We start from the raw sequence: 118,929 nt of genomic DNA, 5'->3' as shown, positions 1-118,929 counted from the left end.
ACTGAACTTAAGAGGATAACCCTAATAGAGTTGAAACCTGGTATGTAAAAGAACATGATTAGTAATTTTCACATTAGCTGAAAGAGAACATTTGTCCTAAGTTCAATGTGGATCTTGATTTTATTTTTTAAAAAGCAAGATGGCTGGCTAAAGGTTCAAGCATGCAAGTAGTTTCTTACGTTGCCTATCTTATCAATAGATATACCTTCTACACTAAATGTAGGATAGTCGAAGCATAATGCAAAATAGTGGTATCACTCTTATTGCTCATATAATGCATGTAACTATCTCCAAGGACAACAACCTAATATATGCAAATATGCCATACTTCAGGGTAATTGAGCATGTTTGAGAGTTAGATTATGTAAAGTTTTATATTTTAGTGTTCGATTGCAAGTAGGTTGACTATAAAAATGGTTTTTTATTTGATGATAACTTTGGTTTGATAGAGATGAATCTTATTAAAGAAGGGCATAAAGACGAGCCTTTCATTCTTGTTTTGCAAGTTCGATAAGTGTTTTATTTCCCCGATCTTGCTAAAACTAATTGGTCCATTATTTTATTGACAAACAAAATCATTGAAGACATGAATGATATTGTTGCTGAGGATGATCCATTTTTAGGAACATCGCTTCAAGATGATTTCATTAATGGTAATGCCTCTTATGTGAGAAATGACCATACTGAAGGTATATGAATTTCAAATAGAGGAAAAAGAATTCAAGATAAGATCAAGCAAGGAGACTATTAGAAGAAGACAAGAAAAAGGAAAAGGTTAACTTTAACATGTGTGTTTTTATTTTATAAATAATTATTACTTGTGTTTATTTAATTATTTCATGTGGTTTTTGATTTTCTAAATGATTTTTACATGTTTGTTTAATTTTGTTAATAATATTACTTGTGTCCATTGATTTTTTTAATAATATCTATTCTTGCCCTTTTTATATATAAATGGCTCTTAAGAAAGGTAAACACAAAGGTCATAGCAACTTTGATATACTTTTCAGGGATGGCCCTAGTATCGAGCCTAGCAATAGCCTCAGTGTTGAGCTTAGTTTGACAATGAATGATGATTAGCTTTAGGAGGAGGCAAATGAGATTAGAAAGGGATTAGTTTTGATTATAGAAGTAAATAGATGGAGGATAGTTGGATAAAAATATCCCCTCCAATGAAATGCTAAAGGGCAACCGATTAAGGATGCTAAAGATAAACTTATTAGTTATATGGAGATGTGGCAAGAGCAAATGTACCTATCACACTTAGAAATTGAAAGAAGGTAAATTAATCTATAAGGAAGTATATCTAGGAATAAGTAGAGATAATGTTTATCAATCTATGAGGTAGTATATATGTTAACTTTACTATTATATAACAATTTATTAATCTACTAATGACATGCTAATGTTTGCAATCAGCATTTATAATTGACACTAGTTGAAGGAAGTGTGTTCTTCAAATAGCCAAGAGAGTAATGCTTTTTTTCAATATTTTGTGGGATCAAAAGACATTAAAAGAGATGGTAGAAACATTAGTGTTGAGGTCTCTACTTTAATAAGACCTTTGGTAACCTAACAACAATGAGATGAATTTATCGCATCACGTTTCCAAATGGAATTTTATGTTATTTTAATTTTCTAATTGATTTTAATTTTTTTATAATATTGTGTTATAGTATAAGTTTAATTGATTTTAATTTTTTTTCCACAACAACTGAGCCAACAAAATCAAGTTTTGGTTAATAAAAAGCCATATCCCTTTAAGAAAAAGGCATAGATGGTATGTCAATATTTAAATTTAATTTTAAGATTTTTTTCATATTTGTTAAGAATATTTACTAATTACTAATTGCTTTACTGTTGAAATGCATAGATTGAGTAGGAGAGCAGAGGGTTTAGTATCATATCCTGCTATGTTCTTTTTATAAAAGGTTAGACCAACAAGGAGGGTAACATTACAAATGAGTGCATTTAGGAGATAACTAATAAATGTGTAAGTATCATTATTTTCAATTTGAGACAGTAAAATCTTTTAATTCAAACAAATAATTTATGTTTTCTAATTTGTGTCATACAGGCTACTATCTCATATAAAGCCTTAAAGGGTAAACGTCTAAGAGACGAAGATATCTGAGGTCAGGCGTTAGGTAGTCCTGACCACCTTGGACGTGTTAGGGGTGTCAGTTTTGGTATCACTAAAAAGTAAGTATTTAGGACTTTAAAGCTAGCAAAAATTGTAGCTCCTTCTTTACTTGAGTTCACCATATTAAAAGATAAGGTTGATAGGCTCCATTTCCTGGTTGATATATTGCCCACATCCGAGGAAAAGACATAGACTCCTGTGGATATTAGTTCCAACAGTAAGAGAGACGATGGCACCATAGCCTAGCCTTGTCATCCGAACCTTCCTGAGGTAATATTATTATTTTCTTTAGTTAGATTCATTTTCATATCATTAACTTATATGTTTCCATTGGTTTAAGGCAAAGCTAAATGCAAGTTTTTGGCAAACAATTTAGATCATCACATGGTTGCAACTGGTATAATGTATAATGTCTTGGGGGCACTATACATAATGTGCCAATTCCTTTGGGCCATGCATGAGCTTGTCTTAAAGTTTCTTTGGATGAAAACTATGAGCTTCCTATTCCTACCAAGGATGTGATAATTGTGGGAAATGCATTGGGCACCTTTATTGTGTGGCCCACCACTCTTATAAGGATAACAAGCAAAGATAAGGTATATATATGATTTATTACCTTTGTTTTTATATAAAAACTTCTAATCTCTGACTACCATTGTTACATAGTCCAAGGAAAAAGATTTCGCCAGCAAACAATTGATCGGCAGTGAATCGAAGATTGTTACAACTCCCCTGCTTCAAAAGACAGCTTCAATTGTCACATAAATTCCTGACTTCACTAGGGGCATATGTAGACATGTAAAGGAGTATTCATAATTTTGTTATGTTAGACATCCTATTTGAGCATAGCATGTATGACAGAGATCATATCAATCACATAACGCTCGAAATAGTGGATGCAGTTCTCTACCATGTCATGATTAGCACAACTGTCATGGATTTTTATTTGAGGTGCTTCTTTTGCATAAGAATGGTTATTATTTTATAAATATCTACTAATATATTTGATTTATTCATTTTAGATGTCTCTACCATATACTCCCTATGCCCCCACAGCCATACTAAGATGTTTACCTTCATTTGTCCTTATGGCATTGTTAGTTTTTGAGACTTAGGGACTCTGATCATGAAGATCAAGCAAAGTGGTTGTGCGATCATTTAAAGCCAAGATTGTTAAGAAAGGGGGAGGTTATTCTTGATACTTTACATGCAAAGGTTAATTATTTATTTTTAATATGTCTTCTCAATTATATTAACTATTTTAATTCATTATATATTCTTCACAATTGTTAATTATTTTAGCAATCATTGCATGCTGATTGCTCTCAATCTAGCTGAGTAAAATATGAGAAATTGACTATCTATTATTTATGTTTTGTTGGTGGGGAACTATATAATCACAAAGATATGATGGAATTAATCAACAAGTAAGTGCATTAATTAAGTTTCATGCTTGCGTTTTTTGATATTTTAAACTTTTTATGCCAACTTCTATGTTATTAAGGTGTTTTTGTACCGTGAGGATGAATCTTTAACTGTTCTTAGGGTCAAACTATTTGACCACTTGTTCACATGGACAATAATAAAGGTATGCTTTTAAACATTAATTATTCAAGTATTTATTACCAATTATTAAATATTTTAATATATCTTTATTGTTTTTTCAAAGTTCCTACATCAAAGACCAGATTCCGTAGACTGTGGATATTGCGTGAGGAGATTCATTAGGAATATCGTCACTCATACCAACACTTCAATCCTTGCTAAGGTTCATATTTAATTAAACTTCATTTTATATATAATATAGTTTCATTAGTTAATTAGCTAACTTTGTTGTGGTTATAATTATGATGATACTTATTATGAAGAATTTAAGGATGATTATATCAATGAAGTCATGGAAGAGTGGTGTCAAAACGTATTTCAAATATGGATCATGCAAAATGCATGCGCGTATAAATTTGTGACCTTTAAGAATAGTATTGTGATTTAGGAATAAGTTTTGTGACCTTTTAAGTAAAAAGAATAAGTTTTGTGATTGAATTTATGTTTGTTAGCAATGCGCACGCGCGTCACACACACATGTTCTTTTAATTTTGAAATAATATAATTGATGATAATACTTGTTGGATTGTTTAGGTCTACTTTGAATATAAATTTGTCAATTCTATTGCAAGGACTACTTAAAACACAACATTTATATTGAAAAAATTTACCACAACATATTTGACAGTTATTTGTATAACCATCAAATATTTACATATATTTGACAATTATTTAAAATAACCATAACATATATGTAGAAATATTTGACGACTATTTTGAATAATAATCAAATATTCCCTACTAACTTCTTCACAATAGTATTTCTAGCACATTATACTTGACGATCATCTAATAACCGTCAAGTATATTGCACAATATTTGACAATTAAAGAACCATCAAATATATGGTTCTTAATAAATGATATGGTCATATTGAACCATCAAATATAATGAAAAACAACCTTAAAATATATTATATTTTATAGTAGTGATAACACTAACTTTATCATGATTCAAAGCTTTACATTTAGAGTCTTTACCAATAACTTCGAATCAAACTCAAAAACTACTCTAGTATATATAGCCCATATTAAAAGGAATTTGAATACCCCTTAGTAATGTCCATTTTTCCATTTCTAAAATCGTACATAAGCCTATATTGTAAGAATGACCTGTAATCCATCTTCTTTTCTCTTCACATAAAAGTCCACCACAACCAATTTTGCTCTTTGCATTTGAAATTTTTCCATTAACATTGAATTTAAGCCAATGTGATAGAGGTGTGGACCAACCCATTTGCAAGTACTTTGATGGTTTTCACACAAAACAGAACCAAATTCTATTACAAAATGCCTCTATGTGTTAATAATGACTGAGGTGGGGTCCATAGGTTTTTAGAAGTTAGGCTTAAAAATAACTTCATTTCTCCCATTCCATAAATTCCATAAAGCTACACCCCAAACTAAATCCCAATCTATAGTGAAAATTTAACCCAATTTTCTTTTAAGAATCAAGAAAATTAGGAACTAGTCATGCAAAGACCAAAAAAAGAGCAAAACAATGACTTTCAAAATTCACAGTGAAAATATAACCCAATTTAGATTTGTATTTGTACAAAATCCATAAATTTTTAGTGCCCAAATAAGAAATTTGACTCAAATCCAAATCTATAAATCTCCAAACGAACCATAAAGAAAAAGTCTTAACAATAAGAAATATTATTAGTTAATACCCATGCCTTGCTTATCATCAATATAAAGTCTCATAATATCTGTGAGTAGTTCAGGAAGTAATATGAGTTCATGCTCGAATACATGGGCATGCTAGAAAATGAGCACACTTTAGGTTGCTCTTGCTAGAGTAGTTGATCTTAAGATCCCATCCTAAATAAATCATCAATCTAATCTCATTTATCTCATTATACTAAGGGTGATTTAAGCCTCCATCTTTTCAGATTAGTTGAAATGCTTCTAATAAGTCTAAATAGAGTTTAATGTTTGAGAAACCACATTGCTTACAAACATTTAGGCTTGTCCTCAAGGCCATAAGTTCAGCTACAGGCAACAACAATAACAAGCATTATCTTACTTAGTAGAGTTGGGTACATAAATTATATGATGCTATTGTCCTCTATCATTTATCAAGCTTTTAGGAATATTATTAATTAAGAGGTCTTGGTCAACAACTTTCACATGGGGGGAAATTTAAATTTTTTTTTGAAACCTGTAATCCAATTACCACTCAAGTTTCTTATTGCTCCCATATAAGTTGTGTTCCTTTGGAAGTTGACAGACCCTTCCACATCGACTCTGAGACAATTTACAAAGATAAAAATTTTAAATTAAAATAATAACTAATTAAAGCTTGTTTGTTTAATTATAGACCCACTAATGATAATATAATGAAACTCAATGTTATGAAATTCTATGTTGATTACCATAACCATGTATGTTGTGGTTTTAAGAATATATAGTTTTATATTTAATTAAATAAGTATAAAAATAAAAAGATCAAAATAGTCCTATATAAAAAAAATTTTCACTTGGATGAACAAAATTTTGAAACTCAATTGACGAAAATGGAGGGATGAAACAAATAATCTGCACATAGAATCTCACATGAACTACTTCTCTGCCTATTAATTATTAATAGCTTCAATATGTACATTTGCGTATAGAATCTACACATACATTATAATATCTCTAAAATTAACCTACTATTTAACTCTCCCTACTATGATAATTAAGGATAATAACCCCTAATAACCATTGCAATGGTAGAAAGGCAATGGTTATTAGGGGCTATTTGTTTCATGTAGCTGACTATTTATATTTAAGGTACTAGGTTGAATATAAAACTCTTTAAAAATGGGATCCCAAATGCATTTGAATTCAAATCAAGTTTAATAAGCCTTTTACATTTACAAGTCATAGTAATAATGATTTGGGAAGCATGGCAATCATTTAAAAATACTTTAAAATGATAAATAAGGACGGAATGGTTAAAACCCACCTTCTGGTACTATTTGCTGCAATTAATTGCACATTAGCTATGATTCGTGGAATATAGGTAATGTGTCATGATAACAACTTTGTTGTCATGACAACATGCACGGCCTAAATTCCACAAGTACACAACTTCTCTGTTCGATGTCCAGTCAAAGTGATTCAAACCCCCATAAAAAGCTTATTTAAAGCTCTAGCCATTGGCTTTGGTCTCAATTCAAAATCACATCACATGAGGAAGTTGGATAATTGAAACCATTTTTCCATGTTTTCCTACTTTTCAAACAACCTAAGCGTCCAATTCTTTTACCATAAGCCAATAGCCACCTATAGACTTGAAACCATCCTTAATGGACCTAGACCTACTCATATAAATCATTACATTCAACAAAATATGCATATATCATGATTTGACCTCCTAATCAACTAAATCAAACATATAATCCATAGGAGTCAAATAACAATTCAAACTTCTTAAATACTTGTCCAAATCATTCATTCAATATATGTATGTGTGAAGACATATTTAGCCTATTAGAAATACTAATGGGGATATCTTCCCTATATTAACTAGAGATATCTAAAACATAGTTCTATATACAAATAAATATAAATGGAGCTATACAAGATACAGATCTAGTTCTAATGCTCAGGATTGTTCTCCTTGCCATTACTCGAATCTTTACTTAGAAAATATTAAACTACAGGGGTGAGATAATCATCTTAGTAACCAAAAATTTACTGAACTCAATTATATACAAATAAAGTATTTAAGGGTGTGAAAAGCAGGCAATTAGCATAATACATTATATAGTGTAAATATCTATGCATAATCATTAACTAAACTCCTTTATCTCCTCCTTATTCTTTATGACTAAGTCTATGGGCTATAATTCATAATAGGACTAATTCATTTGATTGGACTAGCCTAAACTTTTTAATGATTGAGGGATGACTTTGCCAAAGGCTACCATTGTCAAACTCAGACCATGGACTTCCTCACTGTCAAATCCCACAAGATGTCATGTTCCGTTGGAACCATATCGACTCACATAAGAGGGTAAACACAGCTATACTGGAAACACACCAAACTCCTATAGAAGAAGGTGAACACTGAAACTAAGCAACATTAGAGCAAACTAAGTGTTATCAAGCCATATGGTCTTATTATACTACTTTCTTCCCTTATGGTGAACTCCCACCCATTTCATTTTACAATCATGCCATATGATTTCATATGTCTATACGATATATACATATTCATATATAATTCAAATCATACTTTTCAATCATCAATTACTTATACTCTCAAATCATTATATGTTTCTCAAATTATTTACATACTCATTTTAGAATTTTTTTAAAATGTAAAATAGAACTTTCATATATCAAACATAGATTTAACATTTTTCGCATAACTAAAAATATTTAAACAATCATATGAGGGAATCTAGGCTCTTGGTTACCTTCAACCCTTGAGTTAATTAAAAGGAGCACCTTTGGATGCTTTCTAATTCCAAGCTCTTACTTGCCCCAATAGCTCACATGAGTTAGTCTATAATTTAGACAACTTATAAACATCACCAACCTAAAACCTAAACTAAAATTCACATAGGAAGAGAGGAGAAGGGTTAGGGAGACTTATCCAACATTTTTCAAGCCCTAGCTAGCCTCCAATGACACCCAAGAGCAAGCCTTAATAGAGCTTTCGTCGATCTCCCTTATCCATTTCTCCATTTTTTTCTATTTCCTTCTCTCTTCATAAACTAATTTAGTTTAGAATCATGCAATCCATTATAGCACATTGCACATTTGCCATGGCAAATGATGCAATAGGCGAAATTTGATTTTAGCTTACTCTCCTAAGGCTAAATGTGATCCAACACTAGCCTAGGCCAAATCTTAAACCTAGCCAAGGTTCCAATGACCACAATATAATCCTTAATTTGCGATTAACTTAATTAACTCTCAAATTTCCCATTTACCCTTGATTAGTCTAATAAATTCTAATTAAATTTTCTAGGATGTTACATATATATATATAATATGCATCTTTGCCTATTTACTTTGAACAAGTGTAAAAATAGAAATGAACTTGTAAATGGATGAGGAGAACAACAAACAAGATCTAAAAAATCTAGAACTTGAAGGAACTTTCAAATGGCAAACTAGATTGATAAAGAAGGAGATCACATCTAGATTAGAAATTTAATTCTTCATGAATGAAGATTGCTCTGCTATGCTTTTCAAACTCCTTTTGTTCTCTACCATGCTTGCTTCACATTCATAAAGAGGGAGGGAGGGGAAGGAAAAAGAGGTGTATGATTTAGGTTAAAGAAAGAATGAGAAAGGATAAAAGACGTGTTTCTGATGGCAACAATGCTAGAATAGTGGACAATAATTAGGAAGGAGGAAGGAGAGTGGTATTGGTGTAGTGGAGAAGACAAATGACAAGGGAGGAGGAAGGAAGGAGATGAGCGTAAGGAGACAAATGGACTGGAGGGTAAATAAGACTTTTTCAAACATGCAATAAGTAGTAATGGGCATTCAAAGAAGAGAGACGTGAATGGGTATTATCAAATTTTTAGTAATCATCATTACCATTGTAAGCCTCATTACCATGCAAATTAAAGAAGAGCGAAACTAAACTCCTTTTCCTCTTAATAATGCAATGTTGATTACCATTAGAAGTTTGTAATGGAGTTGAATCAAATGGGCTTTAAAGCTCTTAGAATTGGACCAAATCAACCATTTCAACTAGTCAAACAGATGTGTTATGGGAATTACAACCAAAAGGACAAATCCTTTAGCCAATGCTATGACTGTCAACCTTAAAAAAATTTTGAAATAAGTAAGGGCATTTTCATTATTTCTCACACAAACTTATTTCAATTCAATCTTCAGGCACTACAAAGAAGGTTCAAATCTATTAGTCATTTTTAGCAGTTAAACTCCTTTAGTTGTCCTTCATTGTGTAACATCCCATTATTTTCCTTCCCTTATGTTACTTATGAGTCATTAAGGTTAGGTTGTGCTTATAGTGGGTGATATTGGTTTAGGAATGATCATTGGGTTATATAAGGTTTAGGATGAGTTTTACTACTTGTTTGAGGAGTAGAAAAGAGTAAAATTTGCAAGAATTTAAGAAGTGCCTACTGGTGTTCCAATGCCATTATGTTGGTGTTACAAGAAGAGAGACAAAAAGAATAAAACATAGGCTCTAGTGATCTAACACCAGTATCGTGGTGACTTAGCACCATGTGCGGAGAAAAACAAAACAAAACATAGCCTTTGTTAATCTACCACCAATATCATGATAATCTAGAACCACTAGCAAATCTTTTTATATATAGCTGCAAAAAATGACACAAAAATGAGAAGGGTGTAAAATGGAATTTCAGACTTAAAATGGTCAACCCTAATAAAACCTCTTTTAAGCCATATTAATATTAATTTTAAATTTAAGTTAAAATAATACAAAGTAAAACTAAAAAATATGCCTAAAAGATGAAATCCTTGAGTCAAATTATGTTTATGATCATGATGATAATCACAATCATCATGATGTTACTGACTAGTGTTTATTGGTGTTGATTTTTTATGATGTTGCTATTTGCTATGATATTGGATTTGTATATTTAAACTTTACATATTTGTTGTGATGTGTATTTACTTAAATTTATTTTTCTAGATTAAATATTATGTGTAATATTTTTGGGTGATTGTAAATATGTTTATTAGTTTTTTAAATTGGAAAAGAAAAATATATTGTGGTACCCTTGACCCCTGAAGGTCAGGATCGGCTTTCTAAAGCCTAGGTGCCCTTCGAGGGCCATCCCAGTCCCCACCATGAGTTGTAACAAGATGATGATTGACTTGATCAAAGAGCTACGGATGTATTTGGATTTCAATTGAAAAAAATTGATTACGAAAGAAATTAATTATCATATGGAGTTTTAAATAACTTTTCTTGTAATGATTAAACTAAAAAAACATTACACCAATATATTAACTGATTTAATAAAATATTTTACTTATTATTAGTTTGATCATAATTTTTGAATTATTAATCATTGAACTAACCTTGAACCAATACCTTAACTTGCTTAATAACCGATTAGGTTTTCAATATCTTCACCTAAACGAATAAAAAAACAAAAGAGTTTTAGGGTGATTGTATTCTTAAACTTTCAAGAGCCACGATTATAAGAGTACAAAGAAAGGACTTTGCAGGATTAGTTAATATGTTATTTATTTATGGTTTTTTTTTTGTTTGAAACTAGTTGATTGAGCAGATATTATGAGAATAATTAATGACGTAATTTGTCCCCATAAACGTCAAGTCTGGACAAATGTTTCCAAGTGCCATATTGTCATCAAATTTATGTCATGACATCGACTGTGAAAAATGCATTTGATCTTCTGTGAGATAAATATACCACAGGTTTTGACTCTCTCATACTAAACAGTTACAATTTGTTAGAGATGATGGGTTGGAAACAAGAAACGGATCCATCAATTACTGTTCACTAATGTTGCAGAGTTGAAGGTACGGATTATCAAACATAAGGTATCTGGACCAATACGATTTATACTTCGAAACAGCAAGATTCAACCATGGCTTGTAGTTTCCATTGTAATGGATTACAGCAGCATTTTCAATCTCTGTTAAATTCAAAGCAGGGTCATAGCCAAGTCCCAAAACATGCCAGCCTCGAACCAATGGATAGGTAAGATTATAGAAGGTGATTAGTCCTGGGGGCAACGTGCCCAGTTTCCAAAGAGTTCTGTCCTCGTTCTGCAAAACAGAAGAATCGTCATTTCTATACCAGGTAAATAAAGATAAAAAAGCTAGCTCCCCCCAACCCTTTTTAAAAGATAAAATATATTAAAAAAGGTTTAAAAAAAATTGCAACAGTATAGGTCTCACAACCAAGCCTAGATGAGATAAACTATGATCTTGTTTGGTTGTTAGAAATGACCAAATAGGAATGGATTGAACAAATCAAAACAAAAATGAACAAATCACTATTTCCCCTCACGATAAATATGATAAAACTCAATACTGCATATTACAAATATAGAAATCATCATATTCATTAAAAACTTCATAAATCATAACTCCTAATCCTATATTTCTGCATGAATATAGTTAACCTATTCCTATTCACATTTTGATTTTTTATTTTTTCAACTCATTTCATTACATTCCTTTCTAACAACCAAACGGGACCTAAATGTAGCAATAACAAAAGAAATATAAGCAAACAAGAAATCAAGAAATCTACACCGTAATTAAGAACATTCAAGATTAAAGAACATAAACCCTCAAATGCTAGCCCCCCTAAAACTTAAGGGGTTATGTAATTTTCTCGCCCTACTTTTAAAGTTGATAAGAAACGTCTAGAAATCCAATTTTGCACTACATGACTATTCAGTTAACTTTTTCATTTAAAATAGGGAAAACATAACCTTTGGTCCCTATAATTTTATCGAATTTTGCTTTTAGTCCCTATAGTTTTCTTCCAATGTTTTTAGTTCTCACGGGGATTAAACACTAAAAAAAACTGAAATTATAGGATCTGAAAAACAAACATCACCCAACCTTTTTAAAACTATAGGGACTGAAAACATTAGAAAAGAACTACAAAGACTAAAAACAAAACCCGATTAAACTATAGGAAACGACGATTGAATTTTTGCCTTTAAAATATTATCCCCGCTTGCCCATATAGGCTGAAAGAGACCTAGCCAATCAAAATTAAATCGAATACATCATTCCAAGTGGCCGCAAAGGGCTTTTTTGTTGCAGGAAAATGTGATAGGGAATGAGCTTTGCTCCAATGCCAGGTCAGAAACACACCAAAAAAAAAAAACAAATTTGGTATCTTAATTTACAAAGACAAGTGGCGTTATGATTGTGAAGTAAAAAGTTGAAGGAGGGATTATCTTGCACAAAAGATAAAAGTTGAGGGATTGATAGTCAACTTTCAAAGTTAGAGGAAGTAAATTACAAAATATCCTGAATTGGGAAAATTCTTTGCATTTGGGCCTAAAAAAAAAGCCATTTTGTTATAAAATGAGAAGAAAAGATAACGACATGCCCATGTACACATTAAAATCCTAAAAAATACCAATTATAGGGGCAACCAATTTGTTATAAACATATTCAAGGAAATTTAAACCATACTTATAACACTTGGTAAAACTTACCATATCTTGCCATCGATGATATATGCCAGTGATGTTTCGTTTCTTCCACTCCTTCAAGTCAAAAACATTCATTCCAAACGCCCAACCACAAGCATTTGGACTGAAGTTATTCGAGATCAGTGGATTACTAAAGTTGAGGTATTTATCAAACCTATGGAAGCTCTCTTTGCATGTCTCCACTGCGCCATTCACCATCCCTTTCAGATCAATGGACCAAAGAGGTGTCAAATCCTTCTGCACAACAATGTCATCATCCAGAAACAAAATTTTGTCTAGTTTTGGATAAACTTCAGGAAGGTAGAACCTCAGGTGATTCAGCATGGATAAATATTTGGGATTTCTATATTTTAGATTGTCAGATCCTACGGAAAGGGAGGAAGGATGATTAACTTTGAAGTAATATTCCTTAATTCTTGCTGATTCAAGCTGCCGAAGAACAGAACAATATGAGGAATTCAGCCACTTGAAATCATCGATATTTTGAACTTCAACAGTAGCTTTAGCAGGGGCGTTGATAAGAAACCACATTCTCATTGCAGCAAAATTCAACTTATCGGTCACTATATGAAACACATGCTTCTCAGGTTCCTTTGCATTATGCACAGTAGAATTAACAACCACTGATGTAGCCAGCACATTATCAGAAAAGATAGCATAGTGGTAAAGAGATGGATCTTCAATCTTTTCTTTGTCAAAATTTCCTTTTTTATGATAACCAAGCAGGAAATAATCTGCTGCAAGTTGCAACGGAAGGCAATGCAATGGTCTAGGCATGGTTTTGGCAGCTAGCTGAATTAAGAATGCACTCCTTTTCTTTTGCAAATTAACACTCTCTTCAGTTGACTGGAGCATTACCCTTAACTTCCTTGCCACTAAAAGACAGTCATGGAGCTGGTCCTTTGCCATAGATAGAACACGACCCATAGCTTTTGCTTGATCAAGTGCACTTGGAAAAGCAATAAATAGAAACTTTGAATTAAAATAAAAACAATCTAATATGCCCACAAAACTAGAAAACAAAGGACTAAATCAAATACCAAGAGCAAAGCTCTGCATCAGAACTTGCTTCTCCAATAGCAAGCTGACTTTCTCTAGACTGTTTTATAAGAGCATTGTAAAGAATAGTTTTGTTTTCAGCCATTGCAATATTGGTATATGCTTTGGCCATTATTATTTGATCTCGCATGAGTTTCAGAGTTGAATCTGAATTTGGATTCTCATATTCTCTCCTCCATATACTGAACTTGCCCTTCACCGTGGTGACAAAGCCTTCAGCACGTTCAATCACTTCTGCAACAATTTTGCTGTCAGTTTCTTTCTCTTGTTGAATAAGCTGAGCAGCACGGGCTTTCCTTCTTTCTTGCCGCATTATCTAATGGATTAGAAATAATTAAACCAGCTTAAATCAACAGTAGATTCATGGAAAAAGAACAAACTCATTTTATCTCCATTTTCTCTTAGTCAAGTTAAGATAAATACAACTTTGGTAATTACCCGGCGATTTGTCATCACTGGGCTCAATGGTGATGCACGAGGATGATTCTCTCTGATTTCTCCAGAATAACGTTCATCTACAGAGTGCCAAGGATTCTCTCCAAAAGTTGAACTAGCGTGGAATGATTTCACCAGTGTCTGAAAGTATGTCAGGTTATGAATCTTACTGCCAGTGATAAAAGACAGAAAATGACAGCTTAATTTGTGATGCCATACATTTCAACTGAGAAATGGAAACATAAATATTTTGCAGTAGTTGATTCTAATCACAACTAATTCTCCTAGGAAGGAGTCCTTGCACTTAATTGCAACAATCTGAAATTAATTTGTTTACAAATTCAAACTGAAGTACCTCAGAGCTTTTTTGCAGTTCAAGGTTTCCATCAACATGGTTTTCCCAGATCCAGGAATCAGACAAGTCTCTCGTCTTCATCCTTGCAAGTCTAATATTACCAGAAGTATCACTGTACGTGGCAATTATGTCAATGTCCTGTAGAAAATTATCACTCTATAAGAATATTGTGGGCTCCAGTGAATATGATAATGACATCCAACAATACCTGTTCATCTGGATAATTGCTGACTCTAGTGGCAGAAATATCCCGTTCCTGTTCAAACAACAATATTAATATGGTTAAGAAGTGCCACACGAGTACAAATAGATAGGCTTTTCAAAATGAAATGGTTCAATGCATGATCTCCGCAGAAAGCCATATCTTAAGACCAGTAATTTCCAAGGTACAGATGGTTTCTATGTTAATCTACATATCATCATCGTGACTAGAAAACTAAGCAAAAACCGTATGGAAAATATATAAATGTCATTTCTTCAATGTCTTTATCGTCACTTAAAACAGGAGGAGCACCGCATTTCAGAACTCAACTTAAAAATGCAGGCACTCGAAGATGAAACAACGAGTGTCTACAGTTAACTCTGACTAGGATATGCATGTTAGCCCTACATTATTACTGAGAAAAAAAAAAAAAACCAAAGAGTTATACAGTTTTTAAGAAGGAAAACGTATAATAAAGGACAAATGCAATCCTATCTGAGATAAAAACCTTTCTGCGATGACTTTGCTCACAATCATGCAGGGCCGAAGATCCTCTGATATCTTTATGACTGAAAATAAAAAGAAAAGGAGAGAAAAGGAGAGCATGGTCAAAGATGTTAGAAGCTTTCTAACCTTTGCTGCAAGGAGGGTATGGAAGTATTAATAAATAAAGTGATATATTAACAGCAAAACAGTGTGATGAATCAATGGACTGAGTTGAGGAGTGACATTACTTGGTTGAAAAATCTGACGAATCTGTTCGTACAACAGCAACGACTAAGAGAATCTACACAGTTAATCAAAAGAGTAAAATTTCAGTCATTGGATCATATGAAGAAACGAGAAGCAAGTTACTAAGCGATACAGTCCAAATACAGGGTTAACTGTTTATACGGACAATCTTGCAATCGATGAATAGCTAAATAGAGATGTCTTCCTTTTTCTAATTCAAGTTTACAAGACCAACCAGTTCAACATGTGAATTAATCCTATAACCTAATGCTGGACATTGAATTACAGGAAGATGAATAGATCTTAAGGATCGGGAATTATAGGAAGGCATAGACCTAAAAAATTCAACAAAGAAATCATATGGATGTATCAGTCATAAATGGGATCCAAGTCCCAGAAAATGAAGAAGCACAAAATGAAAGAGATTACCATTAAGACAAAGAATAGTCGTGGAGAATTGAAGTCCATGACAAGCATAGAATGAATGAGAGACAGAGTACGTTTCAGCGGGAAAGAGATCAGATTGCAGACTCTATATTACTGTTTCTCTAGTTGGTGATTTGGGGCCATTTATTGACAATTGAGTTGAATACAACGTGGGCTTCGAAATTCTCATTGTCGTCCCATTCGTTTGAAGGTTGCAGTGAAGGCTATCGGAACCCAATACGGAACCGTGATTAATACAATGGGATGTGGAAGTGCGGCGGAATTCAACGGAATGCACCCCTCTACTCTTTCCATTCGAAATTATAAAACAAAATGAAAGTATGTCCCAAAATATAAATAATTTTAAAAAATAAAATTTTATTAATGAGACATTTTAAATAATATTTTTTTAAATAAAAAAAATTGAAATAATATTATAGGATAATAATTTAGTATATAAGTATTTTTAAAAGCTTATAATTTAGTTTTGAAAAAATAAATTTGTAAAGTGTTGTTATTGTGTTTAATTAGTATATGTAATCTCTTCCAACTTTGTCTTATAATTTGAGATTTGGAAGATTTTACATAGCGTTAAAATTAAGAGTCATTTGATTTGCTAGAAATGAGCTCTAGGAAAAGAAAAGGAAAAATGAATTAGTAAATGCCTTTGATTGATTGGTTGGCATGAAATTTGATGCTTGGAAATTAAAATTTAGGTAGGACGGTGAAAATTTGGTTCCCATCTCATACCCTTGGAAAATCATATTTTTTCAAGAAATTAATTTTGTTGACCAAAATATCCTTTCTCTCTTTTTTGATGAAATAACATGGCAAAAGCCTAAAACCAAAATCAACACACAACAAATCTTAGGCTAGAAAAGCCCATCCTATCCTTAAAAAGGAAATCGTCCACCTTATAGATGGCTCATCTAAAATACACAAAGCATTGGATTGGAGCAAGCTTTACCTCACCTACCAGTTGGCACACTTGTTACCTTCCCTATATGTGCGCATCACATTCAACTCCTAGCCAACCTGCATTAACTTCCTGATGCAACAAATCCACCTACTATACCCTTCTCCATTCAAAATCATCTCCTCCAAATGTTTGACAACCATAAGAGAATCAGATTCAATTACCACTTTGCGAAAATCCAACCTCTATATAAGTTCCAAGCTTGCTAATACAACCCACAACTTTGCTTCCTCACTACTACATCACCTTAACCTTTGGCCAAAACCCTTAATCTACTTCCTGTTATGATCCCTTACTAAACCGCCACACCCTGTAACACCATTCCCCATTATAGCCCCATCAATATTTAGTTTAACTTACCCCTCCTTTGGACAGATCTAACGCACCTCCATACTCATCTGACTACTCACCTCAACCTACACCTCATTCACACTCATAATCTTTGCAACCTATTATCTAATAATAGCCACTAGATCTCCATACTAGGGACAAAGAGCTCATAGTTTCTCTAATACCAAAATAAACCACACATATATAGCAAAAACCATGCCATCCCTACCACTCACCATTGCATTCTTTAAGATTTTGCATAAACCACTCCTTGCTTTGTAACTCAAAAAACATTTCAGGCCTAATACTCTTCTTTGCCAAACATTCATTCTGCAATAACCATCTATCATCCCAAAATTTCACATTACTATCCTCATTCACCTCTCACCCTACATCCTTGACAACCTTATCCCACAAACCTCTAATTCTCTTTTAAATCATAGAGTCCCTTGAATTCGCCACACATACGTTGGTTATATCAACTTCCCTCTTATACTTAGCAAGTAGCACCTTCGAAGCAATCTTCTCTAGTTTAACAATAATTTCCTAGCCAATTTTATAGATTAAAGCATCATTCATCACATTTAGATCCTTTAAACCAACTCCCCTTACCTCCTTTAGTTTACACAACCTATTCCAAGCTATCAAATGAAACTTTCTATTTCACACCTCTAAACCCCATATAAAATTACGTTGGAACCTCTCAATTTACTAACATACTCCTTTAAGGATACTCTCATGAAGCATATGAAACACTTAACTGACTGCACAAGCATTAATTTTCCTGCAAAAGATAAACTACTACTCTTCCATCTATTTAGTCTCTTTTAAATCTTATCAATTAGGAAGTTAATTTTTTGCTTTGAATTCCTTCTTCCTGATACAAAAGCACTCAAATACCTTCTAACCTCTTCAGCCTCCTTAAATCCACACATATCCAATAGTTTATTCTGCCTCTCTAACTTCATATCCCTAGAAAAATAAATAGTGGTCATATGTGGGTTTAACTTTTTCCTTAAAACTTTAACAAACTTGTCTAAACAATCCAACACCATCCTCATTTGACACATATTAGCCTCACCAAAAAAATAAGTCATTTGAAAATAATAAGTGAGAAATAGGAATTCTCACCTTACCTATCCATATAGGGCTCCACTTACCTGCATCTACAATTATATGTGATAATTTCTCCATACCCAACACAAATAAGTAATGGGAAAGAGGATCCCCCTAAGCAATAACCCTAGGAGGTATAAAACAATCAGACTTAGAACCATTCCATAACACTTGGAAAGTTATAGTATTCATTCAAGCATTGATAGGAATTAGTCACTTATCCTCAAAATTAAACTAAAAGTAACCCTGATGCAATATAGGGTCAACCCTAGGCCATCTCCTAAGAAATGGTCTTAGTCTAATTAAAAGTTATCTAATGGAATAAATCACCCAAAGTTGTAGGAATTTAGTTATCTTATTATTTAAACTAATTACCTAATGATTAAAATGCTAAATAAAGTGAGTGAAATGCACTTCCCTTTTCACAAGAGTGGAACCTTAGAGATTAGTTAATTTTTGACTCATTATCTTCTCATGATTAGGTTAAGTTTAGCTTTCCTTTCCTCTTAACTAAAGCTGTCATGACTTAAGAAAATTATCCTAAGCCAATTAACTTAATTAGCTAACCTCCCTAGGTCTTAGATTAAAGTCCCTAGTTTAATTAACCAATTGGTGAAGAAATTAGCCAAATGATTCACTCAAAATCCTCCCTCAACAGCCATGGTCAAACACATAAATTGAGCAACCACAAGTTTATGTCAAGCTACTCAACAACACAAGCATTAACACCACAAGATTATGCAATATTAACACAAGTAATTCACTAATTAAAAAACACAAGATTATGTGCCAAACAAAGAGTGGCAAAATTGAGTTATGGCTGTCCAAAGAAGAAATCAAATGAAACAATCCTCTCTCTTTACATCAACATCAAATTCAAATTAGAATTTACAAGCTAAGATGATTAAACCCTAGATTAAGGAATCTAACCATCTAGTAAAAAGAGAAGAGGATAGGAAACAAAAGAACTTAGCCAATTTGAAGCTCAAGATTCATCCTTCATCTTCATCTCTCTAGGATTCCACCAAAGAAATTAGCCAACCTTCATCATCTTTAAGAACCCTAAGTTGAAAGCTTGTTGAGCGAAATTCATGGAACTTGACATGAAGAAAATGAGCTTAGAACCTTGTGAAATAGGAAGGGATGAAATGAAAATGAAGAGAGGAGAAGAATGGTATAATTTTTGTGGAGGTTTGGTGGCTGAAAATGGAGGTTATGGTGCTGGAAAATGAAGAACAAAAGAGAGAAAATGAAGAACACCATGAACAAGAGAGAGAAAATGTAGAAGATGGATGAAATGAGTATTGGATCTGAATTGGGGCTGAATGGACGTGCTCCTAAGTTTTTCCCATCAGCTAAATACTCAATTAAAAAATGGAAAAATAAAAAAAAATGAAAGCCTTGTCACACTTGCAAGGTGGTGCCTTCCTATTGGTTTGTAGATGATTCCAATGTGTGCCTAATTTTTCATGTGTCATCCACATCATTTAAGCTGATTTAATCCCTCAAAATAATCATAATTCACGTGCAAATGATCATCCATTGACCTCAAGGAGTGTTGGACTCAATTGCCTAATTGATGCACAAGTCACATGCCACCTATGTCATAGAAATCACATAATTCAATTAAATAGCATGTGATATAATAAAATTTAATTAATGTTCAGAATTAAATTCATAATTAGAAGGGAGAATTAATTAAAACAACCAAGTTTCAGGCTACACAAAAGTATATAAAAATTTTCACACAAAGACAAATCGAAAACCAGGTCAAACTAAGACTTTAAGAAAGTGTTGACTTTTTATTTAATTACTCCCAAACTAAAATAAATTTTAAAAATATAATTTCACCACTCATCAACTGGACCTAAAATGGACTTTTTCAATTTTTCTTGTACATTTTCTCAAAAGTTTAGTTTTTGGACCAAAATACCTCTAGTGCACTAAACCTAGAAACTTAGGCAAAATTTTAAATCTAATGCAATGTGTGCACTTGAAGGTGATAAATCATTAATAAAAGATCCTAATTGAAAAATAAAAGTGGATAACAAATGTGTTCTATCAAGCATCAATGACTTCTACAATTCTCCCTTCAAGCCCAATCTCCTTTAACACTCCTTTTAGAAAAAGCTAATTCATTCTATCATAGGCTTTTTCTAAACTTATCTTGATTGCCATATAGCCCTTGCTGCCATTCATCTTACACATTATGTGCCATATTTCCTTTACCACAACAATATTCTCCTGGATGCCCTACCAAGCACAAAACTTGTCTAACATAGAGCAACTACTTTCCCCATTAATGGCTTCAGTTTACTAACAATCATCGTTGAGAGCAATTTATACACCACATTACAAAATGTTATAGGTCTAAGCTGACTAACCACCTCCAGCTTGTCCACTTTAAGCATTATAACCAATAATGTTTTATTTACCTTATTGATTATATTCAGTTCCTCCTAAAGCCTTCTAATCAAATTAATAACACTACCACTAAGAACATCCCAACTACTATGATAAAACATAGTAGGAAACCCATCCTCTCTGAGGCCCTAAATGCCCCTACATTAAATATAGCTCTTGTTACCTCTTCATCCCCAATTGGCTTGTTAAGATTAAATGACAACTTGTCATTTATGCAACCCTAACTTTATAAAGTCACAAGCCACTCCCTATCCCTCTTTTCTTCTAAGAACAAATTTATGAAATGATTTTGCACTAAACCTACCAACTCACATTCCTTATCCATCCATCTTCCCTCTCTATGTTTTAACATTAAGACTTTACTCCTCATAGTTTTAAAATGATAATATCGTGTATTATAATCTCCATTCCTCAGTGACATTCCACGTGATTTTTGAAATCAATGCAATTCCTCTTACTACAATAAAGCAATCAATTCATCCTATAACTCTCTATTCAATACCTCTAGATAAGGGTTTCTCCCCCTCCTTAACTTCCTTTGAATACCATCAAGTCTAGCCAATAGCCTATTCTTCCATCTCCTTAAATCTCTAAACACCTTCCAATTCCACTTCCTCATAGGCACTCTAATCCAATCCAACTCTTTGTGCTCCTCTTCCCCTTTACACCATAACTTAGACAAAAAATTTTTAAAGTCAAGATGTTGCAGCCACATGGCTTCAAATCTGAAAGGCCGTTCTCCTTACACTCTTAAAGTGTGTTTGGATTAAAAAAAATTAGCAACTGAGGTTAGAATTCAATTGAGGGTCGCAAACTGAGATTAGAAAAAAAATTAGTTAATGTAATGTGATTTATGTTTGGATATTTTTTTTAAAAGTTAGTTAGATAAATTGAAATATGTTTGGATGATTTGATTCAAAAGCTAGTTGAGATATTTAATAACAAAAATAAACATAAATTTTTATATATTTTTTGACTAATTAATAAGTAAAAAAATAAACTTAAAATTATAATTAATAAATAAAAACCTTAAATATTCAATTATGAAAAGCTAAAATAAGTTCATAAATTACAAAATATTCATATAAAATAAATATTCAACTAATATGTTTACTTCTTTGAATTTCATGGGAGTATTAAGAAATGATAGAAAGTTATAAAATGATGATTTGATTATTTATGAAATTAAGAAATATTATTTTTAAACTTATGTAGGAACTATATATTAAAAAAAGTAAATTAAGAAAATAAATTAAAAAAGAAGAAGTGGAAAAAAATGGAAACATCTAAAGTGTGGGCAAGTAAACATATAAAATGGAAACATATAAAGACTTAGGAGAGTGAAGGGCTAGCAAGGGTGGGCGAGCATGGGACGATAGCAATGAAGGCTTGGGAGCTACTTATTGGTTGGCGCAAATAGGAGATAATGAAGAGAGAGTAAGAGAAATTTTAAAAGGTATTAAATGCTCCCTAACGTTCGTTTATCATACCTCTCATTGTAAAATTCCTAAATAATGATATAAAATTTTTAGCCATCCCCTTCCATTCCATCTCAAAAGAAACTCCCAAACGCTGCCCCTTGGTTGTTTTGGGGGAGGAGGGGGGAATGTTTGATGTTATCTTGTTTGGTTCATGAGGGAAGGGGAGGGAAAATATTTATATTATGAACAACTATACCATATCTTGTAAAAAAAATTTCTATAAAGTGTAAAATTTTTGGTGACAAAAACATAATGTGAGATAAATTATAATTACATTATATAACTATAATCTCCTCTTTTCATCCAAAAATATATAATTGCAATCGTAATTATATTGTTAATGCATAACTAATTTTCTTCTACTCTTAATATATATTGTTAATATATACATGTAAACGTCTAATGTGGTTATGATAGTGTGTGCATTGTGATTGGCTATGTGTGTTTTATGTTGCTTGGAAGCAAATTATGTTTGAAGGAGCATGTTTTTATTGTTTGGAACAAATAATTGCCAACTAAGATGAATTATATATGTATATGTTACGTTTGGCATCAAAATTTGTTTAGAAGTATAAAAATTATTTGACTATGTTTTTGTCCAGATTGTTTAAGAATAAGTATGACATGTTGGGACTTTTTTTTGGAAAATATGTGTTGTTAGGGAATTTATTTAAAGTTGTATCCTATCATATGGTGATCCCTCATTGAACCCAATGAGTGAATATTAGCATGGGCCAACCCACCTTTGGTAAGGTGATTTAGTTTTGCGTAAGATGTTTGGAGGGATATAAGATGTTGTCATGTAAAAATTTAAGTTTTTTTGTAATTGCTCAGATAGCTTTTTTTTGGAAACCATTGTTGTATGCCCACTTATCGATTGCATGGTTAGTTACATTGCATGCATTATTACATATTAATTTTAGTTATTGAGACCTTTACATCTTACTCCCCATGGTTAACATTTTTATAGGGAATAGTTTGGCTGGAGAAGCTCCAAAAACGTAGCTTGGTGTGAGTAGGCACCATTAGGCCTTGTGAACCTTCTTTTGGATTAAATTATGTATATTTGCCAACCTTAGGGAATTTCTTTTGTAAATTAGCATGTTTTGATTAACTTCTTATATGATTGCCATGGAGTAGTTTTTGGTGACATTCATGGCCTTAATATGCTTAAATACTTCTTTAGGTATTATGAATGAAACAGAATTTCCTATACCACATGTTATTTTACTCTATATATATACTGTGTTGGGCGGCTGTAACCAACTGTGAGAGTTATATATGCACATGTCAAGTTATTGATGTGAAATGGTTGTTTAGAATGGGCTTGAGTTGGTTAAGTGTCCTACATAATAGCTTAAGGCTTTAGTTTTAGTTGGTGAAATGTTAAGTGATCAAAAAGTTGTATTTTGTATCATAATACATTTTAGTAGATAAAATCCTCTTTGAGAGGAATTTTTGTACCAAACTAAAGTCATTAGCTATATCTTTTAATAAGCTTTGTGTAGATACCTAAATCACTAAATTTGGATATTTGTATAAAAAGTTATGTCTGTTTGAGGTTTGCCGTCACTATTCATGCTATTATTATGCTGATGCAGTACCATGTGCCATAGCATATGTTGCATATGCTACATCATACATTATAGAGGGTGGATTTCCCTCTTTATACTATGTGCCGTGTTAGATGGCGCAAATTTTTTGCCCCTGTTAAGTTTTTCACATATGAAATAGTTCCTTTAGACCTTTTTACCCCTGCTAAACTTATTTTTGGACAATTTAGCTCACTGGGAACCATGCTTCACTCTGAAATATCTTTTTTTATCATTTTCTTAATTTTAAATTATTAATTTTTAATGGGATCCCATTATGTATAAATTAATTAACTTGTATTTTATATATATAACCGTGTGTTAGTGCTTACCTACTAAATTATTGTGATAGCTTCATTTATTGTTATTCAATCCTTTCTACCATGGTAGATCTTTTTCTATCATGGTAGTCCTATTTTAGAAATATCTTGATATACATGAGGAAAGTTTTTTCTATCATGACAAGTTTTTATAAAAATAATTTTAATTCTTTATTACTATAGTAGTCTCTTTTCTACCATGGTATTGTTTTTGAAATACTATCTAAAGTCTTTTTTTTTTTTACCATGGTAAGCCTTGTTTACCATGGTAGTATTTTGAAAAAAAAATAAGTTACTCTTATATGTCACTATCATGGTAAGTGTTTTAATAGTTAAAGTTTGATTACTTAATTGTTTTTTTGCAAAAAAAATTGGTGTGAAACTTTAGAGTGTTACATCACAACTCACCTCCTCTATACTATGCATTGTAGAATAATGCATAGAATATGATAGCATATTTGCTATCATAACATAGCTTTGGGGATGAACTTATGATGTGTCTCGATTCTCCATTTGATATTCGATTAAGGTGATCTATGTGTCCACAAAAAACTTATTCAGTGAATTAGCTAATAGCACTTGTTTATTTTTCAAATTACAACATATTAAAGAGTTGAATAACTATAACAAAAAACACTCTTTTTTCACACTTTTAAACTTCTAAGGTGTTCAAAACCAAATAATAGTTCTAAAAGACCGTACAACTACTTAGACTAAACTCAAGGGACTTAGGATAATCTATACAATGCATTATGAGACAAAAATAAAAGTTGAATCATATTTTTACTCCTCAAACCCAATGTCATAAAAAAAGTATAGGAAGAGGTAAATAGCATAAAAGTCACTCAATACTCATTTACATCAATCAAAATAATTATAAACATACTTACACCAGTATTTGAGGCCCTGACTAGACTTTAATAACTCATATAACCAAATCTAAGGCACTAAATACAATAACCAACACAATTAATGTAATGGTGCAAGTACTCCAAAAATAATTGTCTTAGTTGGCTATTTCATCATCAAATTACACATATAATAAACAAAAGTAAGAGGCCTACAGTAGGAACCACTGATTCCTATGCCTCATGTACTTTTTCCTTGTTTTTCTTAGAGCTAATGCTTGTAAAATATTAAATAGGGATGAGTATAACTACTCAGTAACTAAGAAAATTCTAAATCATGAATATGCAGGTCAAATTAATTAAAGAATACAAAGTGAGCATTAAAAGTCAATCAAAAGCACAAAACAATATCATACTTATGATATAAAAGATGCATGATTAAACAACTTCTTATCTCTTCCATATACTACTAATTGAATCTATGGGCTGGCAATCTAATGGGGTAAAATTTGTGTGAATGGACTAGCCTAAGCTCACTAATTGTAAGGAACTACCCAGCTAAAGTACTGCACTCACTTTTGGACTATAGATTTCCTTATTCTCGAATTCATTTGCTATCACAAGCCCTACACTACACCTAATCTAGGGTGATGTTAAGGGCTAGGGGTCCTGGCAACCTACATTTATACTCATTCTTAGGTGAGATTCAGGAAGACCCACCCTTAAACCAAACTTTAAGGCCACCCATGTTGTTTGTAATATCTATGTTGAAATAAATCATTAACTCCTCCTAAGGCAACCTCTTGTACAATATATGATCATGCCAAAGTACTCAAAGCATCATTATGCATACTAAATCTCATAGCACAATTTAACTATCACAAGCATCCATACATCATCATAGTTTCTCATATATTATCATAGTATTCAAAATTCTTGTTTTCAATAATAAATAACATTTCCCATAATCAGCTTTTCTCATTTATTACAAAATCTCACACTTGCATTTTATTTTCTAAAACAATAAATCAAGTTTATTTGATTAGAAAATACATTAAACTTGTTCATAGTCACCATAAATAATCTAACAAGAAATTAGCACAAGATAGAATTCCTTAGTTACTTGAAATCTCTGAGAATCAAAGATTACCTCTATATTACTTGCTTCTTGAGCTAGAGTTGAGTTCAAACAATGTGCCACAAGGTTAACCTACAATTTATAATCACAATCATTATTAATAATGAACATAAACACTACTTCCAACTCCTAAACTCATATTTTATTAACTAAATTTCCCATCCACAAATCCAACTTCACATTTAATGAGTTTATTAACTTTTATTAACTCCATTCATTAACTTAAATAACAACTGGTATATCACCTAACAACTAAAAATCATCATTAAAGTGGCTAGGTTCGTCCAAAACCCTATACCTTAACTCAAACTTTTAAAATCTTCAAAACTAAGTATAAAAAGGCTAAACAATTCCCATTAATCCTATTAGAATTAATGGATTCGGATCTATAGCAATATGGTTCAAAATCACCATTCCTATAGAGAAATCCCTTTTAAAACTCTTGAAAGAGGAGAGGGAAGATTATTACCTTAGAGTTTGGATGCTTAAACCTCTTAAGAATGGCCCCAAATGCATGCCTTAGAAGACCAAGACCTTCTTTCCTTTGCCCTTCCTTTGTTTCTCCTTTCCTTTCTCTCTCTGCAACTTGTGAGCATGAGTAGGGATATAAAAAAAATTGACCATCTACTGTGGTGGATGGCAAAAAGAGGCCTAGTCTAAATTTAGCTCATCACCCAAAACTTTTCTAGATCCAATACAAAAATTGTTCCTAAAAGTAACAGGCTTGTTAGCTATTACTAACCTTCATTAACCCAATGAACACTCGATTTTATTTAACTAAGCTTGATTAATTAGTTCAATTCAAGAGTTAAAATTTTGGACGTTATGCCCCCAATTTTCACCACCCCAACAAGGGGAGGGGAGAAAATCCCTCCCTTCCCCTCCCCAAAACCAATTAGTGTGTAGTCTCTCAAGTTTGGCCTCCATTATCGATTTAATTTATATTATTAGATTCTATTACATTGTGCTTTATTCTTTTTTTAAAAGATTTTTACTCTTTTTTTACCTAAATAATTACACTTCTTTTCATTAATTTACTTAGTTATTATCAATATTCTATTATCTATGTTAGTAGATTTTAACAGCGTTACTTTCTTTTTAAATAATGAGGACCAAATTGATAACTGAGATAAATTTAAGGAATTGAATTAATAATTAAGACAAACTTGAACACTAAAAGTTTTATTATCCCCTCATTTTTTTATATAAGGAAAACTGAAAAAGTTCTTCTTGTATAAATTTTAGTTTATAAAAAAAATTAGGCTAGAAAAAGTTTATAAGAAAAATGTTATATTTAAAATAAGAAAATTTAAAAACAAAAAATGATATTAAAAATAAAAATACATTTTATTTCTTTGAATTAAATTTCAATCACTGATTTAATATGTAAATATTTAAAGTAACAAAGAAGTTTTGGCCAAAACAAAGTAAGATGTATTGACAAGGAATAAATCTAATTTTGACAAGATGTTATTTGAATATTGAGAAGTGGAAGTTTGGATTTTAATAAGGTTTTTCAAGTGGTTCTTAGATAGTAACAATGTATTCTTTGAATATTGACAAGTTGGGATTCAAATTTTGAAAAGTTATTATTTAACATGTTTTTGAATAAACAATATTTCATATAATACTGACAAAGTGTTATTTAAATTTTGACTACTTTACGATAGAGAATTGGCAACAATTTTTATAGAAAAGCTTGAAAACTATATAATATATATTGTTTTACATAATACAATTAAATGTTTTGGTTGGTCCATTGATCACAAAATTTTTTAGTGAATCAAGGACTAAATTCAAACCCATGTTTAAAAAATTGGATTGGCCCGATCGGTTAAATTGGTTGGACTAAAAATTTGCCTAGTATCCGGTATTAGGGATAGAACTAGGAACTTGGAAAAAATTGGTGAACCTTGAACTAGTTTGAACCACTCATTTTTGGTTAGTTAAGAAAATTGTAGAAAAGGACTTAGTTAACAAATGTAATTTTTTTGGTCCTTTTCCATAATTATTTTGTTCTCTTCTATAATTTTCTTTTTTTTTGTAATTTTTTGGTTAATTAACTAGCAGTCAAAGTTAACATTTGTTACAATAGGGATAATATTGCACTGGTTTAAATGTTGAAAGGAAATATTGCACCAAAAATGTTTAAAGTTTCAAGTGCTCTTGAACTTATAGTTTAGGGTCAAATGTGCTTTTATTTTGTGTGAACATATTTTTTTGTTGCATATACAACTTCCCTTCATTTTGTATATGAATGTAGTCCCAACTTGGATTTTTTGGTTGGTTGAGTATGGTAGTTCTTAAGTATATATACACAACCCTTATAGTCTTTTGGAAGAGTTGCAACCTTGTATCAATGACAATTATGTAATATGATTTAAATGGTTAAAAAATTTCACACGAGTACTTGTTCACAAATTATTACAAGTACTAATATAAAATTAGTTGTCAACCATGTAACTATCCCATAATGTGAAGTTATTTTCTTAATAAATGTTTTTATTGATGCAAATTTGGTTTCACTTGTACCCCAGGCTTCTTTCTAACTAGTATTTCGTGAATCATTTGTGTATTCTATGCCATTGTCATTTTTAGATTAAATTACATAGTACAGAGCTCATCATAACATGATATTGAGCTAAGGTAAACTTATTAAAACTCAAATAGTAGTTGTCATTTTTCAAATTCTTGTTAATGCATCATCTTAAGCTGGGACATGATTGAAAGTGCATATGGAAGCAGGAGCTCCTCTCATCAAGCCATGACATTGACTTGTTAAAACCCTAGGTTTTGTTGTAATTTTTTTTTGCCAAAAACAAAATTTGGCATGAGCTAAAAAAGTTGTAATTTTTTTATGTCCAGCTCATTAATTTGTCTTGTTAACTTATATATTTGACAATGCATGAATGACCTCATCATAATCCTACGCAGACTTGTTAAAATCAGAAATGTAGTACTTGTTTGGATAAGCTTAGATAATCACTTATATTAGTTCAAATCATGGCTTTGATAAAAGACATTCAAACACTCTCCTTTTTTTTTTTCAAAAAATTGATTTTAGTCTAGAAACTCCATTAAAACATAAGCTAATTTGATCTGCTTTTAATTTTCAATTCTAGTTGTTGAGCCTTTTGTTGCTTTGTCAGAATTGTAAAATTATCAAATATACCCTTAGTCATGAACTAAACTATACCCATCTTGCATCACTCAAAAAAGCTTTCTCACATAGAACACATATAGGTTCCACATCTTCTTCCCCTGTTATATAAATATTAAATAATTACTATTACATATATATAATATCATTTGTTAAATAAAATTCAAGATATTTAATAATATTATATGTAAATTTATAATTATTTTTATTATAAAAGGAAGTGTTTCTTGTAAGGTTTTATATATTCTACTTCAACAGATGGGAAACAATAATAATAATAATAATAATAATAATAATAATAATAATAATAATAATAAAATTCTTATTCTAAAATTTAATAGTATTATATTTATTAAATAGATTTCAATAAATTTAATAATAGTATATACTTGAAATTAGTATTTACATTTTTAAAAAAGCAATGCCCTTTATAATATGTAATTTTTACATTTAAAATTGATTTTGACTGAATCTTCTAAACATATTCAATTATGTCAAAATCAATTTAAAAAAAACAATATCTAAACATAATCATGCTATAACATAATCAATTATAATCAAAATAAATCATGTTAATAAGTTTTTTCATAATTAATTTTACTCAACTGAAATCCAAATGGGCCTGTAGTAGTCATTTTTTTAAGTTTATGTTGTCAATTTATCAGGTTTAGTTGCAAATTTATCTTGTCATGACATTGACTTGTTAAAATTTAATGAGTATTTGTTAAAACTTAAAATATAGTTGTTATTTGTTAATTTTGTAATGTCCTCCCCTACATTACCAAATTATACCCCACATATATAACACATATAATAGTAATTAAGCGTCCTCAACTCTTAAATTACCACAAATCACAAATATTTAACATATAACAATCAATTCTTTTTAAAATAGCTGGGATCTCAAAAAAAATCCTTTGAAAACATATTAGAACACCTAAACATGTATTTATACATAACAAAAAAGCATTTAGAATTCTATAAATACCATTTAGTAGAAAAAAGGGCAAAACAGTCTTTTTCCCCTAAAAGGGACCATATGCCACGGCATGTAATACAAAGCCACAAGTCTATGTTCTATGCCATATTTCAAGGCATGTTCACCATATGCCGTGACATACATAACAGATTTTGTTGTCATAACAATTTAACTAATACGAACTTTTAACATGTGGTATTTTCACATACGATGTCAGATTGAAGTGATTCAAGCGCTACAAACACTTATTTTGTAATCAAACTAATGACACATGTTTCACATCAATTTGATATTTATTTTGAAAATTGAATGCTTGAATGCAAAATGACCATTTTATGTCATTTTTACTCACCCAAGTGTCCTAAATCCAAACCTTGTGTCATTAGCCACCACTGGGGCCTAAACCATATCTTATGGGACATTTCCATCTGATTGCACAAATATATCAAAAAAAATATGACCATACAAAAATTTGGCCATTAAAACGCCCTTTACACAACATAATAGGGCCCCTTTTCACATAATTACATAAATTTATATACTTAGCCAAATTTGTCACATTCATCATTTCAAAAACACATAGTCATGCATATGCACTAGTATCTTCCCCCTCCTTGTTATCTTTCACATAGTTTTACATCATTTCATACCACAGGGCTAAGATATGCATATGATCACACAAGTGCAATAAAACACAATATATGTATGCATTCCTATAGCAACTTATAAACATAATATTATTTACAACAAAATAAAATCATTACATAAAACTCAAAAGGGCTATTGTAGTAGTCCCACTACTTTTGGCCCAAGTCTTTCCCTTTACTCCTATCCACGTCAGAACCTGTAAAATAGTAACTACGAGATGAGACAGAGTCTTAGTATTCAAAATAATTCAAAACTATCTATTAGCAAGTACAACTGTAAATAAGTAAACAAAACATTAATATTGTTATAATATATATATATATATATATCCATTTTCTTAAACAATAATTTTTGCATGCATGATCATCCTATCCAACTAAACCTCTAGTGTAAATGTTGTGAAATGAGACCTTAAAATCATTTTTAGATCTTTTAGAGGTGCAATTTTCGAGCTTTCTTTACTAGGGTTTGTCTCCAATAACCAAGGAGCCTCTATCGAGTCGGATTTTACCAAGGTGAGTCCTCTAAGACCAATCTACACCTTTTACATCTCTATTCTATAGATATAATGTCTGAAATCTTGCCCTGGGCTTGGATCTCATATTTGAATTCTTAAAGTTCATCCATTTAAGTCTCAAAAAGAGTTCTAAATAGTTAAATTATTTATATAAAACCTATCTGTAGTGTAAGTTCATATGAAAAACTACCAGAATCTGAGTATGATAGAACTCAAGAGTGAGAGATTTAACCTTTGATCTTTCAAATGTTTGATGTCATTGGGAATTTAAATTAAGATATATTATAATCTGTAACACTGCTTGGGAGATTGCTTATGCTATCTTATTAATATATATGTTGCATTTGAGATATGAAACCTAATTCTAAGTAATGATCTGTGTTCCATGTGACTCAGTGATCATATTTTGAGTATATGAAATAGGATTAATTGTTACTTAAAATGCCTAATTGTATGATATGCTTAATGAGAAGTTTGAAATTTTAAATTATTGAAATTGCCCTATGATATATGAACTTTGTAAAAAAAAATTTGATCTAGGATATATATGCATATAAGCCCTTGTTTATCTGAATACATGCATAAAGGTAAGAGTTTACCTGTAAGGGAGTTGTAAATATTATGAAAAATATATGATCTACCCTATCGCCCCTTAGTAGTGATTTATATGAATATATATGTGCTTAGTTTCACTGCTCAGATTGGCAGTATTGGTCAAGCATATCATGACACCTTAAAGTTTGAGTAAGTGGAACTATGGTCCAAACTAGAGTAAGGAAGCCTTTGGCTAGGCAACCCCTCTTGATTTGGAAAGCAGAACCGGCCTAGTGATGTGAACTAGAGCTATAGTGGATTTCCCATGAGTTCAATTAGAGGTCATAAGGAGGTTTTAAAGGGGATTTAAACATGCATTATTTGATAAATAATTTCCTGTGAATTATTATAGAATTTAATGATTGATGTAAACTCTAAGTGATGAATTGTATGTGACTTTGGGTTGAGTACATGGGTAGTATGATTGTATGTTATCATTGTTTTATATGTTAAATTAAATATCCTAGTTACTGAGATTTTGTATGAAATCTCACCCTATTACTTTTACCATTTTCAAGAGAAGGAAAGGGCAAGGAAGGGGTGAGGCCTCAGGAATAAAACACTATGGGCCTGTTTGGCAACCTCTTTTTGAGAATAATTTATGTTCTCCAAAACAAAAGAATAAAAATTTTTTTTTGATAACATGTTTTTAAAAAGTGTTTAAGAGAATAAAAAAATAAAATATTATTCTCAAGAGCAGAAAAATGAAAACAACTTTCAAGTGTTCTGGGATTATTGTTCTGGAGAATAAGGAAAAATGAGAAAAACCCCTATTTTCATTATTTTTTGTTCTCAGAATATGTTTTATAAAACACCAGTTCTCAGAACAATAAAATAAGAACAATTTCAAATGGCCCTTATAGCTCCTAAGCTTCTAGTGAAATTTTTGTGATGCATTTAAGTTAGGATTTTACCAACTATAAAGACATGTAGTTCATATTTAATTTATGGTGATTATATATATTATGGCCTAAATTGATTTCAAGGGCCTTAACTTATCTTTGGATGTATATGAGAGTCGAGTTGAGTTTTAGCTCTATTTTATATTGTGAGACTCTAATTTGTTTGAAAGCATGCTTAGGAATTCTAATATGATTTATATGATTTAATATGATTGATTTGGATTCAAAAACCTTTAATACAAATTGTGTTTTATCTAAAATTATTGTGATTGATTGAAATTGAATACTATGAGACAAACTACATACTTGGATGTAACATCTTAGGAAGTTAAACCTAACTAACTAAGCTTAATGAAGGTAGTTAGTGAATTAATGTGGTGTGTGGCCAGAGAAGTCTGATTTGTGAAATTGATTATGATTTCAGCCTAAATATAGGTCTAAAGTGAAATCAAGCCATCTAAGCATCAAAAAGTAAGAAAGAATTGAAGAAGGATCCTCTGTGCCACATGTTGTGGCATGAGGAGTATTTGCCGTGGTACATAGAAGCAAAACATGAGGAAGAGCATGTGTTGTAGCGGGAGGCTGCGTGTACCGTGATGCACGACCAAAATCTTGCTTAAACCAATTCATGTCTATGTGAAAATTGGAGGAGAAAAGAGAAACGAAAGGCACGCACATTGCTTTGCTAGGGCATGAGCTTGGGACCCATTAGTGATATTTTGAAGCTTCTCAACAAACAAGATAAGTACATTATGCTTCTTCCTCCCCTTTCCTTCCATTTTTATGAAGCTGATAGTTAGGATTTAAGTTAGGAAAGTGATTTCCGGTTCATATAAGCTATATGTCTAAACTCATTGGCTAAAATAGGTATAATAAGAGTGGTTTAGAGTATTTAAACCTTATATTATTGATTTTGTAAGTTGTTAGGTTGAGGACCATTGATACATAAAAATAGCAATAAATAAATGATGATTTAATAATTCATTAATGACAATGTGGGTCATTGAAACCTAGTAAACCTATTGGGTATAACAGGTAGTGAGTTTATAGCTTGATGAAAGAGAGTATGTGAAGCTATAATGTTGTAAATTGCCAAAATATGGGGTAATAATGAATATCCTTGTAACTTCATTATAAATTATTGGTATTTGCACCATTTAAGATTGAAAGGAAGCTTTAAAAGTGGTTATTTTGATGGGTAAACTTTTGATCTCTCAAAAGTTTGAGGTAATCGGGGGGAAATCTAGTTTGAATAGTTGTATATTAATTAATTACTTGTTGAAATTAATGATTTGAAACTTATTTGGTGTGTGAAAACTATTGATGCAAATGTTGGCAATGTGATTATTTATATGTGTGGAATTGTTTGGTTTTGTGGAAAATCATATGCTTATTATTTTCATATATCACTAGTGATTTTGAATAGAAAGCATGAAATTATGAAAATGAGAAATATGTGATACTTAACATGTAGGGTATATTGGAGTGAGAAAATTATGTGAATGTGATAGTAGATTATGATTTGTGATGAAATAACTTATTAAGTGTCAATATATGCATAGCATGATCATTAGTGAGAGTTCGCCTAGGAAGAAGAGTAGATTGGTAAATCTATGTGGTACTGACAATTTACCATTAGAATCAAAAGCTTGCCTTGGCGCCAGTCGTTGGAATCGAGAGGTAGCCATTATCTCATGGTTGATTCAAGATTATCCCACTTGTTCTTTAAGGGACTCGAATCTTACTAGTTTTTATCGGTTCATAAGGAGGCTAGATTAGATGTACGACACTTCATGGTTGTTAGTATTAGGGAAAATTGCGGTGTTAAGGTTCAACGTTTTTAAGGGCACATTGTTATTTTTGTGACCTTATGATGTGCATAATCAAGATATATGATGATATGTGTTGTATTGCCCGGTCATATGGTTGTTATTGGTGTGGCTGAGGCCATAATTGTCATATATGGTTGATATATGAGTTTATTACCATTTGCATATATTTTTAATTGATATGCAACTTTATAGGCTAGGTGGACTTTGGTTACTAAGTGGTTATACCCATCCTTCATTTTTTAATATTTTTAAGGCCTAGCTTATCAAACCAAGATTCGGGAAAAAGACCAGAGGCTTAAGATTTTAAGTAAATCCTACTAATAGGCCTCTTAGATTTATTTTGATATATATTTAAGTTGTTAACATGCCAACTAGGATTCATTCCATTATTTTTTGCTACTTGCATTATTGTTATGGAAATCATGTATATTTTATGCCTTGAGTCAGTGAGATGTGATTGTAAAACTTTTATAGGGTTAAAATACTAGTTTAAGTAGGATAAAGTATGTTTTGGATGTTTTGGGATGAATGGTGATGATTTATGCAAAGTTTTCCTCCCTTTGTGTTTGTGAATTGAGAGGTTAAGGGGTGAATTTATGATTTGCATGTATTTGAATGATTGTGGTGTGTTGGATGAATCCAAAATGGTCTATAGAGTATGGTCTAAAGGTTGATGTCAACTTTTGGCACATGTATGAGAGTTTAGGCACCTTAGTTGTATGTATTTGTGAAAAAATGAGTGAATTTGGTTTTGGGTGTCCAACTTTTAATAGAAAATGAATTTAGTTGTGAAATTTACACCATTAGCTAGAGTTAGGAGAAAGCTCTCTATAGACACCTAGCTTACCTTAATCGGATGTTTGATAGATATTTGATATATGTCAAAAGTTCATCCCCCATGCCATCAGAATCATGCAATGCACTGCTATGACACATGGCATAGAGACATGCAATCCCTGACGCAAGAGCGTTGAGCCGTAGCGCAGGTGCCATTTTCTGTGCAATTTACAATTTTGAGACTTTATTCATATGTTTTGATTCTTTGATACCCAGGCTTTTGCACTTATTTTAAACTTTGATTTGAATATATTGAAACTGTATGGGGGTATTTTAAATGTTGAAATTTTAGAATCCCATTTGTAAATTGTTAAATTTGTTTATCCCATTTATGCAATTTGTGAAAACTTATTAATCTTTATTGAGTTTACCCTTAATTACCTCAGCATTTGAAGTTAATGGTGGTTTGAGAAGGGAGATTACACTAGGCAAGTGTGTAAGGTCTCCTTAACTAATCCACAATTAATTCCAAAATTGAGGTAATTATGGGACTAACACAAATAAATTACTAAGTTTGTAAAATTTACATAAATGGAATCCTAAGTTTTCAAAACTTAAAATACTATAAAATTATTTCATAAACTAAAATTAGAGCAAAACATGTATATGGAAGCATGGATATCATACAAGGTAAGGTAACATCAAATTAGGATCAAAAGAACAAAAATAGTGATTTTGGCACAATATGCCGCGACATAAAATTTTATGTTGCGGCATAACAACCTATGACAACACAAGGTAGATTTTCTAGCCTGACTTCTGACGTGTCCCATTTCTCCATCCGATGTCCAATTGACGTGATCTAGGTGTCTACAAAAAACTTCTCCGAGCTCTAGCTAATGGCATTAGTTTCACATTCAAATTATTTTTCAATCAAAAGTTGGACAACAAAATGTAAACTTACTTATTTATACTTTCAAAACATAACTAGGGTGTCTAAAATCACAACCAAGTGCCATAAGCTCACAAGTCCCTAGACCACACTCAATAGATTTAACAAGACCTGTGTAACATACCACAGCACTCCAATAACATGTACAATATATTTTCAAAGCTTAACTCCTTACTCTCAAGAATAACAGGGGGAGTCTTAATAATGTAATCTCACATGTAAATCACTATCATTCACAAATATACTTACTCCCTTACTTGCACAAGTATTTTGGCTCTATTTAGATTTTACATTTAATTCACATACAACATAAGGTCCAAAATACACAACTTAAATCAAGGATCAAATAATAAAAGTAATAAAAAACATTCAATCTCCTAATTGGCATCATCAAGATAAATTATACACATAAATTCTTAAATAAATGAGGCCTACAAATCTAGGATAGAAATCCTAAGCCTCTGACTATTTCCCTCGATCCTGTTCTAATGAGCTAGTTCTTATAATATTGAAGAGAGAGAGGTGAGTACAGCTACTCAATAATCAAGGTTAATTTAGCCTATACAAATGCATGTTAATTAATTATAGTGATGCAAATGGCATATTTAAATGAAACATGTTGATATATTAAACCACCCTTCATATAGTCACAAAACTGATAACCATTTGACATTAGATTATTTAGCATGCAATGGTCACAACACTAACAACCATGTGACCTTTACAAAATATGTAAGACTACAAAAATAACAACCATGTGGCCATATAATGATATACATGATCAATGCCAACCTTATACTTTTCGATACCTCTAACATGAAACCGATGGCTATTTAGTGGGATTAGTCCTTATTATTGGACTATCCAAGCCTTCCACTTGTAAGGAGCTGCCCAACCAAGATTAACAACCATGTGGTGTTGTACTTCTAATATGGCTTTCTTATGAACCGGTGGAGACTAGTTAGGTTAGAATCCCTTAATGAACAAGTAAGATAGTCTCTTAAAAAACAAGTGGGACAATAAAGAGGCAAGCCATCGAGCTTTGAATGGCAGTCTTACCATGTGAATTTCTAATATCTACCCCTCTCCCTATAAGCGAAACCTCTGCCTCATATGATTATGCAATGAAATCATGGCTAACATATAATATATGTAATTATTCATCAAGTTCTCTATATGACATATCTGTATCATACTCATTATTCTCATATTCTTTTATACGCCCATCACAATTTCATCACTTTTTAAATCCATGTTTTTTTTTTCAATTCATACTTAAAAAAAGCATAAGAAATAATTTCACACAATCAAATTCTTTTTCACAACAAAACCATTAAATATTAACTCTATGCTACAATTGGAATTCTTTCATATATTGAAAAATACTCATATCTTCTATTCAATTATAAATGGCTATAACTAATTGACAAACAAATGTACAAACTAAATTTCCTTCGGTTAACTCAAACCTTTGAGAGGTCAAAGGTTTACTCTCAATAAAATTTCTTCACAAGCTATACCAAAGCTTGAGTAGTGCATAAGATGATTGATCTTCAACTAATCATACCAATCATCATTAATATTATTATAAACACTTTTTTAACTTCCATTAATCAATACTTTAATTACCTAAAATTTCAAACTCTTGTACTTAAGCATAACCATTAGGTTTATTAACTCTTATTAATTTCATTTAGCTTTCATTAACTAAAATAATCACTAATATAATACTCAACAATCCAAAATTACACTTTGGAGGTCTAGGGTTTATCGAAGATGGATAACCTAAGTTTACAACCTCATAAAAACTTCTAAATTATGTGTAGAACACTTAAACAACTCCCATTAGTCTCATTTAGACTAATAAGTTTAGATCCATAGCCTTAAATTTGAGAACCCTCATCTCCCAACCTCACATCTCACTTTCAAAACATATAAAGAGATACCTAGATGAAATCAAGCTTTAATTACCTCCAAAATCAACCTCACAAGTTTCATGTGGTCAATTTATCAGATTCAGTTGGAAAATTATTAGACCATGAAATTGTGTTATGAAAATCTAATGTAGACTTGTTAAGCTTGAAATATAGAGGTCTGCTTGGTTTCTATTTTCATTTTTAAAAAATTGGTTTGAATACAATTTTTAAAATTATTTTTCAAAACAAGATAAAAATAAAATTTGTTTGATTGTATTAATTTAAAAACAATTTTAGAATTAAAAAATTAGTCGATAATGATGGTTACTAATAGGTAATAGTAGTATCTTATGATAATTACTAATTAAAGTAATTACATTTTTTAATAATTAAATATAATATATATTTTGGAAGCAAGAAAAATAAAATGAAAATAAATTTAAGATGTTTCTATTTTTTTTGTTTTTAAAAATAAAAATGAAAGGAATTTTCAAAATAATTAGATTCAAAATACTCCTCCAATAATTTTTTTTAAACAAAAAACTATTTTTGAAAATTGAAACCAAACAAGATTTATCAAGTTCAGTTGCAAATGAAATTATCAAGTTCAATTAGAAACTTATTATATTATAGAATTGACTTGCTAAAATCTAAAGTAAATTTATTTTTCATTTGATATCTTTTAACTTGTCAAACTCATTCAACTTTTTAAATCAACATGGAATTCGTCAATTATATTGAAGAGGCCCGTTGGTCAAAATCTTAATTACAAATGTAAAATTTGTAACATTACTTATCAACACATTCATTATCCCCACACACACACACGTGTGGGTGTGGTATATATTTATTTTGATAATATATTTCATCAAAATTAATAAAAATTTTAAATTTTATTAACTCTATCTTAAAATTTAATAAATTTTTACATCTATCTCTTAATACAAAAAGAATTATTTTTAACAATTTTTTTCTAGCATTAAATAAGGGTAGAAAGGTAAAAAAAATATAAAAAATAATAAAATGTTTTACAAATGAGATCAAAATTAATTTTTTTTTATAAATAGAATTAAAGGAGTATATAGTCAAATGTAATTTGTTTACTTACAAAAGCAAGTAAGACATTTGCGAATTCATGTAGTTATCAACTAATTAAGGGATATAGGACAAAATATATGATTTGCACATCAGTGCGGTTGACACATGGACACTTGACTAATTACAAAAGGATAAAAACAAACAAGGTAACCACAATCATTTCATCATCGCACCCTTCTTTTTCCTCTTCCCATTTGATATTAGATCTAGGGCATTCACAGCTTTTGTATTTTGTGGATGAGACATCAACCACCGCAATTAGCCACACCTGCTTCTTTATCTGTGTATTTAGGCATGGAACAACCACTCTATTCCTCCTTCTTAGTGTTCACCATTTAAACTGGGTAATCCCATGAAGTCCGCGATCGCTTCAAACTTTCTTGAACTTTTGTAAGTCTATAATTTCTTATTTGCTTCCTACTTCATTATCATAAACCATTTTCCTGACCTTGAACAAATGAACAGTTTCCTCAATTCAGACCAATCTTCAAAAATATATATTTCTAAAGTACACTTGTCGACATGCTAACAGCAGTTGTTTAATCAAGAAAGTTTGTGGACTTGGTTGGTTTGCATAACTTGAGCAAGAAAAGAGCTTATAATTAAGTGTGCCTGGGCAGTGATTAATATCCTACATTCAACTTGTCAATTGCATTAGGGTACTTGTTAGTGAACTTTGACAATATTCAATTTACAAGGATGTCATTGATTAGTATACATACACATCAATATTAAAATAAAAAAAACTTGCCAATACTCAAATTACTAATTGTCAATATTCAAATAGCACTTGTTAACACATCTTCAATCCAACTAATAACATCTTCATTAACATCTGTTCAATAACAATGATCAATAATTAGGAAGCATGAAATGTTCAAAATGAAGCATGGGATGGGTTTTCTGACCTTTGACAGCTTTACAACCTAGCATAACAATGCACCAGACGATTTTCTCTGGAAAGGTAGAGGCACTAAAGCAAATGGTGATGTTACTCTGATTCACGAATGGGACGAGTGTCTTTGGATGAAGAGAGCAGGGGTCTTGTACTAAAATCCTCTCTATCTATAAGAGAAAATTGCCATAAAATTCCTTTATGGAGGGAAACTGTTTGGAGAGATTGAGACCAATTTAAAGACCAAATACACACCAAACCTATCACCTTACACATTAAGCTTATCCTCTTGTACCTTGCACCCCATCTCTATCACACTGCACCTTGCACATCAAGCCTATTACCTTGCATACCAAGCCTATAATAACCTCGCACAAAATGTTACATATTAAACTTCAAAAATGTCATGTAATTTACATGCTTGTAGTTTGAATAATTTGTTATCCATGTTATTATTTTCTTGTAGACTGTCACTTTTAGGATAATAAGCTATATTTGTATGAAATTTTCACCTTTATGATTTGTAAGGAGATAGCATGGGGTGTAAGGTGATAGATCTAGTCTGCATTTGGTCCTTAAATTAGTCTTAGTCCCTCAAATAATTTCCCTTCGAAGGAGAGATTTTATGGCAATTTTTCCTATTTCCATGAACATTGATTTACTTTTCAAACCTAATCCAAACACTTGACAAATTTCAAAGTTATGTTGTGTAAAATTTAAATTTAAATTTAAATACACAGAAAGGGGGATACACACACATGTACATGGGAGAATTCCATCTAAGGATCTTAGATATATTTTCAAATCAAACCCAAAACAATTGACAAAGAATTTAACAGGTAATATAATTGATTTAACAAGTTATACAAACAGTTTAACAAGTAATAAATTTAACTTGTCACATGGATTTCGCAAGCAAAATTATGAAGTTAGCAAGTAATGTAAGGAAGTGAAGTAAAGTTAAGGAATTAGCAAATCTTTTAAAAGATTAGTAATCATGTTAGCTACAATGTATTGGACGTAACAAGCAACATAAGAAAAATAACATATTGTAATTGATTTTACAAGTAATGATAACAATTTAACAAGTTACATATTTAAATTGTTACACAGGCTTCTATTATTAGTCAACTATATTATTTATTAAATGCTTTACTTTACTTGTTCATGTTTATATGTTGCTTGTTATGCACCAACAAATTAAAAAAGGACATTTTGGTAATTTTGTTTTAAAATTTTATTTTAATTTAGACCCAATATCATACAGTGATATTTTAACATGTTTTAGGTTTGATTTGAAAATATCTCACATTCATAATCTTCATCTCTTTCTATACATTTACGAGCATGCGCGCCCATAATAAGTTAAAAAGATAAGTGACGTAACCTTTTGCATTGACACATTTTTTGAATAATCAAGAACAAAAAACTTTGGGCGTTTTACCACGTTGATTACCCAAAAAAAAAAAAACACCCACACACACACACAAACAACTTAGGACTTATTTATTTTCTATTTTTAAAAACTGTTTTTTGTTTTTAAAAATAAAAAAATTTAAAAATTTATTTGAATAAGTGTTTTTCATTTAGTTATTTTTAAAATTGTTTTCATTTTTTATTTTTTTTAAATAGCAATCACTTTAAATTATTTTCATTTTATTTTTCTTATTTTTAAGATACACTACATTTAATTGTTGAAAATTATAATTACTTTAACTAATTTTTATTATTAATCATCACTATTGACTGCCTATGACCATCACTATTAATCTATTTTTTTAATTCTAATACTGCTTTTTATTGAGATAACCAAATAAATTTTCATTTTATTTTTTTAAAAAATAATTTTTAAAAACTATATTACAAAATAATTTTTAAAAATAAAAAATGAGAATAAAACCAAACAGACCCTCAGTTCCTTATAAGCAAGTGACAGGCAGACGTCATTCTGTATACGGTTTCAGATGCCCATTTGATCTAGAGTGGGCTGCTTCTGCAAATCCAATCTTTCAACAGCCCTTATTCTGTGTGTTTTTTCAAGAGGACTCGAGAGTAAATTTCAACCAGCAAGCTTAAAATACAAACAAAGTTCCCCTTCTTTTTTTTTTTTTCTTTTTTCTTTTTCAAAGGAAGAGGAGCTCCACAAAACTCGACGTCCTCCCAAGACCCACAAAAAGGCTGGGAAGAAGAAATATGCTATTAAATACAAAGGATACATTACAATTAAGAGATCCCAAATACTAATAAAGAGAACTCACTCCAACTCAAGTCAAAGGCCAGAAGACATAATCATGCACGTATGGGATAGCTAATCAGAAGGCCACACTAAAATGCGCTCCAGCTCTCAGAACCTCTTCGTGGCGTTTGACTTTCAGATGATGACCTAAATGGTCCAGAACCAAAGGGACCTGAGTCATCAAAAGCTGGAAAGCCATGACCCTGATCAAAATCTCTACTACTGCGGACAGAATCAAATCGTACTAGTGTATCCCGCGAATGTAAAAAACCACTGTCATGCGTGCTGAAAGGATCAAATCCTGAGCTGTCAAAAGCAGGCTCCGACCACTCTCTAGACCTCTGTGGGGAGGTGCCTGAACTGAAAAGAGGCGTACTTGGAACAGAATCATCAAATCTGAATCTACTGCTCGTCTGGTGGGGATCAACTGCTTGTGGTGAACTAGTTTTAATGAGGTTGAGGCCCAATTCCTCAGAGTGGAAGAAGTAGGTGTCTCCGGCTCTATCAAGATCAGTTTCCTATATGCATGTCCAAGAACGTGATCAATAGAATGCTAAATTGCCTAATGATCAAACACGTTTGAAACAATCAACTTGAATTGATACATTTTGGGCAACCAACGACACTGATTGACGGTGAGGAATCAGCAGAATGGGTGTCACTTAACACTATATCACACCTAGAATATTGAGCTCTCTCATTTCTCCATTATTTCCTGTAATTTAAGCACCTGGCATCAGGCATGCCTAAACAAGCTTTGATTATTACATATTATTCACCAGCACCCACCCTGAAGCAGAAATCTTCTGCAAGCTCTAAATTCCCCGTGCTCAAATCACTATAGTCATAACTATCGTGCAGACAAATAAACCAGTCCACGATTAATGTCAACCACTTATTCAAGAAATTAACAATCAATAACCGCTGGCATCCCCTACTTACTGAGTCCACACTATTTATAAAAATACAATTTTTTTTTTTTCTTCGATTATTACATACCCATGCACCTGCTCGACCGTTCAAAATAGTGCTTAACTTTTAAAAGCTGTTTGCCTCAGCATATATTCGCCACCCCACACACCAGAATGCATCCTTGACATGGGACAAGCCAACATGCCCCATCAAGGTGTTATTCTGCTAATCTCTCTCAGGGAACAAGGAAACAGAGACAACTATAGCTACTATCGGACATGATAAAGAAGAATAAAGAAGGAAAGCATTCAAGCAACATAAATGTGTTAAGTTTATGGGAAAGAAAAGTTGCAAAGGATAGGTGCAAGAGTTTTTCCTACCACCTTAGCAGTGCCACTAGGATTGAATCCCCAGACTGTGTCAATATCATCATTAGTGTCAAATGCTCCCCAGTTTGGTTCATCAAAAACTTTGTCACCAGAAAACAGAGACTTGACACCACCATGATCACTGCATCAATAAATTAATATAAACAATTCTTCTGCAAGACCATAAGACCTTTATCACGTGAAAAAAATGATAATGAAACTTGTCAAACTTTGTCACCAGAAAACAGAGACTTGACACCACCATGATCACTGCATCAATAAATTAATATAAACAATTCTTCTGCAAGACCATAAGACCTTTATCACGTGAAAAAAATGATAATGAAACTTGTCAAAGTTGATAGCACCAAAATTTAGTTCCAATTAACATGAACATATTAGATGGTCAACTTTTGTTAATGACTTAGGGCCTGTTTAGTTTCTGTTCTCATTTTTTATTTTTAAAAACTGTTTTCTAATACAGTTTTCAAAATTGTTTTTAAAACAAAATAAAATGAAAATACGTTTGGTTATTTCAATTAAAAAATAGTTTTAGAATTAAAAATAAACTGATAGTGATAGTTACAGGCAATTAATGATAGTGATTAATAAAAGCAATTAGTCAAGATAACTATAATTTTTAATAATCAAATGTAGTACATTTTAAAAATAAGAAAAATAAAACGAAAACAACTTAAAGTTATTTCTTTTTTAAAAAAAATGAAATTTTGAAAACAACTAAATGAAAAAAATTTATCCAAACAAAATTTTAAATTTTTCAGTTTTCAAAAACAAAAAATAGTTTTTTTAAAAATGGAAAACAAACAAACCTTTGGACTCAGTCATTCCCTTAAATATGAAGATGAGAACAAGCATCCAAAGCCACATAAAGTATAAGCAGTTCTTCAAGAAAAACCAAGAAAGATGAAGCAGTCCTAAAAACCATACCTATGGATTCCTTGTATGTTCTCTTGATCAAGGGATGAGTTATGTTCATTATTCTTTCCAACATTAAATTCCTCAGAGTCCCTTGTGGGGCTTCCAATGGCACTTCTTGCAAATGGACTGTTAGGAGCACTTACTGCTGATTCATCTTCACCTTTACTATGAGCAGATCCATTTTCAATGGCGTGATCTTCAGCAGTGTGAAGCTTATCTGACTTATCATCACTCTCAGCTGTAGCTGCAGATGTTTGATTGTCGACAACAGCAGCTTTGCTGCCCACAGCTGACTCCATTTTTTGTTTAGGAGGTGCTAATATGTTTTCCACGCTGAGAGTGAGATCTTTGACAAAAGTGAATCCTGATAGATGAAGGTAAGGAAAATAATGAAGTTTGTACAGCTCTATGAAACTAATGTGTCCCAAGCCAGTATCACAGCAAAAACAATAAATAAGACAGCAACAGTAATAAATATGAGAGGAAAATACTTAGGTTTTGATATTAATGAGATGAATAAACCGAATCAGATTTACAAGAAGACTCTGATTCTGGCCCAAAACCCTATTTCCTCTAAAAGATAACAATAACACCAGTAACACAGATTACAAGCTTCAAAACAAGAGTTTCACTCCCACTGGCATTCGAGAGGCCAGTCTCTCCTCACAATTCCATTCTCATTCTCCTCGGCCATCCCTTCCCAAGCAAAAGACTACTAATACCTTCATCCTGGCTGACACACAGCCCATACTACCCAAAAGATCCTAATCATTACAAAAAATCACAAATTACTGTTCCTTATGGCTAGGGACCAAAGGATAAGCTTCTAGACTAGTTAAAGTATTTCCACTGGAGTTATTCTTCCCCTTTGACTTCCTCTAATATGTCTTAGGAAAATAACGAGCCTTATCATTACCCTCCTTGTCCTCAAGGGGAAAAGTTGGAAACTGTTTGCAAATTGTCTCTGCACATTTCCAAGAGTTCTCAAACTTAGGTAAGTCTTGCCATTTAACCAACACTTCTCACTGTCCATTCATAAGCCTACAAACCTTCCTAATATATTGAGGCTGCACTTGCAATTCAAACTCATTAGAAAGCACTGGAGGAATGATAGGCTGTACCATAGCAGCCGAAACCGTTTGCTTGAGTTGAGAAACATGAAATACGGGGTGAATGCGGGCGGTGATTGGAAGTTCCAGCCTGTAGGCCATTGTTCTGATCTTCTCAAGAACCTTGAAAGGTCCATAAAAATGCGGGCTGAGCTTCTCATTGCTCCTCCTAGCCAAGGTTTTTAGCCGATAAGGTCAAAGCTTCACATAAACAAAGTCCCCAATCTCAAAATGCACATCCTGGCGATGCTTATCAGCTTGAGCCTTAGCTCAATTGCTCTGTAATTGTTCAATGATCTGATTTCGAACTTGAATCTGTTCATTCACATCTTCCACGACTAAAGGTTTGCCACTAAATTTTAAAAATGTAAGGGGATCCCTGCCATATACTGCCTTAAAAGGTGTCATGCTAGCCGCACTGTGGAAAGAAGTGTTGTACCAATATTCAGCCTAAGACAACCATTTAGCCTATTGAGTAGGCTTTTCATTAGCAAAACAATGCAAGTAAGTCTCTAAACTCCTATTTATCACCTCCATTTGTCCATCAAATTCTGGATGATAAGATGAGCTAAGGCAAAGTTGAGTTCCAGCTTGTTTGAACAATTCTTGCCAAAATTGACTAATGAAAACTCTGTCTTGGTCTGAAACTATGGTTTTAGGGAAACCATGCAACTTCACAACCTCATCCACAAACTTTTCAGCAACATCCTTTGCAAAAAAAGGGTGGGCAAGAGGGAAAAAATGAGCATATTTGGTGAGTCTATCTACTACTACTAGAATGGTGTCGTACCGCTTTGATTTAGGAAGCCTGGTGATGAAATCCATGCTAATATCTTCCCAAATGCTTTGTGGAATGGTTAACGGCTATAATAGACCAGCAAGAGTTAAAGCTTGGTATTTATTCTTTTGATAGACCTCACAACCCACCACATACTGCTGAACATCCCTTTTTATTCCCTCCCAGTACACCACATTGGATAGCCTCTTGTAGGTGTGCAAATAGTCCAAATGCCCCTTATTGGAGAATCATGATACTCCTTTAGTAACAAGGGGATTCTGGTGGAGCTTTTTGGTAGGACTAATTTCTCGTTATAGTGTAGGCAACCATGGACTAAGCTGTACCCTTCCACCCCTTTTTTATCAGTTATAAGTTGTTGTAGAATTATGCTCAATTTCGGGTCTGCTTGCACCTCTTTCTCCCATTCTTCCACATCATTATATTGCCATAAGGAAAAGCCCATTAGTTCTAGTGATTCTTCTCTTCTGGATAGAGCATTAGCAGCCCTATTTTCTTCATCGGGCTTGTATATAATCTCAAACTTGAAGCCCATTAATTTTGAGACCCATTGCTGCTGGTTTTCATCAGCCACTCTCTGCTCCAGCAAGTATTTCAATGCTTTTTGATCTATACGGATGATGAATTTATGCCCCCAAAGGTAATGGCACTACTTTTTCACTGCCATAACAATAGTCATGAGCTCTCTTTCATAAATAGAGCATTGTTGGGCTTTATGTGAGAGCTTTTGGCTAAAGTATGCCACAAGTCTGCATTGTTGCATCAAAACTGCCCCCACACCAATACCGGAAGCATCAGTTTCTAACTCAAAAGGAATGGTAAAATTGGGCATTGCGAGCACTAGTAGTGTAGTCATGGCGGTTTTGAGCTATTCAAAAGCCTTTTCCACTTCCAATGACCACTTGAAAGAATGTTTTTTTAGTAAATCAGTAAGAGGGCTAGCAATCTTCCCATAATTTTTGACAAATCGACGATAGTACCCAGTCAACCTTAGGAAACCCCTTGAGGATTTCACATTCTTAGGCTTTGGCCACTTCACCATGCTCTCTATCTTGGCTGGATTAGCTTGAACTCCTTCCTTTGATATAAGATGCCTTGAGTATTCAATCTTCGATTGCACAAAACTACATTTCTTCAAATTAATCACAAGCTAATTTTCCTTCAGGATAGCAAATACAGTTTCCAAATGCTTCAAATGAGTGGTTAGGTCATCACTATATATGAGAATGTCATCAAAAAATACCAATACAAACTTGCATAAATACTCCCTGAATACCTCATTCATCAAAGATTGAAAAATTGAGGGAGCGTTGGTTAATCCAAAGGGCATCACCTTGAACTCATAATGTCCTTCATGTGTTCTGAATGCTGTTTTGTGTTCATCCCCAACCTTAATTTGAATTTGGTGGTACCCACATTTCAAATCCCGCTTGGAGAAAATTGTGGCTCCCTTCAATTCATCCAATAGCTCATCTATGGCTGGAATAGGAAATTCATCCAGAATTGTAATTTTATTTAAGGCTCTATAGTCAACACAAAACCTCCGAATTCCATCTTTCTTCCTAACCAACAACACCGGACTTCAATAGTGGCTATTGCTTGGCTGAATAATTCCAGCCTGTAACATGCCCTTCACCAAGTCTTCTATTTCGTTCTTCTACATATAGGGGTATCGATAAGGCCTTATGTTCGGTGGCTGCTCTCCAAGTTTAATAATAATAGCATGATCCTGTGAACAGGGTGGAGGTAGGCCTTCAAGAACTTGGTAGACAATAGGAAATTTCTCCAAAACTCCTGAATTTCAGGACTTAAAATCATCGCTGCCAGTGAGCCCATTATATTCAATTAGAAACCCCTCCCCTTTCTTTCCTACAGAGCGAATTAATGATCTGAGAGTAGTCTAAGCCCGAGTGAGAGATGGATCACCCTGTAAGCAAATTCTCTTTTCCTTCTTGCCAATCTTCATTGTTAATTCGCTCCAGTTGACCTTCACATCTCCAAGGGATTTCAACCACTCCATTCCCAGGACTGCATCAACCCCTTTCAACGTGAAAGGATAGAAAGTTTGGATAATTTAGTACCCCTAAACACTTAAACAAAAGTCCTTACATCTTTTCCTCCCTTTCACAACAAACCTATCACCTACTGTAACAGTATATTCAAAAATCTCATCAAAGGATAATTTCAACTTACTCTATAAATCATCAGCGATAAAATTGTTGGTGGCACCATTGTCAATAAGAATAACCACTTCAGTGCCTCCAATCCTGCCCTTAACCTTCATGGTGTGATTATCGGCAAATCCAGCCATGGAATTAAGAGACAATTCCACCTATGTCCCTCCATCAGCATTTTCAAAATCCCTTCCTTCAAGTTCAGCCTCTGCATCATCTTCCTCTCTCTCTCTTTTTGCCCCCAACTCCATTATTAGTACTTGAAGGTTCTTGTTCCAGCACTGGTGGGTTGGGCTATATTTATCTCCACACTTGAAGCATAGCCCTAACTCACGTCGCCTTGCAATCTCAGCATCAAAGAGTCGTCGCGAGTTTCCTGTCCTCTTCATCGATGATCCCCAGTTGGAAAGACTCGCAACTTTGAAGTGCTCTGTTTTAGTGTCCGTTCTCTTCGAGTTCTTGGCAGATGAAGACGCTGCATTATGCACATTGTGATTTCCTTCAGTCACGTGCACAATTCATGTAGAATAAGTGGGTTGCAGCGTTTCAGGTTTGGGCCCAAACTGAGGACGTTGGGCTCGAGTAAACCTAGGCTCCTTGTACTCTCCAAGTATCTAATTCCTCTCATCTATTCACACACCCATCTCCATCAACTCTCATAATGCAGGAGTCTTCGTTAGCTTCAGATCGGCTCTAATCTCTGGTTTTAACCCAGAACAGAATGCTCCAATCAAGCATTCTTCAGAGGCCTCCTTCAACAACACAGATAAGAGCTCGAATTCTTCAACAAATTCCAGCACCGTCTTGTCTTGTTTGCTTGTGAATAGTCTCTCGTATTCACCCCCTGATTGAGAAAAGTGAAATCTGCGTAGCAACTCATTCTTGAACTCCGTCCAATGACTCAAGGGTATCCTTGTCTCCAGTCATTGGTACCAATTTAATGCTTTACCCTCTAGACATACCACAACAGCCTCGAGCTTATCCCGTTCTGCAATGGCATTTACATGAAAATATCTTTCCACTCGAAAAAGGCATCCCAAAGGGTCCTTGCCTGAAAAGAAAGGTAATTCTAACTTTCTATTATTAGACATATAACTCATTATTGGGCCCTAGGCCCAGTAATATCTTAGACCTAATTTTCCTTTTCTCCTCTTCTCATCTTGTAACGTTCTGTTTTAGTGTCTTTAATTAGATTTATATTATTAGAGATTTTAGGAGTGTTTAAGGATTTAATTAGATACACTCTCTCCTGCCCCTATCTATATACGTATCAAGTCCTTATCAATAATAAGCAAGTATTATTCAGTCCAAATAAAGTTTCATGGTATCAAAGCAGCATTCTTGGTCCTCTCGGCTCTCGTGTCGTCCTCCTTCTCTTCTTCTTTCTCTGGTTTGATGTCGTTTGTTAAAGCTCTCATGAACCGACCACCACAAGCATATCAAACTGGCGACGGAAGCCAAAAAAGCTCGACTGGTGATGATGGGTCGAAGAGCATGACTGGTGCGACTAGGTCGAGTAGAGAAAGAGGGTCAACTAGCATGATTACCTCAGTGTCCGAGAGCTTTACCTAGATCATGATCACGCATCGGCTGAATGGAAATAATTACCTTCAGTGATCTTAGAATGTTTTAATGGCTGTACGAGGGAGAAATAAGGAGAAGCATCTCACGGGTGTTCCTCCTCCTCCTTTACCCGATGATATCTAGTATGAAATCTGGGTTGCTGAAAACAACATGGTGATGGCTTGGCTCGTGAATTCTACGACAGTAGAGGTAAGCGAAAATTACCTACTTGCAACCACTGCCAAGGAGATTTGGGAGTCAACTAGGAAAGCTTATGCTGTTCGTGAAAATACAACTGCCATTTTTCAAGTAAAACGTTCCCTTAGAAGCCTTCATCAAAATGAAAAATCTGTAACTCAATATTATACTTCCCTAATGAAATTTTGGGCAACAAATTGATCTCTATGAAATCCATGAGTGGTCATGCCACAGGGATGGACTTTATTATAAAAAATTAGTTGATAGAGATAGATGCTATGATTTTTTGTTAGGCCTCAATGATTCGTATGAAGATATTAGAGGCAAAATCATGAGCATGAAACCTCTTCCAATGCTAAAGGAGACGTTTAATACGATAAGATGTGAGGAAAGTAGAAAAGTATTGACTTAAAGTCCTACTATCCCAACCTTTCTTCCAAAAGATGCTTCTGCTCTTGCTGCCTGAGGAGAAATGAAGGGAAAGAAATCAAGAAAGTGGTGTGATCACTACAATAAAGGTGGTCATATCAAGGATGAGTGCTAAAAGTTACATGGCAAGCCCTCAAACTATAAACATAAGCCCAAAAGTGAAGGGAAGGGGTTTATAGTGACTGTTGCAAATTCACAGAGTGGATCATTGAGTGTCGAGGGGCTGTCAGTTCTCCGGAAAGTATTAGAAAGACATGCTTCTTCCGCTGCTGGTAATGTATGTGAGGCAAAAATCCCTTCTGTGACCTTGGCTTAATCAGGTACTACCCTTACCAAAGCTCTAAATAGAACAATCATATCTAAAAATATTTGGGTAGTGGATTCTAGTGCAACAGACCACATAACAAGATTTAGGAAATTATTCTCTAATTTTTCTGAAAATTCTAAGCATAAATTTGTTGAGGTAGCTAATGGTGAATATGCCAAAGTCATGGGTTCTGGAACTGTTGTTATCTTTGAACATATTATTTTTAAGAATGTTTTGTTTGTTCCGACTATTAAGTGCAGTTTGTTACCTGTGAGTCGTATTGTGATTCAAATGAACTGCATGGTTATATTTGATAACAAGGGCTGTGGTTTTCAGGACTTGGCCTTGGGGAAGATGATTGGCAATGCTAAGGAGTGGAATGGGCTTTACTATATCCATGGATCTTCATCAAATAATTCGTGTTGTTTTTTCTGTTATGACCAGTGCAAATTTGTTTTGTGGCACTCTAGGTTAGGCCATCCGAGTCCTCAATATATGACATTTTTGTTTCCCGCTATTAATAATAAAGTTATTTCTGATTTCCATTGTGATACTTGCAACTTTGCAAAACAAGTTTGAACCTCCTTTTCTTCAAATGAGTATAATCCTACTCACCCTTTTTCCCTGATCCATACTGATGTGTGGGGTCCATCAAAATTTGAAACCAATTCTAAGTCCAGATGGTTTGTAACTTTTATCGATGATCATGCTCGGGTAACATGGGTTTTTCTTATGAAAGAAAAATCTAAAGTTTTCACAATCTTCAAAAATTTTCATGCTTTTATTCAAAATCAGTTTCAAGCATCAATAAAAATTCTCCGAAGTGATAACGGAAGAGAATATTTGAATTCCAATTTTCAAACCTTCTTAGAAAAACATGGCATACACCATCAGACATCTTGTGCCTATTCTCCCCAACAAAATGGTGTCTCTGAAAGAAAAAATAGACATTTGCTTGAGGTTGCTCGTGCTCTTATGATTGGTGGTAATGTCCCAAATAAATTTTGGGGGGATGCTATCCTTACATCTACCTACTTGATTAATCGTTTACCCTCTAAAACTCTAAACTTTCAAACACCTCTTCACAAATTTCTCGAGATCTATCCTAACTCCCATCTCATAACAACCATACCAAAACAGGTCTTTGGGTGTACAACATTTATGTACAATGAGGTTAGGGGGAGGCTAGATTCTTGCGCCATCAAGTGTGTCTTCTTGGGGTACTCCTCTACTCAAAAAGGGTATAAATATTATTCTCCTATTACCAATCGTGTTTATGTTACAATGAAAGTCAAATTTGTTGAAAACCAACCCTTTTTTAACAAATCACCCATTTAAGGGGAGAAAGGGACAAATGAAAATGAATGGTCAATTTGTTTACCTGAGAATGATCATCATAACAATTTGCCTAATTTTTCTGGACAACCGCATGAACACCACATATTACTAGATTTGTCTACAAATATCTCCTCTACTCACAATGATTCCACCTTTGAGCCTTTAAACCAGTCTGACCCCATTGAAACATTATCTCTAAATTCTGAAAATTCCTCCAGCAAATCCCACTTCCAAGACGTGAATCCTTTTGAGCCCCTTAATATGTTGTCTGATTTTGAGACTCAGGTGGAAGAACCTAATAGTGCTATTAAAAAGCAACAGAGTGGACAAGACCCCATTTCCACACCAATGCAGAACCATGAATCTGCACCTGAGGAAAGTCTTGAGGACTTACATTGGCCAATTGCTTTGAGAAAAGGAAAGAGGAATTATACACGATATCCTATTGCTAGGTATATTTCATACAAAAGTTTATCTCCTCATTTGAAGGCTTTTGTAGCTAATGTCGAAAATGAAAATATTCCAAAGAACTTTGAGGAAGCAATCATAGATCCTAAATGGAAGGAGGCCATAGAAGAAGAATTTGAGGGCTCTACATAAAAACCAGACATGGGAGATCATCGAGTTGCCTAAAGGGAAGTCAATCGTAAGTAGTAAGTGGGTTTTCACAATAAAGTACAATCCTGATGGGAGTGTAAACAAATATAAGGCTCGATTAGTTGCTGGAGGCTTTACTCAGACTTATAGGATTGATTACTAGGAAACTTTTGCGCCTGTTGCCAAGCTTAACTCTGTGAAAGTCCTGTTGTCTCTCGCTGCAAATCTAGATTGGCCTTTACATCAACTCGATGTCAAAAATGCATTTCTAAATGGTGATCTTGAGGAAAAAGTTTATATGGAAATTCCTTTAGGATTACGAGATTCTCATAATTCTCACAAGGTTTACAAGTTGATCAAGTCTCTGTATGGCTTGAAACAATCACCGAGGGAATAGTTTGAAAAATTTACTTGGGCTATTAAAACTTAGGGATACAGACAGTGTCAAGCAGATGACACTATTTGTCAAACATTGTGATGAAAAAATGACGGCTCTCATTGTGTATGTTGATGATATAGTTTTGACAGGAAATGATGCAGAGGAAATTGTCAAACTAAAGGACAACTTGGCAATTGAATTTGAGATCAAAGATCTGGGACCTCTGAGATACTTCTTGGGCATGGAAGTGGCACGAATGCATAAGGGGATTAGTGTGTTACAACAAAAATATACTCTAGATTTGTTGAAGGAAATGAGGATGTTAGGAGCAAGACCTGCAAACACTCCTATGGAACTGCACCAAAAATTGACAATCAAATCTAATGGGACAGCAGTAAATGAAGAAAGATATTAGAGGCTAGTGGGCAAGTTGATTTATTTATCTCATACTAGACCTGACAATTGCTTTCCTGTGAGCGTAGTTAGCCAATTTTCAAGCTGTCCTCAAAAGGAACATTTAGCTGCAATCTACAAGATACTTAGGTATCTGAAAAAGACTCCAGGACTGGGACTATTCTTTGCAAAAGGTGATATTAGAGGCATAGAATTGTTCACAAATGCTGATTAGGCTGGGTCAAAAATAGATAGAAGATCTACTACTAGCTATTGTTCGTATGTGTGGGGCAACTTGGTGACCTGGAGGAGCAAGAAGCAACCTGTAGTTTCAAGAAGCTCAGCCGAGTCCGAATATAGGGCTCTTGCTTTAGGAACTTGTGACGGAATGTGGATTGTTAGACTTCTAAAGGAACTCAAGATTGACACGGTTGGACCCATTAAAGCATGGTGTGATAACATGTATGCAATCAAAATTGCCAACAATCTGATGCATCATGATCGTACCAAGCATATAGAGATCAATCGGCATTTTATCAAGGAGAAATTAGATACAAAGACTATTGATCTATCCTACATCCCTTCAAGGCAGCAAATTGCATATGTGATGAGCAAACCATTGACCCAAGAAAAGTTTGAAGCATTCAAAGGCAAGCTGGGAATGATAAACATCTCCTCACCAGCTTGAGGGGGAGTGTTGGACATATAACTCATTATTAGGCCCTAGGCCCAGTAATATCTCAAACCTAATTTTCCTTTTCTCCTCTTCTCATCTTGTAACGTTTTGTTTCAATGTCTTTAATTAGATTTATGTTATTAGAGATTTTAGGAGAGTGTTTAGGGATTTAATTAGATACACTCTCTCCTGCCCCAATCTATAAATGTATCAGGTCCCTATCAATAATAAGCAAGTATTATTCAGTCCAACTAAAGTTTCATCTATATTTGCTTCCATCTGTATCACCTCCTGGGTTGCTCACCGAAACCTCCTCATGACCTTCCTGTTCGTTTCCACATGGCCCTGCTATCTTCTTCTCTATTTACACCAGGGCATTATTAATGGTCTTCAATGTTTCTTTGATACCGCTTACATCCCAGGGTAATACCCCAACAATCTCCTGCAATTCTTGTACTTCTGGATCAGAATATTGGACCTTTTCTGCCATAACTCCTTACACACAACACCCAGAGATTGTATCGCTCTAATACCAAATAATGTGTCTCAAGCTAGTATCACAGCAAAAACAATAAATAAGACAGCAACAGTAATAAATATGAGAGGAAAATACTTAGGTTTTGATATTAATGAGATGAATAAAAAGAATCAGATTTACAAGAAGACTCTGATTCTGGCCCAAAACCCTATTTCCTCTAAAAGATAACAATAACACCAGTAACACAGATAACAAGCTTCAAAACAAGAGTTTCACTCCCACTGGCATTCGAGAGGCCAGTCTCTCCTCACAATTCCATTCTCATTCTCCTCAGCCATCCCTTCCCAAGCAAAAGACTACTAATACCTTCATCCTGGCTAACACACAGCCCATACTACCCAAAAGATCCTAATCATTACAAAAGAACACAAAATACTGTTCCTTACGGCTAGGGACCAAAGGATAAGCTTCTAGACCAGTTAAAGTATTTCCACTGGAGTTATTCTTCCCCTTTGACTTCCTCTAATATGTCTTAGGAAAATAACGGGCCCTATCAAAAACCTTTTTAAGATTTGGAACACAGATGCAAACAGGAAAACAAGGTAGTAACAGTTAACTGTTATTTGAATCCACCAATAGCACATAATTTTCCCCCAAAAAAGAAATTATATTTCAAATTGTGAGTTCTCTTGAACCATCCTCACAACCACATTAGAACAAGATACATTCTATCATAGGCACCATAGGTCCAGCATCAAAAGAAAGTATAGACTCCTGTCTTCTTAGCTTTGCCTTTAACACAGACCCATATTTTGAGGTTTTCGCAAATTTGAACAGCCAATTGGCAATTTTTCATGCCTTTAAGCCTCCTCCTAGACTGGTCTAGTCATGAATCTAATAAGGGTCTCTTACTAACATAGTAAAAGCCTTGTTCCCTACGTAGAATGAATTAGCCAACTAATGAACTAGTGAACTACATGTAAAAATTAATAAATAAACGAGAAAATGGGTTAAGGACAAATAGATGCCATGACAAAGTCAACGTCCATGAGATCACTGTGATTAGATCAGTACAGATAGAAAAACAGAGAAGCTCTTGGAAACCAGCATTAAATCCATGGAACTATTGGCTCAAGATCTGGGAAGTATTAGGATGATTTGAAGTAATTATAGAAGTCTGATCAAATCTGGAAAAATATTCCAGATTTGGAACTCATTGTTACAGACAAATAGACCATTAATTCCAGGATATTTGCCGTGGCTAATTTCCTATCTTTCTCTCTTAAGTTTTGTTATTTATTCCTTTTTCTTTTCTCCATAGCACAATTAGTCTTTACTGCCAGCATTTATGTATTTTATTTTTCTTCTGCAGCCAGGCCTGCGTGTCTCTCACTTTAGCAGAGACAAGCTCCTTGCCATCGTTTCAGGTCCATGATTCTTGCTCAGCCTTACCTGTCTCCTCTTCCCTCTAATTTCTATCTCAATCTGTGTACTCATTTGGCTTCTTTTTGTATTTACAATCATCCTCTGCAATATCTCCAAGAATTGAATCCACTGAACTTACTGGTGTTCGTCTCATTCTCAAAAAATATGATTTTCTAACCCCAACTGAACTAGGCCCAAGAATGAACAACTTCTTCAATCTATTTCCAAGTATTTAAATATATGTGAGCAAGTATACAAGTTTTGTCCAAATGAAAATAGTAATTAACAGAAAGAATTAGGATTATTTTGGCATACCTTCATCTTCAAGCTTATCCCAATGCTCATCCCAGTCAGCAGCTCCGTCTTGGATGCCAGGTTGCCAGCCTTCAAGTTAAAGTAGGTTGAGGCCAACAAATGCAAGCAAAGGGAAGCCCATCAGAGTGAGATACAAACAAAAGAAGTGGGGGGAAACATAAGAGCCATATCATGAAACTTCATTGAACAAGAATGACGAGCTGTTTTAGAGTATAAATTGTTTCCTGAGCTCTATATCCAGAATGTCTGTTGAGTGAGTGTGTCCACAAGTTACAGAGGCAGCCATAACAGAGGAGCATAAAAATAGTAACATATGGCAATTATCAAATTCTACAACCACAAGACATGTACTATAAATGACCAAAGTTTAAAAAGATTATGAAGTGCAGCTCCACACAGCTCTTCTCAAAAACTACAAACATTCCATACATGACAATTGGAAAAGAATAAACATCCTAATGAAAGTGACAGGAGGATTTAAAACAGCATCTATAAATTTGAATATACCAAATGGTAGCTCCACTAGTGTTGTGGGCTTTCCACGTAACCCATATTTCTTGCACCGTTCATTTAAAGATTTCACTAGCTCATCAAGGTCTGATTGGATACGATCAGCATGAACCTGAAAGTTAAAAGACAAAATAAGAAAAATCAGTCTCCAGATGCCTGCAAAGACCTGGTCATATTAAAAATTTCAGATATACCTGAAGGGTACCATCAGTAAGGCCATCTTGTTCCAATTTGACAATTGATTGATACAGTTCCAACTTTTTCTCCTGTGCATTATACTTCAAAAATTATTTTACATTGACCAGGCAACCAAAAAATAAAACAAAAACAAAAACAAAACCATGCGCGCGCACAAAGAGAGAGAGAGTAGTGATAAGATTTGCATTTACACTAACTCAATTGAAGAAAAATCCATAATTCATCAAACCTGTATGTCACGAAATGTGGCTTCTTCAGCAGTTAACTTGGATGCTATATCCCCAACTTGCTTATATTTGGCTTCATATTTCTTGGCAAGAATCTCAACCTGATATTGGTGTATTAAACAAATGACAGACATCAGAGGTTAAGAAGATAATCAGATCAGAACACAAGCAAGTGTTAAGAAAGATACCTCATGCTTATCAGCAGATATCCTTTCTACAATCTCATTAAGGTGGTTGTCACATCTGCTCTTGTACAAAACCTTTTACAAAAAAAAAAAAAAAAGGTTTGGATAGAAGGTGTTATCAAATTTTCAGTAGAACATAACAATGAAAAATACAACCCTGATATGATAATTAAAAAAAAAACAAAACATAGGCTATTTTTGCAGAAAGAAATGATTGTCACCAAGGATATTTACCAGATATAAGAAGGCTTTAATCAAGTTGAGAAAAGAGAGATATGAACAAACAAGAGGATAGAGGGTCAAGATGGAGAACCAGAAGCCTAGATGGAAATGGGAAGAATCATGATCAGAAGATCCATATGAACCCACATTAGAATCCCATACTTCTGAAATGGGACTCAAGTCCCATGCGGCTATTCCTTTCAATTGGGTCTTAATGCTTATGATTTTCAATTCTCTCTTCTTGTGCCATCAAGAAAGTTTTCATGTCTGAAAGAGTATTAGTCAATTTTGGAAGTCGCCACCATAATAAATGAGTTGTATTCTGCTAGCAATCCTTCAAAGATAGCTTCGATATGTGATTCTATAGAGACCATCACACCAATTGCGAGAATAAACATCAATTAGCTTCTTGAGCCTCAGAAGGAAGTCAAAGATACTCAACCCATCTTTCTTCAATTTCATGAGCTAATTTCTCAGCTGTGTAGCTTTCAAACAAGTGTATAACACAAAAATGGTGTCAAGATTAGCCCAGAATTGGTACATATGTTCATACCCCATCATTCTTAATTGCATTCATTTAGTCATTGATGCAAGAAGCCATGATGCAACCATCTGGTCCTACAATTCCTAGTTGAGAAATTCCTCTGCAAAATGTCCAATGAATTCATCTTCCTCTGAAGCAAACCTCTATGGCAAAGCATGTTAGCCTGGAATGTATTTTTGCAGCTTGTAGCCACAAATAATATCCAAAGCTTGCTGCTTCCAAAATCAAGTAATTTCCTTCCTTGAGTTTGACGGACACAAGATTTGAGAACCCTGGGAACTAGACTTGTGCAGCATTTGTTTCACACCATGAAAAAATTCAAAGCAAGAGATAATTTCCATCCAACTATAAGCAGTGTATTTATATAGAGTATCACAACTGAACTCAGTCTAACTATCTAGCATAATAGTCTCAAACTGACTCTAAGGCCTTGTTTGGTACATGGGATTGGAGGGGAGGGACTGGCATTAGGATTGAATAATCCCAACTTTTCATGTTTGGTACGCTACAATGAATATTTAGTCCCAGTACTAATCCCACCTTACATGGAATTACCCAATATCACCACCCCCTGGTGTTGCAAAATCAATCCTGGGATTGATTTTTTGAGGACGAAAATGCCCTTCCGCCTTCTATTCTCCACCTTGCTCATGTGCAATTGACAGACGAGAGCAGAAGCAGACGATAAAGGTGAGTGATGAGCAGATCTAGATCAGAATCAACAAAGTCAAGCAATGAGCAAAAGCTAACCCGGAATTAGATGATGACGAGCAAAATCAAATGATGAAGACAAGCAACGAGCAGAAGCTAGCCCAGAATCAGACAATGACGAGCAAGGTTGAGCAACGAGCCACCTGCGTCTCCGTTGTTTGCTTCTAGGTTCTTTATCATCATCATCATTTTTCATCATCGTTCCTCTCTATCATTTCTAGTTGGAAGGCACAATAACAAAGAAGGCAAATGAGCCTCCCCCTATGGAAGACTCTGACACAAGTACAAACAAAGGCATAAGAGCAACATGAAGAAGAAAGAAGAGGAAGAAGATGATGAGGATAGACGGGGACTAAGTTGCTCTACTGCAATCATTGTTTGAGATAGAAAGAGTTACAATTTTTTTTTAAATTTTAAGGTATATTATAGTCTTTTCACAATTTATGTTTCATTTTAAATAAAATAAAAATAGCTATTCCCTACAAATATTACTCCATATCAAACATAATTTTAAAACCTCATTCTCATTCCCATTCCTACTATCAATCCCAATCTCAATCCCAATCCCTTTATAGTGAAGCCTATGTACCAAACAAGGCCTAACAGTACCTACCTCCTAACTACCCTTTCAATGTCCCAACCAAACTACATATCCTTGAGTCTATGCAACATGGCATTGTGATAGATTTTGAGCATAATGTGGGAGTCAAATTTCATACTTTGCAATTGGGTTCTAGCAAGCAAGATTTCATACAGTTGCATCTCTATGCTCAAAAGAAAACTTTTTTTAGATGAAAAACCATTCAAGGATAGAACTTTCAACATTTCCTCCTTTGTTCTTTCTTTCTTTTTTTTGAGTAAAATACTTTGACCTCCTTTGGATTTAGCATTTGATTATCTACCACACTTTTGAAAGCATGCTATCATTTAGATTTAGTCTTTCAAAGAGTGATGCTTTAAATTACTAGAAGTCAAATGAGCTTAGTCATCAGTTCTATAAAGCATCATTTTAAAAAAGAACTAAATGGTAGCATTTCTTCAAAGGAAAGAAAGGTTTGCATATTATTTTTATAATAGGGTGAAGGTTCGCATTAGTAAAGAAGGGGAAGGAAAACAAGCTATACCAATGAGCTTAACAAATTTACTTTATGTATAATGGCATGAATATATAAGTTATGGAATCAATTATAGGTAAATGGTAGAGCTCTGCTCTATAATAAATTCCGTAACAGAAAATAAATGCAAGAACTGACAATTTTAGGGAAATACTTAGGTTTTGATATTAATGCAGAACAACCAAATCAATGTTACCAAAGGGAAGTCATTGATTTTGGCCAAAACCCTATTCCCTAATGCTGAACAAGATTACAACAATAAGAACTAAAACAGCAACAGAATAGGTCCCTCACTAGTGTTTGAGAGACCAGCACTCTCCTCACTTCTATCTGACCCTCAAAACATCTCCCGAGTGCTAACAAAACAACAACACAGTATTAAGCAAGCCAAAAAGGTGACTCTAGCCTCTAAATTGAATCTTCAGCCACCCTCAACACATAGTAACTTAATCCTCATTTGCTTGAGCCTCAGGCTAATAATTCTGACCTGCTGGATATTTCTTTTCCACTTCTCCCCCCACCCTGAATTTTCTTGTATGTCTGAGCATATCCCGAGGTTACACCAGTAAACAAAATGAATATTTTTTTCATCCTTAAAAGCTTGAATGTTTTTTATGCAGTGCAGGAAATGAGAGAATATATTATTTTTACCAAGTTCCTATTTGCAATTGCTGGCTGCACCTGTATGGAATATGGCTCAGCCTTCAAACTATGCTACAGAATGATGATAGCATGTTATATACTTCCTAAAATCTATCATCCATAAACATTCACAAAATATAACACAAAACAGGCCAAATAAAATGCAGATTGAACAGCATTAGTTTAGAAGAGAAAAGGACAGAAAATACTCACAAGTTCTTGCATTTTGGCATTATAGAAGCCTATTTTCTCTCTGGACTCCAATATCTCTCCCTCAAGTTCTTCCACCTTCAGTTAACATAAACAAAAAACATCATGAGAGTTTCATGTTCTCAAATAAAAACAGAACATAATCCAATCAGGTATATACAGGCATGGCATAAGGATCAACATAAATGACAATCAAGAAAGTGGACTTTCCACGCAACACCTAATAGTTGTCATATCTGTAAAGTTTCAATCATCATTGGGCAAGAGGACTAAGAGAAAGAAAAAATTGACATATCACTGCATCATAAAACAAACTGACATTAACAAGATAGCCCTACATGCAAAATTGGAAAAATGAAGATAGGAAGCAAAATTCCTTGGAAAGGTTTAAATAGTGCAAAGAAAAAACTGAAATAAAAAAGTAAAGGCAATTAGTGAATAGATAACCAAAATATTGCCAAAAAGCTTAACAGTAATACTATAGAGAAGAGTTTAGATCTCAACAGAAAAAGCAAAGATAGAAAAGGTACCTTCTTATTTGCATGTGTTGCCTCTTCAAATTTTGAATTGATTGAATTCTGTTCATCAGAACTCAGCTGACTTATGAGGTGCTTCTCCAAGACTGGCACTCTGCGCTTATGCTGCTTATTCTGTGGTCCTTCATCTGATTCAGCGACAGAAGCAGGTCTTGGTGGCCTACCCGCAGCAGGGTTCACTGTTTGGGACCCAGCAACAACCATCCCTTGCTGCTGTTGAAAAACTTTAGAGATGATAGTGGCAGAGAGAGAGAGAGAGATTTATGAGAAGAAATAGATATTTTCATAAATGCAGAAGCTTATAATAAAATACTACTAATTTCTTGTACATATATATACCTGGTAAAGTTCCCCAAGATGCAGTACCAGAAGTTGGTAAATCAAGCATAATGTTATTAGGAATTGCTACAGGAAGAACTCGTCCTTCCCTGTATCTCTCCATTAAGTACAATGCAATACAAAACTCCCTAAGAGAAAGCATGCTATCATTATCTTGATCAGATAAGTCCCAGACCTGCTTTAAAACCTCTGAGAGATACAGGCCAAAGAATAAAATAAGGATCAGGGAATCAGCTAGCCATAAAATACTTACAAGTATGGTGTTTAACAGAACCACCCCCACCCCCACCAAAAGAAGATGCTACGGAATGCAACCTTTATTCTCATAGAGATGATCAATCAATTATATATTACAACTGATCACAATCATTGTAGCTAGAGACCAAGAAAAGCAAGTAAAATTTAAAACTTTCAGGCTACCTATCAAAGCAAAAAGGCAAAGACAATCACACCATACCTCTTGGCAATCTCCAACTAAGGAACAAATTTCGGGCTTGTTCCCCAGTAATTTTCCCATCTCTGTCTGCATCTACTTCCACAAATACTTTTTTATATTTCTGAACATCAGATGAGGTCATCCTTGGCCAGGGAGATGGAGGCTGACTGGAAGCAGAATTCTGCAATCCCACTGAATGTCCAGATGGAATCAACGTATTACGTGTCTGGATAGGGACATTTTGGTTTTGTTTCACCAGAGGCTGAGCCTGTGGAAGTTGTGCACTAACAGGCTGTGTCACAGGTGAGCTCTGAAAAGAATCAGCAGCACTCGTCTGAACAGAATTCTGGTTTACTCCAGATACTGGAACAGAAGTTGATGAAGCCTGCGAACTGAGCATAGAAAATCCTTGAGGTGAAGTGTATTGCTTTGGCTGAGATGAGGTAGCAGAGAACACATCCCCAGATTTAGAATCTTTAACTGCTTGTTCAGATGGATTTGTGTCAGAGACTGGGTACTGCCTAGGTGGCAGGGCAGCATTTGGTCTGGAGGTTGCAAGCCCAAACCCGTCACTGGTTGTTGAAGGACTAATTCCATCAGCTCCTACTTGGGAGGTTACTGCTGGAGCTCCACTCGTTTTGCCAGTGATTTCATCACCTGTAATGCTGGAGGATATAGTTTGAGCTCTACCAACAGCCATCACCCCAGAGAACCCTTGAGTGGCAACACTGTGTACTAAATTTGAACTAGATGTAGAAGTTTGTTGAGGAGGGTTCACTAAATGACTTTCTTGAGAAGAAAAGTTTGGCTGGCTTCTAATTAAATTTGGAACTGTCCCCCTTAATCCAATAGTTTGAGAGGAAATAGGATTAACAGGAGCCATCTGCGTTGGAGTTGCATCTGCAGAAGAATTAAACTGAGGTGCAACAGCGGAAGTGAAATTAATTAGAGGTGCAGGTATCTTAGATGCAGCTGCGCCATACAAAGCTGCTTTTACAATTTCTGGAGTTAGCTCTCGCTTACTCTGTGCCACTGTGACAAGTTTAAGGGCATTGTAAAACTCAACCCGGCCAAGGAAACCACTTTGGCTCTGGTTTGCAAAAGCCCAAATCTGTAAATGAAGTCAACCAGTGATATTAATAAAGTTTAAAATATGAACGTGTTTGCATCTTCACATTATTAGAATGCAGATGCCTTGATGTGGTGGTGTTACTAGTAAGAAGGAAGAACACCAACAAGCAAGAGACGAATGTGACACCATCACAACAATATCTCACCAACAATCAAAGCAATAATTTGAGGTGCTGGTAACAACCTTATCAAAAGACCATTTCAACTCAAAAGATGTTAAGGCCTAAAAAATAGTTTTATTATAATCTAGAACAATAACTCACATGAAAGCCCATTTGACTTAAATTGCAGACAAAAAACAAGGGCCCATAACTTGGGTTGAAACTTAAGTTTAAATAGGAGAATGGCGGTCACTACATGGTTGCAATGGATTTGATATGATATCAAAGATCATTTGAACACAAAACACAGGTTGATGAGCGAAGGCTTATCAATAGTCTTGCTTTAATCTCTTAAAAGGGATAAATATCATGAAAGCGCATAACCTAGCTGATTATTTCCATATCTGCACCCCAGAATGCAGAATAAGATTAGCTGTTACTTTCCGTAGAAAGACACATGCACAGAACTCACGATTATTTCTCAAAATTAAATTTCTATAGAACTCAATTCATTGTGACTTCTATCATTTACAACAGTATAACGTAAGAAAAAGCCTTTAGGTAGATTGGCACCCCTATATCAAGCAATGGATAATCCTTATACAAATTCCTAACATCCTAGGGGCCCCTGATGGCCAAGATCTGCCCAGAATCTCAGTTTCAGGACAGCAGGCTACTACAATGTACTAAATATCGACACTGACAGTTCATATATCAAGGAAATTCTGCAGAATATAAGTTTTAATCATCTTAACTGTAACCAACCTCAGATCAGTAGTACAAACTGACATTCTTAAGATCACATTAACCGATGGAAACGAATAGTCTTGATAAGCTATTGTCAACCACTAAAACAAGAAAGTTGTATGCAATCATGGGAAAGTAAACATAACTGTGTGCCTAACAAATAGTGATGATGGTACCTGCGCGAGAACCTGCTTGGACAAACCGGAGCCTTGGAAGAAGGCGACAGCTTCGGCACCGCTGATACGGCCGTCTCGATCCAAATCCGCACGTCGAAAATAAGCATCGAAGAGATCGACATTAGGCGCTTGGTTTTGACCCGATGCCATTGTTAATTCAACAACACCGGCTGATTTTACAGTTTGCGGATCAAAGCATAGAAACAGCAGATTCACAGAGCTAACGGTATATGCACGTAGAACGTGAACGACCTGAAACAACGTACACAGCCAATTTCGAACCCTTGCACATTAAAGGATTTGCCTGGCCCTCTATTCCTGTTATCTTGTTGGAACCAGCGGAATGAAAAATTGCAGATTCAGCTACGATGATCGCCAATTTTCATTTCCTCCTCGAGGAATGAAAGGGACAATGTTACTCTTGTTTTGCTAACAATATTTCGAATATACCACTGGCATTGGGTCAATTACTCGGCCCGTTCCAGTGTTATCTTTTATCGCCTTTCCTTGTGAATGGAATTTGAATTAACATGAATTATATTTTGCTTGAATTATAGTTTGCAAATTAAAATTGGATTAAAAGAAATTTATTATAATATGATTTATATTTAAATAATTTTTTATAAAAAATTAAAAATTATTTTAACAAATTAAAACTTATTTAGATAATACGATTAAAAAGAAATTTTAAATATATAATAATAAAAAATATAAAAAAATAAAAAGTACATGACTTCTATGTCTCTCACTCTCACTGTTATATAAGTATGCATATGGGTGGCACTGTATATAAGTCAAGGGGTGCAAATACACCCCTTGAATTTAGAAAAAAATACAAAAAAAAGATTATATATTTTACTATTTTAAATTTTTTGGTTTAAATATTTTGCATCTCTTAACCTTCCTTTAAATCGTTTGGATTTAAAAAAAAATTAAATTTAAATATGTTCAACTGAGGTTCAAAAAATGTTGCACCCTCTATCCCATGGTTTTGACATCTCCATGGAGCATGCAACTTGATAAATTTAAGAAAAAATATTATAATTATAAAAATAAAAGAGTTAATGTATTAATGTAGAAAATATTTTTAAATACTAAAAAACTTAGTTAGATTTATTTAAATAATATATATACATATTTCAAATAATAAAAGTATTAAAATTACAAATAATGAAAATATCAAATTTCAAAAGGAAATGTGGAATAATAAATAGGTTATTTAATAAATTTAAAATGCATTAAACGCTACTAATAGTTAGATTTGAGTGTAATTAATGTAAGTTTCAAAATCTAGCTTTTCACCTAATTATAATTGGGAAAGAAAAGCTCATATGCTAACTACTCTTACCTAAACATATTTTTTTACTACCAGCTAGTTTTCAAGTCTCCAAACTATAGTTTAAGCCAATTAAATAGAATTCCAAACAAGTACTAAAAGTTAAAACAATGCTTCATACTTCAGAAAAATTACATCCAATGACCTGAATCTGATTATAAAAAGTAAAAACTTATCTTTTGTCATGAAAAAATAAAATTTATTAATCTATCATCTATCAATACTGATAATAATTCTAGCCATTTTATTTTTTTGCATAGTGATAATTCAAACTTGAATTGGAGGGACTCATTTTTTTTGGGTCAGAGTGACCCATGCTTAGAACAATAATTCAAGCAGTGACAAAATGAAAGGGAAAGCAATGGTTGAATCTATGGCTTTTTATCATGAATATGTTACAATAATTTTTTTTATTACTTACAGATATCTTCTTATTGAAAGTAATTTTATTCAAAATATGATCAAGCACTAAAGTGAGCACCTTTCACGGTAAATTTAAATCTTAATTTATTATGAGAAGCTAACTTCTTTTATTGTATCCAACTCCCATTAGTTATGTTACAATAGTTCTAATGGGGCAAAAGCAAACTTTAGCTTCAAGCAAATAACCAGAGTTTTTTAAGGTACCCATGGGAAACTGCTTCAACAAGAAAATAGAGCACAAAAGATATGTTCGATGTGGTGGATAAATCATGAATCCCAGGTAGCAAGCTTTCCTCATCTATAATTTTGTTTGTCATTAGTTTGCCAACCATTTCTTCGATGGGAAATTCACTTTCATCGTATTAGTCAATAAGCTCTTTGAAATTGTGACGAAAGTGTTCATCATAAAATGAGCATACAGAATCAATTCCTCAATATTCTAAAAGTGGGATTACATTTTCATGGTTGTATCTGTTAGACCAGTTAGTATTGTAATAATTAAATAAAAATATTATATACATATATAAAAATATATGTATAAATTATAAATTATTAAATAGCTTAAAAATAAACTTAAATAGTCCAATTTCATGATATGTTTACAAGTTCACGTGGTAATCATATATTTTATAACTATTAAATTATTAAAATAAAAAATAATATGCTAAACATATATATGTTTAAAACAATAATAAATCATAATTAAGTTACTTTTGTCATAATAATTTACCAAATAACTTCATAATATTTCATTTAATATTTATTGAAAAACATATAAAAAGTATTAGAACAAAATTCAATAAAAATAATTTATTAAATTGAAAAATATAAATGTTCATATATTATCAATATTAATTAATCCCAACCCATGGTATGCCACCGGCTATTTTCCCACGTATTTTTTTGTATGACTTTTGAGTCAAGTCACATTTTTCAAGTCTACTTCATGTCACATCTTTTTTACAAAGTTATAAAACAAAAAATTAAAAGGCAAAAATAAAGGCTTGATACTACTTTGTAGGAGCAATATTGCCAAAGTATTAGAAATAGAGTAATCACCATTAACTTGGATACCCTTTAACCATTAACCCCCTTTATTTGACCAATAAATTGACAAGTGTCTATAGAAAGGGAAAACCACTTCCAAGAAAGGATACAACCTTGCTTGCTCGATTTTTGCAAAGAATTCGGTCAAACACCTGTCTTGCTTCCTCCAACCTACCATCACTAATCAACCCCGTGACTATGGAACTCCAGAAACCAATTAAGTCCAGAGAATAAGCTGTTCATGGAGGTTTGCACCGTGGGTTGATTCCAAACAGGGAGCTCTTAATGATTTCAAAGTTTTGAATTTTTGTTAATATCAAAATCTTGTTGTTTGCGAGGATAGTGAAATATTAGGATTTGACGGAAAATGGAGTCTATGTCGGGGCCATCAGCGGATGAAGCGGTGGAAGAGATCATGAGAATTCACGAATCTTTACCCGCCAAACTGGGAATTGATGAGGTTGAAGCAGCGAAAGCTTTGATTATAAATGTTGAGAGAAGACCAGGCAAGACTTGAAGCCATATCTAAAAATAAGAGCCTCGTCGTGCCAGACGAACTCTTCATGGTTCTACAAGAGATGCGAAGAACTTGATTCATTTTAGAGCAAAGAGCAGTAGACGGAGAATCTGAAATTGCTTGACATCGTAAACGTCCATTCACTGTTTGATGATTTGATTCAGAGAGCATGACCCAATACCAAGAACAGGTCCCTCCAAAACTGAATCTGATTCCATCAACGACAATGCTGTGAGTACGAGGAATCGCACAGGAAGTGCCGTTTGACAAGGAATAAGAGATAGCATCCTTAGACACTCGAATTAACTGGTTGGAGTAAGAAATTTCATGCATGATGTACCGACTATTGGAGATATTAAGGATTGGGATAAGAAATTTCGAAGCAGTAGAGTGTTTCAAAATTTTAGACAATTGAGAGAAGAAAGACGACAAAAAGGAAGGATCTGTTTTTTTTTTTTAAATGCTAGGTGGCTACCTAGCAGTTGCCACATGTAAAGTTGCTAGTCCAAACTAAGATTTAATAATCCAATGTTACTCAAGTTAACAGTAGGGCAATATTGGTCTCTCTATTTTTTTTTTAAGTTTTAAGGTGACATAATTTTTTTTAAAAGATAAAGATACTCGGTGCTTTTTTCAAAAAATTTTCGTAACATTTTTGTCTCCTAACCCTAAAACTAACACCCTCCCTTATCCTTTATTTCCACACCTCTACATTTTCTAATCTTTGTCTTAGATGGACTTAAAATATGGGTTGATGGACTTGTAGATTTGTAATTGCAAAGGAAAATGATGGACTTGCAGAGGAAAGAAGAAATAAAAAATCTTATTTAGGTTCCTAAACTCTATTGAACCATTGTTAACAGTTAAATTTCTTGAAAGGGAGGAAAAATCCTATTTGCAGTCGTTGCCATTGCACTCCTCTTCATGGCTTCATCGTTGCTTCTTCGTAGCTGCATCTTTCACTCACAATCATCTGACATCTCTCTCCGCTTGTTCGAATTTGCTATTGTTTCATGCCATTCTGTTGCACATTATTTGCTTTCTTAAGTCTCAGGCAGCGGGATTTAGAAGACCATCAATTAGCTCCTAAGTACTAAACTTCAGAGAAGACTAATGCTTTGTTGGGCAAAGAGAAAATATAAGAGGAAAGAAAACAGGAGAAAAAAAAATACATTTTTCTCTATTTGGATGAAAGAGAAAAAGTGAGAGAAAAGACAAGTAGCCAAAAAAAATAGAATTGAAACCACTACATTTTCTCCCCAACTATTCTCTCCAAAAGGGAGGAATTTTGAGAATAAAATTTTATTCCACCATCTATCCTTAGTGTTGAACTTCCACCTGTTTTCATTTTTGCGTGACCCCTCATCTTTGACCCACAGTAGAGCATCGTCTTCAGTGGCTGCTGTTGCTACTGCTGCTTCTTTTTCTCTGGCGTGTTCTTCTGTCTGCGTCTTCTGTGAGATTTCTTGCTTTCTACCATGATTTCATTCTTCTTCGAGGAGTTTAACTAAGAGCATCGATTTAATATTCTAACAAATCTTTCCATTGGACCAAACTGTAACACTGAAACTAGAAGATAATAAAGCTGCAATAATGGAAATGTTCGAGTAATTTAAAATTAAAATTAGAGCTTAAACATTGGTAGCAGTATAGAGTGTGCAGAGAGGATTGGAAAGGAATCATAGAGCAAGAACCAGCCCCAATGTTGACGATGGCTCCTTCAGGCATTAGTGACATTGTCTTTTCATTAATTTTTAGTGTCAGGAAATTTTATTTATATAAGTACTATGATAATGTATAATATACATTTTTGTTATTATATTTAACTTAAAAAATGTGCCCAGTTTTTATTTTTAAAAAGAACAACTAACATATTTTTACTAAATTACTTAATTTTAAAATATTCAATATGAAAAAATATTTTTCACAACTAAATTGTTTTCAAATTAATTTGATTATGTTAATTTTAATATGATTTCTATTTTCAATTTATTTTTATAAAGTTGATTACATAAAACATGACACATTTTAGTAATATGACATCATAATCATCATAATATCTGTTCATATTCTTTTTCCTCTATTTTCTTCCGTCCATCTAAACATGAGAGATGATGATAATTTTTTTTTCTAATTTTCTCTTTTCTTCATTTTTTCTCCTTCAATTTTTTTGTCTCTCAACTTTTCTTTCCATCTTTTCCATCCAAACAAAGGATAACAATCCATGTATGATGAAATTCATTTTATGTTTGCAATATTGCAAACACACCAAAAATGGCAAAGATGCAGCTGCCAAGAAATTTCAGAAGGGTGAATAGAAAAGTTGAGATCACAAAGCATAGCTAACGTTGGAGTTGTTTTGCAAGTGAGGTTTGCAGGTTTTCTATTTCTACTTTTTTTTTTTTAAGAAACTTCAACAAATAAGGGAGGATTAACCATGTCTAGAATGTCAAATGATAGATTTGGATTCAGTGATTATATTGAGTGTCTACACCATCTGAACCATTAAAATTCATATAAATAATTCTAAATTTATACTCCAATTAAAATTAATGAATGAGTGAGTTTATCAAATTGCTGATTTGGATTTCAACGGCTCAAATGATACATGCACTCAATGCTTGCACTAAATACAGTCATCAAATCCAAATCGATTAAATGATGGTGTGCAAAAAGGAAAAAAAAGATGTCCATGAGACAAGATTTAATTGGGGAACTTCAAACTTGACATAATGGATATATACACATATATAACGATGTACACAAGTTATCTCCTAAAATGCACTATTCTTGTGCGTTGACAAGTAAAGTTTCAGGGCAGGAGGGAAAAAAGAAGTTCAGTTCAAAAGACCGAAGTGGTTCCCATGATCCATGAGAAACATTAATGCTCATTGGAGAGAAAAGTGGGAAGAACATAGAGCACTACCAAAAATTAACAGTGTCCTAGGGTAGCAGAATTTATTCAAGATAGCTAACGCGAATTTGCAACCTTTGGCAAAAAGGTTGTCAACGTAGGCGACCTTGAGGAAGTACACTTTCAACGATCACAAGTACCACTCCATCCTGATTATCATTGCAGCAGTCATCTAAAAATTCCTGATTTCACTAGCATCTATTTAACCAATATGCAAACATAAAGCAGATCTTTTTAACTCAGACTTGAAGAAACGGAAAAGCGAAAGGCATGTCAAGTGCGATAAATGAACCAGGAAAATGAATGTTTTCTACAGAAACAGCACGTTTCAACTCACAAAAACGAAAAAAAAAAAACCATAAAAGTAAATAAATATTGGGCAAGAACATTCAAACAAAACGGTAGATTCTTTTTTTTTAAAAAAAAAAAAACAGTAGATTTATGTAAAAAAAGGTACCGTAAAAAATATCAATAATCATGAGCCCCAAGTCAGTTATTCTTGGCAGAGTCAGCCTGCTTGGCTCCCACAGAGAAGAACTCAATGATGACTTCTAGCGGCATTCCCTTAGTTTCTGGAACTTTCATAAAGACAAATGCCCAAGCTATGAGGCAGACGACTGCATACATACCAAAAACTCCAGCAAGGCCAACAGAATTGAGCATGACTGGCAGTGAGTAGGTGACAATGATATCACCAATCCAAAACGTGAGTGCACAAATGGCAATGCAGAGACCACGAACTCGAGTGGGGAAGATCTCCGCACAAAGGATATTAGGAATTGGCCCAAATCCCATGACAAAGCAACAGAAGTAGACAACAACACTGATGGTTGAGATTGATGCATTCACGGTACTGCCCAAATTCACGAGACTCCCTGTGACTAATATGAGAAGAGACGTTATCAAGACAGGAAGTGTACTGAGCAACAAAGCCCTGCAGCAAGAGAAAACCAAATCAAGACTATCACAAAATAACCTGCAACTTAACAAATGAAAAAAGTGACAGAAAAATGATTATGATTCACATCGAACAAAAAGTTACAATTCACATTGGGAAACCAAAACTCGCCATAAAGAGAAATTATTAGCATGGTAAGAAAGAGATTGATACCTTCTGCCAGAGATATCCATGAGCCGCATGGCAACTGCTATACAAGGAAGCATCAACAAGGTTGTGACAGCGCTAATAAGAAAAGATGCAGAAGTAGAACTAAGGCCCAGGTTTGATAGTAGAAAGCCAACACCCGCCTGCTCAAGAATTTGAGGTGTATAGTAGAGAACCCCATTTATGCCAGAGAACTGCAATGTTCAGAGGAATCAAACGACAGTCACACATAACTTTCCACCAGTGATAAGGTCAGTCACTGCAAAGTTTTTTAATGTACTCGTCATCTTAAGCAAGCAAATTTAAAATAATTTTAAATAAACAAGACAGACACAGTTCCTAATTCACTAAGCCAGAATGCTAAGTGCAAATCCAATTAAAATACCACGTTTTTCAATCAACCACAAACAAGCATGCATGGTGCTCTAGAAACACTGCCTTTTGGTACTCGTTTCCAAAGAAAAGATTTCCAAACTTGCTTCCTACATATTCATGCTTCTACTGACAACTTTAGTCAAAAACTAAGTTCTCGCAACTTTTAAGAATGATTTATATTGTTATCACTTGGTCAAAATGGCTTCGGTATCCTGTCAAGAACCACCTCATGTCAAAAACTTGAGGTTCTCACAACTCGCAAAAGTTCATGACCAGGTTCAAGAAACTAAAGTTCTATGTCATATCAAATTTGTTATCTATAACGTGTTTGAGAGACCACATTTTATTTTCAACTTGCAAATCTTGACAACTTAAGGTCAAGTTTTCTCCAAATAAAGGAACTTGATGAAGAATAAGACAAAATTAAGAGTGATATGATTGGTAGTATTATGGGTAATTATTTACTCTCTTCGTTAAAAAATATAAGATATTTTTTGTAAGGTAAGATGTTAAAAAATATAAAGCATTTTGAGTCTTTCAAGGTGCAATCAATGAGATTTTAAATTAAAAACTGAATTGATCATTAACCTAGTCGAAACACTGAGTCAAGGGCCAATTGTTGAATTGTGGTCAAACCATAGTTGAACTGATTATAATTAAATTAATATATTTATATGTTAAAAATAAAAAATATAATAATTGAAAAATATTCATCCATTATCATACAAATAACTCAAATGATATTCATCCTAATACATATACTAGGTAATTATTTCATGATAACATTTTAGATAAAACAAGAAGTAATATAAAATAAATTAAATAAATTTAAAATTAGCTAGCAATAATAAATTTAAATAATTATAATATTACAACATAAAATAAATAAAAATAAATTTTAAAAGATAATGAAAAGGCATTTAAGAATTTTAATAAATAATTTATGACCTAATAGAAATTCAAAGTTTGAAATTTCTCCACAGCATTTATTTTCAAAACGTTTCCCGTAAGCTTCTTTCATCTTCAGTCTTGGTTAATGTTCATCATGGTTTCTTTCTCTTTTCTTCCCCTTATTTTTTTAGGAAAAATCACATCCAAGGATTATTCAAGGAAATTATTCACAGACAAGAACCAATATGAAATATATTGTTATTAAAATGGGAATATAACTTCTTTTTTTTTTGGGAATGGGACTTGTAATTAGTCCTTATCTATGAATAATTTGCTCAAGTTATCCTTGGATATAATTTTCCTCTTTTTTATCTTCTTCAGCCAAACCAATGGAATAGGTTAAACCACCAGGTTGACCAGTTTTTATCAGTTTTTATCAGGTTAACCATTTCACTCTAGTTAAATGAGGACTGGGTATCAAGATTTTGGACCGTTCACCAGGCTGGTTTACTGGTTTGATTGGCTGGCCTGGTTCAGTTTTAAATACCATTGTTTTTCCCTTCCCCTAATTTCTCTATCCTTCTTCCCCTTTTTTTCCTTCTATTGGCCCTAACTCCAACACCAAACTTTAGACACACTAATTATTTGAATCTTAAAGGAGTCAACCATGAAACGAGGGCATTGTACAAATCCACGTTTATGCTACAAGCCGTTATCAAGAACCAATAATAATCAAATAAATAAATTGCCATGTAATGCTTCATCACACAGCATAAAAAAGAAGAATAGTCAACCAAGTAAACATGTTACAATCAATAAAAGGGGAAAATTAATTCCTCAATTTTGAATTAGGTTTGTATAGTTTATTTTGTTTTAATCAAGCCCTAATAATTTGATCCATTAAATATATTAATCTTTGGAAGTTAAAATTATTAATGAATTTTTAACTTTCCCAAAACAAAAACACTTTTGAAGTTTATAGAAAATTTGATTTAATACTTTTAGGGGGGGGAAGAAAAAAGAAATTTTGATTTAATATAATGTTTACATTTTTATTAAATATATTATGAAAATTATATAGCATAAAAACTATTTAGAAGACATAACCTAAGTATATAAATTTTGAGTTAACAAAATTACATAATTAAAAGTAATATAATATTTTAATAAAAATATACAAGTTCTTAATTTCATTTTTTAAAGGAAAAATTCAAAAATTTTAACCTTCAAGGATTAATAAATTTAACGGATCAAACTATAAAAACTATAAGGGCTTGATTAAAATAGAATAAACCACAGGGACCTAGTTCAAAATTTAAGAAAACTATGAGGTTTTTCCTAATAAAAACAAAAACAAAAGACATTGGAAAGTACAATAATACCTGCTGAAGAATTTGAATCCCCACTCCTACAATCAATGCATGCTTTACCCCAGGTTCAAAAAGATCACTCCAACTTGGTCCTTTTGCAGCCGTTTCAGATGGGTGAACCATAGCTGGACCAACTGGTTGCTGATTCAAAAGCTCTTTGTTATAGAGGGCTGGCTGACTCACCAAAGCAGCTGCCTGAATAACTTCGCCATCTGCTGGAAGATCACCACCAGGAAGTGAAACCAAAGACCCACGCCTAGATCCAGGACCACCCTCTTGGTGCAAGTATATTCTCTTGAAACCACCTTCCCTCTTTCCATCTGGGCCTTCTCTTTCAGACCATTTCCATGCTAGCTGCCAACCACCACCAATCCCCATGCTTCCTGCAGGTTCTCCAGCATTTCCTTGCAAAAGACTACCTTGCCTCATGCTTGAAAGGCTGCCATGAGCAGGCGGGGGCATGTCCTTATCCAGGCTAGTTGTTTGACGTGAGATCAATGGACTGTGCAAATTGTCATCAGAATCACCGCCACCGGCATCAGATGCATAATCATCACCTTCTCTGGCAAGGCTTTCTTCTTCCCAATCTTCATTCCTTGGTTGATTTCCCCCAACGCTAAACATACTGCCAAAGTGTGGAAAAAGGGTGCTGCGCATGCTTCCTGTTTCTGGAAGTTTCTCATGGATACTACCAAAAAGGGTCACTAAAGGATCTACAAGACCACTCTGATTTGCCATGCTTCCTTGCCGAGATACAAGACCAGTAGCATTTCCGGTAACAGGTTTGGCGACCCAAGAGAGGCCCTGTTCAGGTCCATATAGCTTAATCTGGTCTTTACCAGCAGATGGATCCTCTTCATCAGTGAGTTCATTGGCTGGACCAATTATGTACTCTTCTATAGCTGTATCACCTCCAACTCCAAGACCCTCAACCAATAAAGCCATCTCACCTGCTCATGCCCAAGAAATACAACTATCATAAAAAACCATGCATAATCATGTATAAATCGATCATCCTATTGAATCAAAAGCATGAAAACGATATCATTGTAGTCACATGAAAGACCAAAATTAAAAAGCGATCAAATAAAAATCAAATAAATTACCTACCCTCAGAGTGAATAAAAAAAGTGACATCTAGTAGTTAGACTATTACAGCATGCTAAGTCCCACATTTAGTAAGTAGAAGACAAATCAAAGGTACAAAAGCTTGGGGTGAGTCCATGTAAGTAGCTTAAGCTATTTTGGAATAAAGTATAAGCCTCAAGTATTATTAATATAGAAAGCTTAATATGGCATCAAGAGCCAAGTTATGGGACTCAGAAAAAAAGTGGGAAATAAAAATTAAAGAAGGAAAAAGAGAGAGAGAACAAAAGAGAAATTGAAAGAAGAAAAAAAATTAAGTTGTGACCAAGGGTCTTTGAGACTTAAAAAGAAGCATAAACCCAGGTGAAGAGGAAAAAAAAAATTGAAATTAAAATGATAGAATTAAAAAAAAATGAAAGAGAAAATTAAGATTTAAAATGAGAGAAAAAAGTGTGGATTGGGGTCGTGGGGGGGGAGAAACAGAGGCAAAAATAAAGTAGTGGAAGAAATATTAGAGTATGCTTCAGTCTCACATTGAGTATCCAGTAATTAAAAGATAAATCAAAGATTAATATGACTTAAGGTGAGTCCATCCCAGTAGCTTAAACTGGTTTGGTATAAAGGACGGGCCTCGAGCATAATTAATGTAAAAAGCTTCAATATAAACTACTATAGTACTATTATGAAAATTTTCCAAGCTATATGAATTTTCAACTAGACAATGGTTCAGTGTCTTTCATGTAATTCATCAAATTTCATATTCTGCTTTATCAAGTCCTGAGCACCACAAAATAGCTGAGGATAAATGTTGCCAAATAGGACAGACTAGTAACACAGATAGAAATATATAGTCATCCTAAATTATAATATTGATAAAATAATAAACGACCAGCTGCATAACCAGCATCAGCTGAGCTGCATCCAGCATTGAAGTGATTCACTGATCTTTCTTTACAACAATTCTACAAGACAACAGTTTCTTTCTCAAAGTGTTTCTCAAGGCTAAGTTTGTCGAGTTAAGTCTTAAGTGAATATTTAAATGTCAAGATGTAGGGATGAAAAGATATAAAATCCTAGAAAAAAAGCATATTTAATTTAGTGAAGCAAAAAAACTAACCAGCAACATCTTCCCTGCCTCGAAGTCGCTGCAAAACCTTCTTGGCCTCCAGCATCCGTCCTTTACTCACAAGCCATCTTGGGGACTCAGGCAAGAAGAACACAGCTAGTGCAAAATAGATGAGGGAGGGAATTGAAAGAACACCCAACATAAGCCTCCAGCTAGGGTTATCCATTAGTGACATCCCAAACACCATACAGTAAGAGAAAAACATTCCAGCAGAACCGGTGAACTGTGGAAGAGTATTCAATAATCCCCTAATCTCAGGTGGAGCTGTCTCAGATATGTACAGAGGTACCAAGGTAACTGCCAAACCAATTCCAAATCCATCTAAAAGCCTTGCTAAGAGGAGGATATAAACATTTGGAGACCACAACATCACAAGAGAACTAACAAAATAAAGGAGAGCAGAAATAATCAACATAGGACGGCGGCCCAGTGAATCAGATAAGGCTCCTGAGAATGTTGTAACCAAGGTGGCTCCAATAAGCGACATGGCCACAATTAGACCCTCAACTGTGGGTTCACTTTCTAATTTCATCTCTCTCTTTATGTACAAAATAGATCCTACATCAACATGTTCAAATATGCGATCATTGATCAGATCGCAGGTGAGGAAGAAAATAAACTTGAAGAATAAACAAAAACTTAAGTAGTGGAGAAAAGAAAGCAAAATCGAGAATCAATCGTTGATCAATCTAAAGGATTGATTGTCAATTATATGAGTTGAAAGACAAGCGTAGTGGAGAGTGACCTGCAATGGTCGCATTATCCCATCCTTGCAGTAAGTTACCGATAGCAGCAGCAACAGCGACAAGTACGGCACCGCTCATCTCTTGAACTTTTGATCAGAGAAGACCAATAACGGATCGGCAAGAAGAAGGCCTTCCCGCTCAACCAACCCACTAAGATAGGGATAGAACTGAGGAAGGAAAAGAACGAAATAAGAAGAAAATCGAAGGAATTCATATTACGAGTCTACAGAATTACTCTGTAACTGCGACACTGACATGACCAATTAAGTGGTGACTAAATAATTGCTGAACAACTACAACTAATAGCCAAACTAATTGATAACTAAAATTTCAACACTCATAAGACAGATTTAATGATCAGGAGATTTCCCTTTCTTTTTTGGCCAACGATTAGGTGATTCCCCAGATTCAAAGCACATCAGAAGAAAAGTGAACCCTATATTTTAAATACATACTGAATCAGAGGTGATAATGATATTACCTTCTCGAGAAAAAGTCACAATGATTGTTTCGAGTATGCTCGGCGCATTGAAAAGATAGGGTCCTCAAGAAGAACAGCCTAAATTCACAGAAACAAATCGCGAAGGAAGTAGCGATCCTATTCACCAGGTAGGAAAGTAAATCACGAATTAATATAATACTAATAAAATAATATAATTATCATAATTTATGTTAAAAATTCATAATAATGAATAATGATAATGAAAGCTAGTTAACCCTTCAACATAAATTATGATAATTATATTATTTTATTACTATTATATATTATTTTATTGCTCTATAAGAATAGTAAAGATCAAAGATGGGGCCCGCGTCGGATTATTGAGTTGGGGTTCAAATATATAATTATATTAAAAATTTGATAATTATGCAGTATTTTTTTTAATTTTAGATTACTGTTACATTAAAAAAATACTGTATAATTATCAAATTTTCAATATAATTATATACTTAAATTGAACCCCAGCTCAATAATCCGACGTGGGCCTTTGGCCAAAAAAAAAAAAATAATAATAATAATAATTCGACGCGGGCTCCATCTTTGATCTTTATTCTTCTTACTGCTTGTCTGCTTTAGTGCTTTGCATGTCAACACCTTCGACCATCGGAAACCAGTTACACATAGTTTAGATCGCGTTCCCGTTCAGATCCTTTTTGCTTCGACCAGCAGGGATAGTTTTATGACTAACTTTCACCATTGGGCCTTTTTTCCACGGCCCACGTCCAAAATGATCGATTCGATTTAAATTTATAGGCGCGCACATTCTCTGTCTATTTACATAATGTAAATTTAAACTCGTTTTGTCTGTGCTGGCAAGTCACTCTGGTTTTAATCTGATTTTATTATTTTGTCAAAAGATAAAGTTTTGTTTAGTGGAAAAATGAAAAAAAAAAAATCTCTCCAACTATTGAAATGACATATGATAATTATTTTTAAATTCTTGGAACTTGCCTGACATTTTTGTTTTTCATGCAATATAATGACACAATTGTTCTTGTTTTAAAATTTAATGAAGTCTAACAACTACTATTTTAGGAATATTTTGCTGTCATTCTCTCGTTTATATTGTAAGTTTGTAATAAATAGTTAAAAGTTTGCAAAACAATAAATAAATAGTAAATAATTAATTATAATATTAAACACAAAACATTAAAGGTCTATTTTTTACTGTTGTATTATATTGTTAAAGAAAAAATATTATCCCAAACCCCACAGTACAAAAGAAAATAGTTTAGGACACTATCTATTCAAGGGAGAATGATAGAGATGTCTTAAAAAAATTAATTAATTCAAATTAAGTCTTAAGTGTTAAATTTTATTAATTTGTAACTCAATCTCTCAAGTCTTAATTTTACAATCTACTGTGATGAATTTGCAACTTGTATTTCAAATTTTAATAAAAAAAATAATTTTTTTATTCTTCAATCATGTTAAAATTTAAAAAATAAATTGTAAATTCGTCACAACGTAGTTGCAAAATTAAAAAATTGAATTACAAATTTATAAAATGTAACGCTTGAAATCTAACTTGAATTAATTAATCATTTTGGGATCTCTTTATAATTCTTCCTCTATTCAATCCATGATGATTGCTGCAAAAGGATTAATTCATTGGATCATTCAGAATTCGGATAATTTGAATAGGAACAAATATTATCTAACTTCGGAAAGCGTTTATACACTTTTACACCTAACGTGAAGAGGAAACTTGCTTTCATCAAAGTGTGTTTCATTCCCCAACTCAGGAATTTAATGAGCAGTTTCGTTTCCTCAAAACAATTCGTGTTTGGAAGAACAATCATGATGATTTATGGAAGCAACAAATCAATTTCAAAGACAAGGGATTCACAAGTTCTGTTTTCACCAAAAACAAGAACATGTTAAATTTCAACTCATACCAGACTCTGTAGGACACCTATCCAGCAATGGATATAATCAGAATGAAGGAGTTTAAGAATTGTGAGGGAACCTTTTATGCTGTCATCATTTTTCTTGATGGCGAAACGTTGTAGAATGTTCATTTCAAAAGATCTCTTATTTCGGGATCGTGTAATTTTGGAGCTGCTTGCCTTAGAAGTACTTCATTCTAGATCGTTCATAATTGGAATGACAACCAAGAGGTTAAAGGAGAATGAGAATTAAGTCTCAAAATAATGAATTAATAATAACTAGTTCCTACAAAATTTTTTACAAAATGAAATATAAATATTAATTCAAACGGTTACAAATAAAAATTTCTGTTTCAATATCAGAGTAATATTTAATACTTAAATACTTATTTACAATTAAAATTTCTGAATTAGTAATTATCTGGATCAATATTTTCAACTAATTTAAAAAAAATATCGATAACTTAACTATCATTAATTCAAAATTTTTGGACTTCACTGTCATTCACCTAGAGGTTAATGCGAATAAGAAAGAATTAATCATCTACTTTTCAAAGATAATTTATTGCCAACGAACTGAAAAACTACTCAAATACTAACTTCATTCAACAAAATATTGCCTCTCTACTGAATTTTTCAGCTTCATTTAAGTGTTCACAGAGAAATTTTTGTGGCCAATTACAAACTTGTTTAATCCTTTTCATTGGCAAATTTAACTTTGTAATTTCTCTTTTTATTGTATATAATATTGAACGTTTTTAAAAAAAGGTATTTTCTTTAAATACTATATTTTGTGAAATGAGGCCAACCTTAACATATTTTTTTTATTGAAAATACAAAATTATATGGAAAAGTTACGCAAAAATCCATCATTGAAAAGTTAATTTTTCAAAGGTGCATGATGAAATCTATTTAAGGACCCGCGTCATTGAGGGGAATAAATTTTGATTGCAAAATGATCATAATGTTCTTAATGACTTACTGTCAGCATCATAGAGCACTAAAAACTACTTCACAATTCTAAAAAAAATTATTTGAAACCTTATGTTTTTAAAGACAAACACAATCTTCCTCACTATGTTTGGAGCATCTAAAATTACATCCAAACAAGCACTTACCTCCTATTATTTAGTTGGGAGTTTTGGGAGGGAGGGGAAGGGAACGAAAGTTGCTCCACTTTTATATGGATAAAGAAATTTGACTGGAGGAGATTTTTTTTTTATCCAAAAACAAAAGTGGAGGAGCAAATTGTAAAAATATGTGCTTAAGCAATTGTCAATAGCACGGCTGGAAAAAAATAATTCTAGCAACACTACTACACTAGCTTGGATACATAAAAGAACACAAAGTTGAATAGAGCTGGGGAAAAATGGGTTAGACTGAGCTTAGGGTTGGTTTTTGACAAGCTCAAGCTTAAAAGAGCTTCGATTTGTAAAGCTCGGCCTTGAGCTCGCAGGCTCAGAGCAAGCCCTTCTATGAATATTAATAAAACAATAAAACCAAAAATAAGAAGCATCATAATGATGACTATTATTGGCAAAAATATCAATAATATTTGGTTGTACTACACCATGAGTTGGTTTTTTATTGGCAAAAATATCAACATTTTCCTTTTATTTAGGCTTTAATTTTCTTTTTTTTAGATATTTTTTCATATTTGAATCCTCTTTGTCACATCCTCAAAATTTAAATCTAATTAATTAAACCTGAATAGAGTAATTAAATTTATTAGTGAGGTGTGCGGTTAGAAAAGTCTAACGGGTGTGTTTGATTGTAGTTTTAGCCCTAAATGCAGGTCTGAAGTGAAGTTGGGTCACCCAAATATGAAAGAGGGAGAAAATTAGAAGCGTGAAATTCTATGTCACACGTCACAGCTTGTGGATGATATGCCGGGTGCATGTGTGCTAATGCACCTGGGCAAGGCTTCTCTGTGTCATACGCCGCAACGCATCATGACTAAAGATGGGAAAAACAAAGGAGTAAAGGAAAGAAAACGTAAGAAGCTTTGCTAGGGTTTGGGTTTTAGAAGTATTGAGAGTATTTTGAGACTTCTAAACACTAGAGATAAATTTCTCAAGCTTAAATCTACTTTTCTCTTCCATTTTCTCTAGTTGGGAAGTTAGAGTTTGGTTAAGAATAATAATTCCCAATCCATAAAGGTTATAAGCCTTAATCCACTGACTTAAATAAAGTTAATGGGGGTTGATTAAGTTAATGGAACCTACAAATTATGGCTTTGTGAGTGTTAATGGTTAGGGGGCATTAAATACCTAAAAATTCCACCATAAATATGGTAGTTGGAGCAATGTGACTCCATTAATGGTTATTTAAGAGTTTAATGAGGTTAATGGAAATTAGGGGAAGCCAAGAAATTCTATGGGTATCCTTGCATGGGAAAAGGTTGAATTAATGGTTATTTAAGAGTTCAATGAGGTTAATGGAAGTTAGGGGAAGCCAAGAAATTCTATGGGTATCCTTGCATAGGAAAAGGTTGAATCTTAGAAGCAGTGCTTTGAAACCCGAACTGGAAAGAGCAACGGGTCGCAGTTTTCATAGTCTAACCGGTTAGACCGGCGGTCAAACCGGTAACATAAAAATTAAATAAAAAATAATATTTATATGCGCAACTATATAAATAAAACATTAATTTGTCAATTATGCTTGGGATCTTGACTCCAAAAGCTAGATGCTTGGACCGTTGGAGCTAGAGGTGGAGGCATGTCAGTATAAGCTTGTGATCTTAAAGGAAAATGTTGGAGCTGGAGGCACGCCGTCATGTCATAACTCACAAATTTTCGGTCTCGATAATAAAGGTTGGATCTCTAAAGTTGGAGGCAAAGGTTGGAGGAGAAGTTAGAGATTGAACTTGGGCCATGAAGGAGAGATTAGAAATTAGAGAAGAGAAGAAAAGAGAGAATTAGTTATTAGAGAAGAGAAATTGCGAATCTAAACAATTCAGCCTAAGTTTCTTTTTTTTAATTTTTTTGCTTTGAACCGGGTCGACCCAGCTCCGATTTCCGGGTCAAAGCCGGTTCTTTCAAAACCGGCCGGTTCAATTCGGGTCAACCCGGGTCAAATGCCAAATTGATTCAATTGGTTGAACCAAACCATTTTACTCAGCGAGTGACGATCGGACCGATCAGACCGTTCGATCCAGTCCAATTTGAACAACATTGCTTAGAAGTGAATAAATGTTTGAGTTAATAGTGAAAATTATCCAAAAAAGAGTATTGACGAAATTGTATTGTGATTAATTGTAGAGTGAGTATATTTGATACCATTCAAGCTTCATTGAAGCTTTAAGAGTGTGTAATTAAGAGGTAAAACCTTTAACCTTTTAAATGTTTGAAACAACCAAAAGAATTTTTTTTTATATTTTTGTGTGTTAATTAATTTATTAATTTATATTTAATGATTTAAATGTGTGAGATTGATTGAAAATGTAAATGTGGCATGACTTACTTAAAAATCCATTATAATAATCTTATAAAGTTCAATTAAGTGTTTTAATTTGAAGTTTGATGATGTGATTCGCAAATGGATTCAATGATTTTTGTGTCATGAGAATTTCAATGATTTGAAAAGTGAATAGTTCAATAAAATTGTGTTTTATGAGTTCTATGGATGTTTATAATATGAAGTTCAATGATGTGATTATATGTTAAGTGGAGTTCAATGAGAATGTAATAGAAGAGTTCAATTACATTACGTGTTGTGGAGTCCGATGATATGTGTCAAATGTCATTATGTGATCAATATGAGATATTGTGCATGCTTGGGTAGTGAACACTTGCATGCTGTGAGTTATTGTATATTTATGCATTGCATGATCATAAAAGGCGGGAGTTCACTTAGGACAAAGAGTAGAGAATTAAATTCATGTGGTAAGGCTTCCATTAGAGCTCGATGGTTAGCCTAGATTTATGATTTATATTGTCTCACTCGTTCAATAAGAGACTTGAACCTAGCTAGTTATCCACTTGTTTAAGGAGGAAACTAGTATAGGGAGAATGACACCCCTATGGTGTAAGAAATGAGAAAAATTGTGACTCACAAGTGAGTTGGGAAATCATAGCCGGGTAACCTCTCACACGTGCTTTAATTAGGGTAGTCTCAATTTATGGATGATCCCAATGTGTTATAGCCCATGGTTTCGTATCAGAGGAATAAGAAGGATAAAATGAAGATGTGATCATGCATATATTAATAAAAAGGGCACATAATTGTCTGTAATGTGACCTTAGTAAAACAATTCATGTGATGAGTCCTATTTTTATATGAAAATATATTACTCAATCATTATCTCATGATCATGTATATTATGAATGAGAATTTGTGTTATGCTCTTGAACATGTTAGATGATTTGAAATTGACTATCTTTGTCACTTGTACTTAAATTAATTGACATGCATTAATATGAGTTAGATAGACCTTGGTTACTGAGTGATTGTACTCACCCCACTATCTTCACTATTACAAGAACAAGCTCAAAGGGACAAGACAGAGGAAAACAACTTGAGGCATAAGATTAAGATCCTGTTAGTAGGCCTCCTTTACTTTTTGAGTAATTATGTGTATAGTTTGTATGATATTGTCAACTAAGGATAATTCAATTAGGACTTACTTGCATTATGTGTTTTGTTAAATTATATAATATATTTTGGGCTCTAAGATGTATGTGTATTGATTGTGAGACCTATAACAGGGCCAAAATACTAATATAAATAAGAGACATGTATGACATGTGAATTATGATGAAATATGATATTAGACCTCCCCCTTTCGATTTTTTAGATTAAGGAACTGAGTAATAAAAATGTTTCATGAATATTGTTAGTGATGTGGTGCGTGCACAAATTTATTTTAGTCGAGTGAGTATAGTATGGATGGTGTTTGTAGTTTTTGGCTTTTTGTATGAGTTTTGGACACTCAATTTATACGTAAATGATGAAAAAGAAGAAATTTTAAAATGAGTGTCCTACTTTTGACTAAGGCATAATTTGATTGTGAAACCAAAGCTAATAGTTAGAGTTAAAAAAAAGCTTTCTGTAAACACCTAGATCACGTCAATCATATGTCGAACGGAGAAATGGGACACATCAGAAATTGACCTGGTTGTTGTCAAAAAGTGGGCAATGCACCATGACACATGACATAGAGAATCACGAGCCATGACGCATGCCTCATCTCCTGCATTGTTTCACTATTTTCTAATGTTAAGCAAATGCACTGATTCTTTTTGTAATTTCATGTTTCTACATATAAAATGAACTCTAATAAACAGTCTGTAAAAATCCTTTAGGATGTTTTAATATTGAAAACTTGGGATCATATTATTATAATTTGTTAAAGTTGGTAATGACCGTGATATGTGGTAATCCTTACTTGTCTTTTCCCAAATATTTCAACTTACTAGCAAAGCTTTATACTCTCCCTCCACATTTATTCAATATTAACAATTTTTTCATATAAAAAAAATGAATGAGTTTAAATGGGTTAGCTCTTAACTACATAGGGCTAACTCATTTATTCTTCAATGTTCAACCCATTAGGACCAGAGCATTTAAGCCTTATTAAACATTAACAAACCTAAAATGCAAGCTTGACCCATCACTTAAAAGGGCTTAACTGAGATAGCTTGACAAAATAATTTTTGCCCTAATCAATAAAGCAACAAAAACAAATCTCAACTCTGCTAGGTGGAATCGTCTACATAAATTACATAACACCGTTTATCAACAATCCATCCAATCAACAAAGCAATGTACCATTTGCTCAAATTAAAAAAAAAAGAAAAGAAAAAAACAAAGCAACGTATCCAATGTTAACAAGAGGATTGATACATCTTTCTCATGAACTGGATCCCTTCCTAGTAAAAGATTAATCTTACATAATGTTTGGATTGGTGCATTTAAATTTTGGATTTAAAATTTTATATTTCAAATCTCACATTTAAAATCTATGTATTTAAAATTTTTTGCTTGAGGTAATTTAACAAATTTTCAAATGAAGAAAAAATATAAGTTCAAATTCAAAACCAAAATGAAAAATTAAAATTAAAAATGATGAATTTATCTCTATTTTTTTAATTAACAAAAGATGATAATGAGATGAAAAATGATATGAGAATCTTAGATACATCAATAGTAAAGGCAAAAAGAGAATGAAGTGATTGTAATTTCTAATGATTAGAGTGTAAATGAAATTTGAAATTATAAAGGAATTCTAGTAAAAAAATGGATTTAAATTTAAATCAAATCCAAATTCATATTTTTAGATATATCCAAATAAGATTGGATTCAAATCTAAATTTCCATTAATCCAAACACACCATTAAGGTATTGTGCCTATGTCCAAGTAATCTCATAACTTAAAAGAATTTGAAAGGGCAAGATGCAGTCAATTGACAATTGTAAATCAAATTAGCAGTGAAGCCAAATTTAAGGTCATGACTCTTCAAACTTGTGAAGGGATGTGAGTAAGAAGATTCCTTGGAGAACTGAAAAACGCAAAGAACTTATCCTATTGTAACATAAACTAGGCATAATGAAATTGATTGGCACTTCATCAAATAAAAAAAACAAAAGGAATCATTGTAGTGATTCATAAACTCACATATAAACAAATAATTGATGTTTGAAAATGCTACAGAAAGTTAAAACTCTTCTTTCAAAAGCTCCTTCCCCACTGATGTTAGTAGCTAAATGAAAAAACAAGATTATGCATTTTTACTCATGTAATCTTCTACTTATGTGATTACATTCACCTTTAAGCATGCTGTTTCAGCCCCTCCAGACTCGGCGCCTCTAAATTGCTCTCCAGTTCTTGTCTGGCCCTCCTGGAAAAGTAAGCCAGCGTTAGATATGCAACAGGCCTGACGTCCTAAATCCAAATCAAAGGCAAGGAGCGCACCCAGAAAAGGAAAGGAGAACACACAAAAAACAGACAGCAATACTTAGTGCCCGTTTGGTTCACAGAATCAATGGAAATGTAATATAATGGAATGGTTAGGAATGTAATGTAATATAATGGAGATTACAAGAATTTGTTTGGTATGGTATTTGAGAATATGGGAATCAAGGTTAATATTTATATTTTATTAAATCAACATAAAAATAAAAGGACACCACTACCCTCCTCAGAGAAAAAAATCCTTCCTCTTCTTCAATCATCAAGGTCGGCCTTCTTTCTTCCTGCAAGAGCCAATAACCATGAAAAAAAAAAAAAAATCCTTCCACTTCCCTTTTGCTTCTTCACCGCCCAACCCTAATGGAAGTAGAATGATGGAGGAAGAAGAACGAAGGCAATGGCAGGCTTCACTTCACCAAGATTCAATGATCTCCACTTCCCCTTTGCTTCTTTAAATAATGCCAGTCACTAGATTTGGGAACATATTGGCAGAGCTTACAGCTACGACACCCAGCGAAACTTGCCGGATCTGCAACACCCATGATGATGGAGCTCGATGGCACCATTGTGGACCCACTATGGAGGGGATCTTCGCATAATGTTTCATTAATCCCAACCCATGTGTCCGACAAAGTTTGTTAGAGAAGGAAATGAAGGCTGGCAACGTTGTTGGAGAGGCTGAAAACCAAAAATGATGCAGTAGGAGGAGGGTGGGAGCAGAGATGGGGGAGGGGTCGTTTGTTTGTTTGTTTTTTTTTAAGGGCAATGTTGTCCTTTCCTCATCCAGTAATCCTCATTCATGGTCCAGCTATATAATCCTGATGCAGCATTTTGAGGGAATCAGGATTACATAATGTAATCCCTTTTACATTACTAAGCCCAACCAAACATCAGGAATCAGCAAAATGCATAAGGATTAATCCTGATACATTGCTGGAGATCACAATAACTCGTGATTCTTGGTGGTTTATCTTGTAATTTTTAATTATTATTCCCATTATACTGGCTATTTAGTTGGTATGAGTTATCCTTGGCTAGATTCTGTTTTAGTTCTCCCCTATTTTCTCGAGCTAGATGAGGCAAGGTTTACCTCACCTGTATAAACATCTTTGAGATGAACAAAAATTTGGCCGGCTGAATTAATCCAATAAACCCAGCCAAATTCCGCACGCATTGATGAGTTGCTCAATCTATGATATATGTATCGACGTGTGTACATTATATCAAAAGAGCTGCCACCACAACTCCAGATGGATTTCTTTAGACTCTAAAAATGCGAATAAATAGTTTATTTAAAGATAAATTACTCTGATTTCTCAAAAGAGACGCCAAAATCATACTACACTACCCTTCCTTTAAACTAAGATACACTACCCTTGCGTCTCCTGTAATAAAAAAGCATTAACAATATCTCAAGAACTCCTTTTCTGTGCAACAGTATCCTCTGGAGCATGAATAACATGACCTCTAACACTTGAAAACAATATTCATAAATGAAAATAAAGTTGCATTTTTGTTATACACATTGTAGGCCTCCTTATATGCATAACAATAAACCTTGACTAACAAGTAAACAGCAAATTATAAAAATCAAAATTTACCCAATATCATATCAGAAAATGTTAAGCATGAAAGGGGAAAGAACATGAAAAACACATATTAAGAATAACTCTCAATTAGAATATAGTAAAAAGAGAACAAATATTGTTAAATACTAATGGCAAGATTTTTTTCTTGACGGAGAATAATGAGATTATAAGCAGCACTGCATAGAGAAAGGTGTTTCTCTACTTGGTGTGCTCTCTCCCTTAAAAGTGCACAAGAAAATCTGAATCTCTGGGGTCATCTGCAATAACAAGTTTTACCCAAGACACATTTTCATTGGCCTCAGAATTCTTCCCTCCATTTATACAGACCGTTCATCTTGTTCTTCGAAGACTGGTGCCGTATCCAGTTCCTTATGGCCTATGAAGTAAGCCAAAGTTCCAACCAAGTCCTTTGAACAAGACTTCTACAGCTATGGTGGAACAGAAGGTACCTACCAACTCATTACAAGGTACAAATTGAATGGCCACAACTACCTACAATGGACCAAGTCCTGAATGATGTTTGTCTCAGGCGAGGGTAACGATGATTTACCTCAATAATGTTACTGTTCAACAAGAAACAAAGGATCCACAACACAAGACACAGGGTAGATAAAAATATGATCACGCAGAATTATATTGGGCAGGATTTTACGTTCCATGTAACTCTGCACGCAAAATACAGATAGCTGCAAAAGAAAAGTATTCTGACAAAGATAATGCTTTCCCTAAGGGTTTGTTTAGTTCAATCACTGGGAGCGGGGGCCAAGGAATTTTAAAGGAGGGAAAAGGAGTAGAGAGATCTTAATGTTCCTTTGGTTTGGAAGAAGAGGGGAGGGGGAATAAAAATAAGAAAAAACACAATTATTGGTCCCCATAAAAAAAAAACACAATAAAAATAATGTTCCTTTAGTTTTTTTTTTTAGTATTTTTAGTCCCTATAATTTCCACAAGATTGGGTGATATTTGTTACTCCAGTTCTTATAGTTTCAATATTTTCAGGCCCTATAAGGATTGGAAACACAAAAAAAAAAAAAAAAATTACATAGATTAAAAACAAATCTGATAAAACTATCGGGATCAATCATTGTGTTTTCACTAAAAATAAATTTATTATTATGCCCTATCAAATGCAGAAAAATCGAAAGCTAAATAAGCAAAAAGATCACAAAAGGGCGTGCTGCTACTTCAAAAAGGTGAAAAACTTACAAATGATCCCACCACCCAACCAAAAAAAAAAAAAATGAAGCGGCTTCAAAAGCAATTGAGTCACGGTTCATCCTCCACTTCTAATGTTTCCACCTAAGTTAAAGCATAAATAGGTACCTAGTAAAATGCGATTCATGTTCGAGCAAAAGACAATAACTGCTGGATTATTGATTCAAGCACTTCCTATCATATAACTAGAGATGGCCAATGTTATGAAAATCATATAAACTATCGAACCAATTGGTACTAAGGTTCACTAGTCGGACCATGCTCAAACCAGTGATAATTAAAATAATCTATTTTAATGCTATTAATAAGTTTAATTTGATTTTGTTAAATTTTGATATTTAAAAATCCTTACTGCTTTACCATTAGAGATGGTCATTAGGTATTTTGACAGGAAAATTAAAACTACATTAAAAAAATTGTTTAAAAAATATATAAACAAATAGTTGGATGAATATAAATGAAAAGAATGTCTACAGATAAAGAAATAAGTTCAAGGAATCATTTAAAATAGAGGCGAAATATCAGGTAAAAAAGAGGACGCATATATGATAGTGTGGTAGGTCACCAAGAACTTTTAAAAGACAAATTATAGCTAAATGAAAAACATATTATCTGGAAAAAATAAAAACGAATAGGTGAAACAACATAGACTAAAAAATTATCCATACATTAAAAGATACTCCTCTAATTCACAATATAAGACATTTTCTCGAAGCTATTGTTGGCCCAAAATGTAGGACATTTTTGTAGCTTCAGTAAATATCTTTCCATTTTTTCATGCTTACAAATCACCATATCCTTTTTTATAATAATTCATAAACAGTGTTGGGGTTCCATTTCGTGTTCAAAATATAACTGGTGTCCATTGATTATTTTGTTTAAGGGAAAATTAATGTGCCAGTGCTTATAGATTCACCAAATTTTGAATCAAGTCCTTCAATTTTTTTTTCTTTTTATTAAATCCTCATTCTTTAAGCTATTAGAGGCATCCATACTTCTGTTTGTAGCTTGTTAAACAGAACATGCACCCCATTAAAGAGAGTGATCTGGCAGACACGCTAGAGCAAACATGGCAACATAGGGTTTAGCTCGGGTTCGTGCATCATGGAGTTTGTTCCATTCCCAGGCTAAGATCAGATAACGACAAGGAAGCTCAAATGATCACTGCTGCTACAGTCACATGCCAAGGCAAGCAAGAGATCAGTAAATGTGCTTTGACATCCATCCTTTGCCTTTGCTCTAACGCTTCGAAGAATCAGGTTTTGAGAAATAAAATAGGGGGCTTCTTCTACTTTGGGGAAGAAAAAAAAGAGAGAGTATATTTGATAGAATACACTGGCTTGCTTTGAAAACCAAGATGCTTTCTTCTCCAATAGCACCTAACTAACACTTTCAACACTACAAACTAAGTCCTAATCAACTACAAGAAACAAAAAAATAGCCTAGATTTTAAATGCCTTCCAAATTAGAGAAGTATCCACAGCAACCAAAAACAACAGGTTTTCAATGCCAGATTGATTAGGAGAAACAAGTGAGAAAAGGTAAAATGAAGAGCGAGTAAAGATAAGGTAGTTACATGAATCAAGACAATTGGTCTGCATAAGGACAACGAAGGATTTAGAGGAAAAAATTAAAGGTGGGACAAATATACACATCAATCACCAATTCAAAGAATCCAACATGATGATCACGGATTCTACTCATTGACTTCATTTATTAGCAAGCAAGCAAGCTGCTACCCACAAGGACAGTGTGCAATATGTATCACTAAAACTTGATTAATCCTTAATAATTAATATAATCATTAGAGAATGTGAACGTGAGGGGGGTGACAGAGGCAAACACTAGTTGAGTGGTGAAGGGAAGAAATGAGTTAGGAATGAGGGAAACCGATGACATTCTCTGTGTTTCAACTTAAAATAACAAAAAAATGAACAAATTGAGAGGTCAGAGTGGGGTGTGATATTTGCGATATTTCGTCGAATAGGGTGTTGTCTAGTCATTTATTCAACTGACTTGCTTTACTTGATGATGATGATCTCACCAGACCTACTCCTCAATCAACGGTGAAGCTCAATGGAATAGAGAAGATGATGAGCGAGCTGTACCCTAGTGTGATGAACATAGCTTCTGTAACAGAAGAGTCCTTAATGTCAAAACTACCCATTTCTCTGCAACCTCAGTCCTAACATTTGTCAAGAGTCCATTCATCCCCATTGAACGATTTTGAAGTATAAGGGCTAATGAATCTGACGATTCAAACTTAAAGAAGTTAATAAAAGAAAATCTCAAGAACCTAATTAAAAACTAAGGAAAACCATAAGAACCTCCAAATTAACTTTGCTGTCTTTTTAATTATTGATAATCATGCATAGACCACTTGAGTCTTTCTGATCAAAGAGGAGTTTCAAACTCCAATGTTCAGAAATTTTATTCCATGATTCAAAGCCAATTTCAAACTTACATTCACATTTGTCAAACCAATAATGCAAAGGATTATCTCAAGACTACAACAACAAGCATTACCCCCTTAATTAGAGTTGGTTACATGGATCATGCAACATCATTATACTATATCAACAACCAACTTTTCAGATAAATCATTAACCAAGAAATCTCATATGATAACTTCCTTAAGTGTTTTTATTATTCTCCCTCTATATCTCTTCGTAGGGTTAAAAGCCATCTGCTCAACTCTTTACACTGGCACCTTTATTAGCTTTCTTTGCACATGTCCAAACAACCTTGAAGAATTTTCTACCATTTTCCCATTAAAATCTTGTACTTTTTTTTAATATGATCACACATATATCCCAATATCTTCATTTATATCATCCCCCCTTTTTTGGGCTCTAGCTATCCCTTCAACATCCACTATTCACTACCATATAACATTGCTGTATTTATAATAATTTAGTAAAGCTTTCTGATGTTGAGATATGCCCAAACCTATAAGAGGAGATCAAGGGCACATGTGGGTGTAGAAAAGAAACACCCAGCAGGTTAGAACTATGCAGAGACCTATAAGAGGAGATCAAGGGGACATGTGGGTGTAGAAAAGAAATACCCAGTGGGTTAGAATTAATATCCTAAGAATTTACGAATTAAGGATTAAGTCATGATGTATGGTAGGGTGGCTTAGATTCAGATTACATACTAAGGGCACTTTTTGCTTGCTTTATTTTGCTTCTGTTGTTCGGTTAGCACTCAAGGATGTTTTCGTGAGTTAGATAGAAGTGAGGAGAGTGCTAGTCTCTCAAACACCAGTGAAGGATCTTGTTCTTGTTGCTGTGTTATTTCCTTTCGCTTGTAATTTTCAGATATAAGGAATAGGATTTTGGCCAGAATCAGTGAGTTTTTCTTTTGTAACATTGATTCAGTTCATATGCATTAATATCAAACCTCAGAATTTCCCTCATTTATCTCTTTTTGCATTTAAAATTCTGTTGAAATATTTATTATAGAGCAGAGCTCTATCACTTTCCTTTAAATTTAATAAGTACTTTATAGTCACAAATGACCACTAATACCTTCATTCCAACTACCTAGCTTGTATCCCATGCATAACATCATCAAATTTCATTGTTATCTTGTAATATTGACCCTTAGTGTTTGAATAAAGACACCTGGGGTACAATCTTATATTTAATTTTTTACCTTCAAATTGTTGTTAACTTGATGTGTAAAATCCAAAAGCGTCGACAAGTAGTAGCACTAAGGATTAGGTGGTGGCAATTAAAAGGTAAGAAGCAAGATATTTTCAAGCAAAATCTTTTGGAAAAAGAAATTTGGGAATCTCAGGGAAGTGCTAACATCATGTGAGAGGATATGGCTAAAAAGATACGGGAGGTTGCAAAAGTAGTTTTGGGAGAATCAAAAGGTTCTAGTCCGAGAAATTAGGAGTCTTGGTGATGGAATAATAGTGTACAGGACAAAATCAAGTATAAGAAGAACTGTTTTAAAGCCATACATTTGTGTAACAATGAGAAAAATTGGGAGAGGTACCGTATGGCTAAGAAGGAAACTAAGAGAGCTGTGGATGAAACTCGTTCTAAAGCTTTTGAAAAATTTTATAAGAGTCTTGAGACGAAGGAAGGAGAACGAAACATTTATAAGATTGCTAAGAGTAGGGAAAGAAAATCAAGGGATCTAGAATAGGTAAGGTGTATTAAGGATGAAGAGGGAAGAATTTTAGTTACAGATGATGAAATTAAAAATAGATGGGAGACTTACTTTTCCAAACTTTTCAATGATAGAGAGGGTTCATCTAGTAACTTGGAGGATTTAGTAACTAGTAAAGGAGAACAAAATTTGTCACTCTATCGAATAATACGTGATAAAGAGGTAAAGGAAGCTCTTAAGAAAATGACAAATGGTAGAGCTAACGGACCTGATTGTATATCTATCGAAGTGTGGAAATGTTTAGGTGAAGAAGGGGTGAGATGGTTAACTAAGTTATTTAATGTGATCTTACGGTCCAAGAAAATGCCTGATGAGTGGAGGAGAAATACATTAATTCTTATTTATAAAAATAAAGGAGATATTCAGAATTGTACTAACTATAGAGGGATTAAACTCATGAGCCACACAATGAAATTGTGGGAGAAAGTAATTGAGCACAGATTGAGATTGGAGACAAGTATTTCTGAGAATCAGATTGGTTTTATGCCAGGTAGATCAACTACAGAGGCGATTTATCTATTAAGGGGATTAATGGAAAAGTATCGTTGTAAAAATAAAGATTTACACATGGTTTTTATTGATTTGGAAAAAGCTTATAACTGTATACCGAGAGAAGTGCTTTGAAAAGCGTTGGAAAAAAAAGGGAGTATGGATTGCTTATATTAAAGCCATACAAGATATGTATGAGGGGGTAAAAACTAGTATAAGAACGCCTAGTGGTCAAATAAAGAATTTTTCTATAAAGATTGGACCACATCAGGGATCATCTCTGAGTCCTTATCTGTTCAACTTGATCCTAAATGTTTTGATGGAACACATTCAAGGGAAAATTCCCAAATGTATGCTCTTTGCGGATGATATAGTTCTTATAGTAGAGACAAGAGAAGAGGTTAATTGCAAACTTGAGTTATGGAGGAGGACATTGGAGTCGAAAGGTTTCCGTTTGAGTAGGAGTAAGACGGAATATTTATATTGTAAATTTGGTAAGAGACTATTCGACAATAATTTGGAAGTGAAATTGAGAGATCAAATTATACCTCAAATGGAAAAATTTAAATATTTGGGAGCCATTATTCAAAATGATGGCGAAATCAGTGGAGATATTTCACATAGGATTCAAGCTGGGTGGTTTAATTGGAGAAAAGCTAAAGGAGTTATTTGCGACCGTAAGGTGCCTAATAAACTTAAAGGAAAGTTTTATCACACTGCTATCAGACCGGCAATGTCATATAGTAGTGAATGCTGGGCTCTAACAGGACAACAAGAGCATAAAGTTGGAGTAGCAGAGATGAGAATGTTACGATGGATGTGCGGACATACACGTAAAAATAAAATTCGAAATGAGCACGTACGCGAAAAAGTGAGGGTAGCACCTATTGAGGAAAAAATGGTAGAAAATCGGTTGAGATGATTTGGGCATGTACAAAGAAGACCAAGGGAGGCACCAGTGAGAAGAGTGGAACATATAACTTTGAGTCCGATTAAGAGGGGTAGAGAAAGGCCTAAGAGAACACTCTTGGAAGTTGTTGAACGCGATCTCTTAATTAATAATATTCCTAAAAGCTTGATAAATGATAGAGCACAATGGCGTCTTGCAATCCATGTAGCTGACCCCACCTAGTGGAATAAAGGCTTGTTGTTGTTGTTGTTGTTGTTGTTAACTTGCCTCTTATTAAATTTGCAACACATATACTCTATCTTGTTTCTACTTAAGTTGAAATCCTTTGACTCCAAAATCTATCTCCATCTCTCAAGTTTAGAGTTAACTTCTTCACTTGACTACTCCATTAAGATAATTTCATCTAGAAAGAGCATGCACTTAAAGATTTCTCCTTGTACAATTAGAACATCCAAAACAAGATCAAACAAGTTAGGACTCAAGGATGATTTCCAATTCAGAGCAGTCTTTAGAGAAGTCCTTTGTCTCACCTCAAGGCATTTCCAAATTAGTTGTAGCCCCCACATGCATATCTTTTATAGCCCTAACATTTGCAACATGAATGGCTATCTTTTCTATGACTCCTCATAGCACTTCTCTTGATAGCCGATCGTAAGCTTTTTCTAGGTCAATAAAAAAACACATCACGTCTCTTTCTTTACTATTGTGCTTTTCCATCGATCCCAATTACAACATAAATAGCCATTGCTGTAAAATCCAAATTGGTCCTTTAAAATAGTTGTGCAATCCATATAGCCGATCCCGCCTAGTGAGATAAGGCTTCTTCTTCTTATTGTTGTTGGTTCTCTAAAATACAAGTCTCATTTTATTATTTCTGCTCATCACTCTTGTAATTTTAAAGTGTGTCTTATAAGACTTATTTCTCATTAGTTAGCAAAGTCATAGATATTCCCCTTATTATTGTATATAGGTACCAAACTGCAATTCCTCCATTCCTTTACACTAGCTGTTGCCTCCACATACAAGTCTCAAATATAAATGGATTGTACATTCTAGTGCAGCATATCATAAAGCTGTTAATTAGAACATCCCTTATTACCATAGCAAGCCTTTGTCTGAGGAAATGAACATCAAAGTGGCTAACGGACCGTATATTAGGGTATGAGACGCTGGAATGTTGCTAACTTTCATTATAATGTTTGTGCTTTTCAGGATTTGGAATCGGGCAAGAAGATTGGCAATCTTAACTCCCCCCTTATTTAATAATTTTCTAATTATATTGTAAATGAACTAACTCATGGATAATGTTAGCTTCATGGATACTATTGTAACATTTCCTAAGCTCTAAACCTATAGATTGGGGGCCCTTCTCTCTTGTACAACCATCAAATCAATTCATTCAAGGGAAAAGACTTCCTTTTGGCTTTGTTTTTTGATACTCCTCATGTCTAAATATTTGGCAAAAGAAGGCAGATTTGGACATCGTTTTTAATATCATATAGCATGTTTCTCTTGTTTTAAAACTCTCAAAAGTAACTAGCCACATCAATAATTAATTACATCAAAAACTAGGAAAAGAACATACCAAATCATTGAGGTGAGGTTCCACCATCTCTCGCTTTACTTTGCTTGAGGGTTGTTCACTGATTGGATTAGTTTGTAAGATGATGAGATAGTGACAATAGTAACATTTCATTATATTTAAAAGAGTTAAGAAAAATACCGTTCATCATCAATGTCCATTTCAGAGTCTGGATCCCATTGCCCATCTCCATCATCGCGATCTTCATCAGCCTAGAAAAATGTAGATATACAAACTTTTAGGAAGAAAAGAAAAAAGATGAATTATTTTATGATTGTGGGAATAGCAGGCTAAGTCAAGTTTCCCAGAAGACGTCTTCATTCATCAATCTCAATGGTTCAGTGATACATAAGAAAGAGATTTGGCAGCTAGTCTGCCAGAATATCATGGAGAGAAATCAGATAAAATAGTAAAGCTGTGATATCCTAATTGTTGGGAGTAAGCCTTTCTCATCTTACTACGCCTTCTCTAATTTTAGGGATTTTCCTAAGTATTTTTCTGATTATTATTATCTTGTATTTAGTAAATCAATCTCTTTTTATTATTATCCCATATTAGGATAACCTAGAAAAATAATCCCTTGTACAGCTGTTATATGTATCGTATCATCAGAGAAATAAAGATCACATTTTGAGACAACCCACACGCTCACCAATAAATCTGGAAAATAAAACAGTAAGATATTACTAATTAAAACAGGCTAAGGCCCTAATCAGATTAAGATATTACTAATTAAATATCTTATTCTAAAAATAAAGGAATATCTAATATTTAAAAGATAATATAGATTCTAAATCCAAATTAAAACCCTAAAACACATTTACATCAATTAACATATGATAAGTAAAGAATAAATAAATAAAGATTAAATGGTTTAGTTAGTTGGGGGGCTAGTTAGTTAGGTTCTGTTAGAATAAGTGGACGAAGGAGCATATATAAGGGATCCCAAGTGTGAGTCAAATGTTATGCTAAATAGAAAATACAGAAATATAATTCACTTCTCCCTATTCTCTATTTCCCTTTCTCTCTTGTCTCTTATCTGTCTCTCTCTCTCTCTCTCTCTCTCTCTCTCTGTTTTCTCCTCTTTCCTTCCCTTTCACTCCTCTGTTTCTCTCTTTCCCTTCTTTCTGCCATATCAGTGGTATCCAAAGCCAGTCTTTCCTCCCCTTTGTATGCCAAAAACACATTCCCAAGCTGCAATAAAGAAGATGACAGATCCAAATGATGCAAGACTTCATACCTTGGAGAATCAACTCCAAGCCCTCACTGCACAGATGAGTCACCTTGTCAGATGTTTTGATGAATCCTGCAATGGTGGAGGCGGCATGCATCAACCTAGAATAGAGCAGTGTGATTATCAACCTCCAACTCGATTCACAAAAAGGAATTTCCAAGATTCCAATGAGATGACAATCTTGGGTAGCTTTTTAAGTCCAAGCATTATTTCCCTTTGGATGAAACACCGGACTCTTGGAAGGTCATCGTGGAAGTATTCATCTAGATGAGGAGGCATTCCAATGGCATCATTCTTTTGAGCAAACGACCATGGATGAACAACTTTCTTGGGAAAATTACGTGAAAGCCACTAAAGCTCATTTCCAAGAAGACTAAGCTGGGGCTGTGAGACCAATGAAGCCCATTACTCTACAAGACACGTATAGCCTCCGCCAGTTACAAGAGATAAATCTATATAAGGTAGTGAAAGCAAACTCATGGTAGAAAACAGCTTTGTTTGGCTCTATTGGAGATTCTTGGGTGTCTTTGCACCCTTCAAACCGCTGGATGTCGAACAAAAATGGAGTCTTAAGTGGTGGGTCCCAGCCATTCAAGTCGAAAATGACTAAAACACCCTCTAGTGGGTCTATGTTGTCAAGCTTAGCATCTGACGCATGAAGTTCTTCTTTATCTTCATATAAAGAGCCAAATTCTGGTGCAAAAGTTTTTGAAAATATTGAACCCAAAAGAAGCAGAGCACAAAACCCAAAATATTTGTTTTTTATGTCATCAAAAGTGCTGCAAATATGGGTTTCCATTTGGGTTCAAGTGCTTGGGTAATTTTCAGGCTGAAATGTCAAAGCCACAGCTATCATTCAGGTGGCTTTTTTTTTTTTTTTTTTCACCCAAGCTATCCCCACAGCTAGCAGCATTCAAGTGGCATCTTCAGAAGCAAAAGCTGAATCACTTTCCTTTAATAGGCCTGAGGAGCTTAGAAATTGAGTTAACCATGTTGGGTCAAACAAGATGATAGGGATGGTAGAGAACGTTGAATAAGAGGCTTGGAAGGAAGAAATGTAGGATCATCCCAGAAATATTGATTCAGTGGAGGCTTGCCTAATGAAGAAGCAACTTGAATGTCTCTGTTTAATTTTCAGAGGCAGTTTCCAGACTTTCCTATCTCTGACCCTTGAGGCCAAGGGTTTTTGAGGGGAGGGTATTGATATGCAAAGAATAAATAAATAAAGAATAAATAGTTTAGTTAGTTAGTTAGTTAGGTCCTGTTAGAATAAAGGGGCGAAGGAGCCTATTATAAGGGATCCTAAGTGTGAGTCAGATGTTATGCTAAATAAAAAATACGGAAATATAGTTCAGTTCTCCATAGTCTCTATTTCCCTTTGTCTCGTCTCTTATCTGTTTTTCTCTCTCTCTCTCTTCTTTGTTTTCTCTTCTTTCTTCCTCTTTCCTTCTCTTTCACTCCTCTATTTCTCCCTTTCCCTTGTTTCTACCATGTCAACATATGTGACGAGCCAGACTGAAGAAAATGAAGAGCAAACAAAAACATTAGAGTGATTACCTCTCCAAGATCAGAATCAGGAGGTCTTTCCTGAAATTGGACACTAGGAGCATGTTGCAGCTTGGAAAGATAATCGAGAAGCTTGGAACGTATTTCATCTAATAAATGATGAGAATTCTTGTTTTCCATGTTGCTTGGAGCAACATGAAGAGTATAATCGGGGCCAAAATACTCATAATACTCATGCTGTGGCATTTTGTCATCAACTTCTAATCCAAGAGCAACTCCTGTCTGCATTACATATAACACATTACAATTTTATGTGGTTAGAAGAGATTATCTGCGCAAAAGAATAAATCCACTATATGTAACAACTAATGGTGCATGATGACCAAGCTGAAAATCAACAACGGCATGATAAGCCACCCAGATGCTACTACTAAAACAGAAACAAAGGAAAAGAAACAGGGAAAAATTCCTAAGAGCTCCTATGGTGTCCTAATATATAATTCACATTGAACTAAAAAGAGAACTACTAAACTACTTGGAACTCAAACATCACCACGTGTTGAAAGCTAGAAATCATAAATTAGGGAATCATAATTTCTACAACATTTTTTTATTAATAAAAGTGCATTTTGAACTTTTTAAGGCAATAAATTCACTTATGGCTATTGTAAATTTGTAATTGCCACAGCAGATAAAATAGTATCTGGACCTTTCAAAGGCTTAAAAGTGTTGCATTAGATAAATGAAAACAATTTAATGAATCACAAGAGCATTCTACCTCATAGCACCAGCATCGAGCGACATTCCTAATGGTATAACCACCACCACCCAACAGCAAGAGGGGCACATTAAATGATCTCATGTATCTGACACACTCTGCATGACCTCTAATTGAAAGATTAAAGCATCCCAATCTGTCTCCAGACAAGGAATCAGCACCACACTGGAGAACTACTGCACCAGGCCTAAAAACTTCCATCACCTTGCCAATTATTGGTTTGAATAAGAAATGATAACTCTCATCATCAATCCCATCATCCAGTGGAACATTCAGAGAGTAGTATTTCCCCTTTCCATATCCAATATCACGTATGTCTCCTGTACCAGGAAAATAATCACCAAATTTATGGAAGGAAACAGTCATGACTCTGTCAGTAGTGTAGAAAGCTTCCTCCACCCCATCACCATGGTGGATATCAATGTCCACATATAGAACACGCTGCAACAAATATTACATGATCATTTCAGAAAAAGGATTTGGGCATATAGTACAATCATAAAGATTTGCAAACGACGGGAGATGTTTGAGTAATCAGGCAGTTCAAACAATGAACAATAAGAAGCCAAGTTATGATAAATCAACTGAGGCGGACTTAGAGTCTATCTTTAGAATCTTGAGTTATCTAAAAATGTCACCCAGCAAAGGCATCTTCATTAAAAAAAAGAGCACACAAGCACAAGAGTATTCAAGTCCAAAAATATGCAGACTATGCAAGAATAAGATCAGCAGGGAACAAAATGTCTGCAACTGGGCATTGCACCTTCACATGGGCCAACAGGGTGGAAATGTCATCACATTGAAAAGTAAGAAGTTTCCCGTTGTGGCAAGAAGCAACAGCTAAATTTTATGCACAAACCTTAGGAATTTGTGAAAGAAATCAAATTAAGAGAGTTGTAGAAGAAATGAAGATTTCCTTTGATCTGCCTTCAAAGATTGTAGGTAATAACAATATGGCCAGCATTAGCATAGTGAAAATTCCTTCCCATCATATAGGACAAAGCACATCAAAACTGATTATCATTACATAAAGAAAAAGATTAATTTTAGTATGATGGATCCCCAGGGCCCCCAAAAAAAAAAATAAAAGGAAATAGAAAAAAAATCAAACACACACAAATATCAGATAGAGAACCTCTTTTATGTATGCACAAAGAATCAGTGGAATATTATTTCTTTACCACTAAAGCAAGGATACACCTCAAGACTTAGGTATTTTGCTCGTTAGAGTTCAGCAAGCAATGCTGAAAAAAGAGCGGGGTCCTTCCTAAGTAATTATTAGGTTTGAAATGAAACTAGACCCCAGAATAAGGCACTTTTAAGCATAATCCATCCTTCAAGGTTTCTTTCCCGTCTTTGTACATTTAATTTCATCTTTTGTCATGTCAGTTCTCATTCTACAAGTAGGCCTCCTATATATATCCTCCATACTTGAGGTATGATCCCTCACGCTCATTCATATTATTACTGAAAAAGTGATGAAGAAAATATGAGCATAAAGGATTAGAACGTTTGCACAAGTCAATATAGGTATAAACCCCCGGGGGGGCACAAAGGAAAACATCAAGGGGGGAAATACTCATTATTACACCAACCTCATGCTGTTTAAGAAGTTCCAAAATTGCCAGGACTATATCATTGACGTAGCAAAATCCAGAAGCCTCACACTTTTTGGCATGATGTAGCCCACCAGCCCAATTGATAGCAATATCACATTGGTCATGATTCAACTTAATAGCACCACCAACTGAACCTCCAGCATAAGTTTGACAGAAAGAGTAAAGACCATCAAAGACAGGGCAATCTTCACCAACATTAAAGCGCTTGAGCTGCCTAAGTTGATCCTGCTGTGTTTCAGGAGTTATGCTTCGAAGGAATGAAACATAGTCATCAGCGTGAAATCGGCAAAGATCTCTGTCTCTGGCAGGAAACGGCTTAAGGACCTGCATGTGCTGAAGCAACCCATAGTGGGCAAGAAGAGCGTGTGTCATTCGAATACGATGTGGCTTCATAGGGTGACCTTGCCCATAATAGTAATTTCCAACCTCAGGATCATAGAAATAGCAGACTTTTCTCTTCATCCCATCTGGAGCAGACGGCAGAGAATTTCCTCCAGCATCCATGCTCTGTAATCTACCTGCTTATCAATATTCAATCCTAACAACTTCCTTGAAAAAGAGGAGCAAGGACATGACTATGAACACTCCAAAAAGCAATTAAGCTATGAAGAAATGAACAAGATATTCGCAACCACCGCATAACAAAGATTCTGACATGACCGATTATTAAAATTAAATATAGAAGAAAATACTGTGCTATAAAGAAAAAACCTAATGCCCTCCATAATGAATTAAGAATAAAACACCAGACAAGAGAAGTCTGCCTCTCAGGTGGTTTCACTTCACTTTTACCCCAGTTCGCGCAAACTTATTTTGCCGAGCAAAGGAAGAGAGAGAGGAATCAATATCTGACGTATGACGAGGAGGGGATGGTGAAGATTGAGAGACTTTGAAATAGCTAAGAACATTGAATTACAGTTTTTAGAGGAATGCATCGGGAAAAGAAACACAAAAAAATGTAACAACAAAACCACTAGCAGAATAATTAGAACTGGATGGATGAGAAAATGAACACAAACATAGTAATTGATAACGCGATTCGCTCTTTGATATATAAAAACACAGCAAGAATGCAACAATTACCTTCAATTTCAGCCTTCTTTGTAGTTTTATTCACCCCCCGAACTTACGACAAGACAACAAAAGAAAAGTAGAGCAACTTCCCCTTCCGGAGGGAACTTGAATCAGCGTGTTCGACGATATTTTTCGAACCCGTAGTTCTCAGGCTAGCGCAGGAATTATATGAACTTGATTTTTTATTTTATTTTATTTTATTTTGGAGGGCTAATGGGGGGTGAAGGATTTGGCTGAGGGTGTGTATGGTTGTAATGGAAGCACTAAAGCCTAAACACTAAATTTAATTATGAATGAATTATATTTCTTATTTTCAAAAATTCTTTGTTTTGTTACCCTGCTGTTTTCTCCATGTAACGGCTCTGCTTTCTTGTTAATGTGTATGCATTTGTTTGACCATGCATGTACACGTGGACAACATGCTTAAGACATGTGGAACTAATTGAGAAAATGAAAAAAAAAAAAAAAACAAAAGAAAGAAAAAGGTATTTGAATGTTCAACCCATCTCTCGTCACTTTCAAGCTCTTCATCCTGGACCTCCCTTGAAACTCTCAAGCTCTCAATGTTGTTCACGTACATGCCCATCATCATCACTCCATCACATGCCCCTCGTTGTTTTAAGCATTCACCCTCCATCTCCTTTGTGGATCATTGCTCTGAGTCCATTGCATCCACACATTCTGTGTAAAGTTGTCCTCACTGATCTAATTCTATAATAGCTCAACATGAGTAAACATTGAAATTAACCCAAGAGTAATTACCCAAATCATGTTTAACCATTTAAAAGTAATTTGAAACTATAAATGTTTTTTTTCAAAAATTGGGATCTCAAGTAGTAAACCAGTTAAAAGTAACTTTATTAAGTCAAAATTTAAGAATAAATGATTGCGGAAGCATAAGATACCATTTGATAGTCAAAAAAACTCAAAACTACTTGAAAAACATTAAGTGAGTGAAAATAAAGGAGTATGTCGCGACCTAGATAGAATTTTGACAACAAATAGCTGTCATTCGACAACACATAAGGGCAACTTCTGTCGTGCTCCATTTCTTCATTTAACATTCGATTCAAGTAATCTAGGTGTCTACAGAAAGCTCTTTTCATAACCTAGATAATGACATTGGTTTTACTCTCAAATAATTTCATACAAAGAAGTTGAAAATCCAAGTACATTTTCTCAACTTTTCACACTTTTCAAAACACAAGGATATCCAAAACCTAACACAAGTGCCACAAGCTAACACTAACACCTATATCATCCTTATAAGACTAAAATATGTGAAACATTCAATCATTAGTATGAACAACTCAAAAAACTCTCATTAATTTTATTTAAATCAATGAGTTCAAACCCATAACCTTTGTAAATCGAAAATCACTTTCCCAACATAAATACTAACTCAAATACTGTCAAATAAGGAAGGAAAAGGAAGAAAGGAGCTTGGGAAACTTACCTTTGATGTTTAGAAGTCCCAAAATGCCCTTAAGCTTTAGTTCTTTAAGCCCTAGCAAAGCTCCTCAAGTGATCTAAGCTTTTCTTGCTTAATTTATTTGTTTTCTCTCTCCTTTTTGAATTGAAACTCAACTTATCATTGTCAGAATTTGGCCATGCATGCGGCATAGAGTGTCACATATTGGACAATTTAATCCCTAATTAGCTTAGTAAATGAGATTAATTAAGTAAATTAATATGGTGTTTGGTTACAAAGAACTAACAGATGTTTTGGGTTGTAATTTCAGCCCTAAAATTGAATCCGAAGCAAAGTTGGGTTACCTGAATATCAAAAAAGTGAGAGAAATAAAAAGGGATGGCTCTGTGCCACATGCTGCGTGTCACACCCCGAAATTAGAACATGTTTGGCACAGAATATAGAGATAATACCCATATCCTAAAAGTCTTTACTCAAGAAGACTCTAATTTATCAGCCATGAAGACCTTTGATAATAAATTAAGCCATCCTCAATACAAATCATACAAATAAAAGATTTAATATTTTTCAAAACAGTAGTAGCAGCAAGGAATTTTCTTCCGATTAGTAAATATCAAAGTATAAATTATAAGGATAAGGACTCTAACTATAGCTTATGTGGAGTTTACTTTAAAGAAGTTCGATTTCAACTTTTCATCTCATCTGAATATTACTGCCCCTCAAAGATTAGCAGAAGGCACAATATCAGTGAACGTATCTGAGACCAAAATAATAATTTCCAATGAATAACGTCCCAACAATAAATAATAGAACTTAAATAAAAAGGAAATTTTAAAATAATTGTAAGTCAAAGAGACAACAGCTTTCAAAAAAATGTAAAAAACTTTAAAATAAAATAGCTCTGTAAAATTCTTAAAATTAGATCTTAAATCATTAAACTATCATGGCAAATATTAATAAGATTTGCTTCCAAGAAAGCACATAAATGAAATAAATAGTTATAAATAAATTACTGAATAACATCAATGGAATATAAAATCATCAAATAATTGGATTCATAATTATGGAGACTTATCAGAACAATTAACAAACGTGGACACACAGTCCACGAGAGTAAATAACCAAACGCGGCTTATGCCATGAAAACAAACGTGGATACACAATCCACGAAGGTAAGTAACCAAACGTAGCCGAAGCTACGAAACAAACGTAGACACACAGTCCACGAGGGTATATAACTAAACGCGGTCGAAGCCAAGAAACAAACATGAGTACGATGCTCACGAATAACCATCCCTCCGTTCCACGTACGTTGGCCATCGCACGGGGCTAACATCTCTTATAAACACCCTGCTAGCTAGATGTACCATGGCGCACCAAGAGCTAACGGAACTGCCGTTAGCAGCTAGTGTTCTGTATAAAGTCTCCTTGAAATTCATTTTCAAACATATGAGGAAATCATCACTTTCAAAATTAAACTTTTTTCTTCTCAATGTCAAACTCACATGAACTGTTTAAAATATCAACCCTTTAAAATATGAAATTCACAACTAACGTTCCATAAACTTCTTCACCCATTTCCATGATTGTCCTTATTGAATAAAAGAGTACTAGCATTTATAAAAACGTTTCTGCCAATCTTATAAGTATAAATCATGATAACTTCAAGAGCTAAAGAAATTTAATCAGCAACATTAATCACTGCTAGAGTGACATATATTCATGATTGTAGATTATTGAAAATAATAATTGATAAAAGGAAATTTTCAAATATATAAATTGATTGGGACGTTATCCATTTACCTGAAGCAATCCCAGCACCATAATTTACCCCTTAGCATTCCTTACAACAAGATTTATTCCTGAAACATCCAATATAATAATAATTGAACCTTTAAAATTTTATACAACTCATAATTGTTCATTCACTTAATTATTATAATATATTCTCGCATTTCTCTTGGACTCTAATATTTTAAATTTCATTCTAAAGAAATTCATATCCTCCGCATTCCTTCCTAGTGTATGAGTCATAACAATCCACTGACACATTTTAACTAAATACCATTACTTGCACTTGTACTCTTCCCACAACTTTGTAACTTGAACCATAGCATTTTATTTTACATATTTGGAGGTTTAAATGAATACAATAAGCTATAGATCCAACATAAATAATTAAATAAAATAGCGTTCATCAACCTCATATTACTTTTTCAGCATTTATATGTAAGTAAAGTCCTTGATTTTAATTTCCTACATAAAAAATGTAATATTTTCTATACACAGTTTTAGTCATTGCATGGACTCTAAGTGTCATGAATAAGACTCTATAGTCTACACTAAAAAAACCAAGACAACTGGATAGTTCTTCTGTTTGTACTAAAAGTCAATCAAGACATTCAAGGTCATGGATTACATAGAGACACGTACATATGTACACACATGCAAGCACGCACTGATTATATACACCCTAAGAATTTCTATGAAGTTCTAAGCAAATAGGTTAATAAGGTTGTTGTGGAAGACAACCCTCGTCAAAATTTTTACAAGATTTAGTTGATGACTCATTATCTCAAATATTATTATTTACATCACAATTTCTTCATGATACTATGTACATAGTTATTCATTCCATTGGGACATGATTCTCTCTTAATCCTTAAATCAAACGCCTTGTGTGCACACCTTATAAGCCATTCAATATAACTTGTTCAACTTTAATATCCTACCCAACAAATTTCACACATCTACCATTAAATTCATCGTGCTTTTCCAATCCAATTCCCTATCAAAGAAATCAGTTGAAGCTTAGAAAAATTTCAATTCTAAACAGCACAGTTTCAGCTGAACAAGCAAACAGGGAAAGCCAATAGATATATATATATATATATATAAATATACATATGCATCACATAAAATCATTAGAGATGAAAATGGGAGAATAAGCTCCCTTACCAACCATCGGCAATAACGACGATGGAGGAAGAGGAGTTCGATGCTAAATAGGGGAAGAAGAATGGCAGCGTATAAAAATTCCTAATCTCCCTCACCGGCGTTGCTGAGAACGAAGGAAGAAGATGAAGTTTAAACAATCTCATGCACCATCGTCAGCCCACAGCAAAGACAAAACAGAGAAAGAGTTTTAACTACTCAACTCCACAGGGGCAGAATAGCAAGAGAGGGAAAAAGAAAGGATGGTATAGGGGAAGAGGCAACCACCATTAAATTCATACAGCAACACACTACCTCTTATAATAGCATCAGTTTTAAAACCTAGTAAATGAAGCTTTCAAACTCACCCATGGCAGCATTGACAGCTGCAACAATGAAGTAGGAGGTGATGCCCGAGGCTGCAGATTGAAGGCTCAAATACACCTTCACTGAAAAAATAGAGGAAGAAGAAGAAGACCTTTCACGGTCATCGGCACCAGAGAAGAACGATAGAGGAAGAGTCTAAGATCAGCAGGGAGATATGTACGCACTCTCTTTTCCTTCCTCTCTCTTAGTCCACCCTCCCAAATGTGAGAGTAGAAGCTTTCCGATCTCTCTTTTAATTTCTTTGTTTTTTTTTTAATTTGCCAAAACAAGTGAATCAAGCATAAGAATATTTTAGGAAAATTATAAGAAGGAGCACGAAAAAATCACTACAAAGGGCACACAAAATTTACCCAAAAGAGCACAAAATTTTTCTATAATTTAAAACTAAACTTTTACTAGAAAAATTTGGACTCTGAATTCTTGAAAAAAATTTCGGCATAAATTCCTATAAACTACCCAATTCTACTTATTATAAACTTTATTTAAATAATACATCCATTGTGAGAAAAATTTTGTTCAATTTAAAATTTAAGGTCCTTACATTGTGTCTCACAAACCATCAGAGCAAGAAGACCCTCTCTATATTATATGCCACGATGCGTGGTCAAATTTTTAGTTTTATCAAACATGAGTCTGATGTGAAAATTAGAGGAAAAAGAAAGAGATTTAAACAAGAGGGAAGGAGCAGACTAAGAGAGCTCTGTTAGGGCTTGGATTGTGGAAGCATTGGAGCTATTTTGAAGCTTCTAAATACTAGAGGTAAATTCCCTAAGCCTAAATCTTCCTTCCTCTCGCATTTTCTTAATGACTGAAAGTTAGGGTTTATTAGAAAATGTGATTTTTGGTCTACAAAGGCTATAGGTCCAAATCCATTGACTTAAATAAAGTTAATGGGAGTTTTTAAAGTTATTTAAACCTAATATTTATGACTCTATGCGTTTTTAATAGTTAGGAGCCATAAATACACGAAAATCCTCTATAAATGAGGTAGTTTGAACAATGTGAAGCCATTAATGGCTAGTTGGGAGTTCAGTCAGGTTAATGAGAGCTAGAGGAAGCTAATAAACTTTATGAGTAACCTTGTGTATGAAGAAATTGAATTTTGAAAGTATTGAAGTGTTGAACTAGGTAGTGAAAATTATCTAAAAAGGAATATTGATTATTAATATTGTGATTAAATGCAGAGTAATCATATTTGGCACCATTTAAGCTTCGTAAAAGCTTTAGAAGTGAGTACTTGAGAGGTAAACCTATGACTTCTTAAGGTTTTAAGGTAACCAAGGAAAATCTTTCTTGTGCTTTTGTGTGTTAATTTATTTAAATGTTATAATTGAAGTGTGTGAAATTATTTAACATGCAAGCATGTCATAAAATATTTGAAAATCAAATATTATGTTTTTATGGAATTCAATGATATGATGTGATATGTTATAGAGTTCAATGAAATGTGTGTAAAAAGAGGAGTTCAATGATTTTGTAAATTGTGAAGTCCTACAAATGATGTAAATGGAGTTCAATGATACAATATGTATAGAGTTCAATTATGTGTTGTTATGTGTTTGTGAGATGAACATATATAGTATGAGTACAACAAGAATATTAAGTATGTTGGCATAATGATTACTTGCATGCTATGAGAAATTGCATTTTTATGCACTATATGATCAAGAGAAGTAGGAAGTCGCCTAGGAAGAGGAATAGTGAGTTGAAATTCACGTGGTAAGATTACCATTAGAGCTCAATGGTTTTTTTGAATCTTAATATTTTATTGTCCTACTTGTTCAACGAGAGACTGTCCCACTTGTTCTACAAGGGACTCGAACTTAGCTTGTTTTTCTACTTATTTGATGAGGAAACTAGTTTAGGAAGAACGACACCCCACAATGTAAGGTTTGGGGGAAACTATGACTCACAAGTAAGTTAGGTAACCTTGGTTGGGTAGCCCTTCGCGCATGAATAAATAGGGTAGTCTTATCACATGGATGATTCTAGTATGTAATAGCCCACAATTTCGTGTCAGAAGCATAAAAAGGATATAAGGGTGGAGTGATCATGCATATTGTAATAAAAAGGGGCACATGGTTGTTTGTGTTGTCCCTTGAGATAAAATGATATGATTAACTTTGTAATATTTCAAAAATTTATTATCATGTTGTTATTTTATGACTTTATGTCAATGGTGATGAAAAAATGAAAATATGTGTTCTTAAACATGCTAAATTGGCATGAGTATGACAATGATTTGCCACTTACATTTAAATTGATTGATATAAAATCTCTAATTAGACAAGGTTACCCTTGCTAATGTACTCAAATCTCCAAAATCAAGGTAATTAAGGGAATAATCTAAAAGGATTACCAACTTTGTAAATTTTGACAATAAAGAGCTGTTATATGATAGCTCTTGGGGCGAACTTCCAATGCACCCTATTTTTTTGTCTGGTGTTCGATTGAAATAATTTAGGTGTCTACAAAAATCTTTTTCTTAACTATATCTAATGGCATTAATTTCACAATCAAAGCATTTTTTAATTAAAAGATGGACACCCATTTCTAAACTCACTCCTTTTTCATAATAATACACAACTAGAGAGTCTATTTTACAAAACAAGTGTCAAAAGCTTACATTAACTCTTAAACCATACACAATGGACTATTACGAACTCGTGCAACATACCACAACCAACCAATCACAAATTTATCAAATTTTTAATGCTCAATCCCTTAATCACAAAAACACGAAGGGGAGCTAAATATTCATAGATCAACATAATAACCATTATATTCAACTAATTACACAACTCTCTACTTATGCTAGTATTTTAGCCCTAATTAAACTTTTCAATCACATGACATATAGTCCAAGGTACAAAATACATATTCAAATCATTTTCAATAATAGTGTAAGTAGTCAAAATGAATCACATGTTAACCTAATTGGCAATTAACAAAACAAAATACACATAATCTAAAATGGTATGAGGCCTATTGTTAGGATTTTCTCTAAATCCTAAGCCTCTGGTTGTTTTCCTTGATTAGTCAAAATGAATCACATGTTAACCTAGTTAGCAATTAACAAAGTAAAATACACATAATCCAAATGGTATAAGGCCTACTGTTGGATTTTCTCTGAATCCTAAGCCTCAGGTCATTTTCCTCAATCCTGGTTTGAAGAGCTAGTTCTTGTAATACTGAAGAATAAGGGGTGAATACAACTACTCAGTAACTAAGGTTAATCTAGCCTATGCAATTGTATATCAGTTAATTAAATTTGCAAATGACAACCATAAATCAATTTACAATCAGGAAAGATTTTCAAGTTTACCCTGGCCATAAAACTAGCAACTATATGGCTTGGCCTAAAATTTATCTTTTCATAATGCATACAAACACATATACATGTAAGGGTAGCAATAACAACAACAACCACCTACCTTCTACAAAAATCACGACAAACCACAATAATAATAACTATATGGCTGGAAATATGAAATGTATGATCAATGACAGCCTTATATCCTCTTGATACTTTTAACATGAAATAGGTAGCTATTTAGTAGCTACGTCCATAATTCAGACTAATCAAGCCTTCCACTTGCAAGAAGTTGCCTAGCCAAGGTTAACTTACTCACTTGTAATTTACGGTTTTCCCTAATACTAACTACTATGGGGTGTTATACATCTAATCTATCCTCCTCATGAACCATGAAGACTGATTAGATTCAAATCCCTTAAAAAACAAGTAGGACAATCCTTAGTCAACTAATAGCCCGTTTGGTTTAAAGAATCAGAGGGAATGTAATGTAATATAATGCTAAGGAATGGAATGTAATGTAATAAGGATTACATGTATTTATTTGGTATGTTATATGAGGAAGGGTATTTTGATATAAAATGTAGTTGTAATGAGGATTACATAGATTTATTGATGTAATCCTCTTTACAGTGTATGATGTAATCCCCTTTACATTACCTGGTGCCAACCAAACAGCTGAAATCATGTAATGCATCAGGATTACAGGTAATCCCCTTACACTGCATCGAGCCAAACAGGCTATAAGGGACAATGGCTACCTCCTAATTCTAACGGTTAGTGTTAAGGTAAACTTTCAATTCTAATAGTAAGCCACCATTACCATGTGGGTTTAACACAACTATTCCTCTCGTTGGGCGAACTCCCGCTACAATGATCATGCTATGCATACATCGACATATAGTATGCAAAAATCAACGACAACATCGCATCACATCATAACTATCATCAACTATCTTCAACATACTCCCTCTATCACATCATACACAATATCACATACTATTCATTTTCATACGTGTGTGTATATATATATTCAAATTCTCTTGAACAATATCAATAGCACATATATATAGCATGCATATCATCCTGTTGATTTTGAGCACAATGCTCACCCAATATTAAATTTGCCATAATTTGCATCAAATAGATTTATCAACACTCAATAGGTTTTCAAACAATTGATTTAACAAATAATTAATTAACATGCAATTATATAAACTAAATATTCCCCTGATTACCTCAAACCTTTGAGAGGTCAAAGGTTTACCTCTCAAAATACAAACTTCTAAAGCTTTTCTCAAGTTTGAATGGTGCCAAATAGGTTAGTCTATTTATGTCTTTATTCAAATAATTTTCACACTTTAATCAACCTTTTAAACTCACACGTAATAAAATCTCCCATTATTCAACATGCTTATTGGATTTACTAAGTTCCTTTAGCTCACATTATCATTAATGAACTGTTAAACACTCCCAATAACCCTTATTATGACTCAAATTTAGACATTAATGGGCCTTACCAACTAAAAAATTATCAAATCATTATTACTAAGTTTAAATAACATAAATTACTCCTATTAACTCTATTTTAGTTAATGAATTCAGACCCATAACTCATATGAACCGAAAAACATTTTTCCCATTTAAACCTTAACTCAAGTCCTCATTAAAATGGAAGAAAAAAAAGGGAGGAAAGGAGTTTAGAACCCTTACCTTAAGTGTAGGATGGCTTGGAATTGCTTCACAACCTTCAAATTGCAAACCCTAATAGAGCAAATCTTTAGTCCTTTGTCCCTTTTTGTTTCTTTCACATTCTTTCCCACTCTGTCGCAGTCTTATTTTTGCATATTTTTGACCATATACCATGGCACTTGTACTACTTGTCGCTGCAGGTGGTACGAGAGGCTTACTTCATTCCCTAATGACCCGTATGCTGTAGAATTCCATATATGCGCCATGGCATGTGGTATAGAATTATTCCTCTTTGTTTTTCTCACTTTTTGACATCCAAGTGGCCCAACTTCGCTCCAAACTCAACTTTAGGACTAGAATCACAACCCATAACATCTGTTAGCTATCTGCAACTATATACTATATTAATTTACTTAATTAACTTCATTTACTCAGTTAATTAGGGATTAAATTCTCAACGGTGTTATGATTTTCATATCCTTTTAATAATTTTGTCCCCAAAATTTAAATAATCGTATAAATCATACCTTACTAGAAGAGATGGGGATATTGTTGTTTGTACCACATGCCATGGCGCGTGGTGCATGTGCCATGGCACATGGACAAATTTTTAATTTATCAAACATGAGTCTAATATAAAAAACAAAGGAAAAGGAAAGAGAGTTGAGTGAACAGAAAGGAGAAAACCAAAGAAGCTCTACTAAGGCTTGGGATTTAGAAGCTTCAAGAGTGTTTTAAAGCTTCTAAACATTAGAGCTAAATCTCTTAAGAATTAATCTCTCTTCGTCTTTCTCTTCCATTTTTTTTAATATGAAGGTTAGGGTTTATTAGAAAAGATAATTTTCAGTCCATAGAGGCTATGGATCCAAGTCTATTAACTTAAATAGAGTTAATAAGAGTTATTTAAATTATTTAAACCTAAAAATTATGGCAATGTGAGTTTTGGTAGTTAATGGGTAACAAATACTCAAAATTCCACCATAAATGAGGTGGTTAGGGCAATGTGAAGCCATTAATGGCTAGTTGGGAGTTCAATAAAGTTAATGAGTTAAAGAAAGCTAATAAACCTTATAGGTACCTTTGTATATAAGGATATTGAATTTTAAGATTGTTAAAGTATTGGACTAGATGTTAGAATAACATGGTAATTAAATGTAAAACTAATCTTTTAAAATGCCTATTATGGTAGAAAGGTATCTATCATGGTAAAAAAAATAAAATCAATTTTAACAAAATTTATCATGGTAGAAAATGATTTTGTTTAATTAAATAAACAATTTCAAAACTGATTATGATAATAGAAAAGATTTTACTATAGTAGAGAAAATTAAACATAGTAAACAAAGCCTACAATAGCAAATAGTAGTTTAACTAAAACAAAAAATTCACCTAATGGGATTCCATTTCCAAACAAAGTTTAAAATCCACTTCTTGTTGTAAAATATAAATAATATGAAATTAGAGTTGCCAGGGAGAGTTTAATGTAAAACATCCCGTCATTACTTCCAAAATATCTAAAATGAATTATTTAAGTGTCCACCATAAAACATACAACAAATTTTGACACTGGCTTTGGGTTAAGAAACAAACACTTTCATATAAAAAAAGGTTTATCCACGAAGCCCATTTAGGCTCCAAACAACATTTCCTAAACATTAAACTTCACAATCCAAACTAAAGCCAACACTTAGGGTGAACTGCTTGACCACAACACTATTATTCACAATATCATATTAAATTCCTACCTTCAACTACAAACAATCAAAGTCTACAGTTAGGTTACATCCTCCAACATAGTTTATATCTAAATGCTTAATAAAACATCATCTTATCTCCAACCATAATTTAAGTATTTTAGATCAATCAAATGAAGCCATAGGTGTCAGACACAAATCCAATGGATACAATTTAAAATTCCTACCTTCAACTACAAACAGTCAAAAGTCCACAGTTAGGTTACATCCACTAACATAGTTTATATCTAAATGCTTAATAAAACATCATCTTATCTCCAACCATAATTTAAGTATTTTAGATCAATCAAATGAGGCCATGGGTGTCAAACACAAATCCAACGGATACAGTTTAAAAGAGCTTAACAAGAGTCAAGAGTTAACGTGTTCTAATTCAACAAAATGAGTCTTAAGCTGGCAAATGTACATTAAATAATAAAAAGGGGCATAATACGATAAATTAGTATCTTACACACCAATTCAACCTATGTAAGGTAATATGCATAATTGCCAAGATTAGAAAATTCATTAGATCTAGTAGTATTGCTTTACATGTATGAGGTAATGCCTTGAGGGTTCATTAAACTATTGGGCAAGATGTGGAAATTGTTATGTCCTTGAGTGTATTAAAATTGGCTCACATAATAAATATAGTATGGTCATAATTGTCGCATACATTGATAAGCTAAGTATAAGGAGAGACACATGTGTAGGTGCATAGTGCCTAATTGCTCCTTGTGGCACATAGTGTTCTAAGCCCCTCATTTGGTACTGGATTAAGATGAAAATAGTATTAATATCTTTCTAACTTAATTTTATATGTGTGGACACTTGGATTTCTTTCTGAGTGAATATGTGTGTGTGTGTGTGTGATGTCGGATAGTATATTGCTATTATGACTGTGTTGATAACACAGTCCTTGCCATAGTGAGTTGAATTGGTGGCCACAATGAGTATGAGTGATAGTGGTGGCTATGGCGAGAAGGCTTTTGTGCCTTAGGTTGAAGCGAGGAGGCATTGGCAGTAGCAAGGGTAATTTAGTTGTCTTGGCCATGACGAACATTTTTTCTTTACCATGGTGATCAAGTCAAGCATAGTTGGCTGTGGCCACCACTATCATTAATTTTTTAAAAGTATTCTTATTGAATTATATTAAATTTTGGGATCTCAAATCTTAATTATTTTCACCAAGGTTGATCTTAGTTTTAGTGGTGATAGTCAGTAATTAAGAGTTAATGATATAAGTTATTACTATAACATCACATGATTAAATGATGATCTTATACACAAATGTGTTATGGAAAATAAATACAAAAAGGATTGGTCAAAAGAAAAGAAAATGAAGATGACAAAATGTGAATAGAATTACATTCATTTTGAAAATATGAAAATCATAAACATGCAATCTAAACACATGAAGTGTAAAATTATTATGAGATATATGAATTTTTATGTGAAAATATGGTTTTTCACAAAAGGTCTGATAATGATTATGATCAAGTATTTTATCCTATAGTGGATTTTTGTATATATCACTAATATGGCAATATATAAAATTGAAATATGATGTGTTTATTAGAGTTAAATAGTGAAATAAAAATCCTTGAAGGATCTAAAATGTTAGAAGCATGTCCAAGATAATTATTTGTTATGTTATATGAATCTAAATAGCCCGAGTATATATAATTAACTTATCAACTATGCATTAGAAAAATGCATAATTTTGCATTTACTTGATTGGTAAATTGAACTATCGTGTACTTTTTTCCTTCACTAGATTTTTATTCCAATGAATTTTTCCTAATGAAATTTTAACAAGGTATAATATTTGTTCATGAACATCCAAAGGGAGTGTTATAAATATTATATTATGTAAATGTTCATAAACTCTTTAGGCTCTCGACCTTTTATATCCCATACTACAAAACCTCTCTAATGAACCGTTTTTTTGAGTTTTTTTTATCATGTTTAATACCTATAAACTCAAAAGTTGTATATTGTATATTCATGTGAATTAATCTTATCATTTAAACTATTGTAACTTTTGGGTAGGGTTAGAGCCTATAAATAGAGGCCATGTACCTCACATTTAATATACCCAAGTGAATGAATATTATTGCTTCTTTCTCTCCAATTTTCTCTTGTATTGTTTATTTCTCTCATATTTAATATCTCTCATATTTCTTCTAGTTTTATATTATTTTCATTTGAATTTATTATACTACATTATTTTTTTAACGAATAATCTTCTTACTATTAAATTTTTTATTTGTAATTTACAATTTTTTTAACATGAAATGTTAGCGTAAAAACAAATAAATGATGTGATTTTTTTAAAATAGGAATAAAAATAATTTTAAATAAAACTTTATTCAACTTAAAATAAGGGTTCAAAAAATACATTCCAATCTAATTGACAATGCATCTTTTTAATACTATTAGTGGCAAAAAATTATATGTGTAACGAGAAATTTATAACCTTACACTATAATGTCCTCTGACATTAACTATACTTAACTACAATTCTTAAAGTCAATAATTTAAAAGGGCACCAAAGGAGAAGTAAGATCAAAAGAGGTATTTCTTTAAAATTGGACCATATATCACAGTCAAGCACACGTTTGTCACAGCTTGTGGTATAAAAATCATTCACCACTACCAAATGGTACAATTTTCTACGGCCAACTACAATAAGGCCATCTACTATAGCCAAACTTACTGTTCGTTGTGGTTGACACCTAATATGGCATTTGTCATGGTTAATAGAAGCTTCCACCACGACTAATAAGCTATGACAACAACATATATGATAGCACAAGTTTTAAAACTTTTGGGATGCCTAACTTTTAGCTTGGACCTTTGAATGAGGCAATCCAAGCATCTACAAGTAGACAAATAAGTAATCTAGCTAATGACTTCAGTTTCACAATAATTCGCTATCAAAAGGAAATTTTGAACACTCGAAATTAAAAGCATATAATTATAGTCACAGCATCAATCAAAAGTCTCCAAACCCCTAACTTTTAGTCATTAGCATCCATAATTAGACTAAACCTACTCATCACACATAAATAGACATGCATAACATTTAACTCGCATGCACAAACTATAAACATTCAAGTTACACCTCCTAGGACTTGCCATCAACTAGGAGGTTAATCCAATTAGAGATAAATAACAATCCCCACAAATTATGCAAATCATAACATGTATAACATGCATAACTTAAACCATAAAAAAAACATATAAAAGTTCATGTTACCACCTATGTCAACTTCATAAGTTAAATCTATGCAAATGATCCCTAATGTTGGTAACAAAATATTCAAATTACACACTAGAAATTAGTAGAGGCATTAAACTTAGTCTTTAAGTTTGCTTGTTGCCTTTTGTCTTAAATTTGAGCATCACTTAGAAATTATTAAACCATGGGAGTGAAATTATATAATCTTAATAATCAAGTACATAAATTCAAGCACATGAAAGTGCGACACGTAAAAGCATTTACAGTATATATATATATTCACATGTATAAATTCCACAATTATTCAATATGTATCTCAATAACATAATCCTTATCATAAAACAAGTAAGATAATAGTGATGGTTATACTCACTTTTATTACTCTCCTTATATCTTCTAACTGAATATATGGGCTGTCAAATCATATAGAACTAACTCGTATGATAGAATTAGCCCGGCTATCCAATTGTAAGGGGGTGACCCAGTCAAGGCTCTATACACATTCTTGGA

At 33.5% G+C, this 118,929-nt stretch overlaps 4 protein-coding genes across 13 annotated transcripts; all 4 read right to left on the bottom strand.

The window, feature by feature from the left end:
• Positions 1–11,038: 11,038 nt before the first annotated feature.
• Positions 11,039–16,406, bottom strand: LOC129293740 (probable galacturonosyltransferase 3). The gene is made up of 9 exons (XM_054931830.1): positions 16,116–16,406; positions 15,689–15,741; positions 15,463–15,523; positions 14,961–15,008; positions 14,753–14,890; positions 14,401–14,538; positions 13,944–14,278; positions 12,907–13,852; positions 11,039–11,491 (listed from the first exon to the last, which is right to left on the bottom strand). The coding sequence occupies exons 1-9, from the start codon at positions 16,161–16,163 to the stop codon at positions 11,213–11,215; spliced, it is 2,046 nt and encodes a 681-aa protein (XP_054787805.1). The 5' UTR covers positions 16,164–16,406; the 3' UTR covers positions 11,039–11,212.
• A 26,192-nt stretch (positions 16,407–42,598) lies between these two features.
• LOC129293548 (uncharacterized) lies at positions 42,599–65,714 on the bottom strand. 3 transcript variants are annotated; one of them, XM_054931561.1, is made up of 13 exons: positions 65,270–65,709; positions 63,136–64,225; positions 62,679–62,867; positions 62,334–62,563; positions 61,807–61,881; positions 58,363–58,434; positions 58,177–58,275; positions 57,944–58,015; positions 57,747–57,861; positions 57,240–57,308; positions 45,072–45,426; positions 44,136–44,265; positions 42,599–43,361 (listed from the first exon to the last, which is right to left on the bottom strand). In XM_054931561.1, exons 1-13 carry the CDS (start codon positions 65,417–65,419, stop codon positions 42,933–42,935), a joined length of 3,075 nt encoding a protein of 1,024 aa, XP_054787536.1. In that variant the 5' UTR covers positions 65,420–65,709; the 3' UTR covers positions 42,599–42,932. The 3 variants fall into 3 exon arrangements, with proteins under 3 accessions (XP_054787536.1, XP_054787537.1, XP_054787538.1); XM_054931562.1 differs by having other exon boundaries at positions 44,139–44,265; positions 65,270–65,708; XM_054931563.1 differs by lacking the exons at positions 42,599–43,361; positions 44,136–44,265 and adding an exon at positions 44,277–44,393 and having other exon boundaries at positions 65,270–65,714.
• Positions 65,715–69,753: 4,039 nt separating this feature from the next.
• On the bottom strand, positions 69,754–78,827 carry LOC129293217 (monosaccharide-sensing protein 2-like). Of its 7 annotated transcripts, none has more exons than XM_054931044.1 (7): positions 78,687–78,827; positions 78,205–78,372; positions 77,451–78,017; positions 75,260–76,197; positions 72,618–72,805; positions 71,964–72,440; positions 69,754–70,177 (listed from the first exon to the last, which is right to left on the bottom strand). In XM_054931044.1, the coding sequence occupies exons 2-6, from the start codon at positions 78,281–78,283 to the stop codon at positions 71,996–71,998; spliced, it is 2,217 nt and encodes a 738-aa protein (XP_054787019.1). In that variant the 5' UTR covers positions 78,284–78,372; positions 78,687–78,827; the 3' UTR covers positions 69,754–70,177; positions 71,964–71,995. The 7 variants fall into 7 exon arrangements, with proteins under 7 accessions (XP_054787019.1, XP_054787020.1, XP_054787017.1 ...); XM_054931045.1 differs by having other exon boundaries at positions 69,754–70,161; XM_054931042.1 differs by having other exon boundaries at positions 69,754–70,155.
• An 8,308-nt stretch (positions 78,828–87,135) lies between these two features.
• Positions 87,136–103,905, bottom strand: LOC129292848 (histone deacetylase 19). Of its 2 annotated transcripts, none has more exons than XM_054930511.1 (7): positions 103,694–103,905; positions 102,587–103,117; positions 100,992–101,432; positions 100,265–100,495; positions 97,615–97,685; positions 97,477–97,534; positions 87,136–87,435 (listed from the first exon to the last, which is right to left on the bottom strand). In XM_054930511.1, exons 2-7 carry the CDS (start codon positions 103,112–103,114, stop codon positions 87,346–87,348), a joined length of 1,419 nt encoding a protein of 472 aa, XP_054786486.1. In that variant the 5' UTR covers positions 103,115–103,117; positions 103,694–103,905; the 3' UTR covers positions 87,136–87,345. The 2 variants fall into 2 exon arrangements, with proteins under 2 accessions (XP_054786486.1, XP_054786485.1); XM_054930510.1 differs by having other exon boundaries at positions 102,587–103,128; positions 103,694–103,904.
• Positions 103,906–118,929: the final 15,024 nt, after the last annotated feature.

The sequence above is a fragment of the Prosopis cineraria genome, unplaced genomic scaffold (assembly GCF_029017545.1).
Source record: "Prosopis cineraria cultivar Desert tree isolate PC_DT_omini unplaced genomic scaffold, ASM2901754v1 PC14, whole genome shotgun sequence".
NCBI classification, from domain to species: domain Eukaryota; kingdom Viridiplantae; phylum Streptophyta; class Magnoliopsida; order Fabales; family Fabaceae; genus Prosopis; species Prosopis cineraria.
Note: the sequence above shows the minus strand (reverse complement) of the source record. Positions and strands in the feature narration are given on the sequence as shown.

Coding starts and splice junctions, on each gene's coding strand:
- LOC129293740 (XM_054931830.1), bottom strand. CDS start 16,163: ATGCTTGTCATGGACTTCAATTCTCCACGACTATTCTTTGTCTTAATG. Junction 14,891..14,960: donor GCAATTATCCAGATGAACAG/GTATTGTTGGAT, acceptor AATTTTCTACAG/GACATTGACATAATTGCCAC. Junction 14,279..14,400: donor CAGTGATGACAAATCGCCGG/GTAATTACCAAA, acceptor CTAATCCATTAG/ATAATGCGGCAAGAAAGAAG.
- LOC129292848 (XM_054930511.1), bottom strand. CDS start 103,114: ATGGATGCTGGAGGAAATTCTCTGCCGTCTGCTCCAGATGGGATGAAG. Junction 101,433..102,586: donor AACTTCTTAAACAGCATGAG/GTTGGTGTAATA, acceptor TATTTGTTGCAG/CGTGTTCTATATGTGGACAT. Junction 97,686..100,264: donor CTGATTCTGATCTTGGAGAG/GTAATCACTCTA, acceptor ACATTTTTCTAG/GCTGATGAAGATCGCGATGA.
- LOC129293217 (XM_054931044.1), bottom strand. CDS start 78,283: ATGAGCGGTGCCGTACTTGTCGCTGTTGCTGCTGCTATCGGTAACTTA. Junction 72,806..75,259: donor GGATTCAAATTCTTCAGCAG/GTATTATTGTAC, acceptor TGAACATTGCAG/TTCTCTGGCATAAATGGGGT. Junction 72,441..72,617: donor ATGGATATCTCTGGCAGAAG/GTATCAATCTCT, acceptor CTCTTGCTGCAG/GGCTTTGTTGCTCAGTACAC.
- LOC129293548 (XM_054931561.1), bottom strand. CDS start 65,419: ATGGCATCGGGTCAAAACCAAGCGCCTAATGTCGATCTCTTCGATGCT. Junction 62,564..62,678: donor ATCTTGGGGAACTTTACCAG/GTATATATATGT, acceptor TCATCTCTAAAG/TTTTTCAACAGCAGCAAGGG. Junction 43,362..44,135: donor CTAGTGGCACTGCTAAGGTG/GTAGGAAAAACT, acceptor ACATGCATATAG/GAAACTGATCTTGATAGAGC.